This window comes from Pteropus medius, unplaced genomic scaffold (assembly GCF_902729225.1).
Source record: "Pteropus medius unplaced genomic scaffold, Ma_sr-lr_union100, whole genome shotgun sequence".
NCBI classification, from domain to species: domain Eukaryota; kingdom Metazoa; phylum Chordata; class Mammalia; order Chiroptera; family Pteropodidae; genus Pteropus; species Pteropus medius.
The window spans coordinates 19,654,190-19,798,368 of NW_024349801.1; the positions used below are offsets into that span (position 1 = coordinate 19,654,190).

General features: G+C 41.7%; 1 protein-coding gene, 1 long non-coding RNA gene and 2 pseudogenes across 4 annotated transcripts; 2 read left to right on the forward strand and 2 right to left on the reverse strand.

Annotated features, from left to right (window-relative positions):
- Nucleotides 1-21,465: 21,465 nt before the first annotated feature.
- On the reverse strand, nucleotides 21,466-21,584 carry LOC120623146 (uncharacterized; annotated as a pseudogene).
- Nucleotides 21,585-23,091: 1,507 nt separating this feature from the next.
- On the forward strand, nucleotides 23,092-25,991 carry LOC120622815 (40S ribosomal protein SA-like; annotated as a pseudogene).
- Nucleotides 25,992-70,911: 44,920 nt separating this feature from the next.
- Nucleotides 70,912-75,099, reverse strand: LOC120622816 (uncharacterized). Its single transcript, XR_005658565.1, has 3 exons — nucleotides 74,731-75,099; nucleotides 72,897-72,963; nucleotides 70,912-71,223 (listed from the first exon to the last, which is right to left on the reverse strand). It is a non-coding gene; the product is annotated as an uncharacterized LOC120622816 (long non-coding RNA).
- A 283-nt stretch (nucleotides 75,100-75,382) lies between these two features.
- On the forward strand, nucleotides 75,383-111,163 carry ONECUT1 (one cut homeobox 1). 3 transcript variants are annotated; one of them, XM_039889000.1, is made up of 2 exons: nucleotides 75,383-76,739; nucleotides 106,491-111,163. In XM_039889000.1, the coding sequence occupies exons 1-2, from the start codon at nucleotides 75,644-75,646 to the stop codon at nucleotides 106,781-106,783; spliced, it is 1,389 nt and encodes a 462-aa protein (XP_039744934.1). In that variant the 5' UTR covers nucleotides 75,383-75,643; the 3' UTR covers nucleotides 106,784-111,163. The 3 variants fall into 3 exon arrangements, with proteins under 3 accessions (XP_039744934.1, XP_039744935.1, XP_039744936.1); XM_039889001.1 differs by lacking the exon at nucleotides 106,491-111,163 and adding an exon at nucleotides 78,450-79,036; XM_039889002.1 differs by lacking the exon at nucleotides 106,491-111,163 and adding an exon at nucleotides 77,359-78,443.
- Nucleotides 111,164-144,179: the final 33,016 nt, after the last annotated feature.

Genomic DNA, 144,179 nt, shown 5'->3' on the forward strand with positions numbered 1-144,179 from the left:
CACTGAGGACCTACTAAGTGTTATATACAGGGCCAAAGAGAAGCATTGGTATAAATGCAGATCTTAGTTAATCCAAGGACTGGGTAAAAGGCCTGACTGTACTGGTGAAATACAAAGTTTTGAAAATTAAATTATATTTGTGGAAATTTGAAAACATTTTCCAGGTTCTAAAGGCAGTCCAGAGCTCTACACAAGAATTCAATTTCATCTAGTGATTTGCCACCATGAAGTCAGAGTATAGAAGCTCAAGTAGCCACAGGGATTTGATTTTTACACAGGGCAAGAGCACACAAAAGGTGTGACACCAACCTGCTTTCTGCAAGGACCATGCCTTCTCGCGTGGGATCAGAAAGATTGTGTTCCACAAGTAACAATGGCCCTGTCTCATAGGGTCATAGATTTAGTTCAGTGAGGTCTCTGAAAGTTCAGATCTCTATCAGAAACAGCCCAATGAATTTGAATCCCTTTGATATCTGGTTATTGGTATGAAAACAGGACTTTTGGCACTAGATACTACTGATGAACCACAGTAGGCAAGGAGTCTTTATTACAATTCTACTTGGAGTCAACTGAAAAAAGCTGAATAAAAGAGAAGAACAAAAGAAAAAGATTAACTGGAACTTTCCAAACCTCAAACTAGCCATTATAGTTTGTGTTTTGCACAAACTTCAGACTCCTTGTTCCTTTCACCCTCTACATGAGACACTGGATTATTTATTTACCATCCTTTAGGTTGTGACTAAATGTCATAACTTACAAGTGTTTTTAACTTTCCTGCTATACATGGATTGCCTACACAAATTTGGAAACTAAATGGATACATTTGATAATGTGAAATGGATGGGACATATTGTAATCATAAAAATGAAAATTATGAGGAGTATACAGCAACCTGAAAATGCCTGATATAATGTTAATAAAAGAATGCAAACTGTCAAATATCTTCTGACTGTGACTTGTAAAAACAGGCTTGAATTCAGTAAGACTATATATATAAATGGCATATCACTGTTTATGAACAATAAAGTATTGTATTAAGATGAAAAGATTAAGGATTAGTGGGGTAAAGAAACATTTTTTCAGTTTTCCATAATGTAATTTTCTTTTAAGTGTTTTTTAAATTATTTTTTGACAGGTTGGGAATCCAATATGGTATAGTAAAATAGTCCTTACAGGTGACAGAACAGAATGCTCTCACTTTTCCTCTTTGTCTGCTTGTCATCTTTCTTTGTCCAATTTCAGCCAGTAACAAAGCAAAGACACTTATTTGAAACTTAAGTCTTGATGACAATTTCGCAGAGTAGCTAACATCCTTGGGCCCAATAAACAAGGAGAATCTGTGCAGGGAAAAAATAATCTGAATTCAAATCCCAATCCTTCATTTCCTCACCTGGTAAGAGGGAAGAAGGAGAAGGAAGGAATGTTTGCTGTATTCCTACTATGTACCAAGCTCTGGGCTTGGCAATTTTTCAGACATCATTTCATCTAATCTTCACATCAGCCCCATGAGACAAATATTAACCTTCAGTTTACTGGTGTACACTGAGGCTTCGAGACATTAAATAATGTGTTCACAGTCACACAGCTAGTAAATGCCCAAGCCAGGATCCAAACCGGGACTGTCTGCCACCAGAATCTGCTCCTTTCACTGTGTGCATGCAACCTCCCAGGGTTGTTCTGGGACTGAATTAGCAAATGGGCCAGGCTCACAGCGGGGGACTGACAAATATTTGTTGAATCAGAATCTTACTAGTTTTGTCAGCTCCCCTGACCAGCCCACAGAAGAAAGGTTTCCCCTTTGCCACTGAGTGAGGCTCTGCTGACCCATCCCATAGAGAACGGCTACCATGTACCTCCAGGGGTGGGAGGCAGGACTTTCTCCAATGGAGCAGAACAGCAGCCTGAAGGAATCCTGTTAGTGGAGGTGTCTGAGTCAGGGCAGCACCTAGACATCCATAGCTTCCACTGGATGCAGGTCCTGAGCATTCTCCAAGCCCAACAGTATGTTGATACTCAGTCGTAGGTAAGAAGTTCTGCACTGCCCAGTTAGAACAGAAAGAGGACTCAGGGAGAAGAAACAGGGAGCACTGGGGGTGTAAGGAGGACATGTAAAAGGGCTCCCTCTTTCTCTCCATCGTTGCCTCTTCAGCCACAGGCTTCAGCACAGTCCAAAGGGACAGCACAACCAGGTTCTGCTCCCTTTTTAAAACAGATTCCTAATTTTAATTCAGCGCTGCTCCACAGAAAGCACATAAAGGTAATTATTTTCTTAGATCCACCATCATTGCATAAACAGAACTGTCCTTTCTTTTCTCCTTTTCTTCACCATGAAGTGAGGATAATTTCTCTCCTTTTAATATGACCAAGATTATTTTTTTGCTTCAGATGCAAGAAAAGGATAGAAACATTATTGACAACCCCAAACTATTCTAAAATGTAATCTTTTCCCTGGCTTTTTCACATTACAATACATTGAAAGGCTCAGATAGCAGAATTAAAGACAGACACTTCCCTAGCATTTTGAAATCATTGAGTTACAATCCTTTTGATGCAAAGGACTTCTTTTTTTAACCATGATGTCTTTTATGTGTATAGTTAAAAAAAAAAAAATGTTCATGGTAACAAATGCACCAGGAAAAAAAAAGGTTAGAAAGAAATGGAAATCCTGTTTGTGTCCATAGGTGAATTGCTGCTGTGAGGCGGCTGCAATCTGACTTTGTACAAAAAGGGTCACTGAACAGAAGGTCAGGCAGCTGGCCATTTCCATCTCAAAGATGCTATCAAAAGGCCAAGAGGCAGTTCACCCAGCAGCCCTTTAGCAAACAAGATTTTCTCCTCTCTCATTTATGATATTTTTTTTATGCCAAAATAGTTTAGCGAGAAAGGTCCCTGATTCATTTCCCCTGTAACACGAGTGGCTTGTGTGAGGTTTGGGGAGGACTTTAGTTTAAGGAATTGGAAGAGTTTTGAGTAATGAGGAGCCATTTGGTAGCCACTTATCAAAGATTTTGCAGCGAGGTAATAAATCACGGCAGAGCCCCTTCATTCCAGGCCGAGACAAGTGGGGAAAGGTAACTTTGTTATTAGGAATTATGGCTTGTCACATCTGCAATGAGAGAAATCAGTTTTACAAACACCTCGCTTATTAACTAAGAACCTCTTGCAAAAACTGTAGGAGAAAGGCACAAAATTGGGGGAAATTATGATTTTGATGAAGTTTGAGATCTCAGTAGTTATATCTGACCTAGTTGCAAAATAATACTGGGAGAGCCAGAAATTACAAATCCCTAAATTTCATGGGCTTATATGATATAACCACACAGGAGTAATAGGCAATCCAAAAAATGGAAGAAAAGTCCCAGCCCAATATTGTTCACTGCTGAAATCTCTCGAGGATGCTACTAAGAACAGGTCTCTAGTCATTACAGAAAAAAAAAAAATGAAATGGTTAACACTAAAAGCACCACCCTTTGGCCTGGCTATCAGGGAGACTCAGGGCAGTCTAGGCCAATGCTGAGAGTCTTGGGCCCACTTCTGATCAGAATCACCAGCCTAAGGCTAACCCAGAGGATAAGCCAGTCCTAGTAGTGCCAAAGTGAAAATCAGTGAAGTCCCTTCATCAACAGATCCTAGAAATGCATAAGAAAGCTAAGAAAAGGTCAGGAGCTGCATAAGCACAGAAACATGGTAACACAAAGATCAAGGGTAGATAAAAAATACAATGTCCGCAATAATGACTTTAAAAGGGTTGTGTAGTAAAATGAGTCTTTGTCATAAAAGGAGGGATGGTATCTAGTAAGGTCTCAAGGCATAGGCCAGGTCAGGTACATACTAGCTGTAATGTTCCCCTGAGCTGTCTTTAAGAAGCCCTCATACTTTGCCATCTTTAACCCTTTTCTCTGTAAAATGATACAAATGGTTTCCCAGCTGGGCCTTTTACCTCCACAACAGCATGAGACTTGATTGACCCATCCCTGGGTGACCGGTCATTAAGGGCACAGAGCAGCCATGGAAATCTCACAGAGGTCAAGGTGGGGTCTAGAAACAGCCTCCTGGGAGGGTACACCAGCGATTTCTTTGCTGCCTTGTTCATGCTATAAGCTCTGTGCCCAGTGATAAAAATAATTCTAACACTCTTGAAGAATAAATGAAAAAAAAAAGTATGACTAACAACTGTTCTATTTTGAAGATATACTTAATACTATGAAGGAAAGGTGTGATTTCCCCCAAATATTCTAGTAGTTTTAATTGAGTGCTATCTATAATCTGATATAATGAATGACCTTGCCTTTTCTTATCATTTCATCTTTCAAAGAGACCCTTATTTAAGTTATTTTATGCATACAGGGGCAAAAAGGATATCCTCTTTTGCTCTTTACATTTTTCCAGGAATTTTCTGTCTCTAATGCTTGGGAGAAATGTCTGCTGGCAGAAAGGAAGGGGTGGGAGAGAGAAGGAGGGAAAGAAGGAAGGATGGAGGGAAAGAAGGAAGGAAGGAGGGAAAGAAGGGACAAATAGAGGAAGGGAGAAAAGGAGGGAAGGAGAAAGAGAGGAGAGAGGGAGGGACGGTGTAAGGGAGGAAGGAAGGGGGAGAGAGGGATGGAAAAAGGCAAATCCAAAGCTGTACTGGCTGCTGCTTCAAGAAGCAATCACTGACATCTGTCAGAACTCCCACTAAATGAGGTCTGTCTTAGGTGTTTGTTCTGCTCCTGTACACCTAATTGTGTGATCTTGACAATGATGGAATTTGTTCCTTAAGGAAATGAGGAAACATGAGCCTTGCTGCTTTAATAGCAAGATATCTTCTGAAATAATAAATGACCCAGAGGTTGGATTTGACAACAGGAAAGGCTACTTCCTAGGATCTCCCCAGAGGTATCAGGAGCAACAGTGATTATTAGAGAGAAAGAAGGGAGTTTGGGAGGAAGATGGCTTGAGAGGAAAGGATGGGAAGGAAGTGTGAGGTAACAACATGAAAGAGAAAAGAGTTCTTGCTGAATTCTTTGCCCATAACGGCTAGGCTTTTAACTGGAACAATACACTTTGAATAGCATGACCTGCAGCTCTTTAGGCACTGGGCAAATTCATTAATAAGAACCTTTAAAAGCCCCACCTGGTAATTCCCCAGTAGTGGCTGGTGGGCTTCTAGAATACACGAGACACACAGTGATACTGTCACTGCCCTTAATGTCTCTCTAAACTCATTCTACAAGTAGTCTCTCCTTGTACTTACAGCTTCACATCCTGCAAGCCCAAGAGAATGCCATGTTCAGATCCCCAGGGCAGGCTTCTGTGGCCAGTCCCCTGTATGAGCCTCAGCTCAGAAAGCAACCAGCAGAGGGAAGGAGCACACACGAGTCTGTGGTTAGATATTCACATTTTCACTGAATACAGTAGGTGATCCCACGAGCCCCCTCAGAATTCCTGTAGGGAAGAAAGGATGTCAGCATCCAAGAGAGTGTGGGCCAAAAGTAGTCTGACCAAAATTCACCCTCTAGGCATGAGGACAACTTGCAATGGCCCATAATATTAATGCCTTCCTTTTCATTTACCTGCTTACTGTATTCACACAGAATAAAAATCCATTGGGTTGTTATTATCCCTCCCATGTAACATATGAGGAAAACCGAGACTCAGACAGGCTAAACTACCGCTCTAAGCTAGTGAATGACAGAGCCAGAACAGACTCTCTGATCTCCTGACTCCAAGTTCAACAGTCCTAGAGCTAGGACTGGTCTGCTTGAGGAGTGTGGAAAGCTCTTTCAATCCAGACAATAAGTTTCTAATCAAACTGAGTTAGTGCTGGGGATTCGCACTGTTTGACATCCTTTGAGTTAAAGAATAGAGTCCCCAGTGTCATCTCTAGACTCAGCAAACCAGACAGCAACTCCTAGCCTTGAATGAGGCAATAAGATGAGAGGAACACAGAACCAGCTTCTCACACCTGCCAGGGGTGGGTGGAGGGCCACCAAGGGAAAGTCAGGACTCTCAGAAAGCAGTTGGAAGGGCCCTGGTACCAGGTAAAGAGCAGGGAGGATGGAGGTGAAGAGGTGGGAGAAAAGGAAAGAAAATTAGAGACTGTTCACCTACAGAGGAGCCACCAGCCATTGTAAGGTATCTGCAAGAGATAGCCAACTTGCCTCTCCTCCACCTGGAGGGAGGAAAGGAGATTGCCAAGGGGTACAACTTGGGAACATGTCTTGAGCCAGCCCCTCTCCCCTCCCAAGCCCTCTGGACCTCAATCGAAAAATCTCAGATAATATCCTTTACCCTGGGTAAGTAACTGAGCAGATTCTCAGCTGAGAGGGATCACCCTGCCATACTTGGGCTTGTGGGAGAACAATTTATATAATTGGCCCCTCAAAACTCAGAGTGATCGTTAAGACAGGAACAGCTGGGCTCTAGTGAAAAGAGCACTGGCCCCAGTCTGGGACACAGGGTAAAAAGAACCAACAATTATTGAACTCCTACTACATATGGGGTAGTGTGCCAGGCACTGTGCATTTCTAATTTAATCCTCCAATAGCCCTGTAAGATAGGTATGATTATCCCCATGTGACAATTGAGGAAACTGAGGCTGCGAGATTAAGTAACTTGTCCAAAGTCACATAAGTAGTTAAGCGGCAAAGAACGAAATTCAAACAATCCAGCACAAATTATGCTCTTTCCATTACACTAAGTGGCTTCAGTAAATTTCATAGAATTATTTCAAGAATTAAATTAAATGACACTAATAAAACTCTGGAAAACCCCAAAGCACTGTGCAAGTGTTAGCTCTGTGTGTGCATATGTGTACACATACTATATTCAGATCTACAGTTTCTTGTATAGAACAGCCACGATACATATGAATTAGTATCAGTGGCACGTTTCTCTCCACAAAGCAAATATCTGTACCTTACACAATTCCCCTGTGAACCCCATCATCACCATGGCCATTAAATATGGTCCCCAGATGAAGTATGAGCATGCTGGTCAAAAATGGATATTCACAGGCTGAAAGCACTTTATGATTATCAAGGGACAAAAAAATGAATTAAAATCACACCCCGCTAAGTGCCACAGAAGTATTTTCAAATTAGCATCGTTGCTGCTATCTCCTCAGTCCCTGGCATGTGGGTTGTACCTGCTGACATGTCCCTCAGGAAAACTAATATGTTCAAATCAGACCCAAGACAGCTGATTACAGTTTATTTTCTATGCCAGTGACAACAGAAACAGGCCTGCTTTGTCAAAGGGGTAACGTGCTGTGGGCTCTCTCCTGTCCTAATGAAATGTGTGCCTTTTCTGAGGATCATCTCTGTGCTTTACAAATTCCCAGCAAGGCTGAGACTAGAGTAAGACAAGGGAGGCATCTAAAGCTCAAAATGTAAAGAAGGAAGGAATTCTCCAGGTCATGCAAGTGCTGACCCTGTCTTTGCATGTCCCTGAAAGTGAACACCACCTACAAGGTTGCACCCCAGGCACTATTCGAAATGCTTAGCACCAATACCTAACAGGAGATAATTTTTCCTTTTCCATATTGCCATTTTTTAATTCTAGAAACTATAGTGACAGGAGCAGATCAGTGGTTGCATGGGACTGGGGTCATGGGAGGAGATTAACTACAAAGAGGCAGGAGGAAACTTTACAGGGCAATGGAGCTATTCTGTGTCTTGATGAGATGGAGATTCATCAAATCGTACACATAGAATTATCAAATCTTATTCTATGTAAATTACACCTCAATAGAGCTGGAAAATGTCATTTTTTCACAATAGAGCAGCATAACTTAAGAATGTCAGTGAAAATGTTTCTGTTACAGGGAGACAGAAATATTAGGTCTGCCAAAGTGTCTCAATAACAGGGTACTTCATCAGAATATGTCAATATTTTGTGGTATAAATCACCATCTGACAGCTGCCTGAGGTGGAGACGTGTAACATTGAACAGGCCCAGAGTGTATGTTTCTGTGTCACATCCTCCAGGAGCATTAGTTAACCTATTAGAAGTTAAAGGCAATAGCACTCCTCATGTGGATAATAGGTAGGGTAGTCTGGTACACTAGAAAAAGGCAAATGTTCTGAGTCAGCATGCAACTCTTGTTCCATAACCCAAACATGTGGTATTGCCAGAGCCTTATCCTACTCCATTTCCATATTTACTTGGCAAATCAAAAACGTGAGGTCCAAATGTTTTTACCTTACCCATTTGATTTACCAAGGGACAGCCTGGTGGCAGGATTCAATCTATAAAGTTGGTGATAGTAGAAGAAATTTCTCTTACCCTGTTATCCCCAGGGGTAAGATGTCTAGAGCTTGGTAGTAAAAGCATTATTCCATTCTTTTTAAAGATCTGCTTGGGTGGCCCCTCTCAGATCCACCCAGAAGTATCTGGAGAGAGGAAGTCCATGGAGATACCCACATACCCATTTTGGAATCCTATACAGCCAGCCCTGAGAGGAAGGGATGGATGAGGTCTCAGTTAAGAGGCTTGGTCCTCAGACCTCTGGTTGAAACCTCAGGTTGGGAGTAAAAAGAGGAAACCAGTAGTCCACTGATGTCACCCACACAACAAACCTTTAAGTCACAATTTCAAGGATAATCATTGTCATTTCCAGTCCTTTAATCTTTGGTTGACAAGATCTGATGGAAAACTGGGTCTAGGACTTAGTATGGGCACTTCATTAATATATGCATTCAATTCAACATTTTCTAATGATGTCTAAAACTCTTCAGCTCAGCTCCTTCCCCTGAGCTACAGAAATGGTTTTCCACCTGTCCACTGACCATTGTTCCCCAGATGTTTGTCAAGAAACCCTAATTCGGTGAGGGCAAGTCCAAATTCAACATCATTACACACAATTCTACCCCTTACCTAAACCCCTAAATTAGAGATTAGCACCCAATTACCCAAGCCCCAAACTGAGAGGGCACTTTGAATTCCCTCTCCTCTTCAGCCACCATCATACCCAATTAATCACCAAATTCCATCAATTCTATCTCATAGACACCTCTTAATTCCACCTCCTTCTCTCTCTCCATTGCCACATGTCACACTTTTCTTGACAACTCCTAATTGTTCCTCCACTACCAGTGGGATGATTCCCTGATTTGTCCTCTACAGTTTATGCTCTTGGAGCCCCATTCATGTCTCCTTTACCAACTGAGGCACTCATCCACTTGATACTGCAGGTTTGGGATGCTAACAGCTAATATTTATAACCTTTTCTAGAAGACTATCTACAGCTGATAGAGAAATCTTACCTAGAGTTGCTTAGGATGCCAAACCCTTGGAGGCAGCAGGACAACCTCTGAAGTGTAGCTCCTGCTCCACAGCCACCCACCCCCAAGTTCAAGCTGAGGCTAGATTCTTCCTGAAATCACACCTTTGCCCAGCTTCTTCCCTTGCCTTGTCCCACTTCCCTCCCTCCCTCAAAGTATTTTTTCCTCTGAGAGCACTCCTCCATCTCAGGCTCTGCTTCTAGGGAATCCAACCTAAGGCATGCTTCATATTGGCACAAAATGATTCATTTTAAGGCATAGTTGGTCATGTAACTCCTTGGTATACATTTTTAAAGTTTATAGCCCATGATGTACATATATCCAAAGACCTTAGTGTATCATGTAAGCTCTTGCCTATTTCTCCAGACTCTTCTCCTACCTGTGCTCTGTCCAAGTCGCCCACTGCAACCAGGCCTTCTACCCTTTCCCTCTACTAAACTGCTTCACTTCCCCCAAAATCATGCTCTTTTACACCTTTATATGGGCTCGTGTTTATCCTGAAATTCATTTAATCATCTTGTTTATGCTCTCATTCACCTTTTAAGACTCAGTTTAAACTCTTCCTTGAACTTCTCCTGAGCCTTCCTACCCTCTTAGGCAGAGTCAGACACCCCATCCTTCATAGTTAAGAGGTGTTTGTGTACACCTCTATTACCATATTCGCCCTGTCATGTTGTAGTTCTATGTCACCATCAAGATAATTCAGTGCATGCTAATATGAGTTTTGTCAGGATAGGGACTGTGTCTTAGGCATCTTTATATCCTCGTGCTTAACACAGTGCCAGTGCAGAGTAGGTGCTCAACAAAAATTTATTGACTACATAAACAACCAAGAAATCTTCTATTCTCTAGTCCTGGAAATGTACTTTCCTTTTGTTTCCATTTTTTCCAAAACAATAGTATGGGCTCAATTTTCTACCTTATCTTGCTTCCTGCAAAGTTCAGTCTTTACCCTGGCTTCCCTCTTCAAGTATTTCTGGGGTGTCTGGGGATACATCTGTATCCCAGGGGTCATCTTGGCTGTCATGTGTTATGTGTAGATCTGGAATACTACTCTAGGCTTCTCTATGGTTCACTGCTTGGCATAGCCAGCTTCTCCAAGTCACCTGAGAACACTCAGTACCAATTCTTCCCAAGTGAGGATACTGACTCATCTTTAATTTTCCAACACAAAGTCTTTGGCAGGCTGTGGTGTCCAATACACCTTTACCGAAGGCTTGTGGGTACTAGAGTGGAGTTACAACACAGGGAAGACCCATAAAACTTGGTGTGAGTGATCACTGCTCCAGGAGTCCCTGGAGTCATGCCTCTGAAGGCATCTCTCTCCTTAGTCTCCGAACACACATACCACCAAAATTCCAAGCCAACCTACTACCTCCATGGACAGAAGCTTCCCGCCTGACACCCCCTTCACTCCAGCTTTACAAACTCTTTTATCTGTCAGTCAGTATCAAAACAATCTCTGCAGCAAAACAACTCTGTCACAATAAACAACACTTTATATCATTTTGAGTTTGGCTCCTTCCTCATGATCACAAATTGTCCTTTCCAAACAAGATCTGCACTTTACCTTTGTATTAGCAAAAACATAGTAAAATGTCAGAGTCCCCAGACCAAAAGAAAAAAAGAGAGGGAGAACGGTCCTCCCTTCCTTCACAACATAAATGGAAATTTTCACTAACCATCAAGCTTTCAAAGACATCATATTATAAGCTCAGAGTGTTGCCCTACTGAAATAAATAAATAAATGGATAAAAGAGCAAACCAAAAATATTTGTATGAAAGATTAAGTAAGTCTTTAGGAAAGAGACTTGAGAGAGGAATCACTTAAACCTACATAGAAGTAGGAAATTCATTCCAGGGAAAGAACCACAGAGCAAAGGTAAGAGCCCAGCAAATGGAACCTCTATGGCACTTCCTAGGAAAATTGTGGGAGATTCATGTATTAATTAGAAGTGGTCAGACTGGAAGAAGAACGTGATCTCTTCCAGTGCTACTACCTACTCCTTCTATAAGGGAAGTGATTTGAATTAAAGTGTATATTTAAAATGATAGATAATAGCAAATCTCTCAAGGTTTTTGCTGTAGTCTTATATCACTTCATGGGTTGCTAACTTTTGGTTGAAATGGTTGTACTGAACCATATCATTGGATTAGAAAAAAGATGGAAGAAAAAATGCCAAAATATTAAGAGTGCCTAACTCTTGATGGTGAAATTATGTATTAGTTGTTACTGCTATTGTTGTTTTTATTGCTGCTTCTTTATATATTTCTGTATGTCCCAAATTTCTTGAAAGTAGCATTTACCATCTTATGATAAATCTAAAGAAAAGCATTGCTACGACAGTCATAATCTTTAAAACAAACTCTAAGGAAGATCCTGGGTAACAGTTAAATTAAAAAGAATCTTCTTTTAGCAAACTTAGCTCTCTATAATGGCATATTTACTAAGAAACTAGTTCATCCTCAAAAGCATTATTTATCAAAAGCTTCAGAAAATGGTAATGACCAAGTCAGCATTAAAATCCAAAAATGTTGTATCTCTTTGGTCTATGCCCAAGCTACCTTACCTTGTTGAAGGTACAGAGGCATAAATATTCTTTGGGAAATCTCAATAAAATCCAGAGACAAACAGGATGGCATGGAGTGTTTCACTTCAACCCAGAAACACATCTTTTAGGAGCTAAATCAAGAAAGAAATGGTATCTGTATGCAAAGAGAAAGTAACCTCATCTGCAGGCTAATTACTAAGAGTACCTAGCAAAGAAACAATTGGAGATTCCAAACAATTGAAGCTCATACTAGAGGAGGAATGAAAAAGTTCAAAATAATGTGTTTCTCAGAAAGCAAGCTTTCAAAGAGATATGAAAAAGCTGGCTATAGAGTTAGAATGTGGCCTGGCTCATGGGGTGAAAGAAATCCTTCATGGACTTGGGAATCATCATCAAGATTAATGCCAACTCACATGGAGAGCATGAGGCATCATTTGGAAGATAGAAGCATCAACATGAAATACCCGAATGAGCCTAAAAGGTGACAAAACAATGCCTGGAAATGAGAAGACAATGGAGGGGCCATGTGATCATTCAAAATGAACACATGGAGGAGGCAAAGGTCAGCGGTGAGATGGGAAGAGCTGCCAGAGGGACAAGTTAGATGAAGGATGAAGTGAGCATGGGGCAGAGAAAAAAAAGAATATCAAATGAAGTAGCACCATACCACGTGCTACTTTCTTTATGAAGGGTCTCAGCCGCCCAGCTAACAATTCTTCAGGATAGAGAAGAAATTATCTGCCAGTTTTGAGCTCTGTAACTGTGATAATTCTTAGCTAAGGTCCTAGCTTTTGACCAGGTGCTCCAGATTAGCACACTTCAACATAGATACCAAAAGAACTTTTGAATTTAAATTGGATTCAGCCCTATGTCTGAGTCTTAAACTAAAAAGGAGTAACAAACATTCAGGAAAACGTTAGCTTAGGAAACACAGTTAGCAATCCACAGAGTTTTCTAGGTCAGGCAAGGGGGTCATACTAGGGTTTGGACTTGGTTCCTATGGAATTGCCCTATCCTGGGCATCTAAATCAATGGAAAATCCCTGGAAAGTATATTAAAGGAATTACAATTCTATAGAAAGGACTAAGAAAAAAAGAGTCCTGCAAATGGAAGACAGGAAATAAAAGGAGAACTCATACATTTTCTTATTACTCTCAGCATAAAGTGGGGAAGAGGATCCACCCTAGGATACTGAGAAAGGCTGGACTTAACCACAGAAAAAATAAAGGCCATACCACAGCTACACAGAGACTCATGAGGCAAATAAAAGTTTGTTTTTTAATTGATTTTATACTCTCCGATAACATTTGTAATCTATTTGCACTAAAGTGTGATCTATTCATTCTGTATCAAACATGGGCTAACAAATGCAAAAGGAGTTACATTTATAATATACACCAAAGAAGTAGGAATGCTGTCTGGCCCATAATTGGTACTCAATAGATAGCACTTATTTATTGACTTATTCAGTATTTATGGACTGTCTACTGTACGCGAGGCACTATTCTAAGCACAGAGAATTGAGCAATAAAAAGAAGACAAAGCCCTCATGGGAATACTTTCCAGTGAGGGAGACTAGCATGTTATGTATATATGCAAATATATACATAACAAAGGCGAAAAGTAATAAGTGCTATGAAAAAAAAAAAGCAGATTAAAGAGATGGAGAATGACTAAGGGCTTCTTTAGATGGGACAGTTGGAGAAGTCTCTCTGAGGAGGTAGCATTCAAGCGGACACCAAGATAAATGGGGGAGCCAGCCACATGGATATCTGAGAGAGCACAACGCAGAAAGGGCAAAATACAAAGCCCGAGTCAAGGACTAGAAAAGAGGTAAGTGAGGCTGGATCAGAGTGAGAGAGGAGAAAAGAGGTGGGAAATGGGGCTGGAAAGGGAGATAATGACCAGGTTGTGGTGGCCTTTGTGGGCTATGGAAAGGACTTTGAATAGAATTACCAAAGTGGGGGAAGCCACTGGAGGGTCCTAAGCAAGAGAGCTACATGATCTGATTTCCATTTTTAAATAGTCACTCTAACAGGTTTGTAGAGGGTGATCCATGGGATTTGGAGAGCAAGAGTAGAAGCAGGGAGAAATCTAGATCAAAGAGTGAGGAGATGATGATAGCTTGCGGGGAGGGGCAAAATAGAAAGTGATCTCCCATTTCTCCAAGGAGAAGTTTCCCAAAAAGTATTTTGCCCAACTTGAATATATAATTTTCAGAATGTGAATTTAAAAGTCAAATTTCACCTTAGAACATTAGTATTTTAATTTTATTCACATACATATTTAAATTACATCTATAAAATCAATTTAGAAATCTCAATTTATAAATATTTCTTTCTTGTCATTCCCACATTACATGGAGTAATTTTACTCAAATTCATCACAAGCATGTTTGATATCAGTGTCATTTTAGAGCCACCTTTGGGGTCATTTCACACAAATTTCCAGAGCATAACATCTTCATTTCCGTCTAGACCTAATTAAAATCCATTAATAAAGCTGTAGCCAAAAGTTTATCCCAAGCCACAAGTACCCATTGGTAAGGATTCAGATTTCAAACTGGCACTTCCATCATAATGTAGGTTCCTTGAAAGCAGGGATGTTGTTTTATTAACTACTGTATCCCCAGTACCTAGAGCAAGTATCAGCGAATATGGCTGGGGGGGACAGATTAGTGAATAAAGTTTTCATAAACAAAATTTTATTAGAACACCTCCACCTATTTATTTGCATACTGTCTATAGCTGCTTTTGCTCTGTAATGGCAGAGTGGAACTGTTCTGACAGAGACTGTGTGGCTTGGAAAGCCTAAAAATATTTACTATTTGGCCCTTTACAGAAAATGTTTGCTGACCCCTGGTCTAGGGCATTGCCAGCACATAGTAGGCACTGAACAAAAATTTGGTATTGACTAGCTGGCTATATGGCAACTCTTTATTTTCTGAAGAATAATTTAGAGAAAGGAAAAAATAAAACCTTATATTCTACAGTATTTTTTTAATTCTTCCTCAAGCATCCTCCACACTGGCCCCTTCTAGTTCTTTTCAAGCGCTAAGTGCTATAAAAAAAAATTTTTTTTTAATAAAATAAAATAAAAAATAAAAGCCTTTCTGTCTAGTTCTTAAGGGAGCATTTTCTGAGGCAGCTCTCCTTCCTTTCACACCATGAGTAACTCTAAAGATATCACTTCTCTCTTCTGTGCCTCCATTTTCCACAACTTGAAAAGAGTGTTTGTGGAACTTGTGGGTCAAGTGTTTTCAGAGAAAAGGTACTGCAGTAGGAGTATTTGACTTTTATATCTGGAAAAAGAAAAGGGGCAGGAGTGTGGGAAGCCCATCTACACATAGAGGGGTGGAAGGGCTCATCAGCAGCAGGAGCCAGTGGAAAGTGAACCCTTTTGGAAGAGAGTATCTTTTGAAAAGAGACTTCTATTTCCATGTGTTTGAGCCACTCTTAAAAGAGCATGCTTTGAAAGGGTCCTGAAACTGTTCCAGTCAATGTTTAAAAATCATGTACAAAATTTTCTGATTTTTAGAAAGTATGCAGGCCCTCTCGGAAAAGGGTTTCCATCAGTGCTCCCATGGAGGTACTTTGGAAAGGTTTGCAGGTAGCTCAGCTCAGCTAAGGCTCAGTCAACAGCAGTGCTGCTGGATATATAATCACGTGAAAAAACTCTAAGTTAGAAAACTGACAGAATAGTGATTGCTTTATTTCTACTTATAGAGCAAAGCGGAAATAACCTCCCTCGGTCAAGAGGGAATCTAGTCTTAGGAGGCAGAAGGCCTACATTTTTTGGTTTTGCAAGAGGTGGATATTCCTAGAAGCGATTTTCTATAACTTGAGGTATCCTTTGGGGCAGCAAAGAGAAGCTGTGAGGGCTTCTGTGGCCAAGCCTGAAGACGTGGAGGCACTGCCCTGCCTGGAGCAGCCCACCCTGTGACAGACTTCAGAGTGAGTGAGCAAGAAGCCTTCTATTGAAGCCATGCTGGTAACTGAGCCCTGCTTTCCTCATTAAACACGATCACGTGATGATATTGAAATAATTAACTCATAAGAAACATGAGAGAAACTATGGCAAATAGGTCATCCTAGTGTGGGATCCCCTGAGGCAGACCTGAGATAGGTTGTCTATTTGAGATGCACAGGAAACACCAACAGGTAAGTGAGGAAGTAAGACCTGGAAGGGAAGGAAGCTATAAAAGATTGTATATCAAGCCAGCTACCACTGTGGGAGACTGGGGCTTAGTCCCAGGGAGGAGCTCTGGGACACGGTGAAAAATAATAGCCTCCTACCCAAGGGGCAAGAAGGCTGGCTCAGTGAATGATTGACAGCTGCTAGGGTGGTGTTAATTCCCCCAGCACTTCACCCTGGACAAAGAAATGCACATGCTGGTACCTGGAAGGGATGAAGTACCTTAATATGGCAAATTCCAAGGAATATGGGTGATACCTCCACAACATCTGCTATGGAGCCTCTCAATAAAAGTTTCTTTTTTGTCTTTCCTTGACCACATGCCACTCCTTCATTTACTTGGAAACAAGAAGTTGCCTGGGATGGAGTTGTGACATCCGCTATGTATACAGGACTCATGATCTTTTGAATTGACTTCCTCTATCTGGGATAATCCCCACATTTTCACTCCAAGCTCCCCTGAATAGAACATAAATGCCCAGCCTTCCCTGTAGTTAGGACACAAGCCTGAGGTTTAGGCTCTGCCAATCAGGCACACAAAGGTGACACTGTTTTAGAAATGTGCAAAGAAGGACGTGGGCTGAGAGGGATGTCCCTTCCTTGTTCCTGGGGAGAAGAGTGGCAGAGGCATGCAGTTTTGGTGGTAGATGAAGCAACACCTGTGGAGTTTTCCAATAGTTCAGGGTAGAATTTCTGGCACAAGAGTGGCAGCAGGGCTGGTGTCTTTAGCACTTACAATAACTTTGATTTCCTGGCATCCGGTGCTCAATTGTTTAGGGGCTTTCCCTTCGGGCTTATTTTTGTAACTTGGAGTGAGTGATCCTACGAGAAGCTTGATCTCAAACGTGTTTCTCCCCCATCTTTAATAACCTTTATGTCATTTCCTTTCTTACTTAAACTAGTCAGAGTGGACTAGTTTTCATGACTAAATCCATGACTGATACAGGAAGTAGAAAAAATAAATGGTAAAGGACACAGTATGACGTGGCGTGTCATTTTATAAAAGCATAGAGAAACCCAAAAGGGCCACTTGGTCTTCCCTTTTCTCATCTCATCTCAAATGAGAAACTAGTTTTCAAGTCTCCAGGGAGAAGTACACAATTCCAGGAGCCTACAACACTCAATACCAGAATGTTCTACCTTCATACTCAAAGAGATACAGGACCTATTTGTAGTTAAGTAAAATGTACTTAAATCACCTATGTTCTCGCTGAATTTATCTTTAACGGTTTTAATTTTATTATACATGGAGCTGCCAACCCTCAAACATTAAGGAATCATCTTCGTTTTTTCCAGTTCAATGTCAGACAAATACTTGAGATAAAGATGTCAGTATTATATTTAATATAAAACTGTTTTGTGCCACATGGAAAGCACTTGTTTTTAATAAAGAGCTTACTTCCAGATCCCCCCTCTACTCCTCATCTTTTGAAGCCAAAGGAGGTCAGAAACCCTTCTACGAAAGTCAACATGAAGTCCACCTGAATTCCTTCCTTCTCTTGTGAAAATAGCAGTCCCCTTTTGGGGACTGTGCTTTTGGGGGCACAAATTCATCATCCTCGAGATCTTGATGGACATCTGTCCTATGATGTTTGCTCTTAATGGCAAGAGCTATGATGATGATATTTATATTTCTGTCACTGGTTTTCAGAAATTATTTGGGGGTATTGGGTCTTGGTAGTATGGCATTAATATCTACCTTAAATATTTTACTCATTGACTTTAAAATTCTTCAAAATTCATATTTTTCTTATAAACTCCTTAAAAATGTTATAAATATAACACCCATGATGTTTCATGAACAGGTCAGGTTATATTGCATAGGGAATAAGACCTGGAATCAGACAAGCCTAGAGACTCCAAGGAAGAACCCTCCCCTAATTATAACCTGATCTTCCATAGTTGTCAACTATGCACCTTGGGAAAGTCTCTTAGATTTACTTCTTCCTCGGTAAAATGATGTCACAATACCTACAATGTAGGATTGTTGTAAGGATTAAATGAGATAATACATAAAGTAAGTAAAACACGCCTGGCATATAATAAAAATTCAGTATAGTAGTTCTTTTTCTTCTTAAGTTAACTGTGAATCTTGACATCTGTACATGATTATTTTCAGATATATTGCACACATTTCAATATGGATGAAATTTTTTATCTCTTGACTTCAAAATTTCAGTTTTGCATATCTCTTGTTCTGTGATCTGAGCTGTTGCCATCATTTTATTGAACTTTTGTGTCGATGACCATCTCCTCCACCATACCTTCTGACTGCTGACAAAGTTCTTTGTCACAAGCATACCAGCCCACACTTTAATGCGCCAAAGTAGATTCTCTGCTCTGTGGATCCAATTCAAGCTCTTTATCACTTGAAACACCATTTCAATCCCCCTCCTACAGATATTCTCCCATTCCTCAGCTGTGTATCAGAGTCTAGGAGGCTTGAAATTACATTTTTTGTACTCCCTTGCTTAATAAATTATACTCAGAAGAAGTAAAGCTGTGGAATCCTTAGTGATACCAGTGCCCCAGAGTCAAGGGCCACCAAATGTCCCCCATCCCAGATCTAGGTAAGACACTAACTAACACCACTATGCTATTAAAAGTTGTTCCTCCACTCTCATTCCAATTTCAAATTTTCCTACTGGCTACTTCAGCTCAAACTCAACCCTCCCTCTTTATTTCTTCTTATTCTTTTGAATTCTTTGAGCCCACATTGGTCTTCCTTAGACTGCAAGCTGCTGAAGAGCAGAAAGAGTATCTTTTCATGGCAGTAAGCTTTCCCCGACCCCTCCCCACAGTACACACACAAACTGCTTTGGCATATCATAGGTCCTTTGAAAAATGCATGTTTGCATATCTTTTTAAAGTTGTATTCTTCTCTTTGCCTTCAAAATACAGTGGATTATTTTGTGCTGAATTCTTTGCTCCCTCTGAGCTCAGAACACCAAAAGTGATTTCCAGTAAAAATCTTAGAAAGATATATTTTCAGAACCAGAGGCAACCATGCCTTAAACATCACCCTAAGGAGGGCACCCAAGCTGGACTAACACAGCCCATAATTTTCTACAGACAGTGCGATGAACACTCTGGGAAAACTCCACTGGTTTGCAGGCAATTCCAGAGTTACAAGATATTGGAGACAGGAAGAACCTCAGGCGTCCTATTACCCAACCTCTTCAATTGGTATGGGGAAGAAACAGGACCAGAAAGAAGAAAGTGACTTGCTCAAGGTCATCCAGATATGTTGCCTGAGAAGGGACTGAAGCCGCAAGCTTCTCTCCCCTCGATTTTACTCTATATGCATGGCCTGAGGCAGTCAAACCACTCTTTGCCATGGCTGGAAAGCCCTTCTATCCTCTTCAGGACATTGGAAATCCCAAGGGTGAACCTGGCATCAGTCTTTCCCCAGCATTCTTGGGTGACGGCAGGGACAGTGACCTCAGTGACAGGTCCCTGAGCACTCCCTCAGCATCCCATATTCAGCCCTCCTCACAATCGGTCCTTTCTAACCCTTTATTTATCACCCCAGAACTTGAGAGTAAAGCCAAGAGGAGAGAAGGCCGCCATTACTGCGTGTTCTCTACATCACTCCTGTACATAATCTCTGGGTAATGAGTCCTCTTGCCAGAAGCGCAGCTCCCGAAATAGTATGGTACATTGGCGGAGGTCCAGGTGTTAATAGGGATGGCAGCATCTTGTCTTATGACCCATTTTAACTGAGCTAATTTAGAATTTACCTGACCAAGAGTACCATAAAATGTACTCCTCAAGAGGAGATTGTTAATTACCACAGGATGACTTGCCTGTGTTTGGCGGTTGGCGGCTGGAAGAGAGCTGGAGGAGAAAGGCTGGTTTCCAGAAATAATCCTTCCCTCTTCACCAAATAGGAATTAAATGTGGGAAAGGGCAAAGGGGATGGATAGAGAGATTCACCCACAGGAACTAAATAGAGTTATAATTAGTTTGTGTGTTTGCAGGTGTCATCTTTCACCCCCCACCGCCACCCCCCCGCCCACTGCCTAAGGAAGAAAGAAACTGCGGGGTAAGCTCAGAATCCTTTGTGTCTCTTAGAGAAGGGCACTGAGATCCTTGGGGTGTTAGAGGAAGAGCTGGAAGCAAGATGACTGCTAGGAGCAAGGCAAGTGAAGTCTCTGTGGTGTAAAGAGAGTGGCCCCGATGCAATGACCCCCCGGAATATAACACTGTTTACTGACAGCAGCTCCCCGCAGCTATTACAGAGCTGCCTGAGAGCATCCTAATTAGTGAGGGTTGTCAGCACTCCCATTATAATCCCCAGTTGAGTGAGCTAAGTGTTTATCTCAGCCACTTCAAGTCACAGTCTCTGAAAGATAGCCTTGAGTGGCCGGTCTCAATTTGTTTTTACCCCATGACTTATTCTAACCATCTCCATGTTTCATATGCATCTCAAATGTAGCTTCAAGCAGAGCCATCCCATATTAATGGGGATTCTCACAACTGTCTCATAGCTGAGATGTCCATCATTTTACAAAAATCTCTCCAAGCGCTCTCTTTCAAATGTTTCCAAGATATGAATTATAAGATAGATTTGAAGCATTTCCTACCACCATTTCCTTCACTGTTTTCTTTCATTCTGGCTTCAATACACTAGGTCTTGACCTCACCACAATGGTTCTGGGGAAGCAGGAATCTATTCCTGCTTTTGGCTGTATTAGATTATAGGTCTGCACGTTAATCAGTCAAGGTTTCTGTTCTGTGAATTTATCCTAAGCATGCTCTCCTTAATATTTGTTAATTCATGAAACCTATATGGAATTTGCAGTGTTATATATTTAATCTTACTGTTATGCCATATGCCTTTACATGACATTATCTGCCTTGATGTATAGACCAGCTTTATTAAAAGTAATGGGTTTTCTGCATTTTGAATGGAGAGAGCATTCTGAAGAACAGGAATAAAACTCAAATGGGATGATACATGTGTAAAAGCATGATTCATGTCGACACAGTCTTGTGAGCACTGCCTCCCTTCTCAGCCAGCCCCTTGACCACAGCCACAGTTGTCAGGAGAATTCCAGGGTGAAAGGGTGAGGAGGAGGAAGCCTTATTTTCTTGAAAAGCCAGACAATACCCTAGGTAAGTACATCAAATATCAGGCTTCCCTTAGGCAGTGTGGAGCTTAAGTCTAACACTAAAACCAATGATTTTGTGAAATGAAAGAAGTTCAAAAGGTATTAAGAAAATTGAGATCCAAGTAAAATTAGCATTAAAGATACCTGATATGAATTTACCTACTAAAAATAGTCAATTCCAGTATCATTTCAATTCACAGAGCCATAATCTAATATTTCAAAGAATTCAATATCATTTTTTACGTTATATTATGCAGATTTTTAGGCAAAGCAACCCTTGGTTGACCTCGCAGATTACAAAGACCTTGTCAGCTTACAATCCCTTATTTCTTTTAGTTTTTACACCTACAGCACCTGGTCTTCCTAGGTGGTCTCCCATCCAAGTACTAACCAGGCCCAACCCTGCTTAGCTTCTGAGATCAGACAGGATCAGGCTTGTGCAGGGTAACATGGCCATAAACTGTATTATGCAGATTTTTAAACATGTACAAAAGAGAGAATTGTTTGATGAACCCCATGTATCCACCTTCCCACTTCAACACTATAACTATCAACACCTAGAAAATCTTATTTCACCTCTACTCACCATGGCCAATTCTACCCATGCATCCACCCCAAATTATTTTAAAGCTAAAGTCTGACTATTTTAAGCAATTTGAACAGGCATTTCACCTGCCTTAGAAAGCCCATTGTGGGATCAATTGCCATCTTCAGTTAGCACATTAGGCCTACCCCTGCTACACTCTCTTATCCCTACCACCCTCGACAAGCCTCATAACTGACCATGGCCACCAGAGATGTCTCACAGAGATATCTTCAAACACACTATGAACTCCATCAATGACCCAGAATTCAAGGAAGTAACTGGGTACCCCAAGTAAGAACAAGTGCCAGATAAATCTTGCAACCTGAGGGGCAGCACTCTGCATGGCCTGAGAATGGCCCTCATGCACCAACATTTCCCAATCACTAAGGTAATAGCATCAAGTGATTTCTATCAAAAAACTGAAAACCAGAAAGTACCATCTTTACTTCTGAAAAACTAAGTCTCCTTAACAACAAAAACAGACACCCATATATGGTTTGTGAACAAGTACAAACTGCATTACACAGAAATACATATGGAGAACGGTATCATGGCAATGAACACTCCCATAAATAGACATTGTAAGAGGATACCAAAATCTGGTATCATTGCAATAAACTTCCCCCAAAAATTAAAATGGAATTTTTAACGTAATACCAAAAACAGACTTCCATGTCCCAACAACTATTTATATATTTGAAACTATTCTTTCTGAAATCACATTAGGAAAACATGCATGGCGGCGGGAGCTGGGGAGGGAACAATACATCTGAACTCCCTGGAAAGCTACTTAGCCTTACTCTGGAGCGTATATGGGCATGAGGGTGTTGACAAATGTACGAAATAAATATCTCAGATAGTAATGACCAGGGAAAATTTTAAGGGTCTGAAAATACTTTTAAAATCAGCAAGCCCCTGATTCTTGGCATATTAACAGCTATTACTATACTAAAATAATTTGCCTGGAAGGCATGAAAAAAATCAAAGGCAAACAAGTTTAATTAGCAAGATGAACCTTCCACTTCAGAGCAATGAATGAGCAAATACACATTTTCAGATGAAATTCTAGAAATACACATCAGAGAGAATGTGCATTAGCAGAATAGCTAACCTGGAAGGAAGGGATGCATTTGAGATACTGATTCATAGGAAAAAAGAAAGGAGACCTTCTTACTCAGCCTTTGTCAATCACCACCCAAAACACAAGGAGAGTGGCAACACCAGTAACCAGGCGTTGTCAGTGAGGAAGGCAAAGCTGAAGGAGCTCTAAGAGTTAAAACCCTGTTTACTATGTCTGGCCATAGTGCAATCTATATACCAATCACTGAAGTCATTTGAGGCTTGCCTGTTGCTGACAAATGTAGATGGACAGATATGTAAAGATGATGCGTCATGAACTACAGCTGATGAATTTCCTGCAGAAGCCCCTGTACTCACATCAGAAGTGTCAAGAGGTGACAGAGCTACATCACACTGAGTCTGGCAGTTTAATTTGGTGTCGGCTATTAGTGTTGACTCTCAGCACTATTACCATTCAATGTTTCTGCTGGCAAGGTGACACAGCCTCAGAGATTGCTAAATTTCTTTGCTGAGTGAAAGAGAGGTTTCTGGTTTGCTCAGTAATCCCTTACTGAACAATGAGGATTGCAGAGGGGGAAGGGGAAGGAAACGAGAGACAAGAAACTTGTTTCACAGGGGTCCTCTAAAAGTTCCTTTGCATAATTTCAAGTAAGAATCTGATGACTTTGGGTAAAAAGCAAATGGGCAAGGGATGATTTATGTCAAAGGTTTGGCTTGGCTGAATTAGAAGCTACTGAGTGCACTGCTATCACGGAAGTACTCTCCCTACATTGGTCCCAGTGAAAACATCACATTCACTCAGGAAGGAGGATTTGGTGGGTTAGTCTGACCTCTGGGTGTCACCCAATGAGTTCAGTTCCCTTCTCCTAGCCCCATGCTTGAAAGAGAGGCAAGCTTTGGCAGTGTACCCAAGGACACTTCAACCTTCCTTGGTTACCCTTTCTCCAGGGAAAGAAGAAACAGTACCCATATCCTATATTCCTCCTCTATCCCAGGCTACTGCTGCCAATGTGAGAGGCATGGGATGTAGGCCAGGAGGGCTCCAGCAGCTTAACACTGGCTAAGGGAAGCCTTACATTGATTCAAGGGAATTTGGTCAAAAGCTAATAATAGCTATCTCTTCATCAACTCTGTCCAAGACAGAGCTGCCATAGATGGATGTCCTAGTCCTCACATCTTGGAGGTCACAGGAAGATGATAACTTTTACCAGCTTCTAAGATACACCCTTCCAGAACGGTCTATGAGAGTGGAAAAGGGGTCAGAAGCAACATGGAGAGGGTATTATAGACATTAGTAGTAAAATAATCTCTGTAGCAAAAAGAAAAACATGGTTCAAAGTTTAGCAATTTGTCTAACTTGTCCAATTAGGATTAGAGTAGAACAAAGAGGAAACACGGCAAGTAAAAGCTCTATAAGAGCCAGAGCACATTGCAATGCTTCTTAGCACCTGCCCTACCACAATGGAGAAGAGCCAACTCACAATATTGTGCTCCTTATATTTTCATGGAATTTTACACTTGTCTGTGGCTTTTACTCCCATTATCTCATTTAAGCCTCATTCATTCCACATTTTCCTGAAGCCACTCCCAGAGGCCACGTATTCCAGGAGAATTTTACCTAATTCCATAGAGCGGACCAATCCGAAACCATCATGACAGCATAACCCTAACTTTACATGCTGAAAGAGTTGGGTGAATTTCTAAGGGGAAAATACATAGGTTAGTCCAAGGAATTCCGTATAGACAAACAATGTCTGGGATAACTAAGCATTTTAAAAGAACATCTGAGGATGAAAATTCTAACCTAATAGTCTTTGGAAATCCAAATTCACCATTGTGTTCTTATAGGGGTTTATTCCCTATGAAAATTTCTCTAGTTGAGGATCCTAGTATTAATACTGTAAGGGTTCTATGTCCCTGATTTCTGCTTTCTGAAACCATCTCCCTTCCATAGACAACTTTATAAAAGTTTCAGGAAGACGGTCTAAGGGATATCAGGCTATGTACGTGGACATAATGTACAAAACAAGGTCAGTGAGAGTCCCTGCTCCAAGCTGATTACCCACCTGGAAAATTGGGTCCAGCTGTAGGAGCCACACTTGATGAGGGTTATTGACCAGTGGAGTGCATCCACAGGAAAGCAGCTGGAACCATAGGAGTCGGCAACCACCATGTGCAGTTGAAGGTCATTGGCCAAAGAAGACAAGCATAGCACAATCTTCAGTCAGTTTGAGAGCTGTCATGTGAGAGCTAAGAGATGTTTACAAAAAACACAGCAGGCCTTTCTGGGCTACCAATAGAGGCATCAATACAGCACTGTTCTGGGTTCCTGTCGTAACTTAAAAGGAAACTTTTGCAATGTTCAGAACCCTTGACGTCCTGCAAATGAAGAATATGTTCTCAAATTCCTTGCAGCAGGTACCCACTTAGATAGCATCAACCTTGGCTTCCAAATGGAACAAGCACATCTACATCATAAATCTGAAGAGAACCTGGGAGAAGTTTCTACCGACAGCCTGTGCATTGTTACTGTTGAAAACCCCACTGATGTCAGTGTCACATTCTCTAGGATTACTGGCCAGCAAGCTGTGCTGAAGTTGCTGCTGCCGCCGCTAGAGCCACTTCTAATTGCTGGCCGCATGACTCCTGGAAGCTTCACGAACCATATCCAAGCAGCCTACAAGATCCAAGCCGCAACCTCCGGTGGATACTGATCCCAGGGCAGACCACCAGCCCCTTACAGAAACGACTGGCATTAACTGGCCTATTGTTGTTGTGACACAGACTCTCCTCTGCACCCTGTGGACATGACCAATTTGAGCAACCCGGCGCAGCTCACTTGGCGGGTCTGAGGGAGTGGGTGCTGGCGCAGGATGTTCTGCGCATGCGTGGGACTGTCTCGCGTGAACACCCACAGAACGTTCCCACCTGGGCTCTGATTCAACAGAGCTCCTGAAGAGACTGAAAGGGAAGAGCGGGTCACTACTGAAAAGGCTGTGTGTGACTCAGGAGGAATTTCAGAGTAAATGACTGCTCCAGCTCCCAAAATCACTGCTACTCAACCCCAGCGGTTGGTGCCCTCTGTGTTAGTCAGCAATTCCCCACTGGGGACTGGAGCCCTCAGCCTGCCACTGAGGACTGGTCCACAAATCCCTCTGCTCAGGCCACCGAATGGGTAAGAACGACCACTGAGTGGTTTTAAGCTAGTCTTAGCAGACTCTTAAACAGAAAATGGAAATAAGGTTGATGGAAAATAAACCGTTTCTAAAAGAAAGATAATAATAAACAGCATGGCCCAAACAGTAAGAGATGAACTTCATTTTTTAGATGAGGAAACTGAGACCCAAGAAGCCCAACTGTGTGTTCCCAGGTCATCCTGACAGTTACTAACAAAACTAAGCTTTGAGCAGGGGTTACCTGGTCCCCTACCCAGTGGTCTTTTTTCCACCGAAGACCATTTTTATCCCCTGGGGATACAAATACTAGTTTCTCCAACAAATCAATGGCATAGAAAGTGAATAGATTTAAGAGATTTAAGAGAATAGATTTAAGAGATTTAAGAGGATCAACAAAATGCACAGGTTGGAACTTGTTTGAATTCTCACTGGAAAAAAAAGACATTTTGGAGACAGCAAAACTGAATATGAACTAGGTATTTGATAATATTACTTATTGGAATTTTCCAATTACTTATTGGAATTAGATGTGATAATGGCATCTGGTGTATATAATTTTTTTTCTTAATTATCAGTTTGAATGCATATTGACATATTGACAAGTTACAAAACACATCTTGCATTTTCTTTAAAAAATACTCCAAAAAAACAAGGAGAGGTGGTCATGGATGAAATAAGATAGGCAAACGTTGGTCACTGTTGAAGCCAGGTAATGAGTACATGGGGACTTATTAAGCTACTCTCTCACCTTTGTTTTTATTTGAAAATGTCCATTTTAAACATGTTTAAAAGAAAAAAAAATACTCATCCAGACTTAAGACTGAGCAGGCTGAGAGTATAACCTCTCCCCTGTCTCTAATCAAGCAGCTCTGGGAATGGGAGAGGTAGCTTGGGCCTATATCACCGCCGCTCTCCCAGGTCCTTCACTCACATGCCCCCACCCAATCTTCTCACTGAAGATACCAGGTGAGGAGCGGGGCAGGAAATCACATTGCCCCCACCCATACATACATATATCACTTAATAGCACATTGGAAACTTTTCAATGAAATAGGTCTATGCTGTGTTTTCTAGATTCTAATCTTAAAATTAAACTCTTATACTTATCCCATGTACAATACCCTATTTACTCAGATACAATGTTAGGGTCCATCAGTAGTTTACTCATGTCACCAATTCTTACCCTCCCTTGTGGTTGGGTCTTTCCCTACACTCACGCGTGCATGCACACACACACACACCATGAACCACTGACTGTGCAGAAACCCAGTTTGTTTGCATATTAATCATAGGGATGGAAACTTGCCTGCAATATGCACTCAGAGTGTGGTTTAGCTTTGGGCTGCAGCTCTTCCCTTGTTAATTTTCTCAAGGGAGTTGGGTAAGTTTGACTTTCATAATTAAAGAAATTGTGTCTTTGTGGAACATTTAAAATAATTTTGAACTTGAATCTACTTACCATTGGAATCTCGATCGAACAGTTTGTAATAGTGAATCCGAGGGCAATCACAGGCCTCCACACAGTGACTTGATGAAATAGATTAGAGATGGAAGAGAGCAGAGGAGGAGGAAAACCATCAACACAGCCTTGGGAAATTTCTCCAAGTGATCAGGACTAAATAAATTACTTTCAGTCCAAAAAAACTTACCTTGATCCTACCACATTTGCTTCCTTCCTGGTGCTAACCATCCCTGCCTCCTTGTACTTGTGTTCTCTCTCTAGTCCATGATTTTAAACATCAATGATGCTGTCAGTCATCACAGATTCCTTAGACAAGTCAGAAACATGACAAATATTATTGTGGTCAACATTATTGTAGAAAAAAATGAGAAGAGAAGCATGACTCTCTGTACTAAGATTTGAACTCCCAGCAATAAAGCATAAAGGACTGAAGTCATGGGGTTTGATTCTAGGCCCCCACGTACTGAAAAAAAAAAAAAGCATTCATTAATAATTGCAAAGTAATATACCTCCAGCCTCCCTACACCTCTGGAATGCAGACTCTGTGTGGGTAGGAGTTAATATAAGCACAAGGACCATATCTCCCCCTTCTTTATGTCTCCCACAAAGCTCAGCATAGTGCTTTGTACCTCATAGAAACTCAATAAGCAATTAAGAGAGAGAAATGGAGAGTTTCTCTTAGCAATCTCACACCAGGCATAAAATTCACAAGATTCACCACTGCTAGTACCTATGGAAATCGATCCTGTTCAAAACTATATATAAATGCAATGAATTTGTATCCTTAAAGTTTCAAAAGCATTGATATTTCCAATGTGAATAAATAAAGGTATTTTAATCCCATTGCGTCTTTCGGTTTAAGATAGTATATTAGACTGGAACGGAGATTATAACTTTTGCTCGAGATATCTCTTCTAGTCTCATTCCATTAGTTACAGTAAGGCTCCATCAGTAAACGCTTTACTCCCTCCCTGGGAGAGGACTTTTGATGAGTGATTGGCTTACACAATTGGCTTAGGGAACCAGACTCATTCACTGAATCAAAGAAAAAGGACTTCAAGGAAAGAAGAGATTATCAAAGAATAACTCTGTGCTTAGTTTTCCTTTCCTTGAGTCAGACCACTAGCATCTTTCTTGGAAACAAAGTAACATTCAGAAGGTGAGCCTGAATGCTCAAGTGACTTCAGTGGATCTGCAGCATTCATTAAGCACTGACTGTATACAAATCCTTCAGCTATGGTTAAACAACCCACTGCAGACGTGACCCATGCAAGCTTTGCCTGAGAAGCTTATTATCTCACTGAGAAGATCTGAAACAGAAAAGAGTCCTTTTCAAACTAAAGAAAAGGCAGCATAAAAACTAGTGACAAATAATAAAACACAAATGAAACACTCAGGGGCCAGGAAGAGCTGGACTAAGGCCACAATCAAATCAACATAGGCAATAATAAATCAATGCTTTCATTTATATAATACTCCACAGTTTTCTAAATATTCACATCCATTACCTCTTTTAATTTTCAAACAATTTTATGAAGTAGGCTTTACCTTGCCCAGTTTCTCAGTGAGAAAACTGAGTCCCGTGTAGGTGAGGTGATGTGCCCAAGGTCCCTGAGCTAGTAAGTGGCAGAGCTGAGCAGAAGATAATTCAGGGCTCTAATCTGCTGACTTCTAGCCATTGATGTTTCCACTTCACCACATTATCTACTCAACACTATATATCTGTGCAGAGCTTTACTTTTACAAAGTATTTTCCCAGACATTTTATCATTTGGGTCTATCAGCAGCCTGGGAAGAGAGGCAGAGCAGAAATTCCACAGGAGAGCACACTAAGATCTTGTGAGTTTTCCTGCCCGAAGTCCCCCAACCAGAGATTGTCCATGCATCCTGATTCCTAGCACAGGGACCATTCCTTTACACCTCACTGGGATTTCACCACAGGGATGAGCAGGAGAATGGACAAGTGCAAACCAGACATGTACTTTCATTTATCCTGGATCTGTAACTGTCAGGTAACATTCAAACTATGAGAGAGCTGAGATATATACCAGCCTGTTCCTAAAGCAGCTTCCTTGCTTTTCAGAGCATCAGGAATGGTAGGGGCTTCTCACATCTCCCTCATACCCCAAATCACTCTGCACTCCTTTACTTGAACCAAGGCACTAGATTAGATGGTGAATTTAAATCATGTCTCCAACTCCCAGCACTAAGCTGTCTAGCCTGTCAACAGAACTGCCACAGCCTCCCCTCATTTTGCATGCCCTCTGCAAAGAGGGAGTATGAGAGAAAGGTAACCCCAGGGTGAGCAGGAGAACTACTTTGGGAAATGTATTCCCGCAGCACCCAGGAAGGAGCAGGCTAATTGGCTCCAGAGGCAGCAGTGACAGCACAGGCAGGTAGGATTGTGCCGTTCTTTATTGACTGGTGCAGCCACTTATTGAGAAACTGTGTTCATTAGCTGCATGTAAAGTTATATTAGAGGAGAGACGCTGGGTCTTGTGCTGAATGATTGAATGTCCCACCTGATGGGAGGTGCATTATGTAAAAGCACCTGTGAGAGTAATCAAGCTTCTTAAGTGGATGTGTTGAGCATATCTGAGCTGGTGTTGCTATGAGAGTGCAAGATCAGGGGCATTGAAATGTGAAAGGCAATTCTACCTCAACTAAAATAAGCCCTCAGCCTTTTGATACCCATTCTCTTCATCGCTCTCTAACTATTTTCTGGAACTAACAAGTCTTCCCACTTACCCTGTGCTACCTCTTCAGGCTCCAGGGGCAAAAGTGAGTGAGCAAGCTACCAGGATCTGCAGACCCAGGAGGAAAGTGGAAAGGCCAGCTCTTTAGTCCCAAGACATGAGAAAGCTCATTGGCTAATGCCTAGCCTTTAAAATTCAAAGAAAATTTTTTTTTTAGTTTTTAAGCTATTAGATCAATAGTGTCTCCCAGGGTGTTGCTGCTCAAGTCAAAAGTGGCAAAGAGCTCACTGTATTTGCCCCCACAGCCCACCTCCTCTTTTAGAGAAATATAAAGTCTTGTGCCGAGACCAAATAAGTACCCCAACCCTCACAATGGGATGTCTCCATCACTATGATTCTGCAAAGTCTTCATCATCAATCCCCTTCTTTTCTCCCTAGTTCACTGCCCTCTGAACTCACATCTTCTTTTCTTAACCACAGTTATACAGAAGCATTTCTCTGGCTCTACCCTCACCCACTCTGCAGGACCTGCAGAACCCTCCAGTCCCTCCCAAATCATCCAAGAATCCCCAGAGGCATTTCCTAAACCAAAACCAAACTTCTGAGCTACCAATGTCCTCTATCCCTATCATACTTACAAGGTTATAGGAGGTGTCTCCCATCAGAGCTGGCACCAAAAGTACTACCGGAAGCCTAGAACTCTGGATCCTTCATCCAAGTAGACTATTACTGGGTCTACACTTCTGACCCCCGTCCTCCAAATATGCCACATTCTAGGAAGAACATAGTTTCACCTCACTCCAAGACCTAGCTCACTTCCAATGGCTCCCAACCGCCTACTCAATGCAGCCCAGATTCTTCAACATTGGCTAAACATCAGTCACTCTGCTTTCATAGCAGCTCATCTTCTTCCAATCCTGTCTTCACACTCAACTCATTACCAACCCCCAAGACTACTTGCCTTTCACTGAACACATTTTGACTGCTTTTTGTCATGGACCTTTTTCTTAGAGGTTTCCTGTGACTAACCTGCTCTCCCCTCCACCCACTGCTGCCTTTTCAAATCCAGTCTGTCAATCAGCAAGATCCAGCTTAACACAGTGGCTTTCCTCCTTTCTTCACAGACCAGTTTATATCACAGTCAGTGGTGTGCGTCCCTCCCTAAAGCATGAGTTCTGGAGAGCAAAGACCACATCTTATTTATCTAAATCCCTATTGCCAATAATAGCGCTTTGCATGTAGTGGTGGTCAATAAGTGGTCATTGGATTAAAGAGGCCATAGATATCTAAAAAATGATGCCTAGGAAAAACATATCATTTACTCCTAATTATGAAATTATTTATCCATTTTGTTTCTTTTACCTGAAGGGGCTTTGGGGGAATAGACTCAGAACTGGCAAAGTTTGATAGATAAGGTTAGTACTGAGAAATGCCTGAAGAATGGCCCAGTGAGAACCAGAGAAAGTGGAATAAATGGAGTAAAGAAGTGGGAGAAAGGAGACAATCAAAACAAAAAAGCACATTGCTGACTCTCTCAGGTCCGACCCCAACACCATCTATGCATGCTAGTTGATATTCTCCAAACTTTTCATTTCAACTTTCTTTCACAGAGCTGAGAGAATTTGAGATCTTCAAATATTAGAATTACATGGTCTATCCCCTTCATTTTATGGTCAGAAATGGAGGCTCAGAGAGATAAAATGACTTCCTCAAGGTCACATGCCCAATTAGTAGCAATTTCAGAACTAAAACCCAGGTCTTCCCACTACATGTACATTTTTTACTAACATTACAGTCTTTCCCTTTATCATTCATTTTCATAAGATAAATGAGAATGAAATGAAAGGATGAGGAAGAAGGATGAGACGGCAGAGAAAGAGGAACTAAAAGGAATATTCATTCATATTTGTCATATTTCCAATGGTCCCAAACATAATCAGTAGAAGGCTTTTGTTAATTCTCTCATGAAAAGGTGCAAGAGGACATAGAATTCACAAGTGACTGTGTATCCAGCTGCTGAATACCAGCCACCTAGGCCTCCTTAGGATCTGGATGGGCTGAGCATGGAAGTGGGAGGCCAGATTCTTGATGTTATTTTCTTTAGCACTAGTCCCCAATCCTGCCAGGCTTTCTTCTCTGGTTTATTAGCACTAACCCAGCGCTTTAAAAATGTAATTATTGCATTTAGAGTGTTCTTCCTATCTATAGCCTGCTGGGGTTTAAGTAGCACATCAACTCTTCTAACACTGAATTATACCCTGGAAAACCATAACTGTGCACTCTGCAAAGCTAGCCTGACAGCTGGATGATCCAATGGACTACAGATGTGAGGTGACCCTCATCAGCAACTGCCATGTGAATGATGGCAGTAATCATTTTTAACAAAGTACACAATTTACAGCAAGGAAGGAAACATCATAGATCTTTCTCGATCACCTTAATATTTACTATTTCCTGAGTTTTAAAATATACCTCCAGATTCTCACCACTGATCTAAAGAAAAACTATAGAAATTATTTGAGATGCACTAGAGACGAGTTAGGCATCATGTTTGTAAATGAAAGGTTGTCTAGGAAACACAGTTAGCCTTAAGTATGGGTCCCTCAAGCTCATCCTTCTGCCACCCCTTTATATCACCTTTAAAATCCCAAGTAGACTAATGCCTCCTGCTCCTCACAGTCTCCAGGCCCCTCTGAAGCTCTTTATCTGGCCTTGAGGTAGAATGGCTTAGGACTCATTCCATCTCTGCCATGAGTTTACTGTGCAATAATGGGGAATTTTTCCCCATTGGCAGTTTTTCCTTGCTGCTGCTCCTTGTTTCCGTCACAACTTTGATTTGGTCACGAGAGGGATGAACAGAGCCTCTATCATCTATGCCATTTTTTTTTTCAGTTCATAAGTGGTATTTTTTTTAATAGATGGGAGACTGACATAGATTAAAAGACTTAAATATAAAATTCAGTGCAATATACAAAAGATATTTTGAAGACAAAACATGAATGTGGATACTAACTAATATTAGGAAATTATTGTTAATTTTGTTATGTGTGATAATGGCATTGTAAATGCATAGAAAAACTGTCATTTGGCATAGATGCATATTGAAGAATATGCAGATGAAATTATATGACTGAGATGTGCTTTATACTACTCCATTAAAAAGCAGAAGAAATGTTTTCAAAATATTGACAACTGTTGAAAGTGTGTGATGAGGACATTGTTTTTTATACAATTTTCTCTATTATGTGTTGTGTTTAAATTTTTCCATAATAAAAATATTTAAGAGAAAAGGGAAAAGCACCCCCAGGTGATTCTTATGCATCCTAAAGTTCTGCTCTCCAGGTAGAGCTAAGATAAATGGGTTATAAGGAAGCAGAAATCAACTCAAAATTTCAGAAGCCTTCTAACTATTAGTCATATCTGTCTCTGGAAGTGTTCAGAGAAAGGCCATGGATAAAAGAAACTGCAGAGGGGCTTTCTGCATTGTTTTGAAGACTGGGCAATGACCCATCCAGCCAACCTCTTGTATACTCCAATGCTGTCTTCTCACCACTCTTGGCCACCCTGATCTCTAGAAATATGAAGTTTGCCAAGTTCTAGCCACTTATCAACACAATCACAACTCCCCTGTTACAGAATCTTTAATCCCAAGCCCTGAGTATGGTGATGACTCATGGAATCTTGGGTGTGACTTACCACACACTTTGAACTTTTAAAGTGGCTTGTGCCAAACAAAGACAGTCATTCACCTGAGCATCTCTCCAGCCAGCATTTTGAAATATTTGACAGGCCTTGCAAATAGCCACTTGCTCAGGGCAAGAAAGTATTTATTAGGGGCACATAGAAGAGGATATTAATTTCACTTACTGTGCTATATGTATTTGTCCCTGGAGGGCAAGGAGAGGTCTAGTTTGTTTTTGTTGTTGTTGTCGTCGTTGCTGCTGTTGTTGAGAAAAAGAAAAAGCTATTATGGGATAAGAAGAATCTATAATTTTTTAAGTATGCTGTTTTAAGAATCTACTCAATTTAAATTTGACAAATTCATGTGTTTATTGTCTACCGTCCCCATTTCCTGATAGAGAACCACTTGGAATTGTGCGATACCCAAATAATAAAGAAAAACAAGTATTGTCTGTTTGTCACAACAGCGCTCATGCTGAAGACAGGCTAATGAATTAGGCTTGCAACATGTCATTTATACTTTGCTCTTATCTGGAGCATTTTAGTTTTTTTTTTCTTTTTTCTTTTTTTTTTCTTTTTTTTTTCTTTTTTTTTGCCTTTTAAGGGTTTTCTAGAACTTTTGCTTGTACAAAAGTCACCTTTGCAAATAGTGGCACAATTGAACACAGATATGTGCTCCCTGTTTCAATTCAGAATTCCACACACAGAATTAGTCAGTGACTTTTCCAATCAACCGTGTCCATGATGGCTGCATGGCAGAGGATGCCACCCCACAATTATTTTCTTCTGCAAATTAATGGTATTGCATGTCTCTGTTAAAATAAGTGTGTTTGACTTTTCTATTAAGGTATATTATCCTAAATGGGTTGTCAGTCAGCCTGTCTTCATTTGGAATTCAAAACTCCAAGTTCATCAGGGAATAGATTTAGAATGGCTAACGATGTTACAAAGCTGCCAGCCCTGATTCATAAGAAAATTTAGCTCTGCGATGTCTCAGGAATTTATCTCTTCCTTTCTCTTACCCCAACACATGCTCTAATTCAGCCCGTCCTATAATCTGCCTGCACAAAAGCCTTCTCTCATTTATATACTCCCACTCCTCTGGCCCCCCATCCACACACACACAAAGAACTTTGCTCTTCACTCTGACATTCAAAGCACCAACCATCTTTCCAGCTTTATCCCCACTCCCATCCTCCCACCAACACCCCAATACCACCACCAAATTGATGTCCCAACCACATCCCACAATTACCAGGCTCTTTCTACTCCTCCCTGCCAGAGTGTCCTTTGCCCACATCTGTACCTGTCAGAGATCTACCAATTATTCAATACCTGTTCAGATCTTCAACTTCTAGCAAGACTTCTCATGTCTTCCAAATAGAATAATTTATTCCTTTTAGGTTCATTCTTTGAACTTTGCTTACACCTCTTTCACAGCACTCCTACATTTTTACATTTTTAAATAATTGCCCAAGTACATACCTTCTCCTCTACTAGAACATGAACTCTGGGAGACAGAGGACTATCATGTTCACCTTCGCTTCCCAGGCAACACCTAGCACCTAGTAGGTGCTCCATACATTTTGGTGTTACAGTGAAATACTAGGCAGCCATTCAAAAAATATATGAAACTATGGACAAGATATAGCATTAAATAAAAAGCAAAGGCAGAAAAGTGTTTATACCATGTTTCCATTTATGTAAAACAAAATTAAATATGAATAGAGTGATATAGAGATATAAATAGATTGATTTCTGCTATATCTCTCAAAGGATATACACACACACACACACACACACACACAGCCCTCTGATAACAGTGGTGGGCATTGAGGAGGGTACAGATACACAGGGTCAGCGGTGGGACAGAGCCTTACTTTCTCTGGGTGTCATTTTATGCTGTTTGAATTTATTACCATGGCATATATTATCTTGCACATATATTATATACATTACCAATTCAAAGATAATTCAATTAAATTGAAAGTAATAAAATAAATGTTTGATTTTAATTGAAGCTAAACTGAACAACCCTGAAATTAATAACAGAACTGGCTGGAGTAGTCAAATTACCCTTTCCCAATGAGTTCAGCGTTCAAAGAGAGAATTTTATTTCTCTAATTATATGGTAATCCAAAGCCAAATTGAATTCATTAGTTTTACTAATAGGAATGAATATGCTTATAAAATTAATATATCAGGTACAATTTTTTATATTGAAAAATTTTATCCAAGAGTGTTTCAATTCTATTGGCTTAGAAAATCAGTTCACTAACAATGTGAGCTCTCAGCAGTCATATTTTTTTTGCCCAGTATTATTATTAGAAGGTGTTGCCAAAAAGCAAAAGCTGAAACATTGCAATAAATATGTCATTAAATCTTACAATTGCATAAATTATATTGGTAAATCCTTGTTGGAAATGTGTGCATAGAAAGGATAAAAACTGTCTTTAGAGTTCAAGCATGATATAGCTTGAGAAAGCCTTCTCCTTGAAGAACTGGAGCATGGTTTTTGTAGTTAACAGGTTCCTAGACTGGGCTGTGTGGGAGGTTTACATAGGTCTGTGGAGGTCATCCCTCTTCTAGTTCCCTCCAGACAGTAGAAGTACTCACTCTATCATACCAGCTCAAAATATTAAGGCTCCCTCTTTAGCTACTTTTATATCCTTCCTTCCCTCATGACCTATTAGCAAATACATGACCATTCAAAAAAGATCAAAAAATTAAAAGAGATCCTTCCACAGCATGCATGGACTGCCAGATGCCTCCTTCACCCTATCTGGTGAAAAGACCTTGCTCTGGACCCCAGGATTTCATTGCTTTCATCATTAGCTTAGCCTCTGGGGCTACAAATGTTACATTAAATTATCTTGCCATCTCTAAGATTCCTTTATAAAGAGTCACCTATGATGTATGAGCAGCACTGAAACCCCACTCCTGGAGGCTCACAGTGGAATGTCAGGGGCAGAATGGAGACCCACACAGCAGTAGCAGATCCTGGGAGATTCTACTAAGGGGCAGGGCCAGTGCCCAAGAGAAGCACTACTTATTATTAACACAAGCCCTGCAGGGCACCATGCCAGTTTTGTTTTTTTTTTTAATTAAATCTTCCTCTTAAAATCATTAAGATTATAGACAATAAAATAGTCCCTATTTAAACTAGGATAATTGTTACTGAACAGGAAGGAAGTTGGACCAAATAACTGTTTTACTTACTTACTTACTTATTTATTTAAATTTCTTTATTTTAGTTTCAAGTATACAGTACATTGGTTAGACATCTATATAGTTTGTAAAACGATCCCCGCAATTGCTCTCTCCCTCCACTGACCCTAACATAGCCAACATATTAATATTAACTGCATTCTCTATGCCGTGCACCCCATCCTCGCGACCATCCATCAGCTACTAATTCGTACTTTTTTAACCCTTCACCCCTTCTCTAAGCCTCCCAAACCCTCCTCCCCTCTGTCCATCACCAAATTGTCCACTATATTTGTGAGTCTGTTTTTAATTAGTTTGTTCCTTTTATTCCTCATATAAGTGAAATCATATAGTGTTTATCTTTCTCTGACTTAAATACCTTCTAGGTCCATTAAAGCAATATCTTTTTCCATCCTCTTCCTTTTAGTCTGTGTGTGTCTTTTAATCTGAAGTGAGTCTTTTGTATTTTTTTCTTCTTTAAGAAGTCCCTCCAACATGTCCTGTAATACTAGCCTGGTGCTGATAAATTCCTTTAGCTTATTTTTGTCTGAGAAGCTCTTTATCTGTCCTTCAACTCTAAATGATAGCTTTGCTGGATAAAGTATTCTTAGTTGTAGATCCTGCGTCTTCATCACATCAAATATTTTGTGCCAAATCCTTCTGTCCTGCATAGTTTCTTTTGAGAAATCAGCTGCCAGTCTTACGGGTGTTCCCTTGTAGAGATATAAATATCTGTTTTTCTCTTGCTGCTTTTAAGATTCTCTCTTTGTATTTAAACTTTGGCCTTTAAATTATGATGCGTCTTGATGTGGGCCTTTTTGGGTCCCTGATTTTTGGAATTCTCTGAGCTTCCTGGGGTTTTATGTTCATTTCCTTCACCAGGTTAGGGAAGTTTTTCCATCATTATTTCTTCAAATAGCTGTTCAACATCTTGATTTTCTTCAGTTACACCAATCAGACAGATATTTGGACCCATAATAGTGTCCGTATGCTCCTTATTTTTATAGTCTTTGCATCTTATCTCTTGCCATTCTGCTTGCGTGTCTTTGGCTTTGCCATCCTCTAGATAGGGTATTTGATCCTCTTCTTTATTCATTTTGTTTATTCCTTTGTTTATTCCATTTAATATACTTCTCATCTCAGATAATGTGTTCTTCATTTCAGACTGGTTCCCTTTTATAATTTCCATTTTTATGTTTTTTATCTCTTTGTTGAAGTTCTCTACACTTCCCAAAAGTTCATTGAGCATCTTTATAATCAGTGTTTTGAACTCTGCATCTGTTATATTACTTGACTTTATTATTCTTTCATCTCTGTTCTGTTCTCTCATATGGTTTCTGCTTCTTTGTCTTCCCATTTTGTTTGCCTTTCCATGTCTGTTTCTATGTACTAAGCAAAGCTCCTAAGTCTCCCAGTGTTATTAGTGTGGATTTGTGAAATAGGTGTCCAGTGACACAGTCCCGAGAGGGATTCAGCTGCAGGCCAAATTTAGCCCAAGCCTCTTCCCCTCCAGAGCCACCTGTTAAGATTCAGCCAGCAATCCACAGATGTTGTGCTTATAATGGCCTCAAAAGACCACACCAGAAACCGATGCCAGCTGCCTCTAGTGTGAGTCTAGGCACTACTCAGCAAGGAGCACCTAACAGGCTGAGAATATACCTGGATGTGGCTTGGGTGAGGCCGCAAGTTGGGGGAGGTGGGTTTTCAGGAAATCCTCTGGGTGGAGCGATCTCTGTTATCCATTTTGATGACTTCACGGCTATGGCAGTGCTATGTCCGGTGCACTGGTATTGGGGAGGGCTCAACAGGGAACAATGGATACCGCCAGCCCTTCTGTACAGAGTGATTCTCCCCTCAGCCCTCACTCCGACAATGTCTCCCTATAAGTCCCTGGTGCCCCCTGTCCACAGCCGAATCAGCACTGGTGCTCAGGACGAGTAGGTCCGTCACTGTGAAAATCTGCTCGTGGATTTAAAAGGCGTCTGCCACTGCTGCTGCCACAGCCTCCATCTCACTCAGCCACTCAAGACCGGGCAGCCCTGCGTCCTCTCCCCATCCTTCTGCCGTTGGGGGCGGGGGGGTCCTTGCTTGGATTTCTCCCTAGTTGTATGGCTTATTCATCTAGATCCCAGGCAGTTTTTCCTTGCTACTGCTCTTTGTTTCCGTCACACCTTGATTTGGTCACCAGAGTGATGAACAGAGCCTCTATCATCTACGCCATTTTTTCGGTTCCCACCATGCCAGTTTTAATAAGCAACCAATCCGACACACCTGCTCATCTATGAAAGCTCTAGAAACTCAGGAAAATACCTGTCTATACTCTAAACCTCATTTACAGCAGTGCCCAGAAAAACACTTTTTCATAACAAAGTCTCAAGCACTGCTAGTCACTATAATAATCTTAAATATTGTTGCTAATAATAGAATAACTTATTATTCTCTACAACCAGTGTGGTTATTACAGAGCATATACTAAATATACCACCATAGTCTTTGTGCTAACAATAATGAACTATCAAAATATATTTTGGTCACCATTGTATCCTCAGGGACTAGCCTTCTATATAGCAGGTGCCTAATATTTTTTTAATCTGATCGAGTATTATATACAATATGATAGATAATATACGATCTTATTTCCAAGAAAAAAAGACTGTTTCCTGAAAAGTGATTTCTAACTCCTATATATTTTTATCTATAGATATCATCATTTACTTGAAAATCAAAAAGAAAAGAGACAAAAGAAGTCAAAGATGGCCTACACCAGAAGAAAATAGAGGCTTTGCGAGCAGCTAGCTATACAAGGTTAGTTGCAAGTCACCTGCCCCTTCCTGCAGGCAGTGCTCCCTGGAAAAGCTTGAGGAGCAATTCTCTCCTTTGGGCAAGAAACCTTGTTAATATTTAAGCCTCTGACCCTCTCTTTAGTGCCCATCTCTTCTCTGTGTCCTATAGTCCAAGATAGACTCTGAATTGCTTGTAGAAATTGCTTGCCCCAGAATCAAGAAAAGACATCAGCAATGCCCTTCAAATTCCAAGTTCAAATTCTATACTGCTCGTTGGCAAGAAAATTGATACAAGCCTTTCAAAGAGCAATTTGGCAAGGTACATAGCAAAAGCTCTAGAATCATGCATATCATTTGGCCCAATAATTCACCTCTGGAAAGCCAACCTAAGGAAATCATCCAAAATACATAAAAGGCTTTCTAATCAAATTCATTCTGAGCCTCATATAACTCTGAAAATATGGATGCAACCTGGTTTTCTAATAATAGCAGAATGTTTTCTTTTACTCCCATGTTGGAATATTATATGGCCATTAAAAATTATTTATGAAGAGCATATAACAAGGTGGAATACTTGAAAAATATACAAAAATGTGTGCATAAAGGATGATCTCAACTATATAAAATCTATGCATAAAAACAAGGTGTTCAATTTCACTTGAGGAAATGCAAATAAAAATTATAGTAAGATACCATTTCACACTATCAGATCAGCAGAATTCAAAGTCTGACAATACCAAGTGCTGGTGAGGCTGCAGAATAAAGGAAAATGGTACTATAAGTTGCCAGTATCTAGTAAAATTAAAGAATTTCCTCTTGGGTATATATCCAAGAGAAATTTTCTACATGTACAAAAAGAGACAACCACAGAAAAGTTTACTGTTTAGAAAGTGAACTATGAAAACAACTTGTTAATTATTAATTTCTATTTATAAGAAAATAGATGAAAAAATGGTAGTAAAGTCATACAAAGAGATACTATATACCAATGAAAATGGAGAACTAGAGTTACATCAGCGTGCCTAACTCTCAAACATAATAAGCAACAAATGCAAATTGCATAAAAAATAATATATAAATCTTAAAAACAAGTATTTTATATTAATTATAGATACATATAATATATGTAAAATATATAAAAATATAAAGAGATGCAGTATAATAGCTTTTAGAGACAAGGAAAGAGACATGACAGTAAAAGGGCACAAAGGGAATTTTAATAATACAGATGAATGTTTTTCTTAAGCAGGATGTTAAGTACCTGGATGTTGGCTATATTCTTATATTTTTTGGTGTATCTTAAATATTTCATAACAATTTAAAAATATATGATAAATAAATACATGACACAAAAGAGAAGGGACATGAAAGAGAAGGGAATTAACTACATCCAAACAATACAATGGCGACCGCTCTATGATGAAATAGAGATAAGTCTTTTCCTTTTCACTTTCCACTGTTTGATAAATATAACCTGGTACAAATAAGGTACAAATGAAGAGGCACCTGTCAAAGCCAAGAACTGTAGAGACAATGGGCATATAAGGGAATATGACCAAAGTGACGATGAAAGGGCATCCTTTCTGGATCTCAATTGTTAAATCCCTTTCCTCTGAGTAATCCTGTGCTCAGTTGGCTGGAATTGACTGGGCCTAGAACACCACAGCCATTTACTGCAGCTCCTATGAGCTCAATTCAATTGGTCAAATATTTATAGGTCAAACAATGTACCTGGCACAGTAGAGAAGCCTTGTCTTGTCTCTTCCCTGTGCCTAGATCCTAGACTAAAAGCCCAGTTCTAGCTTACTGGATTTCATTGTCGCCATAAAAAAAAATAATTAAAAAAAAAAAGCCCAGTTCTGTTCACTACCAATCTGCCCAGATGCCTTCCAAAACTAATCAGGCTGGCCCTGTCTTGAGGTAGAACCTAGTAAATCCAGATACACTTGACCCTACCTAGTGATCCAGTGCATGTAAAGATGCACAAAGGGCTCCACCTCATATTCTACTCTAGGAACTTTTGCAAATGAAATATAAATTCCAGAGCGCCAGCTGTCCATTGTCATGCATGTTTATACTTCATCAATCCTATTCAACTGTTTCTTGACACTGATGAGCTTACAAAGAGAGAGCTCTAAAAATAATCAAAAAGCCTTTGAAGAATAGAAGGAAAAAATAAAAAGTATGTACTTCCAAACTTGCTTAAAGGAAAAAAATCACCGACTAGCTATTTATGTCAGTAAACAAACATTTATATGGTGCTTACCACGTGTCAGGGATAGTTCTTAGTGCTTTACAGATATTAACATGTTTAGTCCTCATAACAGTACTATGAGGTGAGCTTGATTAGTATCCCATGTTATGGATGAAGAAACTGAGGTATAAGATCACATAGCTGCCAGGTAATGGAACCAGGAGTCACACCTAAGCAACCAGGCTCCAGAATCTAGGCTACCTGTCAGTGCTAGACTACCATTCCATGCACACAAGCTTGTAGGGAATAGGAATAGAAACTCATGTTCTGTCAATAGCAAAGTAGAAATAAGTCTCCATGTTCCACTGTTTATACTGGGGCCTCACTGCTTCAGGAAATAACATCAGTAGGCCCAAGTTTGCCAACCTGAACCCAATAATATGACCTGTCTTCACTTCATATGTAGTAACCAAAGATCATGAGTCTTACCTGACCTCAAACCACTTACCCTCTCAGGACCCAGCCCCCACCACCCCAACAATCACCACTATTTGTTCAAGTGGCTTATTTGGGGAGAGAAGATCAGTTCTCAGTTCAAGGGTCTCTACTCAATCCCAGAGGAGGAAGGGACTCTTGCTGGGAGTTGCAAGTGCTTAATGAAAAAGCTTTCAAGATTGAAAGTCAACATAAGAGTAAAATACCTGACTTTGAATTTTTTACAAAATTGCAAAAGTTCTTTTACTGAATATGCACACATTAAAAACCTAAATATCCATTATTTAATTGTAATTAAATAAACTATAGCATATTTATACAATGGAATACTTCACAGCCCTGACAAAAAATTAGGTCGATCTTGTTGAAATGGAATGAAAATATGCTTAAAATGTATTATCAAATGAAATTTTAAAAAGCCTCACAGTAGTAAGTGTAGTATGCTCCATTTGTATAAATGTTTTAAAAGCATGCCTGCACACACATGAGGAGATTTTAAATTGTTTTAGTGTACAAAAGACTGCATGAGAAACTTGACAGTGATTCCTAGTGGTGAGGACTATATGGAAAGTTTTATTTTTCATTCCATACCCTATTTTTTTGACTTTTAATATTTTTTAAATTATATAATATATATTAGCTTCAGCTATATTGTTTTTATTTAAAATAAATTTTTCTGATTAGTAATAACTGGCTATAATTATATTTTTCAAGTGCATGTATAGATATATATCTATGTACATATGCACATACATGTATATATGTGTATGTATGTATATTTACATAAATATATATGTATGTATGCATGCATGTATATAAACATGTATATTTTATGCACTTATATAGTATATATTTTCTATGTTACATATATTTTATATTATTTATTATTTTAAGTTATATTTTCATATATTTTACATAATATATTTTTATATTTTTAGTATATTATATATGTAAATTAAAAAACAACATCACTGGATCTGCATTAATAGAGATATAAAAATATTACACTGCATTATTGCGGACATTAAATACCAACTTTAAAAACTTGATAATATAATTCTATTTCGTAAACACTCTTTCTACTTCCCTTCCTTCTACCTCCATACATTTTGTTTGTGTTTTTAATTAGAATGACAAAATGTTTCTCATGGATAACATAAAGCCCGATCTAATTGTTACAGATTTCAAATAAATAGTCCGAATCACATCTTAGAATGTTTCCTTTGTGACCCTATAAGATACCTATTATTATAGAGGATTCTTGAAGAATATGAGTATTCAAAACAACAATTGATGACTAAATCATAGAAGGAAGAAAGAGTATTCAGGTAAGAAGGTGAAAAACTGAAAGGAAAAGCCAGACTAGCAAACATTTCTGTGTCTGTTGGGGAGATTTATGAGAAGTAAATATGATTACAAGAAAAGGGGTATTTCTTTGTAACTGAAACTTGGCAGGAAGGACATTAAGATATGACAGAGTTTGAATAGACTAGATTTGGAAAGGTAAAATCATACAGATATAAGAAACTCCAAGAGATTTCCCAGAGTCTTGGAAAGAATAGCAATTATTTGATAATAAAAACACTGAGAACATGTGAGGCAAAATTAAACACCATAAGAATATAAATCTATAGCCTGCGTAGATCAGTAAAAGATCTCTTGGAGTAAGGATCATATGCTTATGCACAAATATGTACACGGAGTTTGCCTGAGACTAAAAGGATTCCAGGGATGCAGGACTTTCAGTGATAAAATCAGGACAGTCTCAGGCAAACTGGAGACAAATTGGTCACCATAACACAAAGAAAGACAGAAAGGATGATGGCAGGTAGGCAGGCAGGCAGGCAGACAGACAGACAGACATAGATAATGAGTTAGATACTCTTTCATATAGGTCTTTGAACATGTTGTGGACAATTACAAAAAAAATTAAGATTGTTGCTGTGGCTCCTGTTATTTTTTAAGACTTTATTTTCACAGCAAAATTGAGAGAAAAGTACAGAGATTTCCCATATACAGCCTGCCTCCACATAAGCACAGCCTCCCTCATCATCAACATCCCAACTAGGGTGGTACATTTGCTGCAATTGAAGAACCCACACTGACACATTGTTATCATCCAAAGTCTGTAGTTTATATTAGGGTTCACTCTTAGTGGTGTACGTTCTATTGGTTTGGACAAAGTATAATGACATGTATACACCACTATAGTATCATATATAGCAATTTCTCTATCCTAAAAACCCTCTGTGCTTTGCTTTTTCATCCATCCTTTCCCTCTAACCCCTGGTCTTTTTACCATCTCCATAGTTTTGCCTTTTCTACAATATGAAAACAAACAACCTGATTAAAAAATGGGCTCAAGACATACATGTCATACAATTATAATCCTATAGTATGCAGACTTTTCAGATTGGCTTCTTTCAGTTGTTAATAGGCATTTAAGTTTCTTCTATGTTTTTCATAGTTTGATATTTCATTTCTTTTTAGTGTTGGATAATATTACATTTTCTGGATGTGCCACATTTTATTTATCCATTCACCTACTGAAGGACATCTTGGTTGTTTCCACATTTGGGCCATTATGAATAAAGCTGCTATAAACATCTGCATGCAGGTTTTTCTATGGCTGTAAGTTTTCAGCTCCTTTGGGTAAATACCAAGAAGTGCAATTGCTGAATCATACAATAAGAGTATATTTAGTTTCAGAAGAAACTGCCGAACTGTCTTCCAAAGTGGCTATACCATTTTGCATTTCTACCAGCAATGAATGAGAATTCATGTTGCATCCTCACTAGCATTTAGTTTTGTCAGATTTTTATCCTTCTAATAAGAGGGTGGTGGTATTTCTTTGTTGCTTTAATTTACATTTTCCTGATGACATATGATTTGGACTATATTTTCATCTGCTTATTTTCTATCTGTAATCTTCTCTGGTGAGATGTCTTTAGCCCATTTTTTAATCAGGTTGTTTGTTTTCATATTGTTGATTTTTAAGAGTTCTTTATGTTTATTGGATAACAACCCTTTATCAGATGTGCCTTTTGCAAATATTTTCTCTCATTCTGTATCTTATCTTCTCATTCTCTTGACACTGACTTTTGCAGAGCAGAAGTTTTTAATTTTAATGAAGGTCAGCTTATCTATTATTTCTTTCATGGATCATACCTTTGGTGTCATATCTAAAAAGGCATCACCATACCCAAAGTCATCTAGGTTTTCTCTTATATTATCTTCTAGTTTTACGGTTTTGTGGTTTATATTTAGGTCTATGATCTATTTTGAGTTAATTTTTTTTGTAAAAGATGTAAGGTCTGTGTCTAGCTTTGTTTTTTTTTTTTACATGTAGACATCCAGTTATTCCAATACCATTTGTTGAAAAGACTATCTTTGCTCCATTGTATTGCATTTACTCCTTTGTAAAACATTATTGACTCTATTTATGGGATCTATTTCTGGATTCTCTATTCTGTTATATTAACCAATACCCTATCATTTTTATAGTAGGTCTTTTATTTGGGCGGTATAAATCCTCCAGCTTTGTTCTTCTTCAGTGTTGTGTTGGCTATTCTGTGTTGCTTCTCCATATAATCAGCTTGTCATTATCCACAAAATAACTTTCTGGGATTTTGATTGGGATTGCATTAAATCGATAGATCAGATTGGGAAGAACTGACATCTTGACAATATCGAGTCTTTCCATGAATATGGAATATCTCTCCATTTATTTAGGTTTTCTTTGATGTCATTCATCAGAGTTTTATAGTTTTTTCTCCTATAGGTTTTATCAATATTCCATTAGATTTATATCTAAGTATTTCATTTTGGGAAGCTCCAGATAACTGTAATAAAAGCAATTTAAGTTCAACTCAATCACTATTTAGGCCACTTCCACAGTCTGTCCCTTGAAGCAAAATGGCATGGTTTAGTGAAATTATTCATACTCTGCACCTAGAAGAAAACTCTCTAGGATGCCAGTCAAGGGGATTACAGTTCATTTAAGACCTGTTTAACTCTATCCTGTTTACCAAGCATAGCAGTCTCTGGAATGAGAATTATCAGAGTTCATTCACCTATTCAACAAATATTTACTGAGCATCTAGTTTGTGCTACATTACTATGCAACCAAAATTGTTAATGTAGGAGTGTTCACAGCCTTTTCTCTGACCCCATCCTGCCCAAAAAAAAAAAAAAAAACAAAAAAGATTCTATATCTTCCAGCCCAATCTCTCCTCCTCCCCTTTCCAAAGGAGGAAAGACTGATCTACATAGTAAAGATTTGGAAAGTGAAGTGGGAGAGAAGAATAATATGAAGCTGAACTTAGGAGGAGATTTGAAGTGAGTTATGGAACAAAATACCTTGCAGCAGCTGGGGATTGTGAAAGAAGTGGGTGGGAAAGAAAAGATTTTAAGAAGTGTTTCAGTGGACTATGTATGTGAATCTCTTCCACATTTTTGAGAAATATAGGTAAAGGATATGACCTATTCTGAAATGGTTTTTGGTTACTAAACTGTATTTGTTTGCCACACTCCAAGAATCAGCCACATGTGTGCTTGCTCTGTAAGAATTACGTCAGAAACAAATACACTGTAATTCTCAAGGGAAGAAACCTGAGTTTATTCATAGGTCAAAATGTTCCCATGTGAAGCCCTTGTACCAACTTTGGCTCCCCACCTCCATGAGTTCTGTAATATCTTCTGCCAAATTATTTCCATGTTGTTAACAATGTGATCAAATAATGCAAGTATTACTTGTTTGCATTTTATTGCTGTTTAAATAAAAGACATTTATTTAATGTCTTTTATTTAATTTATTTAATTTAACAGTATTATCTATAGGTACAGTGTTGTGCAGCACTTGAACAAAATCCCTAAAAATAATAAACAAATTATTTTAACTGTAGGGTCATCAGGAAAACAAATTAGACACAGCACACTACGTAATAATTTCATGATTCAGTATATATCTATTTCACCAGTTTCATAGCCTTAAACAGACCCACTACTGCTTCACTGTATTTTATCTCTTATAGGAAGAAAGGAAGATGTACAAAAGCTTCTTGAAATGTAAAATGTAAAACGAGAACTCTCTATTTCCTCCTCCCTCCACTCTGTCGAAGAAAATTTTGCTCTTCCCTTAGACTCCTCATCTCAGTAAATGGTACTACCATTCATCTGATTGCTTAAGCCAAACACCTACCTATTAGTTATCTTTTAAACTCTTTTCCCTCACTACCGTCCCTTCACTTCCAATTCATCTGCAGTTTCTATCAGCTCCACTTCTAAATCATATTCCAAAAGTTTCCTTTTTTCATTTTATTTCACTCTATTTTACACTTTTTTGTAATTTTATTGTGGTAAGGACACATCATGAGATTTACCCTCTTAACACATGTATAAGTGTACAATACAGTATTATCTATAGGTACAATGTTGTATGGCAAATTCTGGAACTTATTCATCTTACATAATTGAAATTTTATACTGTCGATTAGTAACTTCCTCTTTCCCTCTACCCCCACCCTTAGCAACCACAATTCTATTCTTTGCTTCCATGAATTGAACTATTTTAGATATAAGTGGAATCATATTGTATTTGTCCTTCTGTGACTGGCTTTTTTCACTTATCGTAATACCCTCCAGGTTTATTCATGTTGTTGCATGAGACAGGATTTCTTTCCTTTTTTATGGCTGAATAATAGTCCATTGTATGTATATACATTTTCTTTATTCATCTATTGTTGGACATTTATGTTTTTTCTACTTCTTGTGAATAATGCTGCAATGAACATGAAATATCTCTTCAGGATCCTGATTTCAATTCTTTGGGATAAATACCCATAAGTGAGATTCCTAGATCATATGGTACTTGCTAATTCTATTTTTAATTTTTTGAGGAACTGCCATACTGTTTTCCATAGTAGTTGCACCATTTCACACTCCCACCAATGGTGGATTCTAATTTCTCCATAACCTCACCAACTCTTGCTGTGTTTTGTTTCTTCTACAATAGCTATCCTAACAGGTATAGGTTACATCTCACGTTTTTTTAATTTGTGTTTTCCCTGATAATTAGTGATGTTGAGCATCTTTTCATATACTTGTTGGCCATCTGTTTGTCTTCTTTGGAAAAATATCTATTCAAGTCCTTAGCCTATTTTTAATGAGGTTATTGATTATTTTACAATTGAGTTGCTGCTGTTCCTTATATATTTTGGCTATTACCCCTTATCAGATACATGGTTTGCAAATATTTTCTTCCACTCCATAGGTGGCCTTTTCACTCTGCTGATTGTCTTTTTTTTCTGTGCAGGAGCTTTTGATTTTAGTGTAATCCTACTTGTCTATTTTTGCTTATGTTTCCTGTACTGTTGGTTTCATATCCATTAAATCATTGTCAAGACTGATGTCATGAAGCTTACCCTTTTTTCTTCTACAAGTTTTACAGTTTCAGGTATTATATTTAAATCTTTAATCCATTTTGTGTAAGATACGAGTCCAGTTTCATGCTTTTGCATGCAGATATCAGCACAATTTTTTGAAGAGACTATCCTTTATTCATTGTGTGTTCTTGGCACCCTTGTCAGAGATCAGTTGACCATATATGTGTAGATTTATTTCTGGGCTCTCTATCCTGTTTCATTGGTCTATATATCTGTCCTTATGCCAGTACTACACTATTTTAATTACTGTACCTTTGTAATATGCATTAAAATCAGGAAGTATCAAGCCTTCAGCATTGATCTATTTTTAGGATTGATTTCGCTATTCAAAGTTTTTTATGGTTCCATATGAATTTTGGAAAGGTTTTTTCTATTTCTGCAAAAAAAATGCCATTGGGATTTTGATAGGAATTGTATTGAATCTATAGGTTGCTTTGAGTAATATGGACATTTAAAAAACACTAAGTCTTCACATCCATGAACATTTAAAAAACACTAAGTCTTCACATCCATGTCTTTCCCTTTGTTTGTCATAATTCTTTTCGTCAATGTTTTGTAGTTTTTAATATACAAGTGCTTCATTTCTTTAGTTAAGTTTACTCCTGAGTATTTTATTTTTGATGCTGTTGTAAATAGGATTGTTCTACTAACTCCAGTCCTTTTAAGTTAGTTATTAGTCTGTAGAAATACAACTGATTTTTACATGTTGCTTTTGTATCCTGCAACTTTACTGAATTTGTTTGTTAGTTCTAACAGATTTCATTTGGTGGAGTCTTTAGGGTTTTCTAGATATGATCATGTCATCTGCAAACAGGGACAGTTTTACTTCTTTCATTCCAATTTTAATGCCTTTTAGTTCTTTTTCTTGCCTAATTGTTCTGGCTAAAACTTCCAATACTATGTTGAATAGAAGTGGTAAGAGTGAGCATCTTTGTCTTATTCCTGATCCTAATGGAAAAATTTTCAGTTTTTTACCATTGAATATAATGTTAGCTATGGGTTTTTCATAAATGGCCTTTATTACGTCGAGGTTATTTCTCTCTACTCCTAGTTTGTCAAGAGTTTTTATTATAAATGGTATTGAATGTTATCAAATGCTTTTTCTGCATCTATTGAGAAAATCACGCAATTTTTATCCTTCATTCTGCTAATGTGGTATATCATGTTAATTGACTTTTGCATGTTGAATCATCCTTGTATCCCAGGCATAAATCCCACTTAATCATGGTGTATGACCCTTGAATTTGGGTTGCTAGTATTTTGTTGAAGATTTTTGCATCTGTGTTTGAAAGGTGCCTTGGCAACAATTACAGTTTATGAAGCAAGGGTTTTCACACACAGCCAACAAGCAATTTTCTGATACTAGCTGGGTGTACTACAATCAACTCAATTCTGACACTATCTACCCAGAGGTAGTATCAGATCTCATAGGTTAAGGGTTCGGTCCTATAAGACTTCCCCCTTATCACTTCAGATGCCAGTCATAAGCCCTGGTTGTTACCTGTATTTTGATCAGCTGTCTGTAAATCTGAGGTTCTCACAACTCCCTCCTTTGATAAAATTAATTTGCTAGAGTGACTCATAGAACTCAGAGAAATATATTACTTACTAGATCAGCACTTTATTATAAAAGATATAACATAGGAACAGCCAGATGGAAGAGTTGCATGGAGACAGGATGTGGAGTTTTCATGACTTCTCTGAGCATGCCACCCTTCCTGAATCTCCATATGTTGTTCAACCTATAAGCTTTGGGGTTTTTATGGAGGTTTCATTACATAGGCATAATTGATTAAATCGTTGGCCATTGGCTAATATCACTTCAATCTCCAACCCCTCTCCCATCCCCAGAGATCAGGGGATAAGACTGAAAGTTCCAATACTTTAATTGCAAGGTTGATTCTTCTGGCAACCAGCTCCCATTTTTAGTGGGGCCCAAAAGTCACCCCATTAACATAACAAAATATACCTTTATAGCTCTTATTAGTTAGAAAATTCCAAGGATTTTAGGAGCTATGTGCCAGAAGTTAGGATGAAGACCAAAGATGTATTTCACAGTATCACAATGTTCATCAGGGATATTAGCCTGCAGTTTTCTTTTGGTATGTTTCTCAAGTTTTGCTATCAAATAATATTGACCACATACAATGAGCTTGGAAGTGTTCCCTCCTCTTCAATATTTTGGAAGAGTTTGAGAAGGATTGGTATTCAAAAGTTCCATTGTCTTCCCTCTTCCCAGCCACTACCTTAGTTCAAAACATCATCTCTCACCTAAAACTGTATTTTCCCCCTTAAATGTCTACCACTTCCACTCTTAAACTTCTACTATTCATTTCCCATAGAGCAGCCAGAGGAATCTTTTAAAACCCAAATTAGGTCATGTCACTCTATTTAAAATTCTTTAATGACTTCCCATTGCATTTGGAATACAATGCAGACATCTTTATCATGGTCCAAGAGGCCTTATATGGTCCAGTCCCAGCCTAGGCCCCAATCTTGTCTTGTGCCACTGTAGCACTCAACTACTATTCTTTAACTATCAAATTAGTCTATCTTAACAGACACATTTATTGATTTGAGCAAATTTATTTCAACTTTGTTGGAGTCATCAAAAGGAAGATGGCACACCATCTATATCATCAAACAAAATAAATTATCCTAATATTTTCATTTCTGTATTTTTTTAAAAATCTAACATTTGTATTGTCTTACTTGTACCTCTTAAATAAAATTTGAAATAGGTAGACAGATACCATTGATCTTCTTTGACAACTGGACAACTGAAACATACAGAGAAGTCAAAATGCATGAACTAGCCATATCAACCCCATTTACACTTAAATGTAAATTAAATGTTAATGGAACTTCAAACTATAATTCATCCTACAGAATAACATTAAGTCAGCATCAAATATAGGCCTTATATTTCAAAAAGTCTTAAGAACTATAATGTTGGATCTCTTACATTCATTTTTAAAAAATCATGTTTAAAACATCTGCATCATTGTCTGTCTCTGAAAATTGTGATATTATTCCAATTCAGATTACTCTATAAAGCAAAATTGCATTTGTATCATCATTATGGCAAAAGAAAGTCTTCAGATACTTAAACCGCCCATGTTAATAAGGGACTAACATTAATTTTGTAACATCAAAAATCTAGTTAGGAATTTTTGACATTTCAAAACAAGACTCAGGAAAAAACGGAATATTTTTATCAGTATGGGTCAAGATTTATTTTTATTTAAATGCTAAAAATATTTTTAAAAGAGAATTTGTATTGTATTTGCTTGTTAGTAATTTCAGATTTTCCTGAAAATATGGACTCAAGTACCCAGAAATACCGAAAATGCTGATTACTTATGCCTACTTGAGATCAACTAAAAGAGTACTAAACAATGTTTCCCTGTTGCTTTTGAGGATAAATTCTTTACCCAAATTAATTCATGCCCAAAATACTTTATAAAATGGAGGCCCTCTAATTTGAGCAGGGATCAAAACCCAGGGTCCTACCTGCAGAGCTACCCCTTCACCCCGGTTTTCCTAAGAACCTAGGGTTTACAAGATTCCTGCTGTATAATTGACAGAAATTGCTGAAATTTTACTTTTGATCCCATTGAAAATGATGGTTTTTATAACAAATTTAAGAAGAATCATAGCTTGATTTTGTTTTTGATTTAAAGTATTATTTCTAGCTCTATTTCTATTTCAAATTGCCTAATTCTCTCTCTCCTTATAGGATTCACTCTGTTTTTATTCTGTTTCCAGATACAACATTTGCAGTGACTATGAGTTTTGAATTTCTAAAACACAAAGGGGAAGGAAAATATATTTCAAAGAAGAGATTCAACATTTTCATGTATCAGTATTTTGTTTTAAGAGTTTTAGATCAAGTAAGCCATAAGACACTGGCCATTATAATATGTAATTGGGCATTGTGCTCAGTAATAATGATAAAAGTCAGTAGCTGGAAACCAAATGCTCCAATACTGAAATAAAAACAATAACAGAAAAAGGCATATGCACACAGATTTCTACATATTTTGGAATTTTGCTATTCATGTCAATAAATATGAAAGAGGGTATATCACAACAGAAAGAAAAATAATGCTCTTAGTTTTAAAGGAGACAGGAATAGATGAATCAAACTCAAGCACAAGAGAAACCTTTAACTGCATGTCTTGTGGACAAGGTCATTCAAGGCAGCTTCTCACTAACCAATGTTTCTTTTTTTTTTTTTTTTTCAGTAGATGCATAATAGTCTTCATCACTTTAAGCCACACCTGGATGTAGGCCTGCCTCAAGGACCAGCCCATGTCAACCTGGGTAAGCAGACATTTTGTGTAGCATGGGTCTAGAAGGGCATTGCTCAAATCAATCAGATCCAGTACTCCTTTTATGAACAAATATTTTGTTATGTCTTCTTTGCTATTCTGAAGTAAAATTATTAATGATTTTACTACTGATGCACATATCTCATAAAGCTCCAATAGTCATGTAAAGAAGAAATACAAATAAAGCAATTTGGAATATATACTTCAAAATCTAAATGCTCAGACATGAGTTCACTGAACACCTAATAAAGGAATTGGAAGCTTACAGCTATCAATAATGAATAAATTTGGTTTAAGAAAAATATGAAAATCCAAAGTCATTTCATATGAAAAACAAAGATTAATAAAAGAGGACATATAAATGGGAAGACATTAATTAAAAACTAGTATTAGGATAAGTAACAAGACATCAGAAATATAGCTGTATGCAATAAGACAAAAAGGAAAATAACCAATATCCCATGACAAGTTACAAACTGTCAAAGTGAAGAAAATGAGGAAATAGGATTTTTTTGGATTGATTAATTTCAGTACACCGCTGCCAGAATTGTAGAGTCTCCTTTCAAAATCTGTGGAGGTTGTATCACTTAAAAATACATTATGCTGCTAGTAAAACATCTGAAATAACCTTGACTTAAATATGATAAAGGCCTATTTCTCTCCCAGAAGAAAAAGAAATCCAGAGGTACACAATTAAGGGCTGGAATGATGGCTCCATGATCATCAGGAATCAGGCTCCTTCTATCTTTGTGTTGCTCCATCTTTAAATGATAGCTTTTATCCTCAAAATTGCCTCATAGCTGCAAGGTGATAACTGCAGTTCCAACCATCAAGTCCATGATCCAGATATCAGGTAAAATAAAAGGTCAAAGACCGGAGGTTACATATCCCAGCTGATTCAGCCCCTTTAAAGTACTTTTCTGGAAGTCTTGCCACAGACACCTGCTTACCTCTCTTGAACCACTGCCCTTTTCCACAAGAGATATTGGGAGATATAGTTGCATATCTGGACATATTGCTACACAAACAATATAGGAATTTCATTGCTAGGGAAGGAGAGAAACTTTGAGAGATGAATAAAGAGATGTCTAAAAGCGAACTTTAGGAAATTTAATATGTGGCTTACTGTATAAGAAAGTGCAGATTTTAATTAAAAACCACAATGAGATATCACCTCACACCTGTCACAATTGCTTCATCAATAAATCAAAAAACAGTAACTGTTGGCGAGGATGCAGAGAAAAGGGAACCCTCATATATTATTGGTGGGATTGCAAATTGGTACAGCCTCTATGGAAAACAGTATGGAGATTCCTCAAAAAATTAAAAATGGATATACCTTTTGACCCAGCAACTGCACTTCTGGGTATTTATCCAAAGAAAACCAGTACAATAATTCGTAAAGATCTATGCACTCCAATATTCATGGCAGTACAATTTACAATAGCCAAGATATGGAAGCAACCTAAATGTCCATCTACAGACCATTGGATAAAGAAGTTATGATTCATATATACAATGGAATATTACTTGGCCATTAAAAAAATGAAATCTTACCATTTGCAACGACATGGATGGACCTAGAGGTTACTATGCTGAGTGAAATAAGTCAGACAGAGAAAGATAGATAACATATGATTTCACTTATATGCGGAATCTAAGGAACAAAAAGAACAAACTAATCAAAAACAGACTCACAAATATAGTGGACAATTTGGTGACGGACAGAGGGGAGGAGGGTTGGGGGGCTGGGAGAATGGGGTGAAGGGTTAAAGAAGTACAAATTAGTAATTGATAGTTGGGCACAGGAAACATGGCAGAGAGCAATTGGGGAGATCATTTTATGAACATTATAAATGTCTAATCAATGTACTGTATACTTGAAACTAATTTAAATAAATAAATTTATTAAATAAATAAATAAATAAATTTTTTTAAGAAGTGCAGATTTTAAGACAATTTTAAGAAGACAGAGTGAAGATCCACTTCATTCTTCAAGACTTTTTGAATTGCTTTGTGTTTCATTTGAATATGATCAACTCACACTGCCACTGAAGACAAGCTCCCAGTCCAGGGACAATAGCTGTCTACCTAATTTCAACAAAGAACAATAAGATTCAAAGGCAAAGCTATAGGATACTTACTGTAATAAAAAGGAATATTAACCAAAAGTAATTGTGAACAGAAAAAATTCACACTTATTCTCCTCAGATAAATTTAATACTATGATTTCTCTATGATTAAACAAAAAAAATGGAGATTTGGAAAACCAGTTAATGAATTTGAGGCTTTATGTACACAAATAGCATAGATACCCGTTTTGTTTTCGTTGGCTGTTTTTCACCTTTTTTTACTGGCCTTCCTGCCCTCAATCTCTTCATTCTGCTACCAGTTATTTTCCTAAGCAATAAACTTGATCATTTCACTTGCCTGCTTAAAAATTTCTGTTGGTTCGCTGTTGAGTAAATGATAAAATCCAAAGCCAACTTGGCAACAATGCCCTCCACAGGCCCCAGCTGACTCTTTCTTGAGCCATACACCCTCATACCTGCCAAACTGTTATGCCTTTGCACATATTATTCATTTTCTTTGCCTCTATGTTCTTCCCCCATCCTCTTCTTCACCTGCCCAACTCCATCTCTCCTGAGTTTGAGAGTTCGCCTCCTTGGGTAAATCCTTCAATGACAAATTCCTGGCCCCAGGCAGCTACCCACTTTCTCTCTACTCTCACAGCTTTCTTCAGATCCCTGAAATAGCATCTGTCACTTCCCTCAGATTAGGAACAGGGACTGCTTTTAATTTCCTCTTAACCCCAGTGTCCAGTAGGTGCCTGGCACACAGTGGCTAGTGGCATGAAGTTTTCCATGCTGCAAATCACATTCCACCCTGTTTCTAAGAGCTTCAGAGGTAACTCCCCATAGCTTAACTCCAAGTGGCCCATTGTTTCTCACTCAAGAGGACCAAGAAAATGAGCATTTTCTAAGCGCACAGCAAGCATTCCCATTGAATGAATGGTATCCTCAGGAGGTAACATTCTGGCACACACCCCTAGGAGCCACTTATCAAAACATTCCCCATAGGTATCTCAAAACAAAATTTTGAGGGCTGTGGGTGCAAAAATGTTTCCCTTTCCATCTCATGGTCATCACAGAGTAAAGACAGAAAATAAGAAAAGAAGAGCAGAGCAAGGAAGAGAGAGTAAACTATCCCATACTCGACTCTACTATCTGTCCGCCTGTATCTCCTCCTGCTCCCTGCAGCTTGGGAAATCATCTCCTAGCCTATCCTCTGCCTCTTTCCCACTGATCTCTCTATCTGGACCTTTCCCCCACTAACCAAAAAGAAAAAGGCTAATTTGGTTTGCACCAAAAATCAAAAAGATGTGATTTTACTAGGACGTTTACTATATCTAGATTAAATATCTATCTTATAAATATTAAGGCCTATATTACTTTAAGTAGTATTTATTTTGTGCTTACAAATATAATAATAATAATAATTCAGGGTTTCTGTTATCTCTGTAACCAGCAACTCCAACAAGTCAATGCAGTTTTTCCTCAAATTCTTTGAAAATATTCTCAGAATAAGATAGATGGCTTATCTTTCTGACTTTTTAAATTTAAATTGTCTGAAGCTTCTTTTCCTTTCTTCAGCTGTTTATTCTAGTCTCAGAGTTAGATCAGCCTGGAGAGTTTCTGATTTCTTGAACTCTTAGTTCTGGCCTGATTCCTGCCCCCTGGGAAATATAATGCTGTTTCTGGACTCTTTCTAAACCACACAAGGACTGTTGTAAGGACATTTCAGTGATCAGAGTTTATGACTCAGAGCTTTTGAAAGTCTAAATTCCAGTATCTGTTCTTACACTGCCTCTTGGTCAAGATTTAAGCCTCCCAGTTTCTCTCCACTTCATGTTATAGAAATTAGATCCAAGGATTGATGATACAAATAATATTTGCAAATATAATGTTAGATTATAACACGATATTTTAGAGAAGATAAGAATCGATATAAGGGGAGAGAAGGGTTAATAAATATTTGGCAGCCATTTTGGAATTAATCCAATATTAATTGAGTATATGCCAAGCAATTTCATATATATTCTTCCATTTAATCTCTAAAGTAACCCTGTGACATAGGCATAGGCATTAATTATTTCCACAGTTAAAAAAGAAAACTGAGGCTCAAAGGGGGTTAAATCCCTTCCCCAAGGGTCCCATTGCTAGTGAATACCACAGAATTTGAACTTAGGTCCTTTGACTCCTGGTTCAGAATTCTTTCCACTGTACCACTCTGTTGAAAAGAATAGTATATCACACAGTTGGAAATTTGTCACACATTCTCTATGAATCACTTTTTAATGTAAGCCTTACTAAAACAAAGCCTTACTAAAACATTTTATTCTAGCACAACCTCAAAAAGATTACCTTGTCTAGAAAAATGAAACTGAGAAGTTGCCCCTATTCTTAGGATAGCCTCACCTAAGCAAGAACTGGGAAAGGTAGAATTTGTAAATACTTCATGTTGTTCCCATGGTTCTTTTACAAACAAGAATAAACCCCTATCTAATACAGACTACTCAATGCCCCCCCTCCTTTTGCACTAAATGGGGCCCTTTTACCCAGGAAGCTGCTAATATGGCATCAAGCTATTAATGGGAAAAGCATTTACTTTAGATTAAGAATAGTGTAAAGTAGATAGGGGGCTGTCTATGACTGGCTATTAGGGATGTTAATTAAATATTTATAATGTCTAAATTAGCATAGTGAAAGCTCAATTCATCAATTTGTTCTGGTCTGCTTGTAAGGGGGGGAGGACTTCAAATGCCCCTGAAGAAGCATACTACGTGAGTCAATAGGAAGATGACTGAACAATTTATTATGATTGTGGTAAACTTTTTATTTTGATTTTATTTAAAGGTACTTGTTGCAGCACCTTACTTTAAAGATCATTTACCACAGTCAATATACTGGAGGGCCATGCATTATTCATTGTTATCCAATGAAAAATTTGCTAAGGTGCTTCAATGCAGAATGTCTGATTGATTAATTGATTTCATAGTTACTTCCAAAAAGTAGGGACTAGGTTTAATGCTGAGAACTGGGACTGGAAGCCAGAAGGCTGGGTCCTTCCTGTATTACTAACTAGCCTGCTGAAGGACCTAGTTTTCCAAGCCTTAAAATGATATCTTGCTAATAGAGTTGTTTTCAGGCTTCATGGTTAATAATTGAGAGGAATAGTTGGATCTTCCACTGAAAACTGCTATGTGGCTGCTTCTCTCTGCCTAGTGTAGGAAAGCCAAGAATATTAACACCTAAATGCCCACAGCCTGCGGATATGAATGTATTTTATTAATTCTATTGACTGAAATTATTTATTTACCTCATTTTACTACGGAAAAATCCTAGAAGAGAAAGGCTAACTGTCCAACCTATTTTCAACCATAAATGGGGCTGGCTGCAATGGAGACTCTAAATGGAGCTGTCCTTAGCTGGATGAAGCTTGTCACCACTCGCATGCTTTTGGGTAAACAAACTTAATTATGGGGGGTAATCTGGAAGTTTTTACAAATCTACTCTCCTCACACTGGCCCAGTCGTTCCATGATCATAGTTAATAAATGTACTTCTTCCCGAAAACAAAATTAAAAAATAAAACTTTTAGAAAGACCTTATAGTTTGTTTGGGCTATAATGGACTGTTTTTCTTCGGTCTTGTAAGTTTTCTTCCCCTATGGAAAAGTGACCAGAAATACAGTTTGACCCCTCTTTCTATGGGTACATCTGATCTCCTTATCTTTCCTCCTTTCCATAGGAGGGCTGGCGTGAAAGGGTTAAAGGTTCTCTGGTCAAAATGACCCAACAGAAGGAGCCCGGCCCAGAGCTGAAATCTAAGTGCTAATGACCGCTGCCCTTCACCCCGCTGCTGTCCACTGCGCAGACCTGCGTCCGGGTGGGGGCCGGGGCTGGGAGAGGGCACAATGTTCTGCATTTAACATTTGAACTTCTCCTATCCGAGGCAGCAGGCCGTTTTGTCCTGGGGTCGCTGACCCTGGCTCCCCCATCAGCTGCCCTGAAACCTTAATTGAATGACAGATGGTCATCTTCGGGGCTGCCAGAAGCTGCGGGCTGCCAGCCGCGCGGGGGCTGCGGCCCCAGGCCCCAGCGGTCCTGCCCCGGCTCTGCCAGCAAGGGGCAGGCGGCAGAGCCGGCAGGCGGCCTTCGGGACGTGCCCGGCCCGGGGGCGCGGCGGGGCGGTGGGCCTCGGCCAAACGCATGGCCCCGCACTCCCAGAGGAAACCAGAGCCTAAGTGGCCGCGCCCGCGAAAAGTCGCGGATCCTGGCGCCCCCGCCAGCATCCCAGGTCGACTGGCCAACGCAGACAGGCCCAGGCTAGGCCTGTGGCACGGCATCCGCCCAGGCAGCCCGGCCTCGGGGCCCGGAAGGTGGCCGAAGGAGGGCAAAACGTCTTGCCTCCTATATCGGAAGGCCCAAGTTCAAGCATCCCCGGGCCCAAGCGTCGAGATCTGAAGCCTCTGGGCCTCGGGCCCGCAGGCTGGCGTCCAAGCCCAGTTTGCTCGCTCGCCCGCCCGCCGCACGCAGCCTGTCTTGAGCCACCGAGAGCCCCTTTGCCTGAGCTCCATTCTCGGCCGGAAGCCATGCGAACCTCAGCTTCCGGCGGGCCCCAGGGCCACACCCGCTAACGCACCCAGGCCGGGATCCCCAAACCACCCCCCTGCAGGGAGCTCCCAGGGCTCTAGGGTAAAAGATGGGCGCCCCAAAAGGCGCCTGCAGGCACCGCGGCCGGTTCGCACTACCTCAGCACTAGTGTCCTGTTTCTTTAAAATAAAAGCTGCGAGCGCTACAATTACTGGGATTACAGTGAGCGGGTATTGATCTGCAGCCGACATTGTAGGATCAAGCAGGCGGGCGGAGGCAGACATCGCTGCCCCCACCCTTTGTCGCCGCCTAGTCCTGCAAAGTGATAAAAAAAAAAAAAAAACCACACACACACGTTTCTAAATGTTTGATTTCAGACGCACCATCAACACCTGCTGCAAAGAATGATACCCCCACCTCCCCGCCCGAGCGGTCGCACCTCCTCCCTTCCGCCCATGGGCCTCCCAGGCCCGAGCCAGCTACACCGCCACCTTCAGTTGTGGGGTGTTTTTTGGGTGGTTTTGTTTTTTGTTTTTGGCCTATTTTTAATTACCGAAGAGAATATATACATTAGTAAAAAATAATAATAATAATGAAAGAAAAGCCTCCCCGGCAGGAGCGAGCGGGGGGTGGTGAGGAGGCCAGCGAAGGCGGTAATGCAACCCTAATGCACAGATAGCTGACATCAACTTCCGTCAGGCAGCTCCTGGAGATCGAACCTTTCGATTGTAACTGGGACAATTTGCATAGTGATTCCCTTTCAGAGCTTTCCCGGGTTCATAACAAGCCCAGGCAGCTATTCAAATGCAAGTTGCAACCCCAAATGCGAGGCTGGCCTGACTAAAAAGAGCCTTCCAGCGCCCGGGAGAAATGAGACCCCTGCTCCTGTTCTTGTCCTTCTCTTTTCTCCTTTCTTCTTTCTTTCTCTTCTCTGGTTCCTGATTTGGCTGGGAGCTGTTTATTTATGGCTCCAAATGTGTGTGTGCAAGAGAGAGAGGGAGAATTGATCTTTGCTTGGACTTAAAGATGGAGCCGAAGGCGCTGGAGGGAATTTGGGCTTGTGCAAGTAGCTCAGACCCTGGGCGCGGAAGGGGGTCGATGGCAAAGAGCTCAAGGTCTTTTTTCCCCCGCACCTCGCACGTCGCGACCTTGCAGGAATCCGCGAGGCCAGGAGCGGCCTGGCTGACCCACTTGACCCGGGCCGGGCTACGGAGAAAGGCTTCATGAAGGGGTCCATCTTGTCCCTGTCTTTAAAATGAACGCAATAAAAGGTATCACCTGCGACTTGTGCAGATTACTTTTCCTTACCGTGCCTTGTGCGGGGTGGGGGGAGGATGTTTACAGGTTCTGGGTAAGGTAGAGAATCGGGGAGCTTCAAATTAGGCTCCTGGTTTACTGATTTCTTTCTCATTTGAAATTATGCAGATTGACTCTCGTTTCCATCCTTCCTAGGAGACAAATCCTCAAACGCGAACCTGACTGCTTGTCACAGGAGCATCTTGCCGTGAAATCCGCTAATGCGCCGCGACTCGCCCACTGGGGTAAGCCAGTCTCATAGGCGCATGCGGGGGGGCGAGGGGGGAGTGGAGATGGTTGGCCCAGGTAGGGGCTCCAGGCGCCCGGCCACGCTGGTCCTCTGCTGAGCTTGTGGCCACGCAAACCCGGTGGGAGCCGAGGGCGGAGGGCAGCATTCGCGTCATTGCTAGGGGACCAAGCGGGGGCGCACCCATCCCAGCCTGTCCTCCCAGCTAAGGCCACTAACAGGTCCTCCTGGCGAGTTTAAAGCACCAAATGAGGGCGGGGAGGAGGCCTTCTGAACAGGGTGTACATATTCGGGTGTGCCCCAGCTCGGTGGCGGATAGCGGGAGTGCGCGTCCGCTGTTTGTGCACGGTTGCCCCACAAAGCAGCTTGCGGTGGCAGAACTGCACGTGCATTTGTGCGAGTTGTAGAAATGGAACTAGCCAGATTCACTCGCCCTAGGAAATCCCCAAACTGGAACTTGTCTACACTTCCCTGGGCTGGTTCCTGCTTTCTAAATCTCCCGGGGAGCTCGGTTGTCTCTCCAAATCCAGCCGAAACATGCTAAAGGTGATCACAGTCTGCCGTCCTTGCAGCACTGACCGTTATCTTGGTGGCAGAACCAGCTCCTCTGGTCAGAAAGCACATAACGGCAGCTAAATTCGTGTCTTTTTTTTTAAGCGATGAGAAATGTAGGCTTCTTAAACCTACAGAAGCAGCCAAATACAAATTTCCCAATGTTCTTTGCTTATTTGGTTCGGGTGCTGGAAACTGTCTGGGCATGAGCTATTTCGTTTTATGCAGAGTACTCGGGACATTTTCAGTTTTTAAGTCTTGGTACTTTAATATATACATAATATGTATATATACATATTGTGTATGTTTATATGCATATATGGAAAGACAGAGAGAGGGAGGAGAGAGAAAGAGAGAGAGAGAGAGAAAGAGAGAGAATGAGAATGCTTTCCCGATCTTTCTTAGGGACCAGATCTATGGAAAAGTATTTGGGATTGAATGATGAGAAAAGCAGGTTGGAAGGTACAAATAAAGCCGGTGCAAATTGAAAACAAATTGAACAGATGAAATGATTATGAAAGAAGATGAGGGAATTAACTAATATGGAAAGAACGAGTTTTAGGTCTGAATCTTCCAGATTTAATGGCTCCACATAACAAATCAAAAGGAATTAAATCTATTCCATTGCCTGTGTATGCACAAGCAAAGAAAAGAGGCCCTCCTGGGTCTCTCGATCAAGTGTACATTTTAAGGAATTTCAAAGGACACTTCAGCTTTAGGATGTTTTCCTACTTTTTTCTGTAAGCTATAACCAGTTAAGTGACCTTTAGTTCTGAAGGAAAACAATCTAAAATTTATTTCTGGCTGTAGAAAAAAAGAAAAATTTAAAAACCCTGATAGTTAATTTATTACTGGCTTCTAAGGGGTTAATTTGATGTAAATAACCCTACTTGTCTGTGAGCACAGAAGGAAGGTAGAGGCCCTGGCAGCAAGAAGCCTCTGTCTGTTGGTGACAGAGCTTTGTGGGTCTGAGGGAACATGCGGAGGCTCTAAACCTAGCTTTGGGTTTTTTGCATCCCTCTCCCTCTCTTAAAACAGTAACTCAAGATGTAAGTAAAAGTGTTTTCATTTTTTATTGATCCAACTAACATCTTTCATTATCCAGCATGTAGCCACAGCAAATTATTGCTCATTTGATACCGAGAATTCTATTGACCATCACTTTTGTTAAAGAGAGAATTCTAACTACTCAGCTGCTCTATAGTCAGTCAGAGCTGAGGCTGAAGACATTCCTCCACTAAAATCAAAATAAATTGAGCCCTCTGCCTCCAAAAATTGATGGCAATGTGTTCATTACATTGGGCCACGTGAACATGCATAGAAATCTGCTTTTTATTTTGCTGGCCTTGCCCCACTCATTCGAAAGGTCGGTCCCTTTGGAACAGATCCGCCTTGCAGGGCTGGGTATTCGCTTGCCTCCCCTAGATGCCTTCTGGCAACTTCTTTCCAGCTCTGGCCAGGGTTTGGGCAACAGAAATAATACAATAGAACCCTGCTCCTGTGGTCAATCCTGTGCGCAAAACCCCAGCAATTTGGATACTTACAGAAATCATTAAACGTCACCAGAAAAAAAAAAAAAGAAAGAAAAGAAAACTCAAATAACCAGATGAGTGTTATGGTCTCGGTATAATTTTCTAAATTAACTTGCCTCCTATCCCACTTCAAGACCCTACCTCTTTATAAAAGGCTAAGTAGGGGAGGAGGGAGCTCTGAGATCAGCATCTATTCTTTCTTTGGTTGGCAATGGGTGTCCAGCCCGAAATGACAGGCTGGGCGACTCCCGCACTCATGCCAGCAGCTGTGTGGGGGAGGAGGCCTGGGCCTAGTGAAGGCCTAACCTTTGACCCTCGGGCAGGCAGCTCCCGGGCGCTCACGCCTGGAGAGGGAGGCTGGTCGGGAAAAGGGGCTTGAGAGAGGGACGGGAAAGGGAAGGAGAGGCCAGGTTTCTTCCCGTGTAAGCTGGTGGCTGAATCTGCCTTCAAGCGGAAAGGAGCCAGAGCTGCCCCCATCTCCGACCCTAACCCCGGCAGGGTCTAACAGAGACTCCAACCCACAGGCTACCTTCCTTCTCCCCAGGGAGGCCTCCTCAGGCCTGCCTGTCAAGAACAACGGGCCCTCGCTGCCTTCCTTCAAGAGTCTCCAGGAACGGTGCACCAACTCTAGGGTGCGCTGGTCCGGCACAAGGAGAAAGAGAGAGACATCCAGCCCGACAGCCGGTGGTGGCTGAGCTGCTCGGGCTGGACGGGGACGCGGCCTGTGAGATTTTCGAGTAATAAGGAACCCATGTCCGCTTCTCCTTAAATCCTGGGCCCCAAGAGGAGGCCAGGAAGACCTTGGAGGAGCCGTGTCCCAGGGACTCCGTGGAGAGGATGGTTTAGATGGGTTTCATTTCCGTAACTACAAGGAGATTAGCCCCCTCGGTTCCAGAATAAAAGTAAGACCAATTAACGACTTTAACAAATGAGTCAGCTGGGTATGCACCCGACGAAACAGCGCCAGCTCCATATCGGAGGGCGCATGTAGGGACTGTGAGGGACCGGTTTGATAGTTATTTTCCTAATGGTGCTGTTAAGTGTGCGTGAAGCTATTCGCACTCTCTCTCGCAGGGTGCGCTCTAGGAACGCTTGCGCGTTTCGGAGCCACTTTGTTCTAGAAGGCGGCAGTGAACGGATGGGAGCATGCTTTATGCACGCTGGGCTCTCACGGAAGAGCAGCAGAGAGATGAGGGGTAGGTTCTAACTCGGCTTTGGGGATGGTGAAAGGATAAGAGAAGACAGTTTAAGATGAATTTCACGCGGTGGATATTTTTTGGTTTTCTTTTTTGTTTTTAACGTAGATAAATAACCCCTGGCTTTGGTGTAACCAACGGGCACCCAATGCAGTCGTATTCCTCGAATGTGTTCACCACCCTCCACTATTGAAGAACCCAGCTCACAGAATTTTCAGACCCCCATTTTCCTGATTTCAGCCCAGACTCTGGAGCCCCGCGAGCTTTCCGGGGAAGGGAGCCTGATCTGGGCCAAGCAACACAACACATACGAGGCAATGCTTCGTAGGATCGAAGATCCAGCGGGGCTAAATGGGGGTCCAGGAGGCCGTGCCTGAGCAAGCCAGCGAGCAAGGAAGGCTACGGCGCTGACGCATTCGTGCGACCACTAAAGCACCGTTATCCTGAGAGTTGTTTTGGGGAAAGATACCTGAGACCTGGATTTGAGTTTTAAAAAAAAGAGTAAGGGATAAGTGCCCAATATTTCTTTGGAATGTGGCGGAGCTGATCAACACCCAGCTGGACCGGCATTGCTGCAGACTGTAGGTTAGGAAATGTATTCTCAAACACACTGCAGCATCCGGCTACAGTAGGGAGCTCACGCCTGCACAGGGACCCCTGGCTCAGCCACTACGGTTCCCAACCACCCTTTTGGCCTCCTCCAGGTTTTTCCAGGCGAATAAAACGAGCAGAACTCAATAGTAAATTATTTTGTTCAGCCTTCTGTCTTTTTATGAAAATAAAAGACAACAGTTTGTCATTTTTAATTAAATAAATGGACAATAAACCTAATTTCGATATTGATTTTTTTCCAGAATCAAGTGATTTTGTGCAGTGTCTGTTGTGTTTCCTTTCTGAGGAAGGAAGGGCCTTTGCTGGTATATCGTCTGGCTATAAGGCTGTGTCTACAGCTGTGCTTATGTGAAACATGTATTATAGTTGATTATAGACTTTGAAGCTGAATAGCTGAAAGGGGTCTCTTTCTGGGTGGCAGGAAGTTTGGGGTTTGTCTCATTATATAGATAATGGTTTCAACTGAGCTGCCTCTGGTGCCCTAGGATAGATTTAAGTCTCAGCTGGCACTTTTAGGAACTATGGCCTCGGAGATTCACTTTGTTTAATTTTTTTCAAATAAAATCAAATAAATAAAAATAAAACAAAACGGGAACTCAAAAAATCTCTCTGATGTCAGGGGCCCAGACCGCTCTGTGGGGAATGTTAGCAAGAGGAGCACACTCACCTGGGTTACCAGCCTCAAGCTAGAGAAAGGGGCAAGACCCTGAGCCAACCAGAGGACCGACACCCCTCTGCAAAGGCCCAACAGGGTAGTATCAGGGGAGGCCAGTTACAGCGAAAGGGCCCAGAGGCTCCTTGTGTGCCCTCCATATTCTGGTGCTCACTTGCTTCTTTTTCAAAAGCCAGATTATTTGATGTCAATTCCAAATGGAGTTGGCCCTTTCCGTGTGATAGTTTCGAGGTGCAGAGAGGTGGGCCAGGCCTCCACTAACCTATAGAAAGAAGAGAAAGGAGGGAAGGAATAAGGGAAGAAAGTCTCAGAGAAGAAACTAGGTGGAGGGAAAGATAGGGAGGGAGAGAGAGAAGAAGAGAAAATACAAAAGGAAGTGGAAAGCATAAATGGAAGGAAGGAAAGGGTAAAGAAAGAAAAGAAAGAGAAAAGGAGTGTGAGAAGGATGGTGAAGGAGAGGAAGGAAGGAAATGGGGAGGAAACTGATTTAAAAGACCTAATAAAGAAAAAATAAAAAATTACGCAACTGAGGAAAACTGTGATTGCCCTGGTAGACTACCTGGGCCTTTTCCTGCAGCTCCCGGTGGCTTCCCCTCCCTCCTCAAACATAGAACAAATGATAGACTCAAGCATAAATTAAAAGGTCCCCCACTTCCGTCCAAAAGACTAGACTCTGGGTGCCTGACCATTACGTCAGGCCGCGACCCACCCGATACCCTAGCATCCACCAACACCCCCCTCAATGGCTTGCAGGGGTCTCCCTCCCTCAATTTCTTGCCGCCTCCTGGGAGAACCCTGACTGGGGAAGACGACCTGGCTGCTCAGTGCCACGAAGAGGAGAATGGAACCTCGGGCCTGCGAGTGACCCTAGGGCTGTGACCTTTCTCACCGTCCTCCAGGGTCAGTATTTAACCTTTCACTTCCTCACCCAACACCCCACCCCCACTTCCCCACCCCACCACTCAGTGGCCCTCGGCTAGGGAGAAAGGGAGAGTGGGTCGATATTTGGAACTAGCAAGGATGGGGCGGCCCCCAGCTGGAATTATGCGGCCCAAACCAGTGCTCTCATTCCCCTCCGCAAGCGGAGGAAACCGAGTCTTCAGGATCCCGCACTTGCCGGGCGGTGGATGGAGAAGGCAAGTTAACACCGGTGCCTGGTAAAGACTCCGCTGAGGCACGGAGGAGGAAAGTGGGCATCTTTCCTAGTTCCGCTTCCCTGTTTAGAGCAGTTTCTCTTCATCCAAAGCTCCCTCGCCCCTCCAGAAATTTGCATTTGGGGGATCCTGAGAGGCTGAGCCAACTGGGCAGGAGGCGACAGTACAGAACCAGACCTGTGTCCCCCCTCAAGCTCAAAGCATTTGACTTCTCTCCGAGAGCTGATGCCAAGAGAACCCAGTGAAGAAACTGGACCAAAGTCCAGGCTGCCGGGCTGCTGACGGCCTTCCTGTCCTTATCCGAACAGCAGAGACCAGCCTCCCGCCTGCCCTCTTCCACTAACTTCCAAAAGCCCTGGGACCATTGCCCCAGAGGGCTCTCCCGGCAGGGACCAAGGAAGGCGGCTGCAAACCGGAGGCTGCTGAGGCCTGGGGAGGGCCCCCCCTCACTGCCCCCAACTCCCAGCGGCTTGGGGTTTTCGCGGTCTCCCCAGCTGGAGCCGGGGCCGCCAGGAGCCGAGAGCGTTAGGTTCAAATGCATCAAGACTCTGAAGTCATTTATCCGGTTTCATAAATAATTTTCTTATTACACTTAAGCCCAATTCCTGCCCCCTTCCCGTTTTTATTGCGGGGTTTCAGCAGCTAAAAAGTTTCTAAGTCGGGTAGGCCGTTGTTTTCCTTTTTCCATCATTAACATCATTAATATAAGCTATCAATAACCCTGTCGTTCGGAGCCGAGTTTCACGGTATTGATCCACGCAGCTATTCATCTCTGCCATGCAAGACACGGAATAATTTTCGCATTACAGTAGCTTGGATTTGCTTTTAATTCATATTTAAAGCTGCAACCGGCTCGGCGGAGCGCTCTGCGAAAGACTAGAGGCGCCTAATTAATAATAAGTTAGAAACGAAGGAAGGCACCAGCGAATAAATAATTAATACAGACATCTATGTCTCTTTGAATATTGCTCCTTTAAAAATTTAGACTTACCAGGACCATACTGTAAGACTGCAATTTACATTGTGGGGATGATTTAAGAAAGCTATTTTTTTTCCTTGAAATACTATGCTAAATTATTTACAGTGTTTTGCAAACCTAAGTTCCTTCATTAGCTAGCCCCTCCGGTTTGTTCTTTCCAGGTGGAAAACACCAATTTAAAAAAAAAATAATAATCATAATAATCACAATAAACTCCCAACAAGAACTGGCTGGGATTAGTTTTGGGTGGCAAAAGTGGGGCATATTGGTGAGGAAAGCAGAATGTGGGGTCTCTGACCCTGGGAGGGGTGGAGGACTGCCGTATAGAGAGGTTTGTTAGAAAGGGAAAACAAAATCTAAAGTCATTTAGCAGTGACTTTGGGCATTTGCTGGTACAGAAAAGGACAGAGTTTGAAGTAAACTAGGAGTCCTCAAAAAACCTTCAGGAAAGAGAAGGCTGGGATTTGGAGGGTCCCAAGTCTCCCCCCACCACCCCCATAGCAAAAAAGAAAAACAAATTTTAGAGAAAGGCTATTGAAAGCCAGGACTGGATTCCAGGCTAGCCAGGAGCTACCAGTAGGCTAGGAGAAATAACAAAACTCAAGTAGGTAGGAGTGACTGAAAATCTGAAGAGGTTTTTGTGTGTGAGAGACTAGGATTTGTTTGCAATATTGTTAGCAATATTGATTTTTTTTGTTACTTTGGATTAATGTATGTTAAACAGGAAAATACAGGCATTAGTCAAATACATTATAATCATGTATTGTTGAGAGCGAAGTTTCTAGGTGAATGCCTGAGACTCGGGACTGCAAGGCACTTCCAGAGACCTCAAGATCAGTCAAGCTCAGGTTGGGGCAACCCGAGCCCCTGGACGGGCAGTGTAAGGACCGGGAGGCGCTTCACCTCCAGCTCACTCTTCCTCCCCGGTTTTAGAATTACAGCCCCCTATTTAACCAACCCACTGCCCAGGTGTATCAAGTGCGACCTCTCTGCTGGATTAAAATAATGATTAGAGATATTGAGAAGTAGAGGTGTTCTTTGCCACCCGGCTTCTTCAAAATTCCTCACCTCACGCCTCAGCGTCCTAGCCCCGCCTCTAGATCTCTTGGCCCTGGAGACCATCCCTACATTCCTCCTGAGTGTCGACCCAGGGCTGAGGAGCTCCCACTTCTCAGTTTTGGTGACCTGAGGTTGGGCGGGGTATCCAATCGGCACCCCTACACAACTACACACACACACACACACACACACACACACACACACACACGTCACCCACGCCCTGAAAAAAAGGCAAGAGGTGGAGAGGGAGACACAGGAGCAGCTATTCACGAGTGCCTGGGAACTCTCCTGACCCCGACCCCTGGACCTGCCCGGAGAAATGTGCCTCGGAGGCGACACGCATTCCCTAAACATCAGTCCCCGAGAACGTCGCCCGTGCCGGCGCGGTCTCCTGACCCCGAGTTCGGGAATTGGGGGCCAAGACCACACTCTCAGCTTTTCTTCTGAAGCCTGGTCCTGTACCCTGGGTATCCGCATTTGCAGGGCAAGACCCCGCGAGGTACGCTGCCCCATCGCGCAGGTGATGATCTTTTCTGAGCTCCACTGAAGCTAACCCGCAAGCACAGGACCCCCTGGGTCTTGCATGGTTAAGGCGCGTGCGAACCTCAGAGTTAGAGAGCGAGGGTCCGGGGAAAAGCCTTCTGGGCGCTTGACTTCAAGTTTCTACTCCGGGAGGGCGCTTGGGCCAAACGGCAGGCGCGCTCGCCCAGAACCCGAAGGGCCAGACACCCGGAGGCTTCCGGCCACGGGGCTAAAGGGATGAGGAGGCCAAGACATTCACGGCGGACAGGGCCGAATAAGCAAAAAAAAAAAAAAAAAAAGAAGAAGAAGGAAAAGTTGGAAAGTGTGAAGTGGAAAGAGACGAAGGAAGGGAAAAGGGAGGAAACAAAAGGCCGGAGGGGGCCCGAGCAGGCGGGGAGGGAGTCGCAGCAAGGGATGGGGAATTGAACCCAGAATACCGGCGTTTATTTTTAAATCTTCTAGGTGTCTGCGGGTCAAATAAAGACAAGGGCGGTAACGATTATTCTGTTAAATCTATGGTACTTGACTGAGCAAACACTAATTGATTAGACACCAAAATGATTTGTTTAAAGAGTTTTCCTTCCCAAGTGCAGCTGCTCTCGGGCCCGGGTCGGCATTATGCTGCGAGGCTGTGGAGGAGCTCGCCAAGTGGGCCGCGCGCCCGGCCGCAGAGTCCGCAATCGCCCGGGAGGGGAAAACTTGTCCAAGCCCCCCCAGCATGAGGCTCCCCGCTGGGCCACGACCCACGACTTCCACCCTTCCTGCCCTCCAAGGCGGAAGGATGGTGCACTTGGAGACCGTCTCAAGGCAACTTCGGCCTCTGCCCTCCCTCTTTGCTCTGAGTTTACTCCACCTCGGGCTGCTTAGAACTGCACGAGCGAGGACCACTTGTCCCTTGCCCTGTCCTCCCAGTCCCTAGCCCTGGCACTCTACCCTACCCGCGCGCCTAATCCAGAGCCGAGGCCCAAATGAGAAACACCGAAGAGGAGCCTTAACCACTGCCCCAAATACGGAAAATTCGTCTCCCCACTCCGCCCAGAAAGGTCTCCTTTGTAATATACTTCAACGATATAGAGATAAAACCAAGAAAGAAAATCCACTGAAAGGTTGGCGACAGAAAGCCAACTCCCCCGGAATCGAAATGGCCGAGGAATCCAGCGCAAAGTTCTGCGGCCAGAGCGTCACCAAGGAGCCTTGGACCCCTCTCACAGCCCCACAGCATTTAGGACACTCCTTCCCCTTTCGGCGCGTTCGGCCTGAGGCCTTGAAAAGCCCTCGCTAAAATTGGCGACCACTAGAATAGGTTTAAACGCAGGAGAGCCGCCTCTAGTTTATTGGATGGCCCAAGAGAGGAAGTAATCCGAGATGCTCGTGGAGGGGTCTGACGTCCTGACATCGCTGCCCTGACAGTCGTTCGCATCTCCTAGAAACTGGAGTCGGCTAGGGTTGGCACCAGCTGTCAAGAGCCCTTCACCAGAGTATCTTCTCTTCGGGTTTCGAAGGTGGTCGATAGGAGATGGAACAAAGGAGAGTGCAAAAATAAGAGTTATGTATACATATATATATATTCATGGACAAAAACCGTAATTTAGGTTAACAAGGAAAAACATTACCGGACAGGTAGATAAAAACTGATATGCTAAATAGAAGATCAAAGATTTAGAAGAGATCTAGAGTAATTGCTTACCACTTCCTTGGCCCCCAGAGAGTGGAGAGAAGTCATTGACTATTTTTTTTAAAAATGGTTTTCAATAGTGAATCGCCAGACCACCCCTTTCTGAATTTCTTGGTGTTCTATTCTAAACCAACAGCAATTTTCTGAATAAAATTTCTACTGAGGTGGGAGGAAGACAGGAGAGCCTGGCAGAAAGCACAGGACCAAATCCTTCACCACACAGTTATCAAGCTGTGACTAGTATACTGTTGCCAGACACCAAAGAAATAGTTCCTCACCAAGAGTTTAATTCTAGACTTGCTACAGACACCTGTTACCTTCTGAGGCTCTGGCCAAAAAGTCAGCCTCCCACTGAAGCCTTGGGGTTAGTGGATCTGCCCTGACACCCAGGCTTGCTATTTGTGTTGTCAACAAGTGGGAAGCAAACATTTGATGTCTCAGAGGGGCTAGAAACATTTCTTTAAAATGGTTCTGAAAACTGAGACTGGACCATCTTACCTCTCTACTACTCAGAAAGAAAACTAAAACAACTCTGAAACTAAAGGAAAGTTCTCAAAAAAGTTTATGTGGAGAGCATTTGGAGAAATGGCTTTATTCTCACTCTTTTCTAAGCTTAGTGGGGTCACCCGGCAAGCTCTAGCCTACCCAGAATTTTAAAAATTGTACCTGTCCTACCACCACCACCCCAACATTTACAAAATAAGCAGTCTGAAACCCTTGTTTCCACATTGAAAATATTACCAGCATCAAGCATCTAGTCAATAGTCTTACTTTCCTTTTTCTTAAATATATACATGTATGTAATTTTGTGGTGGAGATTGAGGGTATTTTTCTGATGTTCCCTGAGGCTTCTCAAAATCTAACCAGGTGACAATAAGGCCTCCTCTCAAATTTCTTGGCTGTTATAAAAAATTGCGCATATCCTGTAATACACTTGACCAACCAAGTAGTTTCAAGAGGTCCCCTTCTTGGGCTCTAATTCTTTCATTTTCCCATAGCGTACCTGATGGGTGCCAGGCATTGTGCTGAGCACTAGAAGGGGGAAGGGAGGGGAGGAACGAAATGACAAAAAGCTATCCCAGCCCTCAAACAGTTGGCAATCTGTCTAGTGTCCCTTTCTCCCCTCCCCCGACCCCCCCCACCCCCCCCGCCCACACACATGCACATTCACCTTAACTAGGCCTAAGGGAATCTTTCCACCCATCACGCATTCTTAGTATAGGAAAATTTTCCAAGAAGTCGAATAAGAATAAAATGTTTCTGAGATATCACTGTAATTCAGTCAACTACAGGAAAACAATGGTTAAATAACAGGCATGAATAGCCAAGAAAGATTAGGGAGATTTGCAAACCAAAGCAAGTCATGCACACACATTAGCCCAATATATACAATACTCATCCGGATCTTTCCTTTGATTTCTCCTTTAGAGACTAACACTGAACCAGTCTCCCTTTTCATAAGAGGGGTAGGGGAGTTGAGCTCACCTGATCTCAGCCCTCTAGGGGCTCAGCCAGAAGCCTCACAGGAAGGTGGGTTTCCAGGATCAAGTCCCTAATTAGTTACACAAAGAGAAAACCATGAACAGTTTGTGCACTTGGTGGTATTTACTCCTTTATTTTAACAAACTGCCTTTTAGGAAAAGAGTTGTCATATGCGCAAATCAATCATTTCCGGGGGATTAAAATATGGGGGGACAGTTTAACCTAAACGCTACCTGCTACTTTAACCCATTGTTTGGTTTCATACAAGAGCCGCATGCTCTATGCTGTAAGTAAAAGAAAATAGAAACAGTAAGGAAACAATGATGCAGCTTCCCACCAACATATTATGATCCACTAGGCAGAAAATATATTTTATGCTTTTGTGTATGTATGTATGAATAGATAAACATAGATAAAAGTTTAAATAGAGTAATTTTGTTTTCTGAGTTCCTTTGTGTCAGTGTATTTTCCACCAAAGATGTCTTCTTCAAATGTTCACTGTGCAAGTAGACCCTAAGTCCATTGAGGTGGATTCCCATTTCCAGGGCCTCCACAGGTATTGGTTGGACCAGATAGGAGTGTCTCTAATGATGAAACCAGCCAGATTAACCAATCTCAGGACATGGCCCCTTTCAAAGAAGTCAGGTGACTGTACCCACTGGAGTTGATCTACCTGGATAATGATGTTGCTCTGGTGGTGGCCGCCGACTTGGGCAAAGAGATGGGCCTTCTCATGCCTTAGTTCGTGGGAAGTTTCCCTCAGGCATGGGCCTGTCCACGTTTTTGCCTAGGGGACCCAGCCACTACTACTACCACCACCCAGTCCTGGCCTCTCCTAGGGCCTGGGAACACTTACAGCAGAGACACCACTGGTGGGCTCCGACCAGTTGTCCTGGCAAAGGAACTTACCGTTTGAGTTTGGCCCAGTGTGGGCCACACACACTTTGTTTCTTATCGGGGCAGATACCCTGGCTCTGAGAAGCACTCTCCCATTGTGACCACGGCTGGCCTGGGGCTGAGGCTCGGCGCTGACCCGGTCGTAACTGCCAAGGGCCTGACAATGGGCACATCTGTCCTTTCTCTGAGGGATGAAAGCACCTAAGCGGACACGGCTCTGCCTTTTGTTACAGATTTTTTTCTTTCTTTTGTAAATGAAAGAAAGCCGCGGCATGTGGCGGCCGGGTGTACGTCCACATTGGGGGCCTCTCCACGCGATCCCACCAGGCCCAAGGACCAGGTTCGATTCTGGATTGGAGCGTGATTGTGAGAAGCGGACAATTACGCTCGAAGCTGAATTGAGTTTCAAATCTGGAGGCATCTCGCGGGGACGCCGGGAAGAGGGCGTCCCTACGGGCTAAGCGGAGACCAGTGCGCCTGGTCCACCCTGCCGGCGTCAGTCCTTCCCGCAAGCAGTGGCTTCTGGGTGCCTTACCAGGAGGGCCAGGGAGAAACCGCAGGAACGGCTCGAGCCTCGGCAGCCCCACTAGCACCCAGAAGTTAACAAGGGAACCCACGAGGGCACTCCCTGCTCCAAACACACACACACACACACGCGCACGCACACACACACACACACACACACATGGCGCGGAATCATTGGCGAAGCCGGAGCATCGCCCTAATTGTCAGCTCAGCCAGAGAAGGACCTAGGCGGCGGGGGACAGTGAGGTATGGCCCGGGCTAGGACTCTTGTCACTGAGCGCTCCTCTCTCCAGAGCATGTTAGGGGAGGGGTGGGCAGATTATCGGGGAGAAACGAAGTTGCTGGGTCAACAACCAACAAGCTGACCAAGGCCTTTAAGACATTTGTCCCCTCCCCCCACAAAAAGGCCAAGCACCTGATGGGGAGAATGCGGACTCCCAGAAGCCCTCCGGGAAATGAAGCTTAGTGGGCCAGGGTGGAAGGAATGATGACACAGTCCTCAGCTACCCGGGCAACATGCTCCGGGAGGCAGCAAATGGAGAGAGGGGCGACAGCTCCACAGGCATAGCGCAACACCCAGGATGGGAGCCGGGCAAGTGCGGCCCGGGGCTGGGAGGAGAGCCCACACTAGTCAGGGAGCCGAGAGGGGCTCAAGTAGCCGTGGATGGCGGTGGCGGCCCCAGGTCGCTCTCTACGCTGGGCCTTCCCACGTGCGCGCCGCAAACTCCACCACCCGGAGCCGCGGGTGAGGCGCGGGGCCCCCTCCCACATTTGTACCGGGACGTCACGGACCTCGCGCGCGGGGGCCGAGGGGGCGGGGCTGAGCCACGCGCCTGCGCGCTGCGCCCAGCGGGCGTGAGGGCGGGCCGCGGCGGCGGCGGCGGCGGCGGCGGTGGCGGCGGAACCGCGGCCACAGAGTCTGCAACAGTAACCGAGCCATGGCTCGAGCTGGCCAGCGGCGCGGGCAAGCAGCAGCCGCGGAAGGCGCGCGGGCTGCGTCAGGGGAGCCAGAGGCCTCACCATTCTAAGGAGAGGGGCGAGAGGGGGCCGGGGGCGAGGGGGCTGGGGACACCGAGCTCACCCAACGGCGCGGATCCTTTTTGGAAATTAATATTAAAATAAAAAAGCCGAGGACGCAGAGGGTAAGGTGGGGGCAAGAGGAAAGGCGAGACACACTGAGAGGGAGACAGAGCCCCACAGTGAGAGGAGGAAAGGAAGGAAGGCAACAGTCGCCGGCAGCCGATGTGAACATCGGACTCCGTGCGCCCTTTGCCGCCTATGTCCGGCCTCATCGATGTTGTGTCCGCCGGCCGCTCGCCCGGATCACGATGAATGCGCAGCTGACCATGGAGGCGATCGGCGAGCTGCACGGGGTGAGCCATGAGCCTGTGCCCGCCCCTACCGACCTGCTGGGCGGCAGCCCCCACGCGCGAAGCTCCGTGGCGCACCGCGGCAGCCACCTGCCCCCCGCGCACCCGCGCTCCATGGGCATGGCGTCTCTGCTGGACGGCGGCGGCGGCGGCGATTACCACCACCACCACCGCGCCCCCGAGCACAGCCTAGCCGGCCCCCTGCACCCCACGATGACCATGGCCTGCGAGACTCCCCCAGGTATGAGCATGCCCACCACCTACACCACCTTAACCCCTCTGAACTGCTGCTGCCCATCTCACTGTCTCCGATCAGTTCCGCACCATCACCACCACCACCACCACCACCACCCGCACCACCACCAGCGCCTGGCGGGCAACGTGAGCGGTAGCTTCACGCTCATGCGGGACGAGCGCGGGCTGGCCTCCATGAATAACCTCTATACCCCCTACCACAAGGACGTGTCTGGCATGGGCCAGAGCCTCTCGCCCCTCTCCGGCTCTGGTCTGGGCAGCATCCACAACTCCCAGCAAGGGCTCCCCCACTACGCCCACCCGGGCGCCGCCATGCCCACCGACAAGATGCTCACCCCTAACGGCTTCGAAGCCCACCACCCCGCCATGCTCAGCCGTCACGGGGAGCAGCACCTCACGCCCACCTCGGCCGGCATGGTGCCCATCAACGGCCTTCCTCCGCACCACCCCCACGCCCACCTGAACGCCCAGGGCCATGGACAGCTCCTGAGCACAGCCCGGGAGCCCAACCCTTCCGTGACCGGTGCGCAGGTCAGCAGTGGAAGTAATTCAGGGCAGATGGAAGAGATCAATACCAAAGAGGTGGCGCAGCGTATCACCACCGAGCTCAAGCGCTACAGCATCCCACAGGCCATCTTCGCGCAGAGGGTGCTCTGCCGCTCCCAAGGCACCCTCTCGGACCTGCTGCGCAACCCCAAACCTTGGAGCAAACTCAAGTCCGGCCGGGAGACCTTCCGGAGGATGTGGAAGTGGCTGCAGGAGCCGGAGTTCCAGCGCATGTCTGCGCTCCGCTTAGCAGGTGAGTAGGTTAAGGAGCTGGGCGCGCGGTCGTGTAACGGATAGGGAAGCCAAGGGACCGAAGGAGAAAGAGGGCTGGGACCAATTCACCCGTCCTCCTTTCCCCCAAGAGAGGGGCCCTTGGGCCTGGAAGAGCCAGCGCACGGCTCCAGGCAGCAGACCGACTGACTCCTCCAGGACTTGGTGCGTTGGGCTGTAGAAGGCTCGGGTAGCTAAGTGGCGCGGCCTCGGCGACTGCGGGGCCGCATTTGTGCTTGGAGACAGCGCTAGAAGTTCGCACAGCCCAAGGTGGAGAAAAATCCTCCCACCTTGCTGGCCACGATCTGTACTTCTCTTCTCGGTTGGGCACTAGGGGTTTGAGGAGAGATGGCAACGCGTGAATGAAACTGCGCGCAGGTGCTGCCAGCCAGTACCCTTGGCACGCGGGCGCCGGGCTGGAGCTGCCTGCTAATGTTTGGCTGAACTCTGTGCGGAGACCCGCTCCCGCATTCAGTCTGTTAGCTCGGGGCGGACGCGGGGAAGCGCAGAGTTCGAGCAAAAGGTTCTAAAGCCGCGGGGCGGTGGGTGTATGGCGTGGATGCTGTGTAAGACAGCACGCACTCTGTGCTTGTAACCGGCAGGAGAGGAAGGCAGACTGTTCCGAGCTCCGGGTGAGGGCGACTGAACAACAAGGAAGCTTCCAGCCGAGTCCAGGGACAGCTTTCGCTGCCAAGTCGATTAGGACTTCGCATTTTGTTTTATTCTTTTACATGATTTTTCCTCTGAATCCCCATGGGTGCGGTAGAATGCGGAAAAGACCCCCAAGTCTGTGAGCAGAGGTCTTTCGGGCCCGAAATCCCGAGGCCCGCGCGTTTCCTAATTGAGCGAGGTCTTGGCGAAGCTGCACAGGCACAGAGCCTAGCTCCCTCAGCCTCTCTAGGCTAAGGTACCGGCCAGGCTCTGGCCCGCTGACTAGCAGAGGGGACAGCTGAGCCCCGGGGATTCGGCTCCCTGCAAGGGCAGAGGACAGACACGAGGGGAGGTAGAACCAGGGTCAGCCGAGGGTGGGTTCTTTTTGATGAGACCCGGACTGGATCCATTCTCCCAACCCCCAGTCTCAGCCTGGCGCCCTGGCCTGAGTCCTGGCAAAGAGAAAGGTAAAAGCCAGTATGAGGGTTTGTTAATTAACTGATCGTTCTCCATTAATTCGTCCCTGGAGAACGAGAGACAGTCAATCCGCTCAAAGCCGGGGGCACTGAGCAGTTTCGCAGTCTAAAATCAAAGCAAGAGGCCACAACCCCCTCCCCCACCTCGTGCCGGCCAATGAGAAGCTAGAGGGAGGCAGGTGCTGGCATGCCCGGGAGCCAGCAACTCGAGCCGGATGCGACCCAAAGCTCCTCCGGCCTGGGCGCTCGATGCTTCCCAGCCTGAGCCAGGGCTTTCCAGCCCAGCCCCGCGCTCCTTCGCTCCAAGCACAGACCTATGCAGGGAAGCCTGGGGTAGGGGGCAAGAAGGGAGAGGTTGACCGGGTGCCCTCTGGACTCCCACGATTCCACTCTCTAGCCCTGTGTGCAGCCACCATATCGCCCATTCCCTCCCCCCTTGTGCTAACGGAGACCCGAGGGCGCCCAGAGTTCCAGAGGGGTTGAGTGAAATGGCTATTCCTGTCCATGACTATTCCGCCTCTGCTGGCGCCCAAGGTAATGAGTGCCTTTTCACAAGCCTATTCCAGCCTTGAGCCCGGCTTCAGGACTTTTTTACCCAGGCAGTGCCCGGACAGGCCGGCGACGGGGTTTGGAAATGGACAGATGCCCTCAGGGAAGCCTGTACTCCACACGCCACCCCGTAAAAGCGCTTGCTTGGGACCAAAATGACCTTCCTCCTCGCCACTGCCTCCTGTACCCTATGGAAGGAAAGACTGACAGGTTCTGTTCAGAGACAATCCCCATGCCCTGGAAACCCCGCCTAGCGCCCTGCCCTGCGCGATTGTGCTGTTGAGGGGGACCCGGAATACTGCGACCCGCACACGGGCGGGCATTGGGAGACACAGGCAGCGGGCTGGCCGAGGTTCACGGAACCCAGGAGGCTACAGGCGCCTGCCTGGCACCCAGCAGCCCGTGGTGAGTCACACTTGCCCGAGGCACGTGGCCTTTTCCTCGAGAAAAAAAAAGAGGCAAGAAAAATCGGGGACTCTTTGGTAGAACACATGTTTGGCAACTAATCCCAAACGGACTCCGGACGCCGCATCCTAACACCCAAATGGAGCGTTGTCTCTTTCATTTTCCTTTCTTTGACTTAATTAAAGGAGTGTGGACCAAACCTGTAGCAATCTCATTACACTGTAAGAGCCACGATCTATTTTTAAGTCATTGAACAAACCATCCTGTTAACAATGTTGTCACTTAGAAAAATAAGTAAGAGTGAGGCCGTTTCCTGAACCCTTCAAGTGATCTCTACTGGTCTTTGCAGGAGACTTAAAACCGATTGCAGGGCATGTTGGCTGCGGCTGTGACACATTGCCACCACTTAACCACCGCCACTTTCCAGGCACAAAGATGCTCCTTGCAAATTTGCTCGCTGTTGCACTCAAAGACCCGTCAACCTAGTCCCTACCCCATGAGAGGCCGGGGCCCACCCAGGTCGGTTCTGTCACTCGGTGTCGGGCGAGTGGCTTCTCCATGCGCCTCCCTGTACCCAGGTTCCGCATAGCCTGTTGTGGAGAGTCAAGCCCTCCACACGTGGCAGCGTGTTTGGGGAGGCGCCTTCTCTTAACGAAATTACATCGGTTGGTGGAAGACCGGAGACAGAAGGAAATTCTAACCAAATTAGCTAACTTTAAAAAAACAATATATGTTTCCTCAGTGTAATACTTGCTTCTCCCCCATTAAAGTGCGGCGCAACCAGGCTCCTGCCGGTATCTCGTCCCAGGTGGGTTGGACGGGATGGGCTATGCGGATGGGTAGTAGCCCCGCCTCTGACGTGGGCGCCTATTAAGACGCCAGGAGATTAGTTTCCAATTAAAGATTCCAATTCCAGAAGGCGTCCGCCACAGTAGGGGAGCTGCCAGTGCAGGAAGAGGCTACGACACGTACCCACCACCTGGTGCTGCACCGTGGACCCTGGGCAGGGGTGGGTGCTGGGCCACTCGGATCCTTTGGTAACTGGAGGCACAGAAATTTACAAATGGTGCCGTGAAGCTGGCCGAGTCTCCTGCACCCAGGACTGCGCCCCCTTCCAGCCCGGGATTTGCTCCAAAACTACTTGGAGAAAGACCTGAGCCAGGAAGGGGGGGAGGGGCGGGGAGATCAGAGCAGGAGGTGGCCATGAGAAAGTCTCGCCCCAGCCAACCTGGGCTGTGTTTGCCATAAGTGGCCTTGTGCCTTGGTTGGATTGGAGCTAACCGCCCCCCCCGCGCGCAAGTTCATTTGCTTTTTGTTAATATTTATCCCGGAGAGTAACATTTCATCGTCCCCTCGCTTCCCGGGGCCACAGGAGCCAAGCAGAAGGAGTGCAATGCTGGGCTCTGGGAACTCCACTTTCCCACTCCTCGAAGACTCTCAGGCCGGGAGAAAAGCCAGAACTTGGAGTGTGGGACGCAAGAACTGGAAGGGTGCCTAGGCTCTAGAGTAAGAGAAGACAAGAGGAGTGGTTTCCCTCACACCCGGTTTCCCTCGGGCCCAGCGTCCCGGCCCCGCGGGTTTCGCGCAGTGCAGCTGCTCCCAGCCCGCTGGCTGCAGCGCGAACAAAGGGCCAGCGGGGGCAGCGTATCGCGGCAGCCTGGAAGCCCGTGGGGAGTGTCTCCTCTGAAGACCTGCGGAGGCCTCCTCCCGGTGTGGCTGGGGAACCGGCCAGTCGTCAGGCAGAGCATCCCCCAAGGCCTAATGGTGGCCGTGCGCACAGAGGGAATTGGCTGGGACGACCCCCCCCCACCTCCCCCACCCACCCCACACACACACTAGCCGAGCAGGAAACCAAAAGGCCTCCCTCTTGGGGACAATCATCAGAAAGCTCTGCATGGGCCTTTCTCACAGCCCATGTCCGACCTTTCAAGTGGATGAAACAATAGTGCCGTCTCCACTAGGGAACACAAACCTCAGTGAGGAAAGAAAGGACTGCGTGAGGTTAAGACTGTAAATTGGTTTGACTAGGGTGAGGGGGACCTGCTTCTGGGACTTGAGGAGGCCCGACAGTTTTGTGTGGCTACCCAGTTGTCAGCACATTGAGGAGGGCCTCCTGAGACATATAAACCCCCTGGCCTCTTCGGAGGGGGGCTGGCTGTCCCGCCAGAGGGTGCAGCCGAGAGCGCCGTGGGAGCACGGAGGACCATGGAGGGCTGCGAAAGCGACCCACCCAGCCTAGGGCTGCTGTGGTCACTGTTTTGCAATTGGCACTTGAGATGTACTGTGCCAACAATAGCATGTTAGTGTTATAGCAGCACAGCGACTCAGGCTGGGATGCAACTTTCTTTATCTTAAAGCTTCAAGCCCTTAGGGCACAGTGGGGAGCTGGACTCCTGCTCTCCATTTGGGCCCACCTTCTCCCCCGGTAGCCGGCTGGACTGTGCTGCGGTATCTGTGCCGCCCCCTGTGGGCCTCCAGGGCTGCACGCCCAGCAAGCCTCGGTGGTTCAACTCCCTGCGGAAAGGGATGCATGCTGAGGCTTTGTTTTTAGAATATCTTTGTCCTGGTGATTTCGAAACGATATCTACTTTTTGATAGGAAGAAGGTGTGGCAGAGGAAGAAAAGGATACTTAATGGATCTATCTTGGTCTCAAACAATGCCTAGGAATTACCCCAGTGATGAGACAAAAGCGCCATACCGCCTCACCCCCCACCCCCGCCAAAGTACACCCTACGCTAACCTATCTAAACAAGATGCGTGTCTGGATTTTTTATCCGAATTATATTTTGCTGGCATGTTTTATTTGAGGAAAGCAGAGTCAGAGTAGAGAAGGTCGCCCTGGCGGTCTAAAGTAGGAGGTTGGGGCTGGGAGGGGATTACTAGTTCCTTTGTTTTGTTGTTTCCCCTCCCAGCTAACTGACGCGAGTTAGGAGGCTGCTCTGAAGGCTTGAGCTTGGAGGTCTTTGTTTCCTCCTGTGTGCAGTGGATGAAAGGGCGTTTGGAAGCTGACCGGCCTGGAGCCCTGATGCGGCGTCAGGACCCTGGACAGGGCCCCGTGGGCGCATCGCCTAGTCCAGTTTCTCTCCGCACCTCCCCCCCGCCGCCGCCCGCCCCGCTCCCCCGAAGGTGGCTAGAATGTCTTTGAGGAGTTATAGTGAGAAAACGAAAACTAACAGCTACTATTCTGAAGTTTATGAGAAATCGAAAGGGCCCGCCAGGAATATACACCGGCACAGTCAAGTAACAGAAAAGATCAAACCTGTTCCCGTGGATCAGATAGTTGATCTTTTTCACCCTCTCTGGCAGCTTTCTGTGTGCGTCTGAGTGCATGTGCACACCTGCTTATAAAATCGGAATTTGAGTCCCTATGGGTGTGACAGGGGTTGGATCATTACGCTAAAACGTTCAATTCAGTCCCTTTGATCCATGCTGGGGAAAATCTATAGTCATCTCTAATCTACAAGGTCTTTAAGGAGGTTGTTACATGAGCTGTTTTGATGTCATCATTTCCACATTCATGGCGAATTCAGCTAATCAAACAGACGCTGCTACCCAAAGTTCTCAGCAGAAATAGTTCTTACAGAGAATATCGGTAAAACTTATTGTTGATTTCCTTATGAGAAAGAAAATCCTCAAGTCTGATGAAGGTAGGTAATTAAAAAGGAGGTTCTCAGTGGCTTGCTCCTCAGAATCCAGTTAGAAGCCTGGCCCTTCAAGTCACAGTTCTCAGTGCCATTTGTAAACTCCACATATTGGAATAGTTAAACACCAACTTAATGTTTTAAATCAACCAAAGAGCCTTGATGGGTTGGATGCGAAAAGACTAGTTTCACTTCAGTCCCCATTAAAATAGTGGAACTTCCACACTCTTGGTAAAATCAAATAGTCCCCTGGGGTAGCAACAGAAGGAAGGTTTTACTAAAGTCACGGTAGTTAGAGGATAGATTTTTTTATAATTCTGTATCAAAGCATTCAACAAATATTCATTAAATACCATTTTTATTATGTCTCTACTTAAATAAGATGAATGAGTACATTTGGGAGGGGAAAAAAAAACATTATTTCCACATAGAAAGTGTCAGACTCATAGAGTTCAGTAAAAAGAAAAACTTATTTGTAATGTTAATGAATTTAGTGCACAATCATAAATTCCTGTCCTCTATCATAAGATCTGCACAGGTTTTTATTTTAACATAAGTATGTTAACACTGATGAAGCTTTATTTCTTCCTGAGGCGATAGGATTGTATTAGACAACTAGACCAATCACAAGACAATCTGATTATTTTGATACAAATGTACAAATTTGTTTTATCACAGTCTTTCTATAGAATCATCTACATTATGTTCCTCCCAAAAAGATGTTATATTATCAAAGGTTGGAACAAATTTGCTTCTAGAAATTTTCTTCTCCTTTAAGTGAGACAATTTGATAAGACACCAGCTGAACAGAACCAGACCCTGAAGTACAACCCATCAGATTTGTTGTGACAATTAATAAAGAAGGAACTTATGTCTGCTGTGCATTTTCTATGAGTCAGGTACTATGTTGGGCCCATAGATATTATCATTTACTACTCACCGTCTATGCCAGTGGCTCCCAAATCTTGCTACACATTGGAATCACTTAGGAATCTTTAAAAAAAATTATGCCTGGCTACAATCTGGTATATTCTGCTATGATTGGATTAGGACGTGACCTGAGCATTGGCATTTTTAAGAGCTTGAGGTGATTTTAATGTGCAGCGAAGTTTGGGAACTACTAGTTTATGTGGTAGCTACCATTATTTTCCCCAATTTCTCTGTGTAATGAGGTTAAATAATTTACCTGTGGTGACAACTGGAAATCAGTGATGGCCTGAATTCAGCTTTCTCAGCTCAAAGCCCAGAACCCTCTTACCCTCCACCCTGACTCTATTAACTAGTACAAGTCTGGCAGGTCAGTGGACCCCAAATGCAGAAATGTCTGATTTTCTATCATAAACACCCAATCTACAAAGTCCATAATAAAGGTCTTGAAATTAGAGAGTGTGTGTCTTCCCTCTGGGAATCTCAAAGAGAGTTACTTATGGAAACTTATTTCTTTTTGACTTAAGACTTATAATAGAGACTTTTTATTGCTCTCTTTTGAAGAAGCAGCCAGAGGGAATGTAAGGCAGTAACAGAGTAGATGAGGAACCCAAGTCTCTCTCTCCATTTGTTCACTTAAACAATTATTGATGAGCCAGACCCATCTCATTAGATGTGTTCTGTGGGTATGACTGGTCCACTGGGACCTATGCCTGGAGGAGGGCCCAAAGGCCCAAACCTCCCATACTTTCAGGCATTGGTCTTCTGATCTGCACTTTCACAGCAATTACATTTCTTGGCTTCACATCAGCACCCAGCTTGATATTCCAAACCTTGCCTACTGTTCATATTTTAGGATTCTGCACTAAAAAATAATAAGTTGACTAAAATTCTGTATATATGCTGGCAATCATTCAGAGGGCATCCTACGATTTCCATCAAACACCACATTTCCAGTTATCCATGTGTTTTTTATCTTCCTTTGCATATGCTATAGGGTACTCAGAATCGACAGTTTCTGAAATCACTGCTTTCGTTTTCGCATCTGGTGATGATCTCATAGTCCCAAAGAGAGGTTATCAAAGGAACACAATAAACTATGTGCTTTTCGCTTTCTTTCCTGTTGTCTTCTAAAACAGATCAATGGAGAAAGTTAAATAAATAAACGAGCGAAGCGCGCCACCTAGTGACCGTCATGCTCACTGCAGGTGAAGTGCCTGAGAGGAGTGGCTAACGCGATTCAAGTATTGATGGAGTCACAAAAACCGTTCATTAAGGCAATTTAATCTTTGCTATTAAATGTCCTTTCAATTCATTTGGGGTAATTAAGATGCAGTTAAAGTGATTAAATTCTAATTACTTATGCTAGACAAAGACATATTTGTCACACTAATGCGGTTAACTAAGGACTCAGAAAGAAAGTTAACATTTACTTCAAATGATGCAACTGCAAAAATCAGTTCCTCTTTTCATCATTAATCCAGTGAGCTGGGTGATCATGTAATGGCGCTACAAGCTCATTAAATAGGGGAAGTGCTGATTAAAATGACTGCTAGGAGGAAAACCTGAACCAGGAGTACCTCAGTACTGTTTGCTCAGCATTCCTAGCAAAATTACTTGGTGTTCTTTCCCACCTCAAAGTAATAAACAGCTCCTGAGTTTTACCCTGACATTAAAAGAGTGATGGCTCACAGAAAGCTTTTATTGCCAGCCCGCAGACATTGTTAAACCAAAAGATATTTTTAAATGGTAAATAGATTCTTGGGGTAGAGATGGTCCAGGGAGAGAGGGAAGGGTAAGGGTGGGTTTCCAGAATGAAAATTTCCACTACAGGCTTCAGGAGCTACATTTCCTCACACAAATACCCTTCCTGATCTGCAGTTCTTCCCTTCCCCAGTTCTATTTTTATTGCCTTTGATGCGTGAAGATGGATTCCTCTGCATAGTATCATGCCATGTTTTATTATTATGCACACTCTGAAGAGCGCTAAGTACCTCAGCTGCACATTGGTCTTTTCTGTGTTTTCCTACATTCACATGTAAAGCATCTGAGATTATAAACCATCAAATTACTGAGGCTATTTTGCCATAATGTGCACAAACTGTTCCCAGCCCCTTCCGATAGCTTGATTATGAGTGTTCATAAGAGTAGGATGAATTGAAATGTACCGAATTTGAAGTAAGTTTGCCTTCACAAAATGACTTAAGGCAGTACCTAGCATCTGGGGGAATGATCCAAGGAGAAGATTAGTCAATCAGAAAATTAGAGATTATTTTCCCCAGGAGATGGGTGTCTTTTAATACTGTTAAATTTGCATATTGAAAACCATAATTGTGGAGATGGCATCTTTCTCCTATATATCTCATTGAAATTCAGTATTACACCTGTTCACTTCATAAGCAAAGAAGCTAAAGTTATCAAATTTATCAGTCACTTAGTTAACTACCTTTTAAAAATAAATTGGCAATTATCTAAATATTTGCAGAGTCATTGTTAATTCAATAGACCATATTATGCCATCTTAAATTACTAAAACTAATAAATTTTTAAAAGCCCTGGACTAAGAACCAAGAGCCTCCGAGACAGGTTCTTCACACTAATTAGCTCTGAAAACTTGTCAAGTCATTCAACCTTTCTGGGCCTCAGTCTCCTTAAATGTAGAATGAAGAATTTGGCCTTAGGGTTCTTTCAGGTCCCACATTCTATGATCGATTGCCTTCTATGATGATTCTGGATCCATGACAAGTCTGTTATCTTAATTTAGTGCTCTGTTCCAAAGTCAGGATTCAAGAAGGTGTAAACCCCAGGGGCCCATCTCTGAGGCAGAGTCTCAGGCCAGGCTCTCGTCAAATGGTCGGGAGGAAACAGCCCATCCAGTCAGGGGTGTTACCTTCTGGCACAAAAATGCTGCAGTTTGAGATTGCAGTTCCTGTATCCTAATAGTACAAGCTGTTGGCAAGGATGTGGATCATCAAGAAGTCATACACGGCCAGTGGGAATGTAAATTGGCACCATTGCTTCGAAAGATAATTTGGCATTATCTTATAAATCTGAACCTACAACTATCCAGCAAATCTACTCTTTCGTATATACACAGATAAACTCACAGATGGTCCTGGAGTTGTGTGCAAAACTGTTTGCAGCAGAATTGTTCATAAGAGAAAACAAACAAACAACAAACCAGAAACAATCCAAATGTCCACTGACAAGGAATGCATAAATATTGTGTATTCATATAATACAGTAGTATAGTGTAATGAAAATACATGAGCTACAGCTATACACAAGAGCATAGTTGACTCTTAGGAACAATGTTGCCTTTTTTTTTTTAAGGATAAGTTGTAGAATATCACGCCAGAACAAAGCCATTTTACAAAACTCAAAAGCTAGCAATGCTAAACAACTTATTGGTGGAAAAGATATAAGCATTGTTTTTTTAAAAAAAAATGAATAAAAATTCAGGAGAGTGGTTAACTCTGGTAGAGAAAACCCAGGTGATAAGAGAACATCCCTATAGCTTCACAAGGCAGCTGATGTTTTAGTTCTTTTGTTCCATGCTGCCTTCACATGTATTCATTGTGTAACTATGTTTCCTATCTCAAATATATGACACATATCGTTTCGTAGGTAGCAAATAGTATTTAATTTTAACATTGGGAAAGAGAAAGATTGTTTTTGTATGGTTCCCCAACCCTAAAAATTTGGACCAAACAAACCTTACGTTTGTATTGTCATTTACACAATTCCTAGCCCTGTAGTAAATGCCACCCCTCTTAGGAATTATAATCAGCCAATTATGGACTAAAGTGAAAGAGGAAATTTCATTAGCTATGGAAAGGGGACATTCTTCATTCGTCTCAGAAGCTGCTATACCAGTACTATGCTCAGTCCTGGGGGTGGCTGGTACAGCAGACCAGTCTCTTAGAACTCATAGTCTAGTGAGGAAGTGAGACAACTGTTTCATATCCTTCTTGGTTGTGTTTCTGTGCCAAGAAGAAGTTCAGGGTGTGATGAAGTGACATTTTTGAAGAGCTGGAAGATGAGTAGGACTTGGGTCAGAGGTAGAGGAAGAGACTTTCAGGCAGAGAGAACAATAAGTGGAATGTGCAGAGGCCCAGGCTGAAATCCCTTTGCAGGTTTCTTGGATCTGAATTACTGCAGATCTGGAGGCCTGTTTCTTCCCTAGCACAGCTGAGTAACATAATACCTTCCCATCGATAACAGAAACCTTCTCCAAGACTGTGGTTTTCAGTGGTGGGAAGGGGTGGGCAGAGGGTTTTGTATCCCTCCAGGGGAACAAATCAGATTGGTGGAGGAGGGGGCAGAGAATATATGTTGGGTAAAAAGCTTCCCAAGTGATTCTAATATAACTCCAAGTTGAGAATTAGAATATTACATTAAGAATTTAAGAGTTACCCCTTTATCATTTATTTATTTCATCCCTTTTCTAAAGTAACCTATAGTTGCATAGTGTAATATAGTAATATGTTATATACAATTACATATCGTTATATAATATTTCACTTTTTTATCTCTTTTGAGATCAAAAGTTTACTCAAAAATTCAAGATTCCTGTAGGAATAATCATTTCCATATGCTCCTCTATCTAAAAAATTATTACTGTTCTATCAGCCCTTCCCACTCCAAGGGCGGTTCCCAGACCAGCAGCATTGGCCTTCTCTGGGAACTTGCAGAGAAATGCAGACTCTCAGGTTCCACCCCAGACCTACTGAATCTAAATCTGCTTGTTGACAAGATCCTCAGGAAATTCATATGCACACTGAAGTCTGAGAAGTACCACCGAGGGTCACATCACATAATCCAAAAGGTCTATTTTCCTTCATTCACCAAAACACTCACTGGGTGCCTCCTATGTACCAGACACTGGGCTAAGTGCTGGGGCTCAAAAGAGGAATGATATTTCTTATCCTGGAGGAGTTCAGAGAGGATGTGTGCAGGTAAATAAATACTTACAGTGTCCCTGATAAGTGCTATGATCTAGATAGGAATAAAGTTCTATGGGAACAGGAAAGAAAACTAGAAGGAAGACTGAAAAGAGACTACAAAGGACCTAGTATGTCTGTGTGGTCCAAAGAATTTGGGCCTGTGACAGCAATTGTTTTGCTAATGGAGTGAAGTTTGGGAATTTGTCCTTTTGAAAGCAAGCTTGAGTGGGAGATGATAGGAGAAGTGGCAGTAGCAGGGGACTATCTAGGAGAGATGGCAATAGATTATGAATGTCTGATTATATGTCACTGTCAGCAGAGGTGAAGAAAATAGGTGGGCAAAACGTGAGAGATATTTCTAACAAAGTCGAAAAGACAGCATGGAGAGTAAAAATGAAAAAGGAACTAACCCCTGTGTTTCTGGCTTGGGAAGCTGGGTGCTTGTGTACGTCTTTAGCTGTGTAGTAACTGTGTTAATGTAAATATAAAGTTATATCATTTCGGAATAGCCAACACTCAATCTATGGCCTCTGCACAGATTTTATGTAAAATCAGGTAGTAGATTGTCTCTGCCTCACTGGAACATGTCACTTAATGGGGGATGCTAATGTTAGCATCATGCAAATGAGGTAAAGATTGTGGGTTCGGTCCTCTGGGTCTGGTTTTCACTTCCCAGTATTGATGGGCAGTGATGGGCACCCTGATTCTAGCCAATTGCCTGCCGTTGGGTACACAAGAGCCATGAAGAACCAGTGTAAAAGATTAGCCCAACTCCATTTCTGCCGGTAGAGAAACAGAAGTAATCCCCAGTGATGGCACATCAGAAGCCTCTAAGTGAAGACAAGAGAGGAGATATAAACACAGACCTTTTGGAGGGGCAGACAGGTGTTGGCAAGTCTTGGTATTAGTCACTTTCGAATCAATTCTGGATGGGAACTAACCATTCCAAAGTCAAGCATATTCTCATAAAAAAAAGAAATTTTGTGTTTCTCTATTCTAGTTATTTTCATGGTTGCCCATGAGCCCCAAATTTTAAAAAAGAATTGTTTTTAATTAATAAATATTTATTTTCTGAATACTTACTATGGGTATGTCATTTTTAAAAAGTTAAACAGCATAAAAAGGTATACAGGGAAAACCAAGTTTTCCTCCCAGCCTATTCCCTAGGTACCCAGTCTGCTTCCCCTAGAGGCAACCCTGGTACAAGTTTCTTGTGTATTCTTCAGAGATAGCCAGCCTATAGTTTTTCAAGTGTGTGAGCATGCATGAGCGTATGTGTGTGCATATCTGTGCGTGTGTGTGTGTATCCATCTTTTAAAACAATCAAGGTCCTCTTCCATCTCCCACATAACTTTCTAGGGAAAACAGTGAATGCCTTTTGCTTCCTCTTGCAAAATTCTACTCTTTTGATTGACAGTTGCCTTACTAGAAATATGTTTACATGCTCAGCACAGTGATTCCCAGTGCAGTTATCTGAGCAATGAAATTAAAGGAGTAGCATTGGGTGCCCACCCCTCTGAGTATGTTGAAAATGGTCTCAAGTGCTTCAGTGGCTGTCCCCTTAATCCAGCTCTTTTATAAAAGACAATTGAATGTACGAAAGTGGTCTAAAACTTAAGTTTGTAAAAATATATTCTATATACCACCCAGCCTCCCTATTTTAAAGTAATACAACACCCAGACGCAACTACTATATCATTTTAGAGCCTTCAACACAAGAGTGAAGGTTTTTTTCTAACAAGTTAATTATTGTACGGTGTATATATAATTTTGGATCTTGCTGTCAGCATGACATAAGCCTAGTAAATTTTTTTTTGCCATTTTTGTATACTTACCATGTCTAACACCTTGTATCTAAAATTTTATAATTTACTTATAAAATTTACTTATAAAATGTTCTATAATTTTTAACTCCAATGCTTTCTGAAGAGTAATTTCTTTTTGTAAAAGTATTATATACTAATTTTTTTTAAAAAAAGAAGACAAGAATCACTCATAATACTCCCACACAGAGATAAACTCCGCTTTGTTATAAATATCCTTCCAATCTTTTTTCAGTGGGATGATATGTACATACTGTTTTGTAACTTTTTAAATTAAAAATTCCATTACTAAATATATGGTAGAATATTTGAAAATCCATAAAAGAATAATGAAGACAATAAAAATTCCTGGTAATTTCATCATTTTTGCTCCCTCCCAAATATCTCATTAGGTAATATTCATTCTTTAAGAGATATGTAGAAATAGAGTGCTCACAATTGGCAAGACAGCAGAGAAAGAAGTAAAAGTTATCCCTCTGCTACTGGAGCACTCTATATCAGAAAACCTAAAAACAAACAAACAAAAAAAAACCCTAAATATTTTCTATTTTACAGCTATGTGACTTTATAATATTTCAGAAGTATCATGATTTATACAACATCTTCAATAACCTTTTCTATCATTGGACCTTTTAATGTTATCATGTTTGTTTGTTTTTTGCTATTATTAATGAATGACATGGAAGTCAGCAATGTTATACATAAAACTTTACTGAAATATTGTTTTTTCTTTCAAAAATAATTTTCTGTAATTATTAAAGTAATATATGTTCAATGTAGACCTTTGGGAAATACGAAACATTATAAATGATGCAACAGAATCAAATCATCTATAATTTCATAACTCGGAGATGATACCCATTTTTATGTTGGTTTGTTTGCCTTTAGCTTTTTAAAAGTACATAAATATGATACATTTAAAATTTTTATTTTTCACAAAATTGAGCGCCTGGAGATTTTACAATTGAACATATCTCATTGTCATTAAATATCATTCAAAAGCATGATTTTAAAAAATTTTTATTTGAAAATTATTTCAAAAATTTTAAAGATACAAAAATAGAATAGTACAAAGAACATCCATATACTCTTCATCCAATTGTTAACATGATCAGTTGACCAATTGTTAATATTTTGCCCTATTTGCTTTCTTTGCTTGTGCAAGTTCTCTGTCACACACACTCACATTAACTCATTTACTCAGTCCTATAATACATAGAAAATACTTTCAAAATTGCTTTGCCCATACCCATAAAATAAACAAACCTGCTAAAAATTCATCTGCAATTCTTCTCCCGTGCATATGTCCTAACATCACCTGGGACCTTATTAGAAATTCTACCGATTTGGAAACTCTGGGGTAAAACTCAATAATATATTTTAACAAGCCCCTGATGCTAATGCATGCTAAAGTTTGAGAAGCACAGCCTGAAATTGCAGCATGGGTTTATGATATGGGTATGTGTGTGTGCCCATGTGCCCATGTATTAGGTAAAACAATACTACCAATACATTTGAAATGTAACAGCCATAAAACTGGTCCGCTACGGACTAATAGGGGTCCCTCTGTCATAGCATACACATGGAAGTGTAGATGTAAAAGAAAATAAACCCTTAGTTCTTTGCTTCTCCTCCTGGTAGCAGCCGGATGGGTAATCAATGGGAGGACCCAGAGTGTCTGTCCAGTTCCACGGCTGCCACCCTTCCGCCCCTCGCCCAGCCACTTTACATATGCGCAGTAAACTCAAGAGGAAAGAAGCTCTGTTAGTGTTAAAAAAAATTCACAGCCATTAATCCTATACTTTCCCCCCGTTTTTACCCAGTTTCTTCTCTCCTCACAATCACAAAACAAAGCCCCCTGCTCCAGCATTGAACACAGTGGACCTCTAGGCCTGCCCTCGGCCTCGGCACATCCACTTCTTTTCTTCTGGCAGACTGGCTGTGACAAGCACAGGAGCTCACGAGGGTACCTGGATCTTCCCTAACCTCACCAAACGATCCCACCAAGTAGGCTTTTCTAGACCTGATATCGGAAAGCTTACTTGGTGCTCTTCTTAAAGTACAGATTCCCAGACCACTCCTAAAACTCTGATTCAGTCTGTCTGTATTTTTGACAAGTGTGGGGCGTGATTCTTTTGATCTTGGCAAATTTTGAAATAGTAGCCTAGGAGCAAGTGGCTCTCAAACTTCATCAGGCAAGCTTGTGTGAAATGTATGTTCATGAGTCCCACTCTTGGAGAATCTAATTCAGTAGCGTTAGAAGAGGGGATTCGGTGCATTTCAAGCTCTCTAGACCCTGGCTCCTCACAGTGTGGTCCTGGACCAGCAGCTGGGCATCACCTGGCAGCTTGGTAGATGTGCAGAATCTCCCTCTTAACAGGATATCTAAATGGTTCAAGTTTGTACATTTAAGTGTTAAAATTAAAAAAATCTCAAGTAATTCAATTTATAGCCTAAGAATTTTGAGAGTTTTTTCAGCCTTTCCCTCTGCAGAACTCAGGCTAACTCTGAAGTCCATGGGGAAGAAACAACCCCCTCACCCATGGATCCAAGGTACCAACATCCAGAGGTCCTACTCAAAAAGTCCAAGGACTAGGCAGTTGTTAGACGAAAAAGAAACAAAATGGTATTTCATTTCACCTTATTTATAAAGCATTCTTCATCTAAGTTCTTCATCCCTTAAATTTTAATTTCTTCAAGACGTTCCCCTGGAGTCATCTCATTAATTTATTGTATGGTTTTCACTACACAGAATCTGTGGATATTTGCCGATATTATCCATAAATTGGATTCTTATCAACTCTGTATTTGACTAAGGCATATATGGACCATCACCACCCAGAGTTAGCAAGGACAGACACAGATAGCATCCCTCTTGTCTTCTGGTACCCAGTGACCCCCACCTGGATACCTCAGCTGGGCAGGGCTGGTTGCCCTATTCCCAGCTCATTTAAAGGCCCCAGCTCAAGTTCAGCCCCTCTGTATCTTCTGTTCTTCCAGTTCCTTTATTCCAGCCTCCTTCCTCCCTGGCCCTGAACACCTTCTGACTCAATCATAGGAGTAGTAGCAATACCAGCTTCCTTCACCAGGGGCTCAACCCCCGTTCATTGACCTCTCAATGACAATTCATAAATATTCCCCAGAATGCCATTAAAGTGCTTCAAAATAATTATCCAGTAAAAGGATTAAGGAGAGCTCATGGAACTGCATCCTATATACACATTTCAAAAGATAAAAGCTTGTGTCTTGAGTGTCTCCATTTTCTATGGGGCCACATCCAACTTATTTATGCATCAGTGATGCTGAATATGCCAAAGAAATAATCCATGGCCTACTCTTATGGAGCTCATAATCTAATGAGAAAGAGAGATAGGTAGATTAAAAAAAAAAAAACTATCTAGGGGTCTCTACGAGCCCAAGAGACAGCAGTTCTCCCTGGATGAGGGAGGAAGTGGAGAAGGCTTAGTAGAAAATGAGAGGCCTGAGCTGGGTCTTGATTACACAGGGAAAGTGTTGTATGGAAAAGAAAGAGAAGGAAGGATATTCATTGGAGGGAACAGCTTGAACAAAAGAATAGGGGTATAAAAGTACATATGCATTTAAGACTGACTTTCGAGCAGTGTAGCTCGATGTGGGTGGTGGGTGGGCAGTAATGAGAAGTGAGATGGGAAGGGTGGTTGGGGTCAGTGTCAAGCTCCTTGAATATCATGATGGAGCAGCTACCAAGAATGTTCAGGCTTTTGGGAGACCCTTGTAAGGCTAATTGTATAATACCTGTCATTGGGAGGATGACAGTTACAGTTGGACTCTACAACTTGCCATAAATGAGAACGAGTACTTTGAAATTAACTGTGGAAAATGTCTGATGACTTAATGAAAAGTCAAGATTATAGGTTACTTTTAAGGGAATTCCATTTTATAACTTTCAATTGATGTGAATATCATAAGGTATTATATACAGCTGTTAAAGAAATGGGATTATGAAACTAAGACTTACGATTCACAGTAAGTTTATACAAGATAATACTACATAATAAGCATGTAATTCCATTGTGCGATTTGTTTTGACTGTCTTGTGGAATCAACATCATAACTAGGACACTAATAGTACTTATTTCCAATTATTGGGGTCCAAACTATTAAGGAGCTATTTGAGATGAGGGATACTGATGTAAAACTCTGCTAGATCAGGCATTGACAGAAGTTTAGGAATTTAAAATTCAGAATTGCTGAGCCAACATTTCAGAAGAGTCACATTACCTTTTGTTACTGACTGGACAAGCAGATGCAAGACAGCAGCTTCTCGTCCCACTGGATCCTTTGAAGCTGTAATGCAGGGAAAGAGCTTCATAAGAGGAAGGATCAGGTGGTGGGTGTCTCTTCCTCTGAATATTAAAAAGCTTTAGCCACTACTTAGGAAAATGTGCCTATGTGAACACGAGTGGCCAGCAAACCATGATCCAAGTATAATAGGAGTATGAAAATGTATTCATTCGTTGAGGAGTTTCAGCTCACCTTTCTATCTCAGGGTCAGCCTGTGTCAGAGGGAACATGGAACAAAAGAGAGAAGACAAAGTGTGTGGGCAGAATGAGGATAGTGTAGAAAAGGGCTGTTGAGGCCCACGGAAAGCAAAGCGACTGGTCCAAAGCGACTGGTCCAAAGCGACTGGTCTGGCACACCATTAACATTATAACATTGATGAGGATGCCTAGGAACTTAACATCAATTAGCCTATGGTAAAATTGTTTTCTTTATATCGGTTTGCAAAAAGTTGCAGTATTTATTGATGACACTAAGTGGAGATTTTCTGTATATTCTCTGATTTCCCCATCAACTATGCCTGAGGAATACCTGGGCCACATCTGGTCTCTTTCGATACCATCACTGGGCCCCATCCCAGCTTCACCTTTACTGTCTGGGTGACCTTGGGCCAGTCAGTTAACCTCTGAACCTCAGGCTACTCATTTGTAAACTAGAGATAATAATAGTAGGGACCTCCCATAGTTTTTGTGAGGCTTCTAAGGTGACACACGTGAGGGGCTTAGAACAGGGGAAGCAGCCATATGTTTCAGATTATCCTGTTCCACGTCCCCCACCCAGGTCCAGGCAGCCTCTACTCTCCTTTGATCACGAGGCCCGATGCACCCCCTTTCTGGGCTACAGCTATGGAGCTTTCCCTACAGAAAAGAGGTTGATGGAAATATTTTATATGCTGACTCCAGAAGAACTCCAGGCAGCAGATGCATGGGAAGGCAGGCCTCTGTCCTGGTCAGCTCCATTAGAGAAGTCAATAGGTGGAATTGTGAGAGGTTTGGGTGACTTTTCTAACCTGAATTGGATAGAGCAGACCCCTCCTGGCTGTAGCCCACTGCTTCACATCTTTCCTTTTCCATTGGGTCATCTCAGTTCTCTTCAGCTTCCTCTCAAAGCCGATATCTACATGGAAACAGCTGTCTCATGCTCCCCAGTATTCCTACTGATGGTAGACTCACCCCTGTCTCTCTCCCAGGCCAGCATGAGTGTCCTGTTCCCTATGCTGCCTGACCTTCCTCCATTTCAACTTCCGTGCAGCCCACTTTCCTGGATGGGCCACCTCAATTCCGTCAGCCACAGTGAGGCATATCTGGCTGATAAGTGGCCTTCTGCCAGGCTGGCCAACTTCTCCTGCTCTGCTGACCATGGCTGTGGGCCCCTGGGCTCCCTTCATTAGCTGCTCCTGCCGACTTCCCCATCCTGGGGTAAGTTTTTATGATGTCTCCACCGTTCTGACATCTGCCTCCAGGGCACACTGGATTTGGTAAAGATATTGGGTCCCTAGCAAGCCCCTATGAAAATGCCACACTATCTTTAGTTGGCAAGGAGGTTTAACGGCGCCCTGGAAATCTCAGCCCTTCCCTTTACTGCTCACTGCCTACCTCCCCTGCAATCATGTTAGGACAGGAGACATTCGGGCAGTTGTCTGGAGGGAGAAAACACTTGGCCATCGTGTAAGGACTCACAAGATCCTTGAACGAGGAAGCTGTAGGCATAGTCTCCCTCCACAATTCATTAGAGTCAGGCTACCAAATAGGCTGCCCCCACTAACCAGCTGTGTGCCCTCTCTGACATTGTTTCTTCATCTACAGAAAGAGAAATAATACCCATTTCTACCTCACCTGAGTTTTGTGGGGCTTACATAGGATGGTTTAACAGAGGTGTTATAAGCACTGTAAGGCAAGATTCAGGGGGTGGGTCACAGTGATCATTCCTGACTGGAAATGTCTGCTCTTTCCACGTTTTTATTAGGCCTTTCATGTGCATGCCCAGAAGAGTTTCCACAGGTGCTCTGGCTGCCTGCAAACTCATGGACACAGCAGAGCTCACTCACGTCCTGCAGGCTGTGTTGGCTCCACCTCCCTCTGCCGAGCATTACAGTTTCCAGACAATCTGTGTAGGAGTTCGCTTCCTGTGCAAAGGCTGCCCTTGGCCATATCCATTAGAACTCAGTGGAGTGGATTTTCAAATTACACATTGTGCTGTGCCCTCTAAATTTACCACTTAATAGCTGCCTCATTCCAAAAACAATTGGGAGCCTGGCTCATAAAAATATGCACAGTACAGCAAAATAATCCCAGGCAGAGCAGAAAACATAATGACCTGGGACTCCTGGAGTCCGAGCACTAGTCGTGAAGCTGTTGTGGCCCATCCATCTCCACAGTGTGGATACTGACCAGTAAAACAGGCTCAGGAGCGGACCCGCTATGGGCACCTCCATAATTCTGCCTTTACATCTCTCCCAACCCCTATCTGTCTTACTTGGAATCTGTTTTATTTGTACGCTTGCTCCTCCATAAGTATATTGTCCTATATAGAATTTACTTTGAAAAGCACCTTCAGCTGTCAAGAGAGGGTCTTTGGTGGCTCAATAGACATAAACAGCCGACCCCCTCTTGTCCTTGCCACAGTCCAGAAGAGAATCCTTCTCTGTGGCAGATGGGGGTGGGAGACTTAGAAGGATAAGCACAGAGGGCTCACCCCACGTGAGGCCCAGTTCCTTCTCTTTTAAACAGTTTTGTTGAGATATAACGTATACGCCATACAACCTACTCATTGAAAGTGTATAATTTCCTGGGTTTTGGTAGTTACAGAGCTGTGCGACTAGTACTACAATCATTTTTAGAACATTTTCATCACCTCCCCAGAAAAGAACCCTGTACCCATTAGCAGTCACTCTCATTTCCCCCCACCACCAACTCAGCCATAGGTAACCACCAACCTACTTTCTGTCCCTATATATCTGCCTATTTGGGCCTAGCTGTTTTTTTATCCTTCTTTCCCTACCCCTGAAGCCCCAAGTCTCCCTGAGCAGGATGTGCAAGATGTCCCTGCAAAGCCCCTCAAGAATCTGGATAGGATTTCAAGGTACACCCCACCAGCTCCCAGAGGCACTGGAGCAGCAAAGGAGCTGAGGACCTTAGCAGCTGCCTGGACCTTCGTCTTCCAATTCCAGGCTGGGCCTCCCCTGTGTGACTTGGGACATCACAGGCTTACTACTCAAGAATATATGGCCCTGCAGGTTACAGTTTTCAGCACTGGCATTGGCCTTTAGGGTAAAGACATTGGGTCCCTAGCAAGCCCCTATGAAAATGCCACACTATCTTTAGTTGGCAAGGAGGTTTAATGGCGCCCTGGAAATCTCAGCCCTTCCCTTTACTGCTCCCTGCCTACCTCCCCTGCAATCATGTTAGGACAGGAGACATTCGGGCAGTTGTCTGGAGGGAGAAAACACTTGGCCATCGTGTAAGGACTCACAGGTTCTTGAACGGGGAAGCTGTAGGCATAGTCTCCCTCCTCAATTCATTAGAGTCAGGCTACCAAATAAACCTGGTTTGAATCATCCAGGCCTGGTTCTTCCCCAGCCCCTCTGTGCCTTCACACTGTCTCTCCAGGGTTCTCTATCCAGACTTTGAGACCCAAACTGTCTTCTCTCTCCTCAGGTGAAGTTCCTAAATTTCCTTCAGCCTATTAAATTCGACACCTCGCAGAGCTGTTGCCAAAATTAAATAATGTCTCTAAAGTGACAGACACAGGGTTTGCCGTTCATTTGGCTCCACTTCCATCTTATTCCCTCAGCTTCCTAAAGTGTGCCAACCCTTGATTATCCTTGTCTGTATGGGTACCCACCCCCAAATACATACTTCTCCATGTTCTTCCTTCATGTAACGTAAGCTAGAATTTTCTAAAGGACCTTTACGAATTATGTCTGAGAATAACTCAATTTATAAAGTCCAACTTTTCAATCTTACCTGATAATACTGGTGACTAAGCACAGAGGTCTTGTTCCCCTTCCTACCTCATCTGAAGGTACTCTGCCACAAAAACCTTCTCTCCCCAGTCACGCCCTCCCATCTCTGCCTGCCAGTGACTGAGATGGAGGCATGGTACATAGATAGTCCGACAAAAGAGGGAGTGTGGACTAGAAAAGTGACCCAGTTACCCTTAGTGTAAATAGTTCACACACTTCTTCAGGTGCCCATTTATGATATAGAAGCCAGGCGTCCTGGACAGGGTCTGTACCGCCTGCCGCCTGCCCTGGAGTGATATTGAAAACTATTCGCACACATCCAGTCATAGAGCTGCACTGAGAAGGGACTATAAATTATTTAGTCCAATCCTTTCCTCATATAATTAAGGAACCTCGATTCAGTTTGGTTAAAGGATTTAATCTGGTCATTCAGCTAATTAATAACAGAGCCAGAACCAGAATTCAAAACTTCTGACAACTAGTGCAACGCTTTATGCAGAGCCTTCCTCTCTCATAGACCAGAAATATGGAGTACGCTCTGAATATCCCTGGACACTCAGTATACTTTCAGCAAGTACACACTGAAACGTACATAGCTCTACTGCCCGCAAGAAGACAGCTTTACTCTAATCCACAGTTCCTTCCGACTCTGGGATAAATAGACCAAGAACATCACGAAACAAGTTAAATTGTCCTACCATTTAATTTTAAAAAGTAGAAACTCAGTAAACATATAAAGTACCTATTGTTTAATGGCTTGGAGTCCTAGAAGAGCAAATGCTTCATTGCAGGATCTGTGGGATGGTGGTTGTAACTGTTTTTGTTTTGTTTTGCTTTGTTTCGTTTTACTTTTATTAGCATTTATTTGATGCTGAATTTACTCCCAGGAATTTATTCCCGGGCCGTTTTTATTTCTTCAATTTCTTCTGGGAAAGCTTTTTCATCTCTGCAACCTCTTATTCTGGTTTGGGTACAGTCTGCTCTTTTTCAGTGAGGATCATCTCAATGTGGCAAGGAGAGCTCACGTAGGGGTTAATCCGCCCACGAGCTCTGTAAATTCTGCGCTGCATCCTGGGAGCTTTGTTCACCTGGATGTGCTCAGTGACCAGAGAATCTACATCTAAACCCTTAAGTTCAGCATTACTCTCTGCATTTTGAAGCATGTGCAGCAAAAATGCAACACTCTTTTTGGGCCACCGACCCTGCGTCCAGCCCCACTGTTGGGCCTGGGGACACCCACAAACCCCACCATTGTAACGATGAATGGCATACATTGCTTTTATAAAGTGACAGCCTTCAGATGCTTGGTGGCTTTTCAGATATGCATATCCTTGAACCTCTTGATTTGCATGATTTTGTGGGGGTTTCTGAGTCAAGTGAATAGTGAACCATTTTCAGAGGTTACCTCGGGCCACTTACAGAAAGAGCTGGTTTGTAACTGCGTTCATCTCTAAAACTCATAAGCTCAAAAAGTTGAAGCAACTGTGAGGAACATGAGTTTATGTTTTATCACCTTCATTCAGGTGAACATGGATCTGAATCATTTACAGGACTGGCTGTTGTCCCTGCAGAGCCAGTACCTGCTCTTTCTGAGAAGCCATAAGGATAGAAAAGATATAGTGGAAAAGTCAGCAGTGTGGGTGTATACTTTAAAAGAGTATGGTTACCTCAGAAATTTTTTAATAGACTCGAAATCAGAAGACACTGCAGCAATGAATTCATTGATTCATGGGGCTATAGGGCTTTTGTGCCTGCAGGAGCCTTAGAACACAGCCTGCTCATTTAAAGGATCCAGAAAAAGAGATCAAGTGATGTGTTTAAGTTCCTACCACAGGCTAGAGACAGAGCAATATTCCAGTCTGCCATACAAATGTAATATTTGTACTTGCATCTTGACTAAAGAGATATTTATACTTGCAGACAGCTAGAATACTCCTTGAGGGTTTATATTTTTAATAATCACTCCAACATTTATTACCTTATTTAATGCTTATTACAATCCTGTGAGGAAAGAAGGCCACTGTCCTCTATTTTGCAGCTGGGCAAACCTAGGCTCAAGGTAGATGAGGGTCTTGCCCAAGATCATACATCTGTCAGCTGCTACAGAGCTGGGACTTGAACTGTGTCCTCTGAGTCCAGGTCCATCAAAAAGTTGTATTATAATCAATCTATCTGGCTTTATAAATATCTCCCAGGCCAATATGTCTGTGCCTGCCTATTCTCAGATAAAGTCTTGGCAGACTTCGGCATAGCTTAATCAGCACTTTAGATGTTGTAAAGTCCTTTGTGTCATTAAATCAGGAAAATGGATATAAGTTGATACCAAATGCTTGGCTGATAGCTATCCTAAGATATTACTGTATACCATGTTTTATACAGTGTGTTCGAAGACAGGGCTTCTTAAACTCTGTAGTGAAGGACTGGTTTGTTTCTAATTTCCATCTGTCCTGGACCAATAATTTTGATAATAGAATAAAAAATGTATTACTAGAACAACAGTCACATACTTCAATGTCACGGCAATGTCAAACTACCACAAAATTTCTAATCGCTTATCTCAATTTCCTTTACTAATCTTGCTACAGGTAACAGTTCATAGACCAGCATAGGTCGGCCACGCATATTTTGAGAAACACTGTCCTAATCAATGCCATTCCTGAGAGAAATTCCCTGAGTAAAGAGTTCCTTAACCAAATAAGTTTGGGAGACTCCATGAGCTAGAAAGTTTCAGTGCTCATTAGCATATTACAGACTCTGAGAAGTCCTGCATTAAAGAAGCTTGTTTAATCATTAATTAACTCAGCCTTTCCCAAACTGACCTCAAAAACTCATTGTTTATGGAATACTTTTCAACATCCTGCAGAATTTATATTTCTTGAAATACCCTTGGCTTTGTCTTGCCAACTATGGGCAAAGCACAGGCCCCAGGCATGATTGAAATGAAAGCCTTTGTCCTTTGCCCTTGTCCTCCTGTGCTGCCATTTTTTAAACTCTTTATAATCTTTTACTCTTGTGGCACACATGCTTTTTACCATCTTCCATGCTACTTCAGCCTCCCACATGGACTCACTGTGAGCGACCTTACCCATAGAGAAGGTCACCGTCACCTGTCTCAGACAGCCCCCACTTTACTTTGCCACTGCATCCTGCAAATATATCCGCTTGCCCACCTTCATGGAGGTTACACATGACAGGTCATCTTCCTCTTCAGTGCGGCCTTTCACAAATAATAGGAATCCTCTTCCCTTTAATCCAGTTCATGATAAATACGTGTCTATTTTTCATGGAAACTTTATACTCACACAAAATTATGACTTTTACATAAAACACATGTGTTCCTGTTCCCTAAGCAGCAGTACCTCTTGCCATGTTCTACTCACACTCCCTTTCTCCCTCTTTCTCTACCTTGTACACTGTGTGGATTCCCATGACCTCCAGCTGGTGGTTTCCTACCTTATAACAGGTCATCTGTACCCTGAAATAAATTCCATGGAAATTCTAAAGCATTTCTTTCATTCATAGTCTCTTAACAGTACTAATGACAATAGTTCTGTACGAGCTTCTAGATGTATGATTTAATTTCTGTGGGTTCCTTCTCCTAGCCTCCTTGTGGAGGTCACCAGTGACCCTCAAAAAGTTTTAGTACGTGCTCTATTCTACCAATATCTCTGCTTTCGTTTCAGCAACTCTAACTTCTGCACAGAATTCTCTCCAGATACATCACATGCATTTAGTTACAGACACCCGCTCTAGTACCCACGTGGGTACTGAGCTGCCCTTTTAGCCAGGCACTATGCCGGAAGGCATTGGAACATAGAACGAATCATCCAGGCTCTCTGCTCTGGAGAATCTCACTTCCCAGGTTCTGACATTGTGACATTTACAATGCTCGAGAGCTCTGGGCAGGAACTTCCAAACCGTTCCCCCAACATTAGTAGTGTATGAAACATTAATAGGCAGTCGCCACCAGAAAGGGTTCTGGGGTTAATTAAATTTGAGAAACAGAATTACACGTGCTAACACATATTATGAATTTCAAGGAGGAGGCTATATATAGTAGGTTCTTCTAAATGTACTTGACCTGCAAACCATCTTTTCAGGAAACACCTGTTTAAGATAATGTTATTCCTCTGATGCCATTTGGGAAATGCTGGCTCAGGGATGCTTTCAGCCCACTCAGTCCTGCCAAATTACAAGGACCAGATTGAAGTCATTTATATATACATCCTGGTTATGTTGTCAAAGGATATCTCTTTGTAATTTCACTTTACTCTGCCTTTTGAGTTATAAATAAGTTGTGTCTGCTCTGGACACTCAGTTGTTTACTTTTTCACAGGTATGTGTTTTGTGTAATTTACCATCTAGAGCCCTAATGACTTCCTAGCCTATATTCCTAGATCACACCTCTCCCCTGAGCCACAGACCCCATATATCCTGCTGTCTGCTGAACAACCACCTATTGGAGATCTTTAACAGAATGTCCAACAAGCACTTCAAGTGTAATTTGTCCCACATAGAAGCAATTGCTGCCCTCATAGAATTCATTTGTCCATCTGCATTTTCTGATGGCCCCATTGCTGCTATCCAACCAGAAACCTGGAAGATGTTCTGTACTCCACCCTCCCGGCCAAGTTGCCATTAAATCCTCTTGATTCTATCTTCCAAGAAGCTCTTGAATTTGCTCCCTGTTTTCTACCTTCAACTGCCATTGTCTAATTTGGGGTCCTCACTACAGTGGTTTTCTAATGGCTCCTATTTTAGGTCAGGATTTCTGGGAAACAGACGCTGGGTTTCTGTGAATTGCATGCAGGAAGGTTACTGGAGAAAGCTATAGGAAATAACCCCTGTAGGAAGAAGAGAGGTGGAGGAGATAAAACCAAGCAGAGGGAGAAGTTGAACTTCAATGTCATTGCAAGAATAGCCTCAGCCAGTCTTACAGGGTGGTCTAGAACAGGATGATACTTCAGAGTTGTCCCAATTTAATGCAAGGGGTTGGGGTGAGGGGCACTTAGGCCAACACATTCCTATTCTTTTCAACTTCTGCCCTCCATACTAACCCCTTTTTCCCCTGACCCCTCACTGGATGTGGGCAGCCCCCCTACTCAACCCAAGGGTGGCATAACCTTTGGCCAAGAGCAGTTCCCAGAATGGACCTCAGCTGAAAGTCATCAGCCACCAACTTCTCCAGCAGGTGGAGGAATGAGTGCCTTAGTCTTGAGGGGGAGCAGGATGGTATATCATGGCATCCTTATCCCTAATCTTACTGCTTTCCAATTCATCCCCCAAAATACCACCAGAGGGGTTTATCTAAATCCAAATTTAATCACACTACACTCTTATTCAAAACCTTTCAATAACTCCTCTTATCTACAAGATAATTCAATTCTGATCTCTATCTGTGAAGCCTTGTCTCCCACAGCTTTCCTCCTTGCATGCACGCTTACTCTACTAATACCAATCTACTAATACTTATCAATTCTTCACTAATGCTGCTGCCCCTGCTGAGTATGAGTGTGTTCCACTTCTCTCACTAACGAACTCCTATTCATCTTTTAGGGCCCAGCGTAAGAACCCCCTCCTCTGCGATGCCTTCCTTAAGATCCTCAAGCAGAGGTAGTATCCTGTATACTCTTTTTATACTCTTGCAGTTATTTGTTTATGTGACCACTCAACTGACCTCCTTAAGAGCAAAGTCTGTGTTGTATTCATTTTGGATATGAATGAATCAATCAACCACGTGCATCGGTATTGTATAAATCTGTGTCTACATGCGCTGACTCAAAGTAACTAGAGTAGGTTTCAGTCTAGTTAGTTGGTTTTTTTCAGGGACTTCATCTAGCTACCCAGTGAGGGCTGTAGGTCCCTGGGGGAAGGGACTCTTTCTAGGGACTCTCAACTAGTTTGGGATAAATTGCTCAATACTCTGAGAGAATTGGATGTTTAATAAATACTTCTCATTATGTTGATGCCACCCTCTCATGTTGGGCAAGTGATGTAGCCAGTGACCTACAGGATGTGTTTTGAAAGGTACCATATAGCCTGACTTGTCAAAAATTTCTCTCTTATGACTGAGGTCTCCCCTCATGTCCATTCTGAAAATTCTTACCCTTGTATTTCCTAATGATTGGACTAGTGGTCTTTTGAGTGGGGTGAATGCACTCTAGGGCCTGGGCAAGCTGATGCATCTGTAGAAGAGGATTTCTATGTATATTTATTTTTATTTTACCCCTTTAAATTTTTCTATATTTTGTATATGCTTTATAATGTACATAATATAGTAGTGCAGTAACGTATATAATTTGTAAATAAATAGTATTAGGGAGTGTACACACAAAATGTTTTTTACTAAGTAGCACATGGTTAAAAAAAACTTAGAGACCCCTAGATTAGACTCCAAAGACTAGAGGTTTCTTTAGCCTTCATCTATTAGGTTTTCAGTTGATCTGATTGCTCCGCTAATTTGTGCCGATGGGCATTTAAGGCCTTAGGGGAACTCTGAAATCCAGGATCTGGAGAAGTTAGGAATGAAAGGTAGGGGCTGGTCAGGGAGCAGGGCTACCTGGGGAGAGCACAGAGGCTGCATCTAGCCAGAGCTGGTGAACCATCTCATAAGGAATTGAGAACCCGGAGTATAAAGAGGCAGGGAGTAGAGCAGGAGACAGCAATAGGGTGGGACTGCCAACCAGAGGTCTGGGGAGCTATGAAAGATCAGCAGTCCCTACCTTTACCAGGAAGATGCCCCACCTGCCTCTCATGGTGGTTGGAGCTCATGTCAGAGTACAGCCAGTCAGATACTAAGAGAGCAGTGGCTGCTCCAGGATGCCTAAGTAAGGGGCTGAGGGGAAGCAGTCTGATTGGAATCAGGGCATAGGAGCCTGGTCATAAAGTTGCATTAGCAACTGTTTAACCAAAGCACTATATTTACTTGGGTTGTACAGTTATTTGGGGAGGAATGGCTGTAGGGATTGATCGATGGTGGAAATGGAGAGTGAGGGAAGGGCATTGTTAGCATTGCAGCCCTTAGTGCCTCTTTGGCAGATGGAAGCCAGTGAGATGCATTAGGCTAGGAGGAGGAGTACAGCATCTGAGATGAGGAAAGACCCTGATCCAGTACCAAACCCTGGGGGCCTGAGGGCCACTTTGGGATGATGCTCCAGTATAGCTCCAGCAGCCAAGAGGCAGCTTCATGATACAGGACCAAGAGACATGGGCAGGGAAGGGCCCTTCTCCGTGGGAGACAAGGTAAGTGCAGAAGGGGACTCCAAGAGCAAGTCTTTCATAAAGAGCAAAAAGAGGCACAGAGAGACCCCAAAGGTGAACATGCCTAATGTGACAGGTTTAGCCCCAATGGCGAGGAGGCAGCCTTCAGGTCTCCACAAGTTCTGGTTCCACTGAAGAATGAGTAAGGTGAGACATTACATACAGTTTTCTTACAAACAGCGTTTCCTGGAAAACAAAGAAGATCAGAAAGGAAACTAATGTAATTTCTTTTTATTTGGTTTTTAGACTCTCGATTAGGCTCTTAGTGTTCTACTAGCAGCAGACTGTAAACCCTTCAAGGGCTGCAACCACTCATCGCTGATCAGACTTTGCATTTGTAAAGCACTCCAGTTAACATAAACTTTTACATATACTATTCCATATATCCTTACAACAACCCAACCAGGTAGGTATTCGTCTATCCATTTTGCAGATAGTGATGTAAAAATTCAACCCAAAAGTTTGTTTAGCCAGAATCCTGTATTCTGCAGATGAGGACTCTGAGGCCCCGGCAGGGTTACAGTTGCTTTACCTTGGACAAAATGCAGATACTTGTCAAAGCTCGGACTCACACCCAGGACTCCCACAACTCTGCCTCCTAATTCTCCATCCTTTTGTTACAGTTCCCTCCCAGCCCACCATGGTGCTAAAATCAGAGATCACCAGACAGAAAGCGGGCACGAGGAATGGCTAACCAATGTAATCGGCTCTGCCTTTCCACTCTCGATTCTCCCCGGCAGTTTGTTAACAGCCTCTGTGTTTCTTTGCAGCATGCAAAAGGAAAGAGCAAGAACACGGCAAGGATAGAGGCAACACACCCAAAAAGCCCAGGTTGGTCTTCACAGATGTCCAGCGTCGAACTCTACATGCAATATTCAAGGAAAACAAGCGTCCATCCAAAGAATTGCAAATCACCATTTCCCAGCAGCTGGGCTTGGAGCTGAGCACCGTCAGCAACTTCTTCATGAATGCCAGGAGGAGGAGTCTGGACAAGTGGCAGGACGAGGGCAGCTCCAATTCAGGCACCTCATCTTCTTCATCAAGCACTTGTACCAAAGCATGAAGGAATACCACGAACTAAAACCTCGGTGGAAAAGCTTTAAATTAAAAAACAAAAACAAAAAAAACAAAAAAAAACAAAAAACAACAACAACAAAAAAAACAAAACAAAACAAAAAAACAAATTTTTAAAAGACCAGGACCTCAAGATAGCAGGTTTATACTTAGAAATATTTGAAGAAAAAAAAAAGTGTTATTTATAGTCCAAAGAAACCAAAGACTTAGCTCACCTGCATTCTGACTTTGTTCAGAGACACACACTTCAGCGGGGCAACGACTTGGCAAGAAAAATTATGAGCAGGAAAACACCGCTGGATCTCACACCTTCAATCCATGATCATTCTCGCTGTGCTTGGCTAATTTGTGGTTTGGAGCATAGTGATTTTGAGCCACTGAGTGGACATCTTTTAAGATCGGACTTTCTCATCTGTTCCACTGTGCCACGAAGGTGTATGGTGTCTCAGTACTGTGTGTGGGTGCGTGGGTGCACATACACACACACATACATGCACACACACACACACACGCACACACACCACCAGTGGTTAGGGACTTAGGCAGGGCTGGTCTTCAGGAAGGGTTGTGCTGTAGGAGTACGACCAACACAGTATGGGGTTGTCTGAGTTCATTGGATTAGGAGTGTGATTTTGCTCGTCTAGCCTAGCGTTTGAACCTGCCAGGCCCGCAACCTAAATGCAGATTCAAACCCAGCGAAGAAAATTTGAATGACACCTAAACCAGTGCATTCTCTTTGTTTGTTAAGGAATGTTCAGATATTTTTTAAGAAATGAAACAAGAGTCCATCCATTAAAAAAAAAAAAAAATCACCTAGGTACCAAAGAACACACTTAATATTATAGTGCAGGTATTTTATTGCAATGATTTTAATAACCAAAGCTATTTTTACACAAGATACTATGTAAAGTTATACGTATGAACTGATCTAGCCGTAATACACATGCCACGTAGAATCATGACTATTATTTATAACTCTTGAAGCATTTGACATATTAGTTTTCAGAACTGGCAAGAAAGAATGTAGCTTCAGGGAAGCAATTAATATCATAACAGAGAGGTCAGTGCATATACATGTACATCCAGATGGCACACTCCCTTTAGGGATCCATAAATGTCACTTAAGTAGACACATAGACATGATTCCAGAATCTTTTCATAGCTGAGAAAAACCTGGGGCTTCTTCCAAAGTAGGATTTCCATTTGTAAACTAGAAAACTAAGTTTAACAGGGCAGGTAACTAAATTAGAAAATTCGTTCAAAGTAATGCTTTTTAGTAAAAGACCACTGAATAAAGGACTCCATACTTAGATTAATTTGACAAATTTGCTTTACACGTTTGACACCAAATACTTTTTAAAAATACTTTGCAGACACACAGAGTGAGCAGACCAACATTGTTATTAACATAAACTATCCAATATTTGTGATCATTCTAAAAATATAAGCAAACTGATTTATGGCTAATCCCAAACATTTTATGACTTGGACATCAACAAAAATAGCAGGTGCAACCAAGAAATGGTGGAAGATAGAAAAAGCCAGAGTTCTGGTGGAAGACAAGACTTGGGTTCTGTAGGTCTTATGCTATTTATTTCATTAAGCATAGCCTCCAAAGCATGCTACATTCTTTCTTGCTATTGTGTTAAGCTGAAAATTTTATAACATAGATTCTACTCTCTAACAGGGACAGATGAAACCTAGACCTGAACCTCCAAATTAAAAAATCTAAATTTCTATTTTCCCAAATCACTTAACCAGGACTGTAGAAATTAAGGCAAAAAAAATTTTTTTTTAAGATAATGCAGTTGTACTAGTAGTACCCAAGTGAATCACATGATCCTCCCCCCACCCCAAATTCTCTCTGAATTCAATTGAATTGTAACTCATATAAGTGGATGTCTTTTGTACTATTAAGTAAAGAACTGGGTACTCTTGGTTAATTAGCACACCTAACGAGAAATATAAAATTAAACATTATCTCAACAATAAGTTGTTTATTGAGATTCATTAAAATGCTGAAGAAAAAAAATTAACTAACTCCTCAGGATCAAATCTCAGCATCTTGTCTAGGTCTAAAAGAGGCAGGCACCTGGAGAGATGAGCAAAACCAACCAGCCATCTGTGTCTCCTTCATGTCTGCTATAGAATGAGAAAAGAAAAACAACTCATACTTCCCCTTTAACAAAACAGCGCATTTGCCTTGACATATTGTCTTAGTATTTTTTTTTATCTCACCCCAAATTTCAGCTTAAAATTTTCCTTTCTAAATATGGCACAATTATAATTCAGCTATTAAAAGACACCATTTAAATGGCTACCCTCCAAGATTCATTAGTAATTTAAATGTGTCAATGACATAAACTAAAAGGAAAAAACCGATTAACTTTTTTCTCTCTCTCCAAGAGTAGAGGGAGCCAGGAGGACAGCTATATAATGTATTTGTAATTCAGGAGAGAGGAAAGCCTTATTTATTTAAAACATGAGAATTTTAAATGCAGAGAAATTCAAGCTGTGTCTACACACATCTTAACAAATTCAATGCCCCAGGAAGAAACAAAGTTGAATTCAGACAACCATGCTTTTTGTTTTGTTTTTACTACATACTCCCTCAAATTAATCTAACTGCATTTTACATTTTCGACTAATTATTTTGGTACTGCGTAGACACAGTCTCAAAGAATATTACATTTTTAATATTCTCACCATAATGCTTTCTTGAAAAATAACCAGTGATTCTACTTGCTAACACCAAAGATAATTTTCATACCAGCATTGAATTTGCACCCATTATGCAATTTCAGGGCCTAGAGATATATTTTCTCATAAACAGATGCACAAATCAGAGCCTGAAAAGCAATTTTTTTACATGACTGTTTAAACATCCTCACGACCTCTGCTTCTTAGACATAATGGACAAACTCAGCTTCTCCAAAGCAATACACTTATTCTATCTTGTATGAGTGATTCTGTTTTGCTTCTGATTTGGCACGTAGAGAAAAAATGCTTCCATTCCTGTTTACTATAACATTAATTTATGGCTCAGGTTTTTTAACCTATCACAGCTGAGCAGATCATGTGCCATTTGTTCACCCATCATTTCTCAATTCTTTAGAAAAATTCATCTAAGAAAGATATCTCACCCTTTTATTGCATGTTCGTTTATTTCAGAACTGCACTTCAAATAACATGTTTTGGGGTTTTTCGGTAGAATGGAAGTTAGACTATTTTTGGCCATAAATCATTCAGGTCCTCTCACAACCGGAAGCTTCCCTGAAAGGGGGCCAAGAGAAAGTGTGGGAGGTGTCACATCTGGACACCCTAAAAGCCCAGACTTCAGTTAATGTTCGGGTGAAAGAATTCTGGATGTCAGGAACTGAGTGTTCCAGTCCCTGGATGCAAAAACCAAAGAAAATATATGGGAAAATTCAGAAGTTCTGACTGAACATGTCACTCACTCTGCCCCCACCACCAAAGTATAATTAATTTTCCAGGGAAAAAAAAAGTAAAAGTGCTAAGCTACTTTTGGACTCATGCCACTCCCATTGCTACCCCAGGTGAATGACCCGTCTTTGCAGGTTAAATGCAAACTTTGCTATACCAAAGAGTCCTAGGACATTTTCACATGAGCTATAAAGGCATTTTCCCTAACAATGGCCCTCCCTTCTTTGTACATAAAGGATGAAAACTATGCATTTAGCAAACAAAGAGAAAGCACTTCTCCCTTTCCTATCTAGTTGTTTAGAGTGCATTCAAACACCAGAAGCTGTTTTGAGATGCGATTGGCCTTCTGGATTATTCTTGTGGTGTGGTTAGCTTTACAGTGCATTTGGTAACTATTTCCTGAACAGGAAGGACAAAGAAGCAGAAGGTAAGAAATAGCTACTTCCACGTGTAAAAAAAAAAAGTGTAAAGATCTACTATTTATAGTGTGAACCAAAGACGCTACCTCACTCGATTTCCATTGGTGATTTTAATCACATTGATATGATACCAAAGAATACCAAAGATATTTTCATGCACGGCCTCGGTCTGCAGAGGGAACTCTGCCCCTGTCCTAACCCTCCTCCCACCTCCTCGTCCCTCCTCACTCTTCACTCAGTGTGTAAACTTGTCTTCATTCTTATTGATAATGATAGGACAACAACAACATTAGGAAATACTACTCTTATTACTGCTAGTTCTACTTGTAAATCTCTAGGCAAATATGTTGCAAACTTTGTAAACTCCTAGGACGAGTGCCTTGCTTGAACCAAAGTGTTAAACCGCTGTTGACCTCTCTCACCTTATACTCTTTGAATACCTCAGCCTCTTAGAAAGGCCACTAATGAAAAAAAAAAAGGAATAATTATTCACCGTGGTGCTTTTTCCGTGCAACCATGCAATGAAACTTTCTTTGATACCAAAGGATGACTTTTTCCCCCCAATTTCTTGCTGATAAACCAAAGCTCCTCCTCCTTGTTCCCTCTCAAGGTCCCCCCACTTCACCGAGTCCCTTCACCAGGCAGGCCGTGCATCACTTTTACCAATTCCTCCAAATACCTCATAGTAATAAAGTTTTAGGGTTATGTTGTATAGAGAGTCTATGTGATAAGGCAGAACTTACTAGTTTGATAATTGTTAAGGTTACTTTTAAAAGAAACTTTATAATTCCTATTTATTTTGTAGTTTGTATGTTTGGGATGTCCGCCCCCTCCCCCTTCGGTTTGGGGTTTATTTTCTTGGCAGAACTGCTCTGTTGCTCAAGGAAGACTTAATTTCTGGAAATGTTCCCCAGGTGGGTTAAGGGTTATGTAAAAATGCAAGAATGGAATAAGAAATGCTTTTCATTTTGATGGTTACTTATGAAGTTTTTGTGTTTCGTAGTAAATTTGTTTCCACAGGGTAAAAAAAATATATATATATATATATATATATAATCTTTCTTGTGAAACTGGTTCCTATTTTTCTCTATAATGTGCTGTGATTTTTTTAATTTAATTACATTTTATATGAGCTTATTTAATCACTGCTTTAATTTATGACCGTGTAGTTTTTAGAATGTATATAGTAGAATCAACATGGCCAAAGCTTTATGTTACAATCTTTTTGTTCTTGATGCTAAGATGAGCTTAAGGCAAGAGCTTCTCTTAACTGCAGGGTGTATCTTTAGCTTTTTCTTAGCAGGCACTTCAATGTGTGTTGTGAACACTGCCAAGTTCCCCCTCAGAAAACTTGTACATGCCAAAATGAGTGTTTCAAGGTAGTCCTTTTTGTCACTTAGAAAGAAGAAAGGAGTTATTTGTGTTCTTCCTTTAATTTATTAATTCTTTTGTTTGTTTTCTACAAAAGATTACTTCGCAGGTTAGACCTGAAATTCCAAAGAATTTAGGACTTGTTTAACGTTCCAAAGCACCGGCATTTGTGAGATACTGCCATACTTTTTTTTTTTTTTTAGCCATGCGCACGAGTATGAGAAGAGTGTAAAAACTCAAAGAGACAAGCTAACTTGAATTTGGAAATCCTCTTAAGTTTCACCTAGTTTCTGAATTGCTTCAAGGCAGGGTTCAGGATATGGAGGCACAGTTCCTTTTGCAGAGCTGAGAGGAGAGTACAATGGCTTCATGCCCTTCCAGAGAAAGGCAAGGCTGAGGGGCAGCTGCCCCTGCTCATCTGGCCAACCCATGGAAGAAGCAAAACATGATTCCTCAGCCCCAATTACCAATCGAGTTTAAGGAAAATGTTTCGCAGTTACATATTCCTCTGCACATCTGTTTCTTGGAATCTGCTACCCACAATTACCCCCGCAACACCACCTCCCCATATCCCTGACCACCACAGTTAGAAGACTTCTCCTCAAATGTCAGAGTCCCCTAGTGAATGTGCCCCAGGCCTTTTTGAGTTGGTCTCTTCTTACTGTCTTCCCACTAGTTTTCCTTTCCACACTCTAGAGATGGTCCCTGCCTCAGGCCGCATAATCGAGGCTGTTCAGATTCTTGGCCCTGCGTGAGATCAGTGCGCGCACACAATTCTCAGCCGGCTCGTGGCATTATCCTCAAAAGGCCCAGTGCCCACTGTTTTGCTGAAATAAGTTGCTTCAGCTACATGGCATAAATCCATAGATGTAAATACTTCCCCTCTCAATACAAGAAATTTACCTTATTTTCTTTTGTCAGGGGTATTTGGGGTGGGGAAAGAAAGGGGGGCTTAGACTTTGGGTCAAATGTTACATTTTCTTAGAAACATTTTTATACTCGTTCTGTATTTTAATAGGGCAATAAATCTGCTCTGAGTTGCAGGATCCTTCAGTGCTTTGTTGGTAGGCATTGACTAATTATTTGTTTTTAACACAAATGCTGTGCAGTGAATTACAGAAAGCCCAGGAAAATGGTGGAGGGAGAAGACTGAAGGTTAGCAGAGAAACACTGAACCGAGTTGTATTCACAAGGTCATATTTTCTATTTCTGTGTTAGTCTCAATTTTTTTGTAGTATGTTCTGCATTTATTACATAATCATTGTGGGCTCATTTTAGATATGCCGTCTGAATCAAATGACAAGTATTTTTTAACAAAATAAACTTTAAAACATTGTCTTCCACTTGCTTTGGTAGTCGTCTTCATATCTCCCTGTGTTTCTTGTCCCTTCTGAAGTCAGCCCATCTGTCACTCACTCAGACCTGTCCCTTCCCCCTCTTCTATTTTCAATACACCTTTGACCTTAGCTATTGTTTAAGTGTGACTCAGTTTCCCTGTTCAAGTTGGCTTGATGGTTTATTATGTAAGGAGGGTGCCTAAGACAATCATCAGGTAAAAAAATAAATGAATAAAAATAAAAAATAATAATAAAAAAAAGATCAGTAGGGTAGAAAATCTTCCAAGAGCAGAGGGAGTTCTTCCCATTGGGGGCGGGGGTGGAGTAATACATAATTAAATAATTAATTAATTTTAAAACTTAACCATGAGGGGCTTAGAAGATTTTTGATAAAAGACAAATGTTCCTGTCATTTCCTTTGTCAATTAGAAAGCAGTGGTAGTTTCTATGTTGCATCTACATTTCAGATGTAATGATTATTGTACCCAGTTATGGTTGTTTGCTAATATTTTGTCTCTCTTTCTCTCTGTCTAATGCTTCTTCTGTATTTTTGTGTGTAGCAACAAAAAAGTGTAATGCATTAGGCATTATTCTGGTTTGTTTATGAGTATTTCCTGTACTGCATTAAGGTTTCTTTCATTTTTTTTAAGCTTCGCCTACTGTTCTCACTTTATGCCGTGCAATATCATCTGCTGTGTTTGCTAAGCAAAAAAGAAAAAAAGAAAAAAAAGCAAGTGATGATGCCATCATGCTTTTCAGTGTTAAAATGTTTCAGCATTTATGTAGTCACCAAAATGTAGTAAATAAAATGTTGGATTTTCCAGCACTTTAAATTTAGACAATACTTGCCTTCTTTTGTTTTTATTCTCTTTGTAATCATCAGAGAGTAGCTCATGGATTTTCTTTGGAGGAAGGGTAAAGCTGAGAGGACAACGTGCTTGAGAACTAAAGCCAGGGCCACGTTTTAAAGAAAGATTAACTAAGGAGGAGGAAGGAAGTTCTCTAGTGGAAGAGGATGATGTTTTGAAATGGAAGTGAAACGTTCTATTTGTAGATGTTAGCCATTTGTATTAACCTGATTGGACTCTCAGAAAAAATAAAATTATTAGAGAGGATGGCTTTTAAAAGTCCTCTCCAATAAAATAATATGTAGGGTGGTGGGTAGGGGAGAGATATCTGTGTCTGTCTATCTGTCTTAGGAGCTAGAGATGGGCTGGGAAATTGGGATCCTCTTCTATTTAATAGAATGTAGTGATTAATCAAGAGGCCTGGTTTAGGGAAGAGGGAAACTAGCTTTGGAATTCCTGTTGTGATGATTACTAGCTTTGTGACCTTGGGATGGTGGGAGGTATGCTGAGCTCTGCACCAAGGATAATTAATATCAACTTTATTTCAATAGTATATAATGCTCTTCTATAGTTTTGTACTCTCCTGTGATGATCAGTTTTATGTGTCAACTTGGCTAGTCTCTAGTCCTCAGTTATTTAATCAAACACCTACGTGTTATTATGAAGTTATTTTGTGGATGTGATTATTATTCATAATTAGTAGACTTTAAGTAGAGGAGATTATTCCCACCCAGGCGCATAACATATTCCGATACCCAGGAATAAGTCAGAGCTTTTCAAAGTCCTTTATTAGTAACTCATTCCCCAACTTTTCCTTTTAAGATTTTTGGTCAGTTTCTTCTTTGCCCGCTCTGTTGCCACTGCCTCAGGCAGCTATAATGTTAAGCGGTTGTCCCTGATTGTTTTTGACAAATGCCCAGGGAAAAGGTTTTTGTAATTGAGCAAAAACCTTTTTAGTTAGGTGAATTAGGTCAAATAAAGGCCAAAAAAAAAAAAAAAAAAAAGCCCTGTTGATATGGGACATCGCTGGTAAAATTCTTAATCTTTTAGCAGGAAATGAAATGGGACATCTCTTGCAGAGTTCTTAATCTTTTTAGTAAACCTAGTTAAGTTTTCTTTCCTCCTTTCTTTGGGAAAAAGGCCCTCTCCCTCAAATCCTGATAATTGCCCCGAAATTGGTGACTCAGATCCTCCAGCTATTGATAAGGGTCATTGGCCCATTGTTAGCAGAATGGCAATAAGCTAGACATGGCCCTTTGAGTCCGAGAGGGGAGGGGACTTTAGGCCAAAGGTCTTTTTTACTCTTTAAGAAATATGTTAATCACACCTGGTTCCCTTTACTCACTTAACAGGCAAATCAATAATAGAAATTAATAGACATGATTTAAATAACAAGTTTGTGTTTTCTTTTCCTTGTCTAGGGACTGAGGCTGCACTTCAGCAGGAAATCCAAGATCCTGCCCTGACTAAGGCAGAAAGGGAAAGAGCTCCATGAAACCCCAATAGGCAGGGATGACGACCCTTCTCAGCAGAAAGCAGATACAGAAGAGACCTCCTATCCCTCAACATCCAAACTAATAATAAGGGGGTTCATGGCTCTTAGAAAAGAGTTAGGCAGGAAAGTTTGTTAGGGGGTTTCAGGTCTGCCTGCAAAGACACTGAGGTCATCCTATCCTAGAAGGGGTCCGCCCTAGTCCACCCATAATTAAGCAAGCCAGAAGACATTTGGGGTCTAAAAGTAACTCATAGAAAACAAGTAAGCAGAAAATTAGTTATTAGTTTCAGCCAGTCACTCATAACCAGTCACTCACACCTATACAATAAAGACCCCAACGATCTTCAACTCACCTGAGCCTCATTATTACCATCATTATAATATGATGCATATGCCCAGGAGTTCATTAATATCATTATAACAGACTGAATTCTGGGAATAAACATGCACAGAAAGCAAATGATAAATCACTGAGTCCTGTCAATATTAGTTGTCAATCAAGGAAGCCCACCCCTCTAAGAAAAGTAACCACTCATAGCAAATAGGAATAAAAACCCCAAAGGCTTTGTTACCAGGCCTTTTGAGCCACACTTCTCTTGCTCAGGCCCACTTCCACGTCTGGAAGTGTACTTTCCCTTCTAATAAAGCTTTTCTTTTCTGCTGTATTTCTGTGTCTTGCTCAATTCTTTGTTGGAGACATCAAGCACCTAGACAATGCGCCAGGAGAGGATCCCCACTCTCCAGTAACACTGTGACTGGTGGTTTTCAGTGAACATCCAGACAAGTAAAATAATGATAGTAATTCTCTGAGAATGGTGTTTTGGAAGAGCTCCATCCCCATCTGCCCCCTCCAGTGGCTGCTAGGCTGTTGGTTTTCATTCCCATTACAGGGCATTTGACAGTTTTTAAGGCCACTGCAGAACCAGAAAGGGGAAGCAGATGTGAATAGCACAAGTTAAAATAACGTGAAGATAGCTGTTCTTACTGAGATTCAGCTATTTTTCTTAAATAAGTGTTCCTCAGATCGTTGCAAGTCTTTGGTTAATTCCAGAGTTCTGAAAAAGTTGATTTTGATGATTTTGCCGGTGTTGCCACTGCTTTCCTGAAGATCCTTACTCTGCCATTCCCCACTCCAAGGATGAAAGTGCAGAGCCCATGTCCAGATGCCCTCTCAGCAAGGCCGCCAGCAAACCACCAGGCAGATGTAATAGTTTTTAGAACTCATAGACTTTTTTCTAACCTTTATAACTTCTCCATGGTTATTTTTGTCATGCCAAGTCTATTTCATCACAGGATAAAATGGAAAGGTCCTGAAGGCCTGGGTTGGGCACAATGAAATGCGATCAGAGAGGAGGGCTTCACATGTCCTTTTCTGAGTTCACACATTGGGGACATCATGGTGTGTTATCTGAGGCTCCTGAGAAAACCAACAGACATTTCAACTCTGGAATTGTCTTGAGGTCAGTTCACTGTAGGTGGGGACATGTGAAATAAATGGCTGCAAACATAAAATCTAAGCAAGAGGAAAACACAGTGATGGTCAGATATTTTGTGAGGAATAATCTCACAGGCTACATGCCGTTAAAATAAAAATAACAGGCGCAAAATGGAATCACTTTTGCTAGGTCCAACCACAACTTAATCCTTAACCTAATTGCAGTTTCAGCCCCTCCCAGGAGTAGAATTTGAAACCAATCAGTCTGGAATTTCCTGGTCAGCACTAGCGAGGTAACCTGCCTGATAAAATCCACTGCCCTCCCCTTAGGGAGAGTGTCCTTGCCTGAAATGATCCGCTCTCATCCAAAAAAATACAAGGCTAGTTTAATACTTGAATATCAATTAATGTAACATATCACTTTAATACAATAAGGAAAAACATCCACATGATCACCTTGATAGATGCAGAAAAAGCATTTGACAAAATTCAGTGCTTTTTTATGATAAAAAATCTCAACAAACTAGAAATAGAAGAGAATTTCCATAACCTGATAAAACATATCTACGAAAAATTCACAGCTAACATCATACTTGATGACTGAAGACTGAATGCTTTCCTCCTAAGACCAGGAACAAGTTTGGTTTCACCACTTCTATTCAAAATTGTACTAGAGGTTCTAGCCAAGGCAATTAGGCAAGAAAAGAAAATAAAAAGTCATCCAGATTGGAAAGGAAGAAGTAAAATTATCTCTATTTGCAGATGACATGATTTTGTCACCTACAAAAAATAATAATAAATTCAGCAAGGTTGCAGTACACAAGATCATTATACAAAAACCAATTATATTTCTATGCACTAGCAATAAACAATTTGAAACGAAATTAAGGTAAAAAAATTTCATTTACATTAGCATAAAAAAATACTTAGGAATACATTTAACAAAAAGAAGTGCAAGACTTGTGTACCGAAAACTGCAACACATCATTGCAAGAAATTTATGACAATCTAAGTAAATCAAGATATGTCAATGGCAGATGAACACATGAAAAGATACTCAGCATCATTAGTCATTACAGAAATGCAAATCTAAACCACAAGAACATGTCACTTCATACTCCCTAGGATAGCTATAACAAAACAGATAAAACAGACAATAACAAGTGTTGTCAAGGATGTAAAGATATTGGAACCTTCCAACATTGCTGGTGGGACTGTAAAAAGTTGCAGCTGCTTTAGAAAACAATCTAGCACTTTCTCGTAAAGTTAGAGTTACCACTTAATCTAGCAATTCTACTTATATGTATATAACCAGAAGAACTAAAAAATATGCTCACACAAAAACCTGTTCATAGATGTTCATAGCAACATTAGTCATAATCATCAAAAACTGGAAACAAGCCAAAAGTTCATTAACTGGGTAAATGGGTAAACAAATGTAGTATGTCCATTTAATGGACTATTATTCAGCTATAAAAAGAGCTGATACATGCTACAACATGACTAAACCTCAAAAAATTATGCTAATTGAAGGAAGTAAGAAACAAAAGGCCACATATTGTATGATTCCATTCATATGAATAGGCAAGTCCATAGGAAAAGAAAGTAAATTAGTCATTATCGGGGGCTGAGGGAAAGAAGAAATGGGGAGTGACTGCTAATGGGTATGGAGTTTCTTTCTGGCAATATCAAAATGTTCTACAATTAGATAGTGGTGATGGTTGCATGATCTTGTGACAATACTAAAAACCGCTGAATTATATACTTTAAAAGAGTGAATTTTATAGTATGTGAATTATATCTTTAATGCTGCTATTAAAAAAATGATAAGGCATGTTGAAGGGCACAAGAGCAAACTTATGAAAGCTCCCAGAGGCCTAAACTTGGACAATTTGAACTACAAAATAAATAATGAGAGTATTATAGACCATAGAATAAGATAAATATCTATGAGTTCATATTCACATGAATATATAACTGGACGAATAAGTAAGTAGGGGGAAGGGACAGCCCTTCCTTACAGAACTGCAGTTTAAAAATGTAGGAGAGATGGAAATAGGTAATCACCACTAGGCAAACACCACAATAATAATTGCTGCAGGCAACAATTATTGATGAATGCAAAAATCAGTAGCTGAAAGTATGATGAGAAATTGAATATGTGTAAAATCTCAAAGGATCCACCCACAAGGTATTTGCTAATGACAAAGGGGAAAATATTAATAGCAGAGAAACCTGACAGCCACCTGCTTAACCAGGAGATCAAAGCATCACTATCTGTAAGACATATCAACATGATATTATATATTTCCTATTGTGATGCACTGCCCAAATACATTTCTTCATTCTAATCATGAGAAAGTATCAGACACACTGAGAGACATTATACAAAATAATTGACCGGTACTCTTCTAAAGTGTTAAGATCGAGAAAGATTGAGGAACCGTCGCTATTAGAAGAGACTAAAGAGACACGACAGTGTGAGCTCCTGTATTGGGTCCTGGACTAGAAAAAGGACATTAATGTAAAATAGTCAAACTTCAAATGAAGTCTATAGAGTAAGAGGAAGCTCTAATGAGAAGCTTTGTGTTGTATTGTATCAAAGTTAGTTTCCTGGTTTCAATAAATGCACTATGGTTATGTAAGATAAACAGAACTCCCCGTACTATTTGCACAACTTTTCTGTAAGTCTAAAATTATTTCAACATAAAAAGTTTAAATCTCCGATTTAAATAACTACGTCCGGCTTCATTTTTCTCTGAAAGTATTGTTGTGGACTCCTTCTTTGCTTTATAGGTTGCTAACAGAATGATGTGAAAAGAAGCAATCTCATAACTTATAACACAGCACATTGTCTTGGAAAGCTTTTTTAACATTTTCCATGTCACGGCTCTTTAATTATATACACTTTAACCAGAAGGTGGCAGCAGTTAACCAGTTTCGCATCAGAAAAACACAGGAATGCAGAGAGCTGGGATTGACCAGAGGGAAGTAAAACAAAGAAACTTCTCGGACACAGGAGCTGAAGGTGACAAAGTCATTATTCCTTCCTGTACAATCACTACAGGAAGATGTCATTTTTATGGGCACTTAGGTGATGAGACATGGAGGAAAGAAGTTGTAAACAGTGATGTAAGGCTTGGAAGCAAAATTATCCATCCCACCTAATCCCCACCCTGGGGCGTCAGGAAGGAGCCCTAGGCACCACCCCCACTGAGGTGCTAATGCCACATTGTTAAAGAATAACAAAAGATGACTTGCAAATTTTTAAAGATTTCCAGAGGATTAATTACAAAGAAACGATAAATTATTAATAGTATAGGAAGTTTAATAATTTTTAAATAAGACTATTACCAAAATTTTTTGTTGGTTTTTCTTGTTGGCCCTGGAAAGAACTCCACTCAATTCTCTTTCTCCTTTCTCTGTCAGCTCCTCAAATCCCAGAACTGCTCCCATCAAAGCCTGGTACCTGAGGTCATCTCAGCTTTCTGTGGTCGTCACTGAACTCGAGGCGCATTAAGAGACTTGTTTAAAATACCACAGCCAGCAAGTGCCAGAGCTAGGACTTAAAGCCAGACTTTGGATGAGTCCAGGCCTCCCTCAACTCTTTCCACAGAGCTTAAACCCATTCTAAACTCTTGCCTTTTATCTGTGAAGGAGTGGGCTCAGAGGTGACAGGGCCGATGTCTGGCAGTGGGCTCTAAGGACTGACTGCCTGATGAAGCTGAGCTGCACTAGCTAAACTGAACCCTCCCCGCAATGGTTAAGACATATAAAATATGTACTTGAATAATGTGTTATATTCTGATTTTCCTAGACTGAGAATTTTATTCCTCATTCCACAACCTCGCCCGACTAACCTCTTTTCTTTCCTTCGTTGAAGTGGGAGAGTAATGGTTGTGAACTGTAAAACCCAAAGCTTCTGATCACAGCTTCCCACTACTACTGAAACGTCTCCCAGAGTGACCTCAATCACTAGGCCTGAAACCAGACAAGCAAAAAAAGAAATCTATTTAAAGATATCCTTTCTACCACTCCTAATCCATAGCCTTCTGCTAATAGACAGATGGGCATTGTGGTGCCGGCTCAAAGAGCTCTCCACCAGTATTAAAATACTCAGCAATGCTCACTCCCTGGCATCCTAAAGCTACATCCACCCACTCTGCCTCCCCGCCCCAGCCCATTCAGTAGAGCCGAAGGTTGGAAGGGTGTATATGTGGAAAGACAGGGCTTCAGAATCTACTGGAAGCAGCAGGGATCCCTGAGCCTTAGGCTTGACAGGTATTGGGACAGACAGGATGTGAGCTTAAAGAATCAGTTCCAACAGGAGCTGTTCTTGAGTTTCTGGTCCAGGCCCAGGTTGGGGCTACTGAGGGCAGACATTGCTGGTCCAAACCAGCTGGCCCAGGGACCCAGAGGGCCCAGATCACAGGCAGTTCTTCTCAGTGGGTCCTCTTGAGAAAGGACTCCTTAGAACGTAGAGGCACAGACATGATCCTAAAGTCTGTATGCTTGAGGGGACACTGAAGTCCTGTGTGACTATCATCTGCCCTGCCTCCAATCCAAGTGCTCACATTCCCTTTGACACACAATATACTGAGGCCCAGAGCACAGGTTGCAGCCCCAGGGATAGGCCTTTTGTGCTGCTTCGGAGCTTCTTGTCACATCTGCAGCTGAATGTGACAGGATATGGGTAAGAGGGCTTGAATACTGTGATGCAAGAATCCATGACTTTATATAACACATGGCCCACTCTGCTGACAGTGCAAACCGTAATACAAGAACTCAGTATTCACAAAAAGGCAACTAAAGAAAGACAGCCATGCATGGCAGCAAACATTTTGAGTTGCCGTAATTTCCTCCAAACACATCACACTCCCAGTTGTCAATTATGACGTTTTCTTTTAACCAGAATGAAAATGAAAAGATATAGCACAGCCTTGTTACCCAACCCTGATCTAGTAACCTTCATTTTAAGAACTCAAAGTTGGGGGAGTGCTGTTTGTTTTTTAGCTTCAGTGTATGTCTTTTTAAAATAAGAACTTTTTTTAATAGTCAAAATAACATTTTACATTTAACCGAATTAAATTCTATAATTATATTTCTTATTATGTAATTCCTAGTTAAAATTCAAATTTCCCAAATTGTCCTTAAAAATGTCCTTTATAGTTGGCTTGTCTAAACTGGAATCCAATAAAAGGACCATACATTGCACCTGGTTTTTTTTAAGGCCCTATCTTCTCTCAATCTACAATTGTCTCTTTTTTGATGCTATGGACTCCTTGGAGACATGAGATCAGTTGACCTGTAGAATGTTTGCCTCCTGGGTATGTCTGATGGATACTTCCAGATATGGTCTAGCTTGTTTCTCTATCCCTTGAATATCCTGTAACCGGGAAGTTAGATCTAAAAGTTAGATTCAGGTCAAATGTTTTTAAAGTTCTGGAATTCTAAATATATTTTGTAAAAAGGATAAAGTATCCTACAGAAAAGCTGAATGACATAAATGACAATGACATACATTACATAAAGTATCACACATGTATCAACTGGTACTGTTCAATTAGACCACATTTATCTTAATCTCACGAAACACAAAGCCTACCTACTTATTCATTATATGAGTGAGAGTCTCCTTATAATTCTACCTTTAGAATCTCATAAGACACAAACATGTGGTCTGATAGAGCTTGGAAGAAATTGACATAAAGAAATCAGAATATTTAAACCTTTTATGGGAAATACCCCTGTTTTCTCTTGTGAAATAGATTGGTTTTCATTTTTTGACTCATAGCCCTACCCTGACCCCACTGGTTCTGGTCCCAGTCCAACTTGTTTACTTCCCACCTGCTCTGTCTGGTCCCTACCTCAGCCCTGCCCCAATCAGTGATAAGTCAAGAGTAGCAACAACAAATCCAGGTAGAAGTTTGGACATTTGAAATTATACCTTGTTCTCAAAGTTTATAAGAGCTTCACATTTCACAACTTAATTTACCCTCAAATTCTAAATATTTTACCATGTTCTGTGGAATAAATCATTTGTTCTATGAGCTTGGGTCTTACTCGAATAAACCACTTAAGTGATTTCAGCCGTTTCTTTTGTTCAAGGAAATGTGAAGCGTCTGAACCATCCTTAGACAAGTCAGTTCTGCCCTCTGTTATAGTGATCGTGGAATGCTGGGCAGGGGCGGGGAAGGTTGAGATCCATCTCCAATTGCTAAGTTACCCTCAGTGTAAATCAGTCTGTGAAGAAAAAAAAGAGCAAGGAAACAAATAAATAAAAAGGTTGGGAGTAGGAAAGCAAAGAGGCACAACTGTGTGCTCCCATATGGGTAAAACACAAGGGAGGAGGATATAAAGGGACACCCATCTTACATATGCCTGAATGTGTGCGGGGCATCTCTGGAAGGGTGTTTAAGAGTCTGATGAGTATAACTGCTGGCAGCAGGGCTGGGGGCATCGAGGGTATGGGGTAAAAGGAAGACTAATTTTACTGTAAGAATTTTTTTTTACCATGTGCGAGTATGACTTTTTCAACACACAAGTTGTGTGTGTTTTTTTTTTCTTAATTTAATACATTGATCTATGATGTTACCCTTCTCGGGAAGATTTGCATTTTTACATGTCTTCAGCTAAAGGTATCTGTCAGCAATAGAACTTCAGGTGGCTGGTTATCAGGGTAGGGAAGAGGGAAGATGTTTTACCCAGGAGGGAGCCTTTCCCAGCTCTCCAGAAATTACTATGACAGCTCCAGACAGTCCCTGTGGTGTTTCTGGGGGAGTGTGTGGTGGGCTACACTGGTGCTTGGGTGGCTCTCCAGCAATAGGAGCTCTGGTCAAGCAGGTGTGTCTGTGGCCTTAACGCCTCTCTCTGTTGTGGAGCACTGCTCTCCCCCAGCCAGGGCAGAGAGAGGTATTTTTAACCTTTGTGCTGGCTTACACAGAGGTTCAGGTATTCTCTGGGGTGTACTATGAGCCGAGAAAGCTGAGATCTAACGCTTGGACTCATTTGCCCTACCTCAGTGTGCTGGTTTTATGCGCCTTGGAGAATTGGACTATAAAAGCTGTAATAAGTGAAAACTATTTATGACGCTTCCCCAGAAACCCTTTGAATATCATCTTTCTTTTGTTTCTGACACAGAAGAACAGTGCCAGGCTGGGCTGCTAACCCTACCCCTGCCCCCATGGAAAAGGGGATAGAAAAATGACCTCCATAACGCTTACCTCGACTAGACCAGGAAGAGAAACCAGATGTGGGTCTATTACAAAAGAACTAGAATTACAAGTAGGTTATTTAGGTCCTCTTCAGAAGGTGGCATGCATTAGTCATAAGATCACATGGCACGTGCATGAGACAAATCAAGTCAACAGGAAATTGACCATGTTGTCTCAGAGACGAGGACAAAAATCAAAGTATGTGTGCTACACAGAGAGTCTTAGGAGATCAGGGGATCATGGAATTTTTTGCTCACCAACGGAGAACATAAAGGAACACTGATTTACAGATTTGTTAACAAAAAAGGGATGCGGACATGTCATTTAAGTAAATATATATCCTTCAAGGTACCAGCGATCTAAGTGCTACTCTAGAAAGTAACAAGTCTGGGCCCATTTGAGGAGAATTGTCTTTTCTATTAAGAGATAGGAAGGTAAACTTAAGCAGGTATTGAGTTTGCCTCAAAAAAGAAACAATAGCAAGATAAGTCTATAGAGACCATCAAAATTCTGATTATGAGGCTCCGTGATCCTTTAAGCTATGGCCTTTCAGAAAATAGAGCCCACTGAAGAACATAAATCAAGTTCAGTTCAGGTCTTTTGGGTCCACACTGGTCTAAGCATAAGCTTGCTCTTAGCAGTCTTTCGGATCATGGTAAACTGGCTCCTCTTGTATCACTGACATAGAATGCTCCCAGTTGCAAGGCAGGATGGGGTAATATATAGTTCATAGCTGTCTGTCTTGTTCCAGATTCCAAAAGCCTGTTTGGAATCTCTCAAGGATCCCCTCAGGGCTGAAAAGGAGGAGGGCTGCTTCCAGATTTCTGAGTCACCTCAAAAAGGTAGCCTTGGTACCCAACTCCCCTCAGCTGTGGCATCTCTCCATCTCATACCTCCATTCTTCCTTCCCAATTACTTATACTTCTTCTTCCAGACTGGGTCTTATCTGTTAGTTTTTAAAAATCAAACTCTAACATAATAAAATAATTCTGACCATGTGGCTCTATAACTATTACATTTTAATTTTTCACTTAATTCTTTTTTATTTCTTCAGCAACATGAAATGATGGAAGAAACCTGAAATCTTGGTAATTTTCAAAATCAGAATTCATTTACAGATTAAATCCCCATATTGTAAGTGACTTCATGTAGCTATGGTCTAATATCTATTGTCACACAGACTTAACTAAACAATCTTGGTTCTTCTGTCTTGCTTCTTAACTGGAAAAGGACTCTGGAAATCATTGCCAAATAGACTGCATGAGTCACAACAGGTGACTGTATTTTCCTTTCTGGTGTGAGGCAGTGCAAGATAAATTTAGTTTCATTATTTTTGTTGTTTCTCAGGAAGAGCAAGACTTGCAAAATAAACTAGGATTACTGCTCTGATTCATTTCAGTTGTCATTTCCTTCGGGGGTGTTACTGGCCAATAATGGAAAGTCTTTTCATTAACTCCTCAAAGGCTCAGGTGTGATCTTTGTGTTGTTAAAACATATTTGGACCACTTAATATCCACAATCAATTCTATGGTTCGTGCAGTCTGTTCAATGTAGTATTGACAGCTAACAGGTTTTTGGTCCTTTGTTTTTCATTTTGTATTCACTCACTTCATAAACATGAAATACATGTCTACTGTGTTGCTTTATGAGCGGTGTGAGAGAGAAGGTGTAAGATTTGGCCTCTGTTTTCAATACTAATTCTGATGTTGCCTAAATGGCAATAAACATAAGTGCAAAGTGTTTAAGGAGAGGGAAGGTTACCATGAGGAGATTACTTAGGAAGATATCATAGAAGAAAGAAGAGTGAAATGGGTACTTAAGACAGCAATAGAATTTGAGGCACTTTGGCAGAATAGCAGACTAGATACTATGAACAGGTACGCCAGCAAAACAAGTAAATTCGCAATGAAACGTGCTTTCCTTTACATCAGTCAGTTTCTCAGAGGCAGAGATTAAAATGTGAAGTGAAACCCAAGTGGTGAATAATAAGGACACAGGAGGAAAGCTTCAGTTACCCTGAGGGCAAATCCTAAAGAATGGCACTATAGAGCCTATATTAGTTTGCTGGAGCTGCCATAACAAAATACCACAGACTAAGGCGGCATAGCACAGAACTTTATTCTCTCACAGTTCTGGATATCAGAAATCCAAGATCAAAGTGCCAAAGGGGTTGGGTTCCTCTGAGGCCTCTCTCCTCAGTCTGAAGATTGTTACCTTCTTATTGCCTCTTCGCCCTGTTCTCAGGCCTCTCTGGTGTGTCTTTCTTTTATAAGAACTCCAGTCATATTGGATTAGGGCCCCACCCTAACAGCCCCATTTTAACTTTATCACCTCTTTAAAGACCTTACCATCTAATAAGTTGCATTTTGAGGTACCGGGAATTGGGACTTCAACATAAGGATTAGGGGTGAGAGGTGGGCACAATTTAGCCTATAACAGAATTTAAGCGTTGGGTCAGCGGCAGAGTCAGAGAGTAGAACCTTAGACTCCAGATTAAGCCAAGGAGCCTGGAAGGGGCCAAAAGTTTCCAGTAGGTAGTGCCCTCTGTATGCAAATTAAATGAAATTTTTCTCTGAAAGAAAGCAATCCCAGTTTAGGCCCTGAGGGTGTAAAAGCTGAAATGTTCAGTCTCTCTGGGACTCCATCTTGTTTAAGACTGCTTTGTTCTCATGGCCTTCAGGCTAATAGCTTCTGCTTAGTCTTGCATATAGACATGCTAATCATTAGAAGAATTCTGCTTGAGGCTTGAGTTTTACAAAAACAGCCCCTCCCATTTCCCTTTTCCTCGACAAAAAAAGAAGCCCGAACTCTGTACTTTCTTAAGGTAGATTTAAAGTACCACCTGGGCTCCCACCTTCTTGGTTGACACCTTCATCAGTAAAACTTCCCTTACTCCGAACTCTGGCCTTCTGAGTTTTGGCCTTTCGAAGTGTCCGACACACAGACTTTGGAGGGGTAACAAGGGGTCCTATAGATTAAAATCAAACAAGTAGACTGGGTATCCAGTAAAACTATTTTCCAAGAATAAGAATGAAACGAAGATGTTTTCAGATAAACAACACTGAATTGGCCACCAATAAACCCGCATTAAGGAATTTCTAAAGGATCAAAGGTCAAAAGTATACCCTGACCGACTCTTGAACAAAGCATAGGTTAGAGGCGCTTCTGACTCTACATTTGGCCCTTCGTATCTGCAAATCAAAAACTGTATATTCAGTCCAGGTTGGGAGTCTGTGGCTGGGTATCGTGGCTGGGAAACTGCGGCTGGGAATGTGAAAGTACTGTTTTCAATCTGCTGTTTGTCAAATCTGCAGATAGAGAGGGCCAACTGTATTTACTGAAAGAAATCTGCATGTGCTTGGACCCCTGCAGTTCAAACCTGAGTAGTTCAAGGAGGAACTGTAGTTTATTTGAGAAGTAATTTTAGGAAACATTTGTGGGTCTATGGGGAAATGAGAGGGAAAAAGAAAGGATGCCAGAAAAGGTGCATTATCCAGCAATCCACTACCATGGGTGACTGGAGCTTCATCCCATTGAGGAATCCTGGGCCCAGTGTGGAAAATGTCTCAAGAGTTTTCCTGCCCGAAGGGGAAGAGAACTGGGTGTCCACCAATTCCCTTCAGCGCTGGTTGAGGCTGCTCCCAGGAGACATTCCTCCTCTGACACATCTTGCCTGCAGCTGTCAGGAACAGGGAAGCTGTACAGCCATCGGAGCCCTCAGGCTGAGTTGCAAGTGCTGAGAGTTGGAGATTGGCCAGCTGAGTTTGGAAATGGTAAATGTTGGGGGGATACAAAACTCCACTAGCAAAGTCTACTACTCATATGTGTACTGCAGGAAAACTGCAAAATGATTGTGGAAGGGGAGGGCCTAGTGTGCTGTAAGCAATAACGAGTCAATAAATTGGCAGACATGTAGGTATGCCTTATCAAATACCATTAGCACAAAAGTTTAATGTTAGTGTCTAATTTGTAGTCCAACAAAATCAAAACAACATAATTAAAGTATTGGATACTAACATTTTAAATTAGAGTCTGCATCATTATTGTGGGCGAGGGACTTAAAGTTAGGAACCATAAGTTTTTTTAAAAGACTAAAATTGACCATTGGGATTGGTGGGAAAAGGACAAAGGTATGTCATCTGAGTTACATGATGGAAGAGCGAAGAGAAGCTTGGAGAGGAGCGTGGAGTAGCATCAGCTTCCAGAAATGGCGAGCTCGATTGGAGTGGAGGAGCTGAGGTGGAGAACAGAAGGAAAGGTAAGGCAAGGGGAGGACACTGGAGAAAAACCTGGAAGACAACATTTTATCCTGGAGGCCAGGGGGCCCCAAATTTTTCTGGTTTTATTGAGAAATAATTGACATACATCAGTGTATAAGGAATACAGCATGATGGTTTGACTTACATACATTGCGAAATGATAACCACAATAGGTTTGGTTAACATCCATCATCTCGCGTAGATACAATAAAAAGAAAAGAAAAAGTTCTTCTTGTGATAAGAACTCTTATTTAGCCCAACTTTTTGAATCACACACCTCATCCGTTAACATGTATTGAGATTATACTCCTATATGTAATATTTGTACTATTTTGCTAATATATACATCATAAAACGTACTCAGAAAAAAAATTTTTAAGTGAGACTTATTAGTTAAATAAGATTTTTAATATTTGTTCTTCCTAAAAACAATATTAATAATTTAGGTATGAGCCATAACCTTGGTTACGGTTCATTATTTTGGAAATTTTGACTTACAGGAAAAGATGGGTATATTTTGACATTGAGCTTCAGTGGCTGTCAATGGCTGATAAAAGATACCTCACCAAAATAAAGTAGACCCAAAGGAAGAAGTGTGCTTATGAAGCATGATAATAATTATTTTTTCAATTCCACATACCCATTATGCGAGCATTTTTGTTGAAATTCAGCTAGGAAATTTCCATGTTCTCTGATTTCAATCAGTGGTATTAGCATACGAATCAGAAGGGGCTGATTTATGATTTTTTTTTTTTTAACAAATGAGTCCAAACATCATTGAAATTCTTCATCAGAACAATTTTTAAATAAATTAGAAAATTATGCTTCTGCATTTTTCCATCAGGCCTTGCTAGGAGGTCACTGCAGTTATGTGGGTAGGATAATTAAGACCTCTGGTCAAGAGGGAGGTGTAGAAAGGGGGGGTCTGAGGAGTTTGGTAATGGCACATGGGAGGGGAGGGATCAAGGAGAAAGAGAAGGCCAGGACTGTAAGTCCCTAGATTAATCCGTTTTTTCAGGTTGCAAAATGCAAAAATATAATCAAAATACCTCCATGAGTGGGAGCATATTATAAGGATCCATGCCAATTTAAAGGGGACAGACACCATCTCTGTAACTGCATTGCTGGCTTCATGAAAAGGTCACTCCTACCACTTCAAGACACATGTGGCTCTGGTAACCCAGTCTGTAGTCTCTATCAGTGGCTGAGTTTGTGACTCAGTTCCTCAGCTCCTGCTCTTGTACTGTTTTCCCTCCGACCCCACAGTGGACTGACCCTGCTCCTTTCCCGTCTACCTCGAGGCTTCTGCTTGATCATTATTTCTGTTGCCTTGTGACTCCTCTTTGCTCCTTTCTCTGTGTCTCTCTCTAATCCAACCCCAATACACTCATTCATCATCCCTTCTTGGCCTCACAGTATAAGTCTCAGAGAGAGAGAGTATGACTGGGTCCAGTCACCACAGCTCTCAGGTGAGGTCAATCCATTCACTGGCCAGCCTTTAGATAGCTGCCCTTTGGAGCAGCTGTTCATGCCTGGGGTGGTAGGTCATATCTCTGTGGCACAAATTAGAGCCATCTGTGTACAAGGAACTCCTCAGAATCAGCTATAGGGCTACAAACAACTTGAGGCTTCAAATAAGTGAGCTGGGTAATAAGCAGGTGGCCAATAGAGTCTGTCCATTATAGTCTGGGAGATAGTAAGATAGAATATTCTGGATGTGGCTTTTACAACAAAGGCCAGTGACATGCATGCACATATTTCACTTACTACCTGACACTTTATTTTGAGTATTGACGTAGTAAATAACAATTTAAAAGTTATTATTACTACTGTAGCAGAAAGAGTATAAGATGCCAAGTGGTTAAGATCACAGACTCGGAGCTAGACTGTCTGTGTTCGCATCTCCAGTACTCTTACTGGTTGTTTGACACTGGCCAAATTACTAAACTGATCTGTGCTACAGTTTCCTCATCTATAAAATGAGTATAATAAGGCCTACCTCATTGGGTTGTTATGAGAATTAAATCAATTAATATATTTAAATTACTTAGAACAGCGCCTGGCATATAATTAGCACTGCATGAGTATTTGCAATTTTACTTTTAATCATGAGTTAAACTTCGACTGTATATCAGCATGTATGCATTTTATCTGCCATTTTGGTCTCTTTGATTTAAGTGTGGTCTCTGATTATATGTTATCTTTCACTGTTTTCAAATTATTTCCTGTTGCTAGTCTTGGCTCTCTAGTAAGATTTATACTTTAATCTGTATAAAATAAATATTTTCTGACTCAGAATTTTAAAAAACATCTTCTTCGTTTTTATTTCACAGCCAATTCTGGGACTTCTCAGTCTGATAAATCAGGGTCAAAATTCTGGAACAAAAAATAATTCTTATGAAAATAAATATTCTTCTTATTTCCCTTGTTCTTATGTTTGTTCCAGGATATTATTTTGTCATAGTTTGATTAATTTCCCTCTGGAGAAGGTCAAGTTCCCTGGAACACTTAATGTCATTATTTAGAGATGAAGTAGGTGTTACATGTTTATTAAAAGTGATCCACAAGAATGTTTCAGAAACCAGAACACGTTGATATTTTTTGCCTCAGTAATCTTGCTGGCATGCTTATATATTTGAATTTGAATGTTGTTTTTAATTAATTTTTTGTAAATGATCAATAGTTGCTAAGATTTGTTCCAAGTATTGAAATTGCAATGTTCCACTCTATTTACAGATGTTAAAGCAAATCTTCATGATGTTATGAATTCATATTTTGAGATTGCATACCCGAACTGTAGGACATAAACCTACATGATAACAAGCCAATAGATGTATTAACCAGGGGTCATCCTGTCCCTGAACTGAGCCCCAAATTGTCTTTATGCTATCACCATGATGATCTTCAGTAGCTTCACTCTGAAGGAATCTGGTTTGGAGATCTCTCTTCCCTTTCCCTCAGGGCTCAACTGCTAAGCCAGAGCGGTTACCTATCCTTCCTCTCCAAAGCCCCAGGAGAGAGAGAACCAGCTCATGCCTCCCCAGTTTCCTTCTCAGATGGCCAAAGCCACCAGTACAATTGCTAACCCTTCCAGCTCATTCTCTTCGCTTGCATTATTACTGTGTCAATCACCGAGTCAGGGCTTTCCTTATTCTCCATTGAACCTGGTACAGGTCAGATGCCACTATCTATGGCAGAGAGGGAGGCGAGAAATTTTAAATCATATGGCTCAGAAGTGCCATGCCCTATTCTAGGTCTATGAAGATGACCCATTAAATCGAGATATTTTATTCTTTCCCATCTTTACACAACAATGAAGTCCTTTTAGATTAGTGATGGCAGCCACCATCCCAGAGCTCTACTCCTCATTCTCTGTGCACCCCAGGATCTCCAACACCCAAAATAAGGTCAAATGGATGCACAGGCTGTGGTGCCTTCCAGCAACTCAAACGTCTATATTCACACGATGTGCAGGAATAGAAACATGTGACCCTCCACATCATCAGTGCAGCATTTTCTATGCCAAAATTATATACTCAGTATAATTCTGGGTGCTGACGCCAAACTGCATAAGAGAGTTTTCCTGCTCCAAAGAAAAATATAATCTTATTAGAGAGCCAAGACTAGAAAAGGAAGTAATGTGAAAACAGTGCAAGATAACATTTATCAGAAAACTTAAATTAGAATGACTGAAATGGCAGCTACAATGCATTCTGAGGTTTGTAATCTTGGGAGAAGCATTTACCCTTTCTGGACCTCACTTTTTGTGTTGGTTTTGGTTTTGCTTTTAGGTAGAAATAATATTAATCCCTTACTATCTTTTGAATAATCCCGTGATGCATGAAAATAAAATATGTGTCAGTACTTTGAAAAATTCTTAGCCCCGTTCAAATGTAAGGCATTATTATTATTGCTGTGATCATTGCCATCATGATTATTAATATAATATTATACCAGGGATCCTGATACTCAGGGAAGCCTGCTCAGAGAAGGAAGTATCTAGAAACATGAGCCAGTTTAATAGTATGCAGGATCTAGAAGGGGCAAGAACAGTCCAGGCTTGGGGAAATGGGGGTGAGGGGTACTGGAGAGAACAGAGCAGAGGCAAGGAGAGAAGTGTAAAGGGTATGAAGTATAAGTTGAGTGTCCTTGGATTGCCAAGGGGAGGAAGAAAACACATATTTGTATGGCTAAGGAGACTGACCCAGGGCAGACCTCACCATCAAGGTGGTGCATGTACATGAGTCCTGCAATTAGAAAGGAAAAAGTTGACATTTCCTTTGTTCAAAACTAGAGGTTTGCTTAGAAAAATCCAAGTATACTTACCAGTTCAGAGAATTACAGTTGACCTGTGAAAAACATGGGTTTGAACTGTGTGGGCCCACTTTTTTCAATAAAATACAGCAGATTTTTTCAATAAATGCAGTCAACCCATCATATCTGTGGATTTTGCATTCATGGATTCAATCAGCCATGGATCAAAAACAATATTTTCACATTACCAACCGCGAATAGAAAAGACTCTTTTGGATCCACGGTTGTTTGATTCCTTGGATGCTAAAGACCAACTGTAGAGTCAAAAGTTACATGTGGATTTTGTACTGCAAAATCCTAAGCCATGCGTTGTTCAAAGGTCTACTGTAAAATATCTTATTCTACTACTCTTCCCAAGCAGCGCCCCATTCTTTCAAGTAAATGCTTTTTTTTTCTTGGGGCTTTGTTGTATCCAACCCATGGCTTATCCCTAGCTAATAAGTGCTCCCAAACTACTGGCAGAATTGGATCCATACCACCTATGTTATCTTCATAATCCTTGCTACTATTGCTCCCCTATTCCTTTAAGTTACCAATGACCTCATCCTCTGCCAATCAGTGGTCATTTCTTTGTCTTCATCCTTCTTGACCTCTACTGAATCTGTGCCTAGCCCTTACTCATTCCATGTTTTCACAGAAGGCTGTATTGTCTGCTCAATGCTGGGAACAATTCCACCCCCGATTCCCAGGCAAATAGCTTCAGAATTCTGCCTGAAATGTAAACCACTGAGATACTTATTATACCTGTAAATCAATGTTTTCTTTTAAAATGCAAATGCATCCAAGAGGGCTAAAGAGGGCTAAAGTTTGCATTTTATTGTTAATTATTTTAATTAATTAATTTTTCTCCTACCATCTACCTATGAGCTGCACTTGAAGGAATGAAGAAATGCTTGTTTTGAGAAGTTTAGGGGAAAGAAAAGGTCACTACAAAATGAGGGAAACATGTGAGAGTGCTTTGGTCAGATGAAGAGCTGAATGAGGATGCCACAGATTAACCTAATTTTCAAACTTCTTCAAAACTCAACCTTGCCTCTGTGCACGTATCTAGATTCTCCCTCCAGCCTCTCGCCTCCACTCTGGGCTTTTCTTCCCCTGACAGGCTCAGAGGGAGACACTTTTCATTCCTCAGGGCAGCTTCAAATCAAAATAAATATAAATTACTCTCTTCCCTCCACACAAGTCCTGCGGAGGTTCTCAGGAGGAATCCTTGGCTCCTCTTCAGGACTGATCTCAAGAGTTTGCAAATGCTTGAACTGCAAATTACATCCGCCTCCCTCTACCAGCAGCAACGAGCAACAGGATGGGAATGTTACCCAACTCTGCCCTGTTTAAAACATGGGCTCATTTAAAATTACAACTTTCAGGACCTACCTGTTCTGGAATGTTCTTCTGAGAGGATAAGACTGAGTCACCTGACAACTGAGGGAACACTTTTCTCCTTCTTCTCACGTTCCATCATTGACCTCTAAAATAGTAACTTCTGCCCACACTTTGTCTTCTCAAGGACGCAAGAAAGTTGCTCCCAGCTCTGCCCTTTTGAGAGGAGTGACTGATATGATTGGGCACATGGGGGTAAAGGTCATATGGCTTGCTCACACACTCTCTGGCTGAGACCTGTCTCTGTATTCCCATGAAGCAAGGAGAGCTGGGAGGGGCTCAGGGCCTACCTTCTGGATCCGATAGGGAGTGGGGGCAGAAACTTTCTTTGCAGCAAAGGCAAGTCAAGCGTGCTCTGCAGAGCAGCTCTCCCCACCTACAAGTAAAACTGAAGATCCTACCTAAGCCACAGGTAAAAGCTGTGTCCTCTAGTTCAGCTTTACCATGAATAAAGATATGGTTTTATTCCCACTAAACTTGTGTGCCAGAAGGGAGGAAGCACGTGACTGACCAGCGTCCCTAAGATGTCAACCATGACTGAAAGAGAATTGCTTAGCAAAGCATTCTACTCCCTTGCTTCTCAGTACCCTCTAAACAAGAATCTGTTCTGATATATTTTCTTAGAGATCTTGTCCTCATCCTCACCTCTACCCCTAACTTCACCTTTCCCCACCCCTATTTGAGACCTGGGGGTTGTCAAATGTGTTCTGTGGGCTGGAGAACAAGATGTAGATGAGGACCTAGTCACCCACAAGTTATATCCTGTTCCACTACCTTTCAGTGTCTCCTCAGGCTCTGATTTGGGGCATCCTGTGGATTACCAGGCTATTTGGAATGCTCTAAGGACCCTCAACCCAAGATCCACTTAAGTGTATATGGTTTTCCTTCATAGTTGTCAATATTAAGAGAAAGAGGGGATCGTTTTTAAAAGCTCGATTATTTAGGAAAAAACACTGCAAGAATACTGTAATCTATTATTTCTCAATGGGACCTTTCATAGAACTAAATATTTTTATCTTTCAAGCAAACATTTGTATTTCTTTTAAAGAAAGACACATTTTTGTTTCTCATATTACAAGTGAGTTTAAACAATAACTCTAGAATTCAATTACAGTACTACATTGTCAGAGTTATCTGGCACAAAGCATTATTGCAATGTCCCATAAAAAAACAATGAAATAAATTAACCATTGTTTCTATGCCTGGAATGTTGGCTGGCAGGCTGTCATGGCCATATTCCAATTAGAATAATTATATTCCATCTATACATTTTCTACCTGTGATTCAGCTGGATTGACCTGTAATAGAAAAAGTCACATCTCAGACATTTGAGGACTCAGGCTTAGTAAAATCTTACCCTATCTACTCTAGAAGTGGACATTCAAAATTAATGGTAAAGCAATTTCAATAGCCTCATTTTGCAGCTGGTCCAATTCTTAGCCATAAAGTCTACAGAATGAAGTTCATTTGCATAAGTTGCAGTAACCTAATACTTAAATAGAAATCACACATTTTCCTGAAGAATGTTGCTATTAGATATTACTGTTAATAAATATTTCTAAGCAGAAGTGTTCTTAGAATCTGATGTTTGGAGCAAATGCTTAAGTATCTGCACTATCCTGAACACATATGAATGAGACAATTGTATTTGAAAATATTTGAGAAATAGTGTTGCTCTGTCACAAAAAAATCATACATGCTAACAGAAATCTGAGATTTCCTATGTTATAGGCTCCCCACCCCTCCTCATCAATAACTCAAATTGATAATTTGCATCATCTGTTGCTTCCTTCCTTTTTTTGTCCCCGCACATCTTGGTAGTTTCTAAGTATCATGAAATCTTCCCATTTGCTGTCTTTTTTATTCCTTTGATCACTGCTTTGTCACCCTTCACTGGGACTTCTGCAAGAGACTTATAACTACAGTGCTGTCCTTAGCCCCAGGTGAGAGGCCCTGCCCTGGCCCTCTTCTGGCTGAGCCTTTCTCCACAAAGCAAAGATACTGCCAAGCTGAGGGACATGCCACTTGGAGTCCAAACTGCCACTTTGAGACCACTGCTAGAATACTATTATTCAGATCCTGGAATATCTTGTCCAAATAGTCCTGAGACAACTTCCAGAGGCTGAAGAGGCTTTTTCCTGTGGTCTATGCTCCCAACAGTAAATGTTAGATACCTGGGTCTGAAGAGTGGCCTAGGGGTGCTTGTTTGAAGAGGGTATAGATGTGCAGTTTGGATGTGGGAGAGGACTTCACAGAGCCAGATGGTGGTAGCGGAAGAACAAAAGGTAAGGTCCGGGCCAGGGGCTGGGAGCCAGGTTCGGCTCACTCTGTGATGCCACATTTTTTTTTTCCCGTCTTTAATTTCCCCCGGCCCCATTTCTACCCCTGACCTATGGATGTTGACATTTCCCCTTAAGAACTGGATCTCTGAAGGCGGGGCATCTCCTCCCACACACTTGTGGCACCCACCTGGGGTCTGGTGCACCCGGGGTATGGTCCGTGGCTCCACCTGGGGTGCAAACCCAGGACCTTCTGCATGTAAAGCAGACGTGCTAACCACTACACTACGGAGCCATCTGTGATGCCATATTTTGATGTGCATTTCTAATAATTTAAATTTCAAACCTGTCTCTCCAGGCTATTTTGAGGGTAAGAAGATAAAACATATTTTATTTAGCAATTGATCGGCTTTATTTACAACTTTTAAATATTTAGACGTATGGTAGGAAGGCCTCTGTACTCTTCCCTACTACTCTGCTAGCAGTAGGGAAGGCCTGCCTAACCGGCCTCTCTACACTCAGAATTTTTCAAGACAAACATTAGCTCTTCCACTTCCTAAACACGATAGGGAGACGTCAGTGGTCTCTTGGGTTTTATCTCTAAGAAACTTTGGAAATGTACTTTGAGGTTTTGCCCTCAATTATTCATTTTGTGTCGTTTTACCTCATTCACCAAGAGGTAAAAAAGAAATCAGCTTGTTTAAAAGACTAACTGCCTTGGCGAGTCCATCAATATCTCAAAAAAAAATTGCTAAGGAGTCCAGAGTCACATTTTTATGAATTGAGGAAGCTACATACCAGCAGAGAGCAAGCAAACCAATCAACCACCTACATTTGCATAGGCCTCCCTACAGTACCTCACCTCATGTGACCCTCACAACTACTCTGATAAGGCAGCTAAGGTGTGATCTCATCCCCATGTATAGATGAGAAAACGGGCTTGGAGAAGGTGAATGAGTTAGTAAGTTGCCTAAAATTATTCGGCTAATAAATTGCAGAGTCTCCTAAGGCCTGATACCAACTTCTTGCTGCTAAGGGATACAGGATCCAGATTTACTCTAAGACACACGGATGCACGTTTTATATTGGAAAAATTACTCTAAGAAGGTACATTTGGCTCCCAGGCCTGGTTTGGCACAGACTAATGTTTCTTAGGGAAGTCGTCCAACAGAGGTAGGCCTCAGTTTCCATCGTTAAGATAAAGCCATTGAAGTAGATAATCGCTAAGGTTTCATCCAGCTCTGTGGTTCTTTTACAGTCTATACCCCAGATTGCTTTTCACATTTGTGAAAGTGGCTCTGAAACCCAGGTAACATGGTTGTGTTATATTAATGACTCTTTTATCAAATGGCCCCAGGTGTCCTCCGTCCCCTCAGTTTAATCGGATCAACTAGCACCAGGTTAATCAGAAGTTAAAAATGAACTTGAGGACAAAATGGCAAACCAACAGTACTTTTTTGCTGTTTTTAAACATTTTTAGGGACAAGGCCAAAGGGCAGTATGTTTCACAGTATACCAGTTCCAAGAGATATTAATAGAATCTCCTTAAAAAGGAAGTTTTTCGGTCCCTGGGTTAAATGATGTCAAACAGGTTTTGTGTGTGTGTGTGTGTGGAGATCCTTTAATACTTATATGGATTGTTAGTTATTAATCTCCAAGAGGAAGATTTCTCATCTCCAAGAACTAGTGCTCAGAACACAATTTTGGAAAACACCATTAGAAAATATTTGGGATCGACTGGTTATTGCCAGCACCTCAGAATTTATCCCCAAAGCAAAGTGTAGCTTTTGGTGATGGTCGTACTAAATGTAATATAAGATGATGAGGACACTTGTTTGTTTTCTAATGAACCCAAGTTCAAGGATTTACCTGTCTACATGGCAGTTCTTAAAATTCTCCCCTAGGAGATGATATACCTAATGCAATGCCCAATCAAATCTGCCATGGTAATTGGTAGAATGATGATGGTTGCTTTAAAAGTGCTGGAAGTGATCTTTTGAAATTGAATTCTGGATTGAATGTAATCCATAAAAGGAAATGTTCTTATTATTTAATGGTCACACTTCTCATTTTTTGAATCCGCAGCTTTACTCATCTACATTTTTTATCAAACTTAACTCCTGATGTCTTTTGCTACTTCTGAAAGTCAAGTGTACCACTGTGGCAGACTGTATTTTTCAAAGACGCCTGCAATAATCCCATCCCACATGCTCTTCTTACAATGAGCCCTTGAGCTGGACCATAAAAATATCATGTACCTCTCCCTTGCTCTCGTGGGACACTCATTCTTGGAACCCAGCTACCATGCTGTGAAGAAGTCCCAACAGGCCTGTGCAGAGGCCACATTGAGAGACCATGTGTAGGTGTGCTTAGACAACAGCCCACATGAACTACCAGACATATGAATGATGAGGTCTCCATCTGATTCCGACCTTCGGCCATGGAATCACCCCAATCTTCTTCCAAGCTGAAGACCCAGAATCACAGAGCAGAGATAAGCTGTTCCCTCTCTGCTCTGCCAGAATTCCTAATCCACAGAATCCATGAGCATAATAAAATAATTATTTTGTCCCTACATTTCAGGGTAGTCTGGTAGGCAGTAGTAGTAACCAAACAACCGCCAAAGGATAAAATTTGATCTCACTGAGGAAATTCAAAAAAGTTTTATTTTATGAATCTTTAAGATTTGAGATTTATGATCCTAACTTCTTGGACTTTATTGTATTGGAGATTTTTGGATTTGGTACCCAAATTGCCAGCATTTTAGCATTTGAATTTCTCCAAATTATAGTTCATTTGTTTAACAGAAATTTTCCAGAGATTTCAGAATATTACCAAACTCTCAGCATGTCCAGCCGAATGCCTAGAAGTAGGACTCACAGAATTAGATGCCTTCAGGGGCTTGACAAGTAAAATAAATGAATTGAGTGGACATTTATGAGCACGGGGGAAATTAGAAGGTTCCAACAAAATTACTGGTCTGTGACTTCCAGAGAAAAGTGACCTGGCCCCCCTTTCCCTCTGAAACTTTAAAGGAAGCCTATCAACCTATGCAGTCCCTGCCTCATGCCAGGTCTCTTTTACAAGCTCCAAAGGACTCTCAGAGCCCTGGGACATCCCCAGAATCTGAATTCTTTGGATGTTGAAACATGGATTCAAAGGTTATTCTCAAACTCACTGAGCTTGATGAATACTCTGGTGCCACAGGGCTGTCTTGATTAGACTCCTCAGCAGAAAAGCAGATTGAGAACTAGAAACAGGTCATTTGTTCCTTGGGATCCCATCAGGTTTGCAGGAATAAAATGCTATTATCAATTCATAAATGTGCCTGGAGTTCTGAGAATTCTGGGCTCTGTGTCTGGCTGCTCATCTCCCCCACCAACACTCCTGGTATGTATATTCATAGCAATCTATGAACAAACAAGCAATTTCTTATTTTTCTATTTTTTTTAAGACACGTTTTCAATTAATTGATTATTGTTTTAATGGTTCTCTTTCCTTCTAAACTGGAAGCCTTTGCTTGTCTTGTTTGCTGTCATATCTCTTGCACTCAGCACACACCAAGATTCATTTAGTCAATGCACATACATTAGATACTGCCTATGTGTCAGATATTGATCTTGGAGGTGGGGATAATGTAGGCCCTGATAGAGACTGACTCCAGGGGGTGCAGAGCAGCAAGTTGTAACGAGAACAAAGTAGCTGGTAGGCCCAGGTATATCCCTCATGGGCCTAAAATAACATACAAGAATACATACAACAGGAACAGAAACTTGGCTAGCTACAGCTGCAATCTTCCAGGTGCTAACTCTCACACCAGGCCTCTGAACTTCAGAACACCTGACCTCACCGCTGCCTTACTTTGGAATCAGCTGCCAGCAGTACAGCACGCCAGGGACTGGTCAGCAACTCACTAGCTCTAGAAATTCTGAGTTCTTGTGGGGCAGGTGTCAACCCAGTTCAACATCATTATCATTATAACAATGAAAAATATCCCGAGCTGCTTTACTGTAGGTTGGATGAATCAGACTGCAATATCAGGAACCAGGCCTTAACAAAAAAACTATTTGGGGTTAGCCAGGCTGTGACAGTCCAGAGGCTCCCTCTCTCAGCAAGCCAGGGCTCTTAGCATCTCTTTCTCATGAACTTCTTTGGGGCTTCCCCTCCTACAGACTCCACCCTCCGCTTTGATCTATTTACAGTTGAAGCAATGACCTAGGCTGCTGCTGCCAACTCCAGACCCTCAGATCCTCTTCTTTGTGGCAAGGAACACTTCTGTGGACAAGACCTAGTAGGTAAGTGACTGGAGAAAGAGAGGCGTGTGAAGGGGATTTGGAGGTAAGGAGATAAGAGATAGGAAAGGGGCATATGAGGGGTATGTGGTGGGGGTGAAGAGGTTATAGAGATTAGGCAAAATGACGGGCTCAGATAGCTTTGTAATCAGAAGAAGTAAGAGTTATTTGGATTGTTTAAAGGGAATAACATGGAAATTGGGTGACTCTTGGAAGGTGTGAAAGAGACATATGCATTTTATGTTAAAAAGTCAATGTGAAAATAATTCATAACTTGTCGTTTTGTAACTATAGCTTGGTTCTTTAAGAGAGACAGAATTAGAGCTTTGGGGCAAGGTTCACCAAATACAGTTGATTTTTGAACAACATGGGTTTGAACTGCATGGGGCCACTTATACGTGGATTTTTTTCAGTAAATACATATAGCACTGTAAATTGTAAATGTGTTTTCTCTTTATTTTTCTTTTTAAAAAACTTCTATTTATTTATTAACATTTTATTTTTTAATTTTTCTCCTTCCCCTCCCCCCTCTCCTCTGGTAACCATTAATGTATTTTCTCTTTCTATGACTTTCTTAACATTTTCTTTTCTCCAGCTTACTTTATTCTAAGAATATAGTTTATAATACGTGTACCATACAAAATATGTGCCAATCGACTGTATGTTATCGGTAAGGCTTCCAGTGTACAGTAAGTTATTAGTAGTTAAGTTCTGGGATGGATTTTCAACTGCGTGGGGGTCGATGCCTCAACCCCCCTGCTTTTTCCAGGGTCAACTGTACATGAAACATTTTATATGAACTTCTCCTTCAATAGTAATCACTCTCCCAAAGAAAAGCCAATGACTTTGCAATGTTACATGACCAGCAAGAGCCATGCAGGTTAATAAATATTGGGGGAAAAAAGGCTCCAGGCCAGTTAACATGCCAAATGTGAAATTTCAAAATAATCACAAGATATGGGAACTAAAAGGGACTTTAGACATTCTCTAATCTAGAAGGAGCAAAACTGACTCACTTGCCTGGATGTGTTTTGTATGAGAAGGCTTTCAGGCATGCTATCTCCATTGGCTCAATCCGCGCCACTCCCTAGTACTCAGCTCACAACAGCCAGCTACACAGAATTATGTTACCTTGTTGGGCCCGGGAGGATTTGAGGTTGTGATCACTGGTTAACCAAGAAACCTCATTTTACCAACGAGGAAGAGAGAAGAATCTCATAATATGTTAATGAAATAAGCTATCTGTGAACAATTGGGTAATATTGGGTAATAAGAGGCTCAAGGAGATTTTTTTCAGACCAATTGAAATAGAAAAAAAAAATTACACAACTTTAGATTGGTGCTGTATTATTTCTTTCCTAAAGTAATTTAACAAAAATTCTCTCTCCAGTCCCAATAATTTTATGAGGTAGATTTTACAAATATAACTATTCTTACTTTATAGATTGAGAAACTGAGGCAAAGAAAAGTGCTTTAATTTAACATCTGTACCGTGATTCAAAAAAATTCTCCAAAACCTGAGTTCTGCTATAAAGCCAGTCTGATAAGCAAACTTCGTAAATCTCGTGAGCAGGAAGTTTGTGTCCTACAGTTTAATAACAATGACTCTGTTAAATGGTTCACCAAAATTATAAAGGTAGAAAGGACTTCTTTACTCTTTCTTTTCTCCCTCTCTTCAATCCCAGGAATTTTTTTTCTTTCTTTTTCTTTTTCTCAATGCCTCTCTTTTCCAAAACAAGAAAATCTATTCCTAGTTTTTTCTTAGTCCTTTGCAGTTGTGGATTATACTAGTTTAACTGATTACACTTTAATATGAATGCATTTCTATGCGGGTTACTCTGACCAATAATTTACATTTGAAGACATTATCACAAACAAGAAACTTTGCTTTCTGTTTAAAGGATTAAGACTCGGGTGAGGAGTTAACTTTGGATGCGGAGTGGGAATCAGGAAGCAGTCTTTCTTCTCAAGGCTAGAAAGTGCAATTAATTCGACTTTTGGAATTTAAAGTCCTCTTCCATCCTTTCTTTCCCTGTCTTTCCTTTTCTATGAGCAGCGGTCCCCAAACTTTTTGGCACCGGGGACCAGTGCTCCTGTAAGAGTGTAATGCCTGATGATCTGAGGTGGAGCTGAGGTGGTGATTCCAGGGCTGCAAATTCAGATAAAGCTTCACTCGCTTACCTTCCGTTCACCTCCTGCTGGGCGGCCTGGTTCCTAACAGGCCATAGACCAGTACCAGTCAGTGGTCCAGGGGTTGGGCCACTGACCCCTGCCCCTGGGCCACTGACCCCTGCTGTAGGGGAAGAGGGGAGTTGGAGCATGTGAGAGAAGAGGTTCTGCACAGGTTGATTGCTATGGTAGTACAGTCACAGTCCCCTAAGCTACCAAAAGCAGAACTGACCCCAGCTTCACTTGAAGGAATTAACCTTCCCATCATTTTGTTTATTTTCATGTTGTCCTGTTAAAAAGAAACAACAGACCCAAAATGGAGTCACTTGCGAGAAGCCCCACTAAGACTTAATACCTAACCTAACTGCAGTTTCAACCTCTTTGGGAGTGGAATTTTAAACCAATCAGTCTGGAATTTCCTGGTCTGTTCCAGTGAGATAATCTGCCTAATAAGATTCTCTGCCTTCACCTAAGGGAAGGTGTCCTTGCCTGAAATAATTGATTCTTTTAACTTTCTTGTCCTGCCCCGTTTCTCACTAAAAAAGCCTTCCATTTTGTACTGCTTCTCGGAGTACTTTTCTATTTTACTGCATGGGATGCTGCTCAATTCATAAATTATTATTCAACAAAGCCAATTAGATCTTTAAATTTACTCAGTTGAATTTTTATTTTTCAAAATTCTATTTACAACTATTTTTACTTAACATTTGCTGTATTTTCCCCAGGGTAACTCCACTCCTTTCTTGAAGTCCCAGAAAACATCCCTAGGCCTTCTGTTGTTCCACTCTGCTATCAAGTTTTCTGTGACATAGCGAAAACGTGGATTTGGGACTAGGATTTTCCCGGTTTATCCTCTTCGGATAAATGAAACTGCTCTCAGGGGCTCACATATGAAAGGCAAATGAGTTTAACAATGTCGTTTTGTGACTTTAATGAGCATTACTTACAAATGCATATTTATTAAACTTTTAGTTACTGAAACATTGAGCTTCTTATACTCTGAACCCAGATTCATCAGTTTTCAACATCTGCCACATTTGCTTTATCATTTTCTGTCTCTCTCCCTCTTTCCCTTCTTTCCTTCCTTCAACCCCCTCCTATTATTTTTCTGAACCATTTGCAACTAGGT

Excerpts from the sequence above, each read along its gene's own strand:
- ONECUT1 (XM_039889000.1), top strand. The coding sequence starts at position 75,644 with ATGAATGCGCAGCTGACCATGGAGGCGATCGGCGAGCTGCACGGGGTG. Across the intron at positions 76,740-106,490 it reads GTCTGCGCTCCGCTTAGCAG|CATGCAAAAGGAAAGAGCAA; the intron begins GTGAGTAGGTTA and ends GTTTCTTTGCAG.